The sequence below is a fragment of the Myotis nattereri genome, assembly GCF_964212035.1.
Source record: "Myotis nattereri genome assembly, chromosome: X".
In the NCBI taxonomy this organism is placed as follows: domain Eukaryota; kingdom Metazoa; phylum Chordata; class Mammalia; order Chiroptera; family Vespertilionidae; genus Myotis; species Myotis nattereri.
Window position 1 is genome coordinate 27,101,556 of NC_138078.1, and position 144,179 is coordinate 27,245,734.

The 144,179-nt window shown below is 40.6% G+C and overlaps 1 protein-coding gene and 1 pseudogene across 2 annotated transcripts; both read right to left on the reverse strand.

Annotated features, from left to right (window-relative positions):
* Window positions 1–44,146: 44,146 nt before the first annotated feature.
* Window positions 44,147–70,920, reverse strand: TMEM47 (transmembrane protein 47). The gene is made up of 3 exons (XM_081115033.1): window positions 70,412–70,920; window positions 49,992–50,132; window positions 44,147–46,091 (listed from the first exon to the last, which is right to left on the reverse strand). Exons 1-3 carry the CDS (start codon window positions 70,635–70,637, stop codon window positions 45,913–45,915), a joined length of 546 nt encoding a protein of 181 aa, XP_080971159.1. The 5' UTR covers window positions 70,638–70,920; the 3' UTR covers window positions 44,147–45,912.
* A 9,512-nt stretch (window positions 70,921–80,432) lies between these two features.
* Window positions 80,433–81,403, reverse strand: LOC308511230 (malate dehydrogenase, mitochondrial-like; annotated as a pseudogene). The gene has a single exon. The product of its transcript is annotated as a malate dehydrogenase, mitochondrial-like (transcript).
* Between the last annotated feature and the right edge of the window lie 62,776 nt (window positions 81,404–144,179).

Below are 144,179 nucleotides of genomic sequence, written 5' to 3' on the forward strand. Positions count from 1 at the left end.
CTACAGTTGCACATGAAGCAATTCTCTCTGAAAGAAATCCAGAAACTAGCTGAGCAACTCATATTTTGGGTGAATGAGACAATACCCACATCACCCACACTGAAATGGGTAGCATAGCCTGAGACACTTTCTCATAATAAATCCCACCCCTGGCACAGAGCCTACAATCTGGAGGGACCTCCCAACTCCAAGCTTCTCCCAAATCCAAGGGTTTAGAGCCTACATCCAGCACCACAACTTTTAAGACTCCCACCTGTGGAATGGGCCCCCAAAACACCTAGCTCTGAAAGCCAATGGGGCTTGCATACAGAAAAATAACACGTCTATAGCAAACAAAGACAGTTTGGGGCAGGCTTCTGAAGACTCACCATTGCTATCTGTAGGGCTCAGCACAGAGGGAGCAGGAAAAAAAAAGGTCCATTTCCCAGTCTGTCTGGAAAGAGGCCTATTTGCATACTTTCATCAACTGCTCCCTGAAGAGGGTCAGGCTTCTGATTTAGCAAGTGCCTAGAGGCTGACTTCGATCCTTCACTCAAGCCTGCTAACAAGTCGCCAATATTTCCCTGGAAAGAGCTTGCACACATCTGGTGCCCAGGTTTTGTGGCTGCTGCCCAAGGGACAGACTCCTAGATCACCTGGCTCTGATAGCCAATGGGGCTTGAAGAACTGTAGCAAACAAACAGTTTTTTAATGGGTGCAGGAGCAACCCCGCCCCACACCTGTACAGCTGGGCCTAGCACAGAGGGAGCAGGCAAAAAGGCCAACTTCCAATTTCTCAGTGGACTACATGATGGAGAAAGCTGACAAACACTGGCTCAGCCCCGTGAGAAAGGTTAACACCAGCAGTGATAAGTCACGTTGACAGTATGTACAATGAATATGACCTGTTGAAAATGACACCTGGTCTTCCTCCCCAAAACACCAAACCCTAGTCTAATCATAAGAACAATATAAGATAACAAAAAGTGTGCTGTTATCCTTTTATTTTAAAAAACATTTAAAACATCTTCTGCATTGAAATGAGTTTAGGTATCAAAAACCACATTACTTTTTAGCCCTAGCCAGTATTCTAAGTGGTTTAGACCATCAGCCCATGCACCAAAAGGTCTCAGGATCAATTCCCAATCAAGGGCACCAACCTGGGGTTGCAAGTTCAATCCTCAATCCCCAACAATCTATTGATGTATCTCTCTGATCTCTCTCTCTCTCTCTCTCTCTCTCTCTCTCTCTCTCTCTCTCTCTCTCCCCCTCATTGTGTCCCTACCACTCTCTCTAAAAAGGAATGGAAGAGCCCTGACTGGTTTGGTTCAGTGGATAGAGCATCGGCCTGCAGACTCAAGGGTCCCAGGTTTGATTCCAGTCAAGGACATGTACCTTGGTTTTGGGTACATCCCCAGTAGGGGGCGTGCAAGAGGCAGCTGATCGATGTTTCTCTCTCATCGATGCTTCTAACTCTCTATCCCTCTCCCCTTCTCTCTGTGAAAAATCAATAAAATATATATTTTTTAAAAAGCAATGGAAGAACTATCCTCTGGTGAGGATTAAAAACAAACAAAAACCACGTTACTTTTAAAAATTTAACCTCTAAATCATGAATTCATTCATCAGCTATTTTGTTTACTTCTTTAGTCACACCTATGTCCCTCTCACACCCATTTTCTTTTTTAAAAAAAAATTATCTTTATTGCTAAAAATATTACATATGTCCCCTTTTTCCCCATTGACCCTCTCTACCCTGCCCCCCCCAAGGCCTTCACCACACTTGTCTGTGTCCATAGGTTATGCATATATGCATATAAGTTTTTTGTTTAATCTTTCTCTCCACCCATCCACCATACCCCAGCCTTCCTCTGGAATTCATCAGTCTGTTCCATGCTTCTATGTCTCTGGAACTATTTTCTTAATCAGTTTATTTTGTTCATTAGATTACACATATGAGTGAGACCATGTGATACTTATCTTTCTCTGACTGGCTTATTTTGCTTAGCATAATACTCTCCAGGTCCCTCCATGCTGTCTCAAAGGGGAAAGAGATCCTTCTTTTTACTGCTGCTTAGTATTTCATGGTGTAAATGTACCACAGCTTTTTTTATTCACTCATCTACTGAGGGGCTCTAGGGCTGTTTCCAGATATTAGCTATTATATATTCTGCTGCTATGAACATGGGGGTGCATATATTGTTTTTCTTCCTTTCCTTCCTTCCTTCCTTCCTTCCTTCCTTCCTTCCTTCCTTCCTTCCTCTTAAAACTATATTTTTATTGATTTCAGAGAGGAAGGGAGAGGGAGAGAGAGATAGAAGCATCAATGAGAGAATCTTTGATTCATTGCCTCCTGCACACTCCCTACTGGGGATTGATCCCTCAACCCAGGCATGTGACCTGACAGTGAATCGAACCATGCCCTCCTGGTTCATAGGTCAGTGCTCAACCACTGAGCCATGTTAGCTGAGCCATATATTATTTCTGATTGGTGTTTTGGGTTACTTGGGATATATTCCTAAAAGTGGTATCACTGGATCAAATGGAAGTTCCATTTTCTTTTTCTTTTTCTTTTCCTTTTTCTTTTTTTTTTTTTCCAGGAAACTCCATACTGTCTTCCACAGTGGCTGCACCAGTCTGTATTCCCACCAGCAGTGTACTAGGGTTCCCTTTTTTCCACAACCTCGCCAGCACTTGTTTGTTGACTTCTTTTTAAAATATATTTCATTGATTTTTTTACATAGAGGAAGGGAGAGGTATAGAGAGCCAGAAACATCGATGCGAGAGAAACATCAATCAGCTGTCTTCTGCACACCTCCCACCGGGGATGTGCCCACAACCAAGGTACATGTTCTTGACCAGAATCGAACCTGAGACCCTTCAGTCTGCAGGCTGATGCTCTATCCAAACGGGCCAGGGCTGTTTGTTGATTTTTTGATGGTAGCCATTCTGACAGGTTTGAGGTGATACCTCATTGTCATTTTACTTTGCATCTCTCAAATGATTAGTGACTTTGAGCATTTTTTCATATGTCTCTTGACCATCTGTATGTCCACTTTGGAGAAGTGTTGACAAAATTGACCACCCATTTTTGATAAAAACTCTCAGCAAAGTGGGAATAGATGGATCATACCTTAACTCAATAAAGGCCATATATGACAAACCTACAGCTAATATCATACTCAATGGGCAAAAACTAAAAGCATTTCCCCTATGAATAGGAACAAGACAGGGATGTCCACTTTCACCACTCTTATTCAACACTAGAGGCCCAGCACACAAAATTTGTGCATGGGCACAGTCCCTAGGCCTGGCCTGAGACCAGGGCCATTTTCCCTGGCTGCTGGAAGCCAACCCTGCAATCGGAGCCTGCCAGCCAGAGGGACAGGACCAAGAATTGGGCCAAAAGGCCCCGATCGCCTGATCAGGGCCTGCAGGCTGGTGACAGCTCCTGCATTGATCGTCTGCCCCCTGGTGGTCAGTGTGCATCATAGTGACCAGTCATTTCACCGTTCGGTCCATTTGCATATTCCCCTTTTATTATATAAGATATGCATAGCCCATGGACATGGGCAATAGAGTAGTGAAGACCTGGGAGTGGTGAGTAGGGGTTAGGGGAAGGGAAGTAAGGGGAGGAAATGGGAGATATATATAATACTATCAACAATAAAAATATATTTTTAAAAAAGATACTCATCACATTTCTAATCACATGCTTAATGTCTCCTTCCCATTATTCAAGCTTCAAGAAGATAGAAACACAATCTTGTTTCCTTATGTGTTCCTAGCACCAAAGACAGTGCCTCACACATAATAATTATTTGTTGAAAGAGAATGAATGAATAAGGACAACTTTCTTTTTCTGTGTAACTCTTATTCACCTATCAAGGACCAAGGCCAGATGTTATATCATCCAGGTTGGGATACAGTCAAATCTGATATATTTTTGGAACCCTAGGGCCTAGTTTGGAACTTGGTACATGATTCATACATCATAGATATTTGTCAAATAATAATAAACTCTTAGCCAGGAGTTGATAATTGTTGAAACTGAGTGATGGGTATATTAGTAGGGTTCATTATACTGTTCTTTCTCCTTTCATCTATATTTTTAAATTTTCCATAATAAAAAGTGAAAACATTTATATTCACCTAAAGTCAAGCAAAAGTGTAGTCAAAGATGATCTTGAGGTCTCTGGCTGAAACGAACCAGTAGATGGTGGTGCGCTTCTCTAGGATGGATGTAGTGGAGCTGTATCCAGACTCAAATGCACATGTGTATGGGCTAGCATGCAGAGGGTTCTTTTCATCCCAGTGAAAGTTCTTCAAAGGTCAATAACGGGGATGAAAGAATAAATTTTGATTTTAACACCTTTAGTTTTAATTACTTGAAGCATCTCCAGTCAGCTGTGCAATAGCTAGCAGCTACAATAAATTAAAATCTCTGCCTTAAACAGTGAGCTAAGAGAGGGTTTCTGGATGGTAACCTTCCCCCTTATGATCTGCAATGGATCTTACTGACCACCGACTACTTCCTGCTATCTAAGGAGTCTGCAGTAAATCCTGTGCCCCACCAGTGCTTCCTTCACTTTTCTCATCCATACTTTGCCCTTCTTCTTTACTGCTGTTTTATTTCTACTGGGGAGCAATTTATTGACATTGGCGAGGCCACAGTGGGTGTCACAGCTTTATGTCCAGCAGCAGGTAGGGGGTCAAGAAAATTCTGGTTCCCTTTTAACTTCACCACCCACTGACTGCAAGTCGCTTGACCTTTCTGAATCTCAAATGCTGCCTCTGAAAAATAAGGATAACAATCCTGGCAACTTCACAGGGCTGATGCGAGGATGAATGAATGCAAAGGGTTCAACACAGAGCCTGGCATAATGTGAGCAGTTGATAAACAGGAGCTATTATTATCTCCAGTACCGAGTCCTCCTCGGCTCTCCACCTGGACATCAGGAGAGCTGTCACAGGAGCAGAGCAGACTTTCCTCCACCATGGCTGCTGGCTCCTGCCTGGTGGGTGCATGGCCCTGAGGGTGTGTGGGGAGGGTTCTGCAGGCACGCAGGAACTTCTCCGGGTTGGCAGAGGTGGAGGCTGCACTGTGGGACCCAGGAACTATGTACAGCATTGGCAGCTGGTACAGAGGTGGGGCCTTGGGCTCACCGAGGCTGGAGGGTCCCATTCACAGACCTGGCTGCCTTGGCCCCCGCCCCCCGGTGGCTGGCCCTGCCTCAGCCTCCACCACCCTGGCTTTGTCCGAAGGACGTCCAGAAGGACATCTGGAAGGTCTTTCAGCTGTCTGGTCTAATTGCCATATTACCCTTTTATTATTATAGATAGTACTGGAATACCTAGCCACAGTGATCAGACAAGAAGAAAATGTAAAAGGCATCCAAATTGGAAAGAAGGAAGTAATACTCATTATTTGCAAATTACATGACATTGTACATAGAAAACCCTAAAGACTCCATCAAAAAACTACTAGATTTAATAAATGAATTCAGGAATGTCACAGGATAAAAACTAACACCCAGAAATTGATGGCATTTTATATACCAACTAGAGGCCCAGTGCACAGGTTCATGCATCGTTGGGGTCCCTCGGCATGGTCTGTGGGGACTGGACTGAAACCAGCAGTCCAACACCACCTGCTGCTCCTGCCTGTTGCTCCTGCTCATTCCAACCCCATTGCACCTGCTGCCACCACCGCTCAGTAGGCTCACTGCTGCTCCGCTGCAGTCTCCAGGTTGTGGCGGCCAGCCATGGGCACTGTGTCTGGCACCCCTCTGTCAGCTGAGTGGCGCTCCCACTGTGGGAGCTCACTGACCACCAAGGGGCAGCTCCTGCATTGAGTGTCTGCCCCTTGGTGGTCAGTGCACATCATAGTGACCTGTCCACCAGCTTAGGCTTTTATATATATAGGGGCCCAGTGCATGAATTTATGCACCCTGAAAGGAACTGTGGTCCACAAAGCTACAGTGGGCACAGGGGAGGGTCTCGGCCCATCCTCTGTGCCCCTGCCCGGCCCCTCCTGCCACGGCCCCCAGTCCATCTGCTGGCAGCCCTGCTCCCGCCACCACTGCTCCCACAAGCTGCTGACAATGGCCCTGCTCACACCCACTGCTGGCACCGGAGCCACCACTCCATCTTCTGCCAGCACCCGGTGCCGGTCCCAATCACTCAGCGCTGTCAGAGGCTGTGAGTGGCAGCTCCTGCCCCAATCACCCCTTAGGAGCAGGGAGAGGTGGAGAAGCCCTCAGGAGCAATCGTGGCCAGCAGCCTCTGTTCACAACCATGGACAGTGCCAAGCTATTGGGACCGGCGCCAGGCATCGGCAGCTGGTGTGAGTGGTGGCTCTGGTGCCAGCCGTGGGTGTAAGTGGGGTCATCACCAGCAGCAGATGCGAGAGGCAGCTGCTTCCCCCTCAAGAGCAGGGGAAGGTGGAGAAGCCCTGAGGGGATATTGGGGCTGGCAGCCACTGCTCCCACCTGCTGATGGCGCTGAGCAATTGGGGCCGGTGCTGGGTGTCAGCAGTGGGTGTGAGTGGCAGCTCCGGTGCCGGCAGTGGGTACAAGCACCGGGTGGGACCGTGGCACATGGGAGCAGAGAATTTTCAGCAACTACCAGAGGCTTGCCCTGATGACAGCAACCGGCACCCCACCTTGGCCTGGCACCTCCACTCACCTGTTCCACCATTCCACTGTGGCTGAAGCCTGCCAGGTTCCGTGCAACACCCTGGTGGTGAGTGCACGCCATAGCGACTGGTTGTTTGGTTGTTCGATTGTTCTGCTGTTTGTCTATTTGCATATTAGCCTTTTATTATATAGGATAATAAAAGCATAATATGCTAATTAGACCGGACGAAGCCAGGGCTGCAAGGGAAGCCTGGGAACAAGGTGCCTGCCGGCAGCTGGAGGGAAGCCCGGGTCCGGGTGTGTGCTGGTGGCCAAAGGGAAGCCCAGGTCCCGGGTGCCTGCTGGTGGCCAGAGGGAATCCCAGGTCTCAGGTACCAGAGGGAAGCCTGGGTCCTGGGTGCCAGAGGGAAGCCAGTGCCAGCAGCTGGGGGAAGGAAGGACTACTCTCGCATGAATTTCATGTATCAGGCCTCTAGTATATAGCTAATGAACTCTCAGAAAGAGAAACTAAAAAAACAAAACAAAACAAAGAACAAAAATCCCATTTACCACTGCAAAAAAAAAAAAAATTAAGATACTTAGAAATAAACTTAACCAAGGAAGTGAAAGATCTGTACTCAGAAACTATAGGACATTGAAAAAGGGATAGAGGAAGATACAAGCAAGTGGAAGACTATACCGTGTTCATGGATTGGTAGAATCAATATCATTAAAATGTCCATACTATCTGTTGAGGGATGTTTAAGGAACCAAAGACGCAGAGGTAAGACGAGCACACAGGCGACTGATGCTGGGCAGAGGGCTACAGCTCACTCAGGCATGTAGCAAACTCTGTACCCTCAACCATTGCTTTTATTGGGGTTTCGCACGAGGTTAGTGCGTCAGCAGTTAATCAACAAAATTGTGTTTTGTTCTATATTACAATAGCGCATTGAAGACACTTGGCAGCTGTGCATTCCCTTTTCTGCTCTATCCACGACTTTTTAATCTTATCTTTTCTCAGGGAGGTAAATGTTCTGGGAACTCAAGATTGTGTGCAATCTTGACCCAGAGTGACTTGCTTGCAAGTCACGTGGTTGTTCCTGATAGAACATTCACCTCTTCTTGGCAGGACTTCAGATCCTTGTTTACAAATGTCCAGCTACACTATCCAAAGCAATCTACAGATTCAATACAATTCTTATTGAAATACTAATGGCATATCTCACAGATCTAGAACAAATATTCCAAAAATTTACATAGAACAAAAGAAGACCTGGAATAGCTACAGCAATCTTGAAAAAGAAGAGCATAGTTGGAGGAATCATAATACCAGATTCCACCCCCCCCCCCCGCCCCCCTGCTACACACACACACACACACTGGTAAATGGGATTTTTTGTTGTTGTTTGTTTGTGTTTTAGTTTCTCTTTCTGAAAATTCATTATTGGTGTATAAAATGCCATTGATTTTCCTGCAGGCCAAGTCTCTTAAGAAATGGGCCACACTTGCTTTAAAATTAATTGAATCTAATACTACTAACCAATTAAGCAACAACCTACTGATAAATGAAACAACATGAATGTATCTTAAAACATATTATATTGAGCAAAGAGATCCACGTCCAAATTGACTGTGTCATTCCATTTATATTAAGTTCTCTTTTTTAGCATATATTTTTATTGATTTCAGAGAGGAAGGGAGAGGGAGAAAGATATCAAAATATCAATGATGAAAGAGAATCACCTCCTGGTTCATAGGTCGAAGCTCAACCACTGAGCCGCTGGCTAAGCTATATTAAGTTCTTGACAAGGCCAATCCTACCTAATAAAGAGTAATATGCAAATTGACCATCACTCCAACACACAAGATGGCCACCTCATGTGGTCAAAGATGGCTGCCCCCATGTGGACACAAGATGGCTGCCACAAGATGGCTGGCAGGGGAGGGCAGTTGGGAGGGACCAGGCTGGCAAGGGGAGGGCAGTTAGGGGTGACTGGGCCTGCTGGGGAGGGCAGTTGGGGGTGATTGGGCCAGCAGGAAAGCAGTTAAGCATTGATCAGGCTGGCAGGAGAGTGGTTAGAGGGTGATCAAGCTGGCAGGCAGAAGCAGTTAGGGGCAATCAGGCAGGCAGACAGACGAGCAGTTGGGAGCCAGCAGTTCTGGATTGTGAGAGGGATGTCTGACTGCCCTGTGGGATCGGGCCTAAAAGGACAGTCGGACATCTCTCAAGAGGTCCCAGATTCAAGAGGGTGCAGGCTGGGATGAGGGACACACCCCCCGTGCATGAATTTCGTGCACCAGGCCTCTAGTGTGCTAATAAGTTACAGTGATAGAAAATCAAAATTGTTACCTGTGAGGGTAAAGAAATTGAGTAGAATTGAGAATGAGGGAAATCTTTGGGGTAATGGATTCTATAATTTGTTTACAGTAAAGGTTATATGAGTATATACATTTGTCAATATTTATTAAATTGCATATTTAAAATATTTGAACTTTATTTTATGTAAACTATACCTAAAATTGGAGGAATGAAGACTCTAAGATAAAAATACTAACAAAAATTATTATAAATTGTTTGAATAATGTTTTTAAATGACTGTCAACATTTTCAATTTAGAAATCTGTTTCTAACATTTTATAGAAAATAGGGAGACATGGTATCATTGAACCTACATTTTTAAACTTTTTAAAACATATTTTAAATATATTTTTATTGATCCAGAGAGAGGAAGGAAGGAGACAGAGATCGAAACATCAATGATAAGAATCATCCATCAGCTGCTTTCTACACATCCCTACTGGGGATGGAGCCTACAACCTGGGCATGTGCCCTGACCAGGAACTGAACAGAGACCTCTTGGTTCATGGGTAAATGCTCAACCACTGGGCCACACCAGCCTGACTGAACTCACCTTTCCACATAAGCCCTAGCTGTTGGGCTTTGAACCAAATAAACCCTTCCATCTCAATTGGACATAGACTCCACTACACTCCAATGTGTACTGCATCCAACCAGTTTCATTCATTTATGTTACCTCTGAAGGCACATAGATATTTGAGTTCATTATACTGGTCAGAATCCTTTCATCCATTTACGGCTTTTTCTTTTGTTTGGTCCTTTGGTTCAAATTCCAGTTCTTACTCCTGATGTGACTATTATCCTTGTATTTGGGAAAACTGGGAATATCTAAAGATTACATATACACATAAGTGGCATAAATACATTCTCATTGAAACGACAGACCTAGAAGTTTACCTGATTGAATATGCAGTATACATAAGCAGAGGCAGATCATTACCATTGACCAGATAACCTGGAGCTACAAAAATGTAATAATAAGTACAGAATGTCTATCCATAATGAAGACACTAATTTATGAATGGTTGATTTTTATCTTTTATTCTGAGTTTAAATTTTTAAAGATTTCAAATCCTAAAGTCTATATCATTAAAATCTCTGAGTATATCTCAATGTACAGTAACATTTCCCCCCCATGGGGTTTGTAAGTTATTTTATTAATAAAATTTTCTGCTCCTTTAAAGTTATTCCATTTTTAAGGCTGAACATTTTTTTTATTTTTTTATTATTAGTTAAGGTATTACAAATGTGTCCTCATCCCCCCCATTAACCCCAACCTCCCCCCCCCCAGGCTGAACATTTTATAGTCACAAAAAAAAATATTTTTAAAGATTTCTGAATGGAAAAGTGACTGAAATAGGTTAGATCAAAATAAACATCACCATCCTTCAGAGACATTTCCATTCAAGGGGATTTTTTTTGTGTGTTGTTGTTGTTGTTTGGGGTTTTTTGGTTTTTTGTTTGGTTTTTTTTTTTGGTTTTGTTATTTTGCTTAGATTCACCTGATGAATGGGGACATCAGATCAGATTTCTAGTTTAGCAGGGGAATTTTGCTTAGGAGACCATATTCCTTTAATTTCTATTACATATAACATCCAGTGAAAACATAAATATTGCAATTAAGTAATCATTCAGTTTCCTCTTAAAAATGCATTATGTTTCAGATGATATCAGGAGGGCATGATAAACAATCTACAGGACATACAAACAGTAACATACTAGCAGAATGTTTGAAACCCATTGTCAACGATATTTACTGATCATGGGAAAATAGGGTGGAAGAGAAGAAAAATAGTAATGGCAGAAAAGGTTTGTTAGCAAACGCCTGTAGAATACACTTTGAAACAAAATTTTCTTACTGTTAGAAAGAAATTTAAGTAAGCATGTCATTTGCTTCCTTGTAAACATCTCCACTGATTCACTTATCTGGGTTGCTAGCCAACAGGGTTGCAGTAGTATTTTGCATTGTAGCATCTGCAGTGTAAAATATAACAACTTGTGTTATTAAATTAGAGAGAGAATACAAATTACTGTAAGTTAAACTTCTCCCCACACTAATAGTAGTAGTAGTAGTAGTAGTAGTAGTAGTAGTAGTAGTAGGAGAGAGAGAGAGAGAGAGAGAGAGAGAGAGAGAGAGAGAGATCTGGTTTGAAATTTGATTTTGTCCAAATATTCTAAGCCTAAAAGGAAGAAAGTAACAAAGATACAATTTTCTTGGACATACTTTTAAGGTTCAGGTAAATTTAAACTTTGAATCATGTTGGGGAAATGAAGTAGGGCAAGGAGGGAAAAGAGGGAACGAGGTGACATTGCAATCAATAGTGTGTTGGTGTTTACAAATGTTTGCCTGGATTTAGAGCTTTCAGGAACAGAGTTAAATTATACCACACCAGTGCCAGAATGGCTTTGTGCAGTGGGGCACTTGTCAAGTTCTAGAATGATGCTTCCAAAGCATGCATGGCTTTTCCCAACAAAATAGGTTAGTGGTATTGGAATATCCACTTTGTTTTTGAATGGTTATTAAACATTCTTAAAAATTTTTAAATTTCTCTTTATATGAAACTAGAGGCCCGATGCATGAATTTGTGCACAGCTGGGGTCTAGCGGACCAGCCCCCAATCGGGGTGGAGGTGGGGCCAATCAGAGGCAGGGCTGGCTGGGGGTGAGTTATTAGTGTCAAAGATCTTTGCAGGGTGTATACATGTTTGCTTTTGGCTTCTGGATGAGTTGAAGCTTCAAAGGCGCTTTAGTGTCAGGGACACTTACAGCTTCTGTTTCTAAGCCTCTCCCTAGACAGGTAATGAGGTGTTTTAGTTCCCTGCTGACAAACCCTCTAAGAGGCTGTGGTGTGATGTGGCTGCCCTCTTTGGTAGGAAGCAGTGGAAAGAGAACGCAGGAAGATGGTGGTTGTGCTGGGCACCTCTCCTGGACACCTGACTGACTGTTCAGACCATGAGCATTTTTCCTCCTGATCACTCCTCATTCAGGTTCCTGGTCTATGAAGGCTGGAGAGCATTTACTTATGTAGAATCACTGAAGGACACACTTCAGTGATTGAGGAGGAGGGGGACAAAAAGGGTGGGGCCAGCAGGGGGGAGGGGCCTCGGGCAGTTGGCTGGCTGGCCCCAACCCCAATCAGGCCAGCTGGCCGCTGCAGTGGGTGTTATAGTCACCAGTTGTTCTTGTCATTCCGCCGTTTGGTCACTTGGCTTTTATATATATACTAGAGGCCTGGTGCACAAAAATTTGTGCACTCGGGGGGGAGGGGGGTCCCTCAGCCCGGCCTGTGCCCTCTCGCAGTCTGGGACCCCTTGGGAGATAACGACCTGCAGGCTTAGGCCTGCTCCCGGGTGGCAGAGGGCAGGCCCAATCCCTAGGTGCAGCCCCTGGTCAGGCTCAGAGCAGGGCTGATTGGGGAGATGGGTGCCGCCCCCTGTCATGCACAGAGCAGGGCAGATTGGGAGGTTGTGATGCCACCCTCAGTCATGCTCAGGGTAGGGCTGATTGGGGGATTGGGGCACCACCCCTTGTCACACTCAAGGCAGGGTCGATGGGGAGGTTGTGGCGCCACCCCCTGTCACACACAGAGCAGGGCCAATCAGGGGGTTTGGGTGCTGCCCCCTGTCACTCACAGAGCAGGGCCCATCAGGGGGTTGAGGAGCTCCCCCCTGTCAAACACAGAGCAGGGCGGATCAGGGGGTTGGGACGCCATACCCTGTCAGACTCAGGGCAGGGCCGATGGGGAGGTTATGGCTCTACCCTGTCATACACAGAGCAGGGCCGACCAGGGGGTTGGGGCGTCACCCTCTATCACCCACAGAGCAGGGCTGATCAGTGGGTTGGGGCACCACCACTGTCACACTTAGGGCAGGGGCAATGGGGAGGTTATGGCTCTACCCCGTCACACACAGAGCAGGGCATTTGGGGGGGGGGGGAGCGGTTGGGGCGCCGCACACTGTCACACACAGAGCAGGGCTGATCAGAGGGTTGGGGTGCCTTCACCTGTCACGAACAGAGCAGGGCGGATAGGGTGGTTGTGGCCCCGCCCCCCATCACACACAGAGCCGCAGGGCAATCAGAGGGTTTGGGCGCTGCCCTCTGTCATGCTTATCCCGGTGCTGGGAGGCATATTACCCTTTAATATATAGGATAGAGGCCTGGTGCACGGGTGGCGGCCGTCTGGTTTGCCCTGAAGGGTGTCCTGGATCAGGGTGGGGGTCCCCACTGGGGTGCCTGGCCAGCCTGGAAGAGGGGATGATGGCTGTGTGCAGCTGGTCACACACCCTTCAGGGTAGGGGTCCCCACTGGGGTGCCTGGCCAGTCTGGGTGAGGGGCTGAGGGCTGTTTTCAGGCTGGCGGGTAACTGAATCTCCCAACCTGTCCTTTTTTTCTTTCTTTCTTTTTTTTATTCTGGGCCAGCTTTAGCTCTGAGGCTTGGCTCCAGCTCTTAGGCCTCAGCTGCTGAAAGCAGGTATCTGGTTTGTTTGGGTTCTATAATCGGAACACTGTTTCAACTCCAGCTCTGAGATCCCGGCTGGCTGAAAGCAGGTTTCTGGGGTTTTGTTTAGCTTCTGTATTTGTAACAATGTTTCAAACTGCAAGCTCAGAGGCCGGCAGTGGCAGGCAGGAAATGTTGGAGTCCTCTGTCACTGAAGCAAGCAAGCCTCATGTTTTCTTCAAGCTGCCTGGCTGCCAACCACCATCTTGGCTGGCAGTTAATTTGCATATCGCCCTGATTAGCCAATGGGAAGTGTAGTGGAGGTACGGCTAATTTCCATGTTTCTCTTTTATTAGATAGGATAGATAGTCAAGGAAGAAATAAATTTAAGAATATAAATTGTCTAGATTATTGCATAAATTTCCTGAATTTGATAGAATACAGTGAAATATGTTTTTAAGCTTTATCTCTAATGAAATTAAAGGTAGTGATTTGAAACCCCCAAGTAATGTTATTATACTTTGTGCTTTATATTAATTATCTGATATAATCCTTACTATGTTTCTATGAAATAAGATTTATTCCTATTATAATTCTCATTTTTCAAATGAGGCAACTGAGATTTTAATTTGTTCATAGTCACTGTGCCAATAAGTGAATGATTTGGGATTTAAATTTTGATCTGTCTTACTTCAAAGTATTTTATTTTTTAAAAAAAATCTTTATTGTTGAGAGTATTACATATGTCCCCTTGTTTTCCCCATTGACCCCTTCTAGCCTGTCCCCACCACCTGCCTCAGGCCTTCACCATCCTATTGTCTTTGTCCACAAGTAATGCATATATGCATACAAGTTCTTTGGTTAATCTCTTCCCTCCCACCTCCCTCCTTCCCTCTGAGAATCGTCAGTCTGTTCCATGTTTCCTTGCCTCCAGTTCTGTTATAGGCACCTCTCACTGATACCAGGGAAGTGTTACTGGACAGGACAGCCCCCTGAGCTAGTGGAACAGGGATGTCGCTAACCTCCATCCTAGTCTTCTCATATAAGTGAATTTATACAAGAGACTTTGACTGCATTGTGAAAAGCCAATTTATTAAAGCAATTAAAGCGTTCACCTTTATTGAAAAAGCAAAGTAATCAAACTTATACATCTGGCTGATGAAGTGCAGATAGACATTAAGCTAATCTACTTTGGTACAGATTAATTCTCAGTGTCCCTTTTTTTTACTTTGTTGTGGCCTTCCAAGAATTCATGAAAAGCACCTGACAACTTTTTCTTGCCAAGCCTTGAGACTGCTGGCTTCTCTGCTTAGGGAGTAAAATGGCTCTTTTTCCCTTACCCCTTTCCCCCTCTCTTTCTGTATCTCTCATAGGGAGGTGTTTTTTGTTTTTTGTTTTTGTTTGTTTGTTTGTTTTTAATTTGTTTTTCTAATATATTTTATTGATTTTTTACAGAAAGGAAGGGAGAGGGATAGAGAGTTAGAAACATCGATGAGAGAGAAACATTGATCAGCTGCCTCCTGCACACCTCCTACTGGGGATGTGCCCACAACCAAGGTACATGCCCTTGACCGGAATCGAACCTGGGACCTTTCAGTCTGCAGGCCAACACTCTATCCACTGAGCCAAATCGGATAGGGCATTGTTCATATTTTTTTATCCCTCTTACTCCTCCTCCTCCTCCTCTTCCTCCTCCTCCTCCTCCTCCTCCTCCTCCTCCTCCTCCTCCTCCTCATCCTCCTCCTCCTCCTTCCTCTTCTTAAGGAATACCTTTTAACCTTTCATGTAACACTGGTTTGGTGATGATGAACTCCCTTAGTTTTTCTTGTCTGGAAAGCTCTTTATCTGACCCTCAAGTCTAAATGATAGCTTTGCTGGGTACAGTAATATAGGTCCTTGCTATTCATCACTTTTTTTTTTTTAGTGTTTTCCTACAGAAAAATTCTTTTTTTTTAATTAAATCTTTATTGTTCAGATTATTACATTTGTTCCTCTTTCCCCCCCGCCCCATAACTCCCCTCCTCCCAGTTCCTGCCCCACCCTCCGCCCTCACTCCCCACCCACTGTCCTCATCCATAGGTGCATGATTTTTGTCCAGTCTCTTCCTGCATCTCCCACACCCCTTTCCCCCCCAAGAATAGTCAGTCCATTCCCTTTCTATGTCCCTGATTCTATTATGATCACCAGATTATTTATTCACTTGATTCTTAGATTCACTTGTTGATAGATGCATGTTTGTTGTTCATAATATGTATCTTTACCTTTTTCTTCTTCTTCCTCTTCTTAAAGGATACCTTTCAGCATTTCATATAATACTGGTTTGGTGGTGATGAACTCCTTTAGCTTTTCCTTATCTGTGAAGCTCTTTATCTGACCTTCAGTTCCGAATGATAGCTTTGCTGGATAAAGTAATCTTGGTTGTAGGTTCTTGGTATTCATCACTTTGAATATTTCTTACCACTCCTTCCTGGCCTGCAAAGTTTCTGTTGAGAAATCAGCTGAAAATCCTATGGGTACTCCCTTGTAGGTAACTGGGTTTCTTTCTCTTGCTGCTTTTAAGATTCTCTCTTTGTCTTTTGCTCTTGGCATTTTAATGATGATGTGTCTTGGTGTGGTCCTCTTTGGATTCCTTTTTTGGGGGGTTCTCTGCGCTTCCTGGACCTGTAAGTCTATTTCTTTCACCAGGTGGGGGAAGTTTTCTGTCATTATTTCTTCAAATAGGTTTTCAATATCTTGCTCTCTCTCTTCTTCTGGCACCCCTATAATTCTGATGTTGGTACGCTTGAAGTTGTCCCAGAGGCTCCTTACACTATCTTCATATTTTTGGATTCTTTTTTCATTTTTCTTTTCCGGTTGGGTGTTTTTTGCTTCTTTGCATTTCAAATCTTTGACTTGATTCTTGTGCTCCTCTGGTCTGATGTTGGGTGTCTGTATAATATTCTTTATTTCAGTCAGTGTATGCTTAATTTCTAGTTGGTTCTTTATCACAACATCGAGGGTCTCATTAGATTTCTTGAGGATCTCACTACATTTATTGGCGGTCTCACCAGTCTTTTCGAGGGCCTTACTAAGTTTATCGGCAGCTTCTAGACAGTTCTTGAGAGACCTTAAAAGTGTGGTTTTGAGCTCTATATCTTCCATTTCTGACATTTGTGTCCTGTTTCTTTGTCTCCGCATTTTTTTATCTTTTCTTGGTGCACCCCCTAGTGGTCTTTGTGCGCAGTCTTGTTGTAGTTAAGCCTTGATTGTCGGCAATACCAGGGGTGATTTGACCTCCAGGTTAACTGGCTATGAGAGTCATCTGTGTCTGCAGTGGGAGAGCTTCTGTGCTGGATCTCTAGGACGGTGCTAATCTAGCCTTTGCCTGAGGCTATCTGGCAAATGGCTCTGCGCAGGGCTTGGGCGGGGTGGGTCCCTGGGGATCTACAAGGCGGGTGGAACAAGCAGTTATGGCTGCTCTCAGTCCAGTCCGCAGAGGCTCTGCCTCTCAGAGTCCCAGAAACCGCTGCAAACCTCAGAGAGAAAGCTGCCTTCAAGTTCCAACCGAAGCCAGACAGTCCCGCTTCTCCCGTTTGAGTCTGGGTCCCTAGAGACTCGCCCGGATCTGGAGCTCAGAGTCTGAAACTCACTCCCGATTGAAAACAACAACCTCGCCCTCTGCCGCCAGCCCGCTCCGCGAGCGCACTCCGCACCTGAGTATTTCACTTCAGCACTGCGCCTCCTCTGAGTCTGGGTATGATATTCTCTTTCCTCCTAGTTGTAGAATTTCCACTCATCCAGCCTTCCTGTGGTTCTGGATGATGTCCGTTCTGTCCTTTAGTTATATCTCTGAAGTGGTTGCTCGAGGCAGCAATCTCCAGCGTTAACCTATGCCGCCATCTTGGTTTCTCTCCCTTGCTATTCATCACTTTGAAGATGTCTTGCCACTCCCTTCTGGCCTGCAAAGTTTCTGTTGAGAAATCAGCTGATTGTCAAATGGGCGCTACCTTGTAGGTAACTAACTGCTTTTCTCTTGCTGCCTTTAAAATTCTCTCTTTGTCTTTGACCTGTGGCATTTTAATTATGATGTGTCTTGGTGTGAGCCTCATTGAGTTCCTCTTGTTTGGGACTCTCTGTGTTTCTTAGACTTATAAGTCTATTTCTTTCACCAGGTAGGAGATATTTTCTATGATTATTTCTTCAAATAAGTTTTCAGTATTTGCTCTCTCTCTTTTTCTGACATCCCCATGATACAAATGTCGGTATACTTGAAGTTGTCCCAGAGACTCCTTACTCTATCTTCATATTTTTTTATTCTTTATTCTTTTTTGCTCTTCTGATTGGGTGCTTTTGGCTTTCTCATATTTTAAATCGCTGATTTGGTTCTTGGCATCCTCTAGTCTACCGTTGGTTCCCTGTAAATTATTCTTCATTTCAGTTAGCATATCCTTCATTTCTGACTGGTCCTCTTTCATGTCTTCGAAATTCTGACTAAGATTCTTGAAATTCTCAGTAAGTCCCTTGAAGCTCTCATTAACTAGTTAACTGCCACAATATTTTGAATTTAATTAAAAAGGTCCACCATTTGCATCTATAAACATTTATAGCATACAAATGGTTGAGATCCTTGAGCATCCTTATAACCAGTTTTTGAACTCTATATATAGTAGTTTGCTTGCTTCCATTTCATTTAGCTCTTTTTTTCTAGAGATTTCTTCTGTTCTTTCATTTGTGGCATGTTTCTTTGTCTCCGCATTTTGGCTGCTTCCTTGTTCTTGTTTCTAAATATTAGGTAGATCATTTATATGTCTCGTGAAATTTGTATAGTGGCCTTATGTAGTAAGTATCCTGCAGGGCCCAATGGCCCTATGTCTCCTGGAATTGGTATAGTGGCCTTATATAGTATGTATCCTGTAGAGCATAGTGGCTCAGCCTCCCTATTCACCTGCACTGGGCATTCTAGGCGTGCCCCTGTGTGGACTGTCTTATTGCAGTTGAGCCTTGATTGCTGTTGGTGTCATTGGAAGGAATTGACCTTCAGGCCAATTGGCTTTGAGGACCAGCTGTGACTACAGTGGAAAAGTTAATGTGCAGAAGATTACCCTATGGATTGAGACTTACTTTAGTGGGGCTTTGGTACTCACTAAGATTGCCCCTTGAATGTGTTGCTCATGGATGCAAAGAGTTGTAATGTGGCATGGTCTGAAGCTGTTCAATGGGTTCCCTGGCTCGGGGGCCCCCTGAGAGATATAAAGTCAGCCATGGCCTGTGCCCTGCCTGGGGCCACCCAGCAGTAGCTATAGAATGCTCTGCAGGTGGCTGTTACTTGTGTTGAGCTTGGAAGTGCCCAGGAGAGGCCAAACTGTGAAATAAGGCAGGCTGCTGCTAGCGCTGGGCCTGGGGGCCACTTATTGAGAGGTATGGGGCATACTGAGTCCAGCTGCTACTTGTTTGAGAGATTTTAGGAAAGTCTGAAGCTCCAGCCAGGACAGGCCATTCATATGGAAAGGACACTGCCAACAGATAGTTGGTGCTGCAAATATTTCACCTGCCAGTCAACTCTGTGGCCTGGGAGGTTTCAGCAGAGGAACAATGATCTCTGGGAGCACTTTTGTCTGGAAGAAAGCTGCCTCAGAGTTCTTGTCCTTATGCCAGACAATTTAATTCCTCTTCGTATGTCCCTGGATCCTATCAAGCTTCTGTCTCAGCACTGGAGCTCAGAGGGAGCAAGTCTATGTTGATTTTTTTAAAAAAATATATTTTATTGATTTTTTTTTACAGAGAGGAAGGGAGAGGGACAGAGAGTTAGAAACATCGGTGAGAGAAACATTAATCAGCTGCCTCCTGCACACTCCCCACTGGGGATGTTCCCACAACCAAGGTACATGCCCTTGACTGGAATCGAACCTGGGACCTTTGAGTCCACCGGCCGAAGCTCTACCCACTGAGCCAAACCGGTTAGGGCTGATTTTTTTTCTCTCTCTCCCTCTTCCTTCCTCCCTCTCTAAAAAAACAATTAAAATATTTAAAAATAAAATAAACTGCAACTGAACAAGGCAAAGTAGAGGATATTAGATGGCAATACAGCTAGTAATAATTCATGAAACTTTTACTTCAGATGTGTGTACAATATATGTATATTGGTCTAAAATAAAAATGTACTTCTTACTGTATCACAGTAAAAAAGTTTGAAAAATACTGTAGTCTACACTCTTGAATTAAAATAATCAATTGCGGGGAGAGAAAATGGCGGAGGTTTAGACAGACGTGTCGGTGCCTTGTCCCGGAGCAGATAAGGGCGGGCAGCTGAAACGGGTAGCATACAGCCCGAATAAGCAGAGGAGATTCAGCTGAGACAGTCTGCAGCCAGGAAAGACAGAGAAATCCTAGATAAAGGGAACGGTTAGAGGCTGAGGCTGAAACCTCTCCAGGTGCCCCGGCACAGCCGCGGAGACCGTGCCATCTTGGGTGACTGTCGCCGGCATCCAGAGACCAGCTACTAACCCGGCAACAACGGCTCTCAAGCAGCGCGACTACGTGAACTCAGAGGAACTCGGCTTCTCCCCACAGAAAGACCCAAGCAACAGCGGCCTCCTGATCTCCACACGCTCTGTCTGAGGAACAGCTGCTGTGGGTGAAGCCTCCCTCCACCAGCCAGAAGAGCCACAACAGCTGTGAACAGCACCCATCAGAAGACCCGCTAACAACAGAGGAGCAGCTGCTACCACAACCGCCCAAGGAGCAACCACAGCCCGAGGAGCCACTGCCACCTAGGGAGCAGCCACTGAACGACTCAATATCTATATACGTCAGTGAGATCAAACATGGGTAGACAAAGAAATCCCCAAAGGAAAGAAAAGGAGGACTCACCAGAAAAGCAGCTAAGTGATACAGAGGCATACAACATGACAGAAAAAGAATTCAGAATAAGGGTCCTAGAGTGCATACACCGGATGGAGGAAAAAATCGACAACTTATCCAAGAAGCAAGAAGAAACAGATGAAAAAATCGACAACTTAACTAAGACCCAAGAAGAAATGAAGTGCGATATAGCTGCAATAAAGAACACCATTGAAAGTATCAACAGTAGACTAGGAGAAGCGGAAGACCGAATTAGTGAATTAGAAGACAGGGAAGCAAAACACACCCAAACTGTACTTCAGTTGGAGAAAAAAATTAAAAGACAGGAGGAGAGCCTAAGGGAGCTTTGGGACAACATGAAACGAAACAACATACGAATAATAGGGGTGCCAGAACAACAGAAAGAGGAACAAGGATTAGAAAACCTATTGGAAGAAATAATATCAGAAAACTTCCCTGAGGTGGGGAAGAAAAAAGTCACACAAGCCCAGAGAGTCCCAAGCAAGGTGAACCCGAAAAGACCCACACCAAGACACATCATAATTACCATGGCAAATGTTCAGGACAAAGAGAGAATCTTACAGGCTGCAAGAGAGAGACGGAAAGTTACATACAAGGGATCTCCCATTAGATTATCAAATGATTTCTCAACAGAAACACATCAGGCCAGAAAAGAATGGACGGAAATTTACAAAGTGATGCAAAGCAAAGGACTGAATCCAAGAATACTCTATCCAGCAAGGCTATCATTCAAAATTGAAGGGGAAATAAGAAGCTTCACAGACAAAAAAAGGCTAAGGGAGTTTATCACCACCAAGCCAGCAATGCAAGAAATGCTAAAGGGACTGGTGTAAAAAGAAGAAATAAAAATCCCAGAAAGAAAACAGCCACACACACAAAAAAAGAAATGGCTACAAACAAGTACCTTTCAATAATAACTTTAAATGTAAACGGGCTAAATGCTCCAACCAAAAGGTATCGAGTGGCTGAATGGATAAAAAATCATGACCCATACATTTGCTGTCTACAAGAGACCCACCTCATTAGAAAGGACTCACACAGACTGAAAGTGAAGGGATGGAAAACTATCTTTCAGGCTAATGGAAAAGAAAAGAAAGCTGGGGTAGCAATACTTATATCGGACAAAATAGACCTCAAAGTGAAGGCCATAACAAGAGATACGGAAGGCCACTTCATAATACTAAAAGGATCAATACAACAAGAAGATATAACCCTGATAAACATATATGCACCCAATGCAGGAGCACCCAAATACATAAAAAATCTTCTGGAAGATATCAAAGGAGAGATCGACAACAATACAATCATAGTAGGGGACTTTAATACACCACTGTCATCACTGGATAAGTCCTCTAGACAAACAATCAGCAAAGATACAGCAATACTAAATGACTCACTAGATCAGATGGACTTAATAGACATCTTCAGAACACTTCACCCCAGTGCCACGGAATATACATTCTACTCAAGTGCTCATGACACATATTCAAAAATAGACCATATATTGGGTCACAAGCAAAGTATCCCCAAATTCAAGAAGATTGAAATCACAAAAAGCGTCTTCGCAGACCACGATGGCATAATATTAGAAATAAACTGCAATAAAAACAACCCAAAATACTCAAACACCTGGAAGCTGAATAGCATGCTATTAAATATTGATTGGGTTACCAATGAAATCAAAGAAGAAATTCAAAACATCCTGGAAACTAATGACAATGAAAACACAACAATCCAAAACCTATGGGACACAATGAAAGCAGTCCTGAGAGGGAAGTTTATAGCTCTACAGGTCTATCTCAAAAAACAAGAAAAAATGGTAGTAAATCAGCTAACTCTACAACTCAAAGAATTAGAAAGAGAGCAACAAGAAAACCCCAGAGTGAGCAGAAGGAAGGAGATAATAAAGATTAGAGCAGAAATAAATAACATAGAGACCAACAAAATAATACAGAAAATCAATGAAACCAAGAGCTGGTTCTTCGAAAGGATAAACAAGATTGACAAACCTCTAGCCAGACTCACCAAGAAGCAAAGAGAGAGGACCCAAATAAACAAAATCAGAAATGAAAGAGGTGAAATAACAACAGACCCCACAGAAATACAAATGATTGTTAAAAAATACTATGGACAGCTCTACTCCAACAAACTAGACAACCTGGAGGAAATGGACAAATTTCTAGAAAAATACAACATTCCAAAACTCAATCAGGAAGAATCTAAAAATCTCAACAGGCCAATAACTATGGAAGAAATTGAAGCAGTCATCAAAAAGCTTCCAGCAAACAAAAGCCCAGGACCAGACGGCTTCAGAGGGGAGTTTTACCAAACATTCAAGGAAGAACTAAAACCTATCCTCCTCAGACTACTACAAAAAATTCAAGAGGAAGGAACACTTCCAAGCTCATTCTATGAAGCCAGCATCACCCTAATACCAAAACCAGGTAAAGACAACACAATGAAAGAGAATTACAGGCCAATATCCCTCATGAACATAGATGCCAAAATCCTCAACAAAATCTTAGCAAATCGGATCCAGCAGTACATCAGAAAGATCATACACCATGACCAAGTAGGATTTATCCCAGGGATGCAAGGATGGTACAATATCCGCAAATCAATAAACGTGATACATCACATAAACAAATTGAAAGAAAAAAACCACATGGTCATATCAATTGATGCAGAAAAAGCATTTGACAAAATTCAACACCCATTTTTGATAAAAACTCTCAGCAAGGTGGGAGTAGGAGGATCATACCTCAACATAATAAAAGCCATATATGACAGGCCCACAGCCAACATCATTCTCAATGGACAAAAACTTACACCATTTCCCCTAAGAACAGGAACAAGACAGGGATGCCCCCTCTCACCACTCCTGTTCAACATAGTACTGGAAGTGTTAGCCATTGCAATTCGGCAAGAAGAAGAAATAAAAGGCATCCAAATTGGAAAAGAGGAAGTAAAACTGTCCTTATTTGCAGACGACATGATATTATACATACAAAACCCTAGAGACTCCATCAAAAAGCTACTAGACTTAATACATGAATTTGGCAATGTAGCAGGATACAAAATTAACCCCAAGAAATCTGAGGCATTTCTATACACCAATAGTGAACTTTCAGAAAGAGAGATTATAAAAACAATCCCGTTTACCATCGCACCAAAAAAACTAAGCTACCTAGGAATAATCTTAACTAAAGAGGTAAAAGACCTCTACTCAGAAAACTACAGGACGTTGAAAAAAGATATAGAGGAAGACATAAACAGATAGAAGAACATACCGTGTTCATGGATTGGTAGAATCAACATCATTAAAATGTCCATACTACCCAAAGCAATCTATAAATTCAATGCACTTCCCATTAAAATACCAACGGCATACTTCAGAGATCTAGAACGAACTCTCCAAAAATTCAGCTGGAATAAAAAAAGACCCCGAATAGCTGCAGCAATCCTGAAAAAGAACCAAGTAGGTGGGATCTCAATACCAGATATCAAGTTGTATTACAAAGCCACTGTTCTCAAAACTGCCTGGTACTGGCACAAGAATAGGCATATAGATCAATGGAATAGAATAGAGAGCCCAGAAATCGGCCCGAACCAATATGCTCAATTAATATTTGACAAAGGAGGCAAGAACATACAATGGAGCCAAGATAGTCTCTTCAATAAATGGTGTTGGGAAAATTGGACAGATATATGCAAGAAAATGAAACTAGTCCACCAACTTACACCATACACAAAAATAAACTCAAAATGGATAAAGGACTTAAATGTACGACAGGAAACCATAAAAATTCTAGAAGAATCCAAAGGCAACAAAATCTCAGACATATGCCGAAGCAATTTCTTCACTGATACAGCTCCTAGGGCACTTGAAACTAAAGAGAAAATGAACAAATGGGACTACATCAAAATAAAAAGCTTCTGCACAGCAAAAGAAACCATCAACAAAACAACGAGAAAACCCACTGTGTGGGAAAACATATTTGCCAATGTCATATCTGATAAGGGCCTAATCTCCAAAATCTATAGGAAACTCATACAACTTAACAAAAGGAAGATAAACAATCCAATCAAAAAATGGGCAAAGGACCTAAATAGACACCTTTCAAAAGAGGACATTCAGAAAGCCAAGAGACATATGAAAACATGCTCAAAGTCACTAATCATCCGAGAGATGCAAATCAAAACAACAATGAGGTACCATCTCACACCTGTCAGACTGGCTATCATCAACAAATCAGCAAACGACAAGTGCTGGAGAGGATGTGGAGAAAAAGGAACACTTGTGCACTGCTGGTGGGAATGCAGACTGGTGCAGCCACTATGGAAGACAGTATGGAGTTTCCTTAAAAAACTGAAAATGGAACTCCCATTTGACCCTGTGATCCCACTTCTAGGAATATATCCCAAGAAACCAGAAACACCAATCAGAAAAGATATATGCACCCCTATGTTCATAGCAGCACAATTCACCATAGCTAAGATTTGGAAACAGCCTAAGTGCCCATCAGTAGATGAATGGATTAGAAAACTGTGGTACATCTACACGATGGAATACTATGCTGCTCTAAAAAGGAAGGAACTCTTACCATTTGCAACGTCATGGATGGAACTGGAGAGCATTATGCTAAGTGAAATAAGCCAGTCAATGAAGGAAAAATACCACATGATCTCACTCATTCATGGATAATAGAGACCATTATAAACTTTTGAACAATAATAGATTCAGAGGCAGAGCTGCCTCAAACAGATTGTCAAACTGCAGTGGGAAGGCCGGGGAGGGTTGGGGGGCAGGAGGTAGGGGGGTAAGAGATCAACTAAAGGACTTGTATGCATGCGTATAAGCATAACCAGTGGACATAAGACACTGGGGGATAGGGGAGGCTGGGGGACTGTCTAGGGCGGGTGGCTAAAATGGACACATATGTAATACCCTTTGTAATACTTTAAGCAATAAAAAAATTAAAAAAAAATAAAATAAAATAATCAATTGCAATTATAATGTGCAGAAAAAGAAACTCCTAAAATAAAGTACTATTACTGGAAGATTTGATTGGCAACATCCTTAGCGTTAGAGGCTATTTTTCATTTTCTCCTTTACTAGATATATAGGCTGTCTCCAAAAATGTGCACACATACTTTAAATAATCATAAAGGCAGTGTTTATTAAAATACATTTCATTTTCAAAATTGAGCTATCAGCTATGGAAGTGTGTATACATTTTTTGAAACACCCTATATAACCAGGTATGTATCAGATGCTTCTCTGGATTCTACAATTCACAGCTTGACCAATAACTGTGTACACAAGATTATACTTGATGCCAAGTGACACAGTGAGTTAGGGCTTATACAAATATTAGAGACAGAATATTTAACTTAAGTATCTTTCCCGAAGTCATCTAACTAGTACATGACAGAAAAAGGAATCAACTATGTACCCTGTGATGTCATGTCCCCTTCTCCTCACACTTCCTTTAGATGGCATATGGCAGGTGTTCCATGTACACATGGCTTTCCAGTTCAGAGCAGAAAACAGGGCACTTAAGAAGTGTGAGTACCTAGGGTGTCACTAGTACTAATAAGATGCTATGGCTTTCTACACTACTAATATATATGTCTTTCTTGATTTGATAGCACCAACAAAATAAATCAGTGCAATCATTCAATTTAAAAGCATTAACTGCTGAAACGGTTTGGCTCAGTGGATAGAGCGTCGGCCTGTGGACTCAAGGGTCCCAGGTTCAATTCCGGTCAAGGGCATGTACCTGGGTTGCGGGCACATCACCACTGGGGGGTGTGCAGGAGTCAGCTGATCGATGTTTTTCTCTCATCGATGTTTCTAACTCTCTCCCTTTCTTTATGTAAAAAATCAATAAAATATATTAAATAAAATAAAATAAAACAAAAGCATTAACTAACAGAATTCTGAAGTCTCAAAATTACCAGTATGTTAGAAAAGTATGAATCCTTTGATGCTCCAGACCTTAGTGGGAGTGGGAAATAAAATTGCATCTACTGTCAATTAGGTACTAACTTATGGATAAGGAAACTGAATTCAGTAGCAATGTATGATAATGAGGAGCTTCAGTAGTTTATTGCTTTTATACAAATTATCTCTTTCTGAATGACACACTACTTCTAATTGGAAGAATAATTTTATTTGAATGCTCATTTAATTCTTATCTGAATCCACACATAGGGAAATCAAGTGTATTGTAACTATACAGCTATTTATTAACCTAGTCAATTATTGAGTAGATGATATCTGAAAGACAAAAACAATACATAAATATCTCTAGTAATGTTGCAATGCATAGTTTATTGCTAAATATGTAATATGCACATATATAAAATATTACAAATATATATTTATACATAATGTGTCTATTTAACTGGCTAGAAGTGTGAGTACTTAGGGTGTCATAATTAAATACACAAACAAGAAATAAAAGTGAAAAATACCATAGCCACCATGTTTAGAAAAATACAAGTGAATTCAGCTGGTGTGGCTTAGTGGTTCAGTGTCGACCTATGAACCAGGAGATCACGGTTCAATTCCTGGTTGGGGTACATGCCCGGGTTGGGGGCTCCATCCTCAGTGTGGGGCATTAGGAGGCAGACAACAATGATTCTCACTCATCATTGATGTTTCTGTCTCTCTCTCTCTCCCTCTCCCTTCCTCTATGAAATCAATAAAAATATATTTTAAAAAGGAAAAATACAAGTGAGAGAAGCATAAAATAATGTATTTAGCTATAACTCACAAATTCTCAAGCGCTTTTGAGATGGTTTTTCTGGGAATACTGATATAGCATTTAGTTACTACTAGCTTCATTTCTATTTCTAGGAGCTAATAACCAGGAAATGGAGTGCTACAGGGTTATTGTTGGCAAAAGAACAGGTATTTCAGATGTCAGTACTCACTGGAAGTGCATGAGTTTCATGAGGATAAAAGGTTGGGAAATTATATCTCTGTAATATATAAAGTCATATCATGGTTAGAATTATCTATCACTAAATAATTTCAAAATGCAACTGTAATATAAGAAAACACAACTAGATGTAGTCAGAAGACTATCCTATATAATAAAAGGGTAGTCAGTGGTCAGTGTGCTCCCACAGGGAGAGCGCCACTCAGCCAGAAGCTGTGTTTATGGCTGGCGAGCGCAGTGGTGGTGGCCGGAGCCTCTCCAGCCTCCGCAGCAGCACTAAGGATGTCCGACTGCAGCTTAGTTGGACATCCCCTGAAGGCTCCCTGACTGCTAAAGGGCATAGACCGGGCTTAGAGACCCCCCTCCCCCAGTGCACAAATGTCATGCACTGGGCCTCTAGTATTAAAATAAAAAGCTGCCAAAACTGGTTTGGCTCAGTGGATAGAGCGTCAGCCTGTGGACTGAAAGGTCCCAGGTTCGATTCCGGTCAAGGGCATGTACCTGGGTTGCGGGCATATCCCCAGTGGGAGATGTGCAGGAGGCAGCTGATCGATGTTTCTCTCTCATCGATGTTTCTAACTCTCTATCTCTCTCCCTTCCTCTCTGTGAAAAATCAATAAAATATATTTTAAAAAAAATAAAAAGCTAAAATTTACTAGCTGGGAAATCTTGAAAATCACTAACATAGGCTTCCATTTCTTCCACTGAAAACTATAGATGATAATTCCTTTATACAGGATGTTTTGATAGTAATTTGAGGTTGAATTGTATAAAATTGATGATATTTGATTTTTATTTACAAAAATGATGATTTCATTTGGATTAACCTTATACTAATTGCTCTCTATTTATTGAATCCTTTGTCTTATGTTTTACATGTTATAGTAAATTACAATGATGGCTCAACATTTTTACCCCTCCCTGTATCTGTGCCCTTTGCAATATACATTTGTAGTGTTCTCCCATCACAAGTGAACTGACCTACCCTGTCCCTTTAGTCTGGGCTCACCAACTTATTTTTTGTCAATGAGATGTTAGCATGGGTGAGCAAACACAGAGGCTTGACATGAACTTCAGTAATGGGTCTTTCCCTCTTGTGCCATGAAATAGAGTGCTAGAGAATGAGACACATCTAGAACAGAATCAAGGAGACTTAGTGATCTCAGCCTAGGCCATCTTAGATCAAATGTCATCCAGCCAATTCTCAGAGTTATTCTGCCCAGTATGGTTATTGTAGCCAATCTCCAGCTATAAACTTTTTGTTGTAAACCACTGAGGATTTATATCAGTACATATATTATTGTGGCAACTAACAGATACAAATGACTATCTCATTTCATTCACATAATAAATCTACAGACACTATTATTATTCTCACTGAACAAAAGAAGACACTGTGACCCAGAGAAGAGTTCAGTAAATCACCCTGGGTCACATAAGCAGATGGTAAATGACAGAGGAAGGGTTTGAAATTAGGAAGCCTGGCTCCAGAGGCCATATTCTAACCAGTACACTCAATGGCTTTGTTCTTATGAAGATGAAATGAGATTGGGGGGGGGGGGCGGAAATACTTTGTCAGTGTTAAATCACACTAAAAATATATCATTATTATGAAGCTGCAACTCCTTTTCAAAGATGCTGTAAAATTCCAGCTAAGTTTTTTCTTTGTCTCATAAAAAAGAAACCCCAGGCAAGCACTAGACGATTTAAAATGTGCTGTTCTTTGATATACTAGTAACATAGGGAAAATTGGTAAGTGGTGAAATTTCATAAGCCTTCTTCTTTCTAAATCAGTGATATACGCTGCTATTTGCTAGGCAACTACCAAGTAAACAGAAAAATAAAGCCACAGTTTTCTTGGAAAGCATCATTAAAATAGATTAAGTTTATAGTAAATGTAATCTGTAGCATAGATCATACAGGCAAAAAACCTGAAGGGGAAATGAAGGCACTAATAAGATATTTCTTAATTATATGAAGCTTTTCACACATCACACCACTGAACCAAAATAACCTAGGGAAAAAGCAATGAAACAGGGCATTTATTCCTCAGCTTTGAGGAGGCATGAAAATAAAAATGGAGCAAAACAAGAAGCGGAATAAACATAAAAAGGAAAAGTCTGGAGATGCTAATAGGCATTAAGTTTATGAAGTGTGACTTTATTTACATGGAATCTTCTCTGTGGGCATGAATTTTTAAAATTCCATTTGTTTTTTTTTATTTTTATATATTATTTTATTTTCTTCAAAAAATAAAACTAGAATGCTGCTCTGGGTGAAATGAATGAGGGATAGAACTGGAGGGCAACAGGACTCTGTGGAAGTTCACACCTAAGCTGAGCAAGGCATGACCAGAAGAGGGACTTCTTGATTTGACAGGCTTTTGTCTGCAGGATTCCTTTTTTTATAAAACACAGAAATGAAAACTTTAAAAAAAAAAAAAGAGAGAAGGAAAGAAAAATGAACTTAGAAGAAAAACCAAAAAGGAGCCCAGAAGAAATGGATTAAACAATAGTAAAAATATAGTTCTGTTTTGGAAAGCATAACTAAAACTTAAGTGATTTATACAATACCTATCTATAATAATCTATAATAATAAAAGCATGATATGCTAATTAGACCTGACATCCTTCTGGATGTCCTTCCAGACTATCTTCTGGACGAAGCTGGGGCTGTGAGGGAAGCCTGGGGCCCCGGGTGCCAGAGGGAAGCCAGTGCCAGCAGGGAAAGGAAGGCCTACTCTTGCTCGAATTTTGTGTATCGGGCCTCTAGTTGTTTCATAAAAGTCTAGGTTTGATTTAACTGGCTCTTAGTTTAATCGTTTGCTTCCCTAGTCAGCTAATTTTCTCTGTCCTTCTTAGAATAAAAGGGAAACTTAGCCCTGGCCAATCTGGCTCAGTTCGTTGAGCTTCAACCCATGCACCAAAAGGTCGCCAGATCTATTCCAGTCAGGGCACATGCCCTGGTTGCGGGCTTGACTAGTAGGGTAAGGATATGAAGGAAGCAGCCAATCTTTCTTCCTTCCTTCCTTCCTTCCTTCCTTCCTTCCTTCCTTCCTTCCTTCCTTCCTTCCTTCCTTCCTTCCGTTCTCTCTCTCTCTCTCTCCCCCCTTCCTCTCTCTTTAAAATCAATTAAAATATTTTTTAAAGGAAATTTAAAGGGAAAGAGAGCAAACAGATGATTTTTGCTCTTGAGTGTCTTTGCTTTTATATTTGAACACAAACTATTCAACTATTCTGGCATTTGCTTATTCATTCATTAGTAAACATCTACTGAGTGAAATGATAGCTCCTCCTTAGGGGGTTGGCATACATAAGCTCTGCTTAGGGGAAACTGATGTAGCTTTGGATAACACTTTTACCCCCCCCCCCCCAGAACTCTATCTTAGTAACATCCCACCACCTTTTTCATGTGAAATTCTATGACACTTTAGCGGCTAAAGTTTAGCCTCTTCATACTGTTCTTGGTCAGATGATGTAACTTTAAATCCTGCTAAATTTCATGTTGTTGTTATTGCTGTATTGTCCCAGCCTGTCAATAGTTTCGAATCCTGACAATATAATCATACAATGCTATTTGCAATTTTTAGGTGTTCTTAAAAGTCATTGAAAAAGGTTTCCATAGGCCAGACAACTAAAAATTAAATAAAACAAACAACAACACTCTATTATGTGGCTCCTGGGCATGCAAACTGATATCAGTGCTTTGAAAATCTGCTTGGAAATACTTATTAAATTGAACATGTGAAGTCCCTATAACCCATCAATTATTTTCCAAGTTATAAATACATAACAGAATTGTGTGCCTAGTTTCAATCAAGGGACCTATATAAGAATAATCATATCATCAATATTTGTAATAATCCAAACTGAGAGTGAACTATATGTCCAGGCATTGTAGAATGGATAAACAAATTGTGACATCTTTATATAATGAAATACTACACAGCAATTACAATGAACAAACTACAGTTTATATGTAACAATATGTATAAATCTCAAGGACATAATGTTGAACAAAATAAGACAGAAAAACAACAAATACTGCATAAATTCATTTTTCTGAGTCCAAAAAACACTAAATAAATCTATAATGTATAGGATGAATAATTATGTTGTCAAGCTATTTTTTCTAAGAGAAAACAAGGCAGTTATTATCTTTAGGGTGAGGGAAGTAAGGAACAGTTATGGGAAGGGCTTGAAAGATCTCTGAAATGCTAGCACTTTCTGTTTCTTGATCTTGTAAGGTTGAGCTATGGTTATATAGATGTTCACTTTGTGATAAAGGACTGAGTTCTTCCTATGTATTCGTACACTTTTGTGTGTGTTCTATTTCAAAATAAGAAGATTAAAAAAAAGTACTAATTAAAAAAATCATGTAGGGAAGCACCCCTGCAAGGTTATCTGCTGGTTCACCAACATTCCTTAGCCTAAGCTGCTGTTAAGCATCATACTTTTCTATGTTTTTTATTGATTTTAGAGAGAGAGAGGAAGGGAGAGGGAGAGAGAAATATTGATGAGGGAGAACCATTGATTGGCTGCCTCCTGCATGCCCCATACTGCGAATTGAGTCTGCAACCCGGGCATGTACCCTGACTGGGAATCCATCCAGCAATCTTTTGGTGCATGGGATGATGCTCAACCAACTAAGCAACACTGATCAGGGCAAACATCATACTTTTTTAAATGGTTGATTTTATACGGAGCAAATTTTTCAGATAAACTACTTAAAGTTTTAGCCAATATCTGTCACCATTATTATTTTGTGAATAAGTGACATTAGCCTTAAATTTCTAGGCTGGAAACATATTCCAGAAGATAATAGAGATACGTTTCCTAAAGATAAAGACACTGAAAAATAATGACCAAGATATATAACAATGAACTCTTCTTAAATCTCAAATATTTTAATCAAAACCGAGAGCTAATTTTGAGATGAAGGTTCTATAATCACCGACAAATAAATTATAATATTTCATTAATCCTAAAACATATTTTCTCACACCTATGAAATCAGGATGCATCTCATAATCAACCCCATCCTCAATTTCTGTTACCCTGGATCAAAGTTAAGGTCTTCCAGAGAGAATTTTTATTTGCTTTTGCCAGCCAATTTCAGGTACTACCCAACTGAAACCATTTCAAATTGAGGTTTCTTGGACCCCACTGGAAGTGTGAATTCAGACCTCAAGCTTACATTAGTACTGACTAGCTCAAATTTTCTACCCAGTGCTAAGGTTTCCCTTGACCTGCCTTTCTATATGGCCACTCTATTGAGTCACTTAGTTTTATACTAAAGCTATAGCCTTTGGTGACCCAGTTTTATTCAGAGGACTCATATTACACCACCCCTCCACCCAGTTATGATTGTGTTTTCCTTCCTTATCCTATATAATAAAGAGGTAATATGCAAATTGACCATCACTCCAACACACAAGATAGCCACCCTCATGTGGACAAAAGATGGCCACCACAAGGTGGCCAGCAGGGGAGGGCAGTTGTGGGCAATCAGGCCAGCAGGGGAGGGCAGTTGGGAGGGACCAGGCCTGCAGGGAGGGCAGTTGGGGGTACCAGGTCTGCATGGAAGGGCAGTTGGGGGGAACCAGGCCTGCAGGGGAGGGCCGTTGGGGGGGACCAGGCCTGCAAGGGAGGGCAGTTGGGAGGGACCAGACTGGCAGGGGAGGGCAGTTAGGGGCAATTGGGCTGGCAGGGGAGGGCAGTTAGGGGCAATCGGGCTGGCAAGGGAGGGAAGTTAGGGGTGACCAGGCCTGCAGGGGAGGGCAGTTAGGGGCAACCAGGCCTGCAGAGGAGGGCAGTTAGGGGTGATCAGGCCTTCAGGGGAGGACAGTTAGGGGTGACCAAGCTGGCAGGGGAGGGCAGTTAGGGACGATCTACCTGGCAAGGAAGTAGTTAGGCATTGATCAGGCTGGCAGGGGAGTGGTTAGGGGTGATCAGGCTGGCAGGCAGAAGTGGTTAGGGACAATCAGGCAGGCAGCCAGCAGTCCCAGATTGTGAGAGGGATGTCCGACTGCCGGTTTAGGGCCTATCCCTTGAGGGAGTCCCAGATTGGAGAGGGTGGAGGCTGGGCTGAGGGTCACACACACACCCCCATGCATAAATTTCATGCACCAGGCCTCTAGTCTATCCTAAGTAATAATAGAGAAACATGGTAATTAGCCGTACCTCCGCTACCCTTCCCATTGGCTAATCAGGGTGATATGCAAATTAACTGCCAACCAAGATGGCGGCCGGCAGCCAGGCAGCTTGAAGCGAACAGGAGGCTTGCTTGCTCAAGTGACAGAGGAAGATAACGTTCCCCGCCTGCCTTGCCGGCCTCTGAGCTTGCAGTTTAAGAAACACTGTTACAAATATAGAAGCTAAACAAAACCCCAGAAACCTGCTTTCAGCCAGCTGGGCTTCAGCCAGCAGGACCGCAACATTGTTTCAATTATAGAACAAATGCAGATCCCTGCTTTCAGCCAGCCGGGATCTCAGAGCTGGAGTGAGCAGGACCGCAACAGTGTTACAATTATAGAACCCAAACAAACCAGATACCTGCTTTCAGCAGCCGAGGCCTCAGAGCTGGAGCCAAGCCTCAGAGCTAAAGCTGGCCCAGAATAAAAAAAAAAGAAAAAAAGGACAGGTTGGGAGCTTCAGTCACCCGCCAGCCTGAAAACGGCCCTCAGCCCCTCACCCAGACTGGCCAGGCACCCCAGTGGGGACCCCACCCTGATCCAGGACACCCTTCAGGGCAAACCAGCTGTCCCCCACCCATGCACCAGGCCTCTATCCTATATAGTAAATGGGTAATATGCCTCCCAGCACTGGGATCAGCGTGACAGGGGGCAGCGCCCAAACCCCCTGATCACCCTGCAGCTCTGTGTGTGACAGGGGGCAGGGCCACAACCTCCCTATCCGCCCTGCTCTGTTCGTGGCAGGGGAAGGCGCCCCAACTCCCTGATCAGCCCTGCTCTGTGCCTGATAGGGGGGAGCTCCCCAACCCCCTGATCAGCCTGCGGCTCTGTGTGTGACAGGGTGCGGCGCCCCAACCCCCTGATAGGCCCTGCTCTGTGTGTGACAGGGTGCGGCACCCCAACTGCCCCCCACGGGCCCTGCTTTGTTTGTGACGGGGTAGAGCCATAACCTCCCCATCCACCCTGCCCTGAGTGTGACAGTGGCGGCACTCCAACCCCGATTGGCCCTGCTCTGTGGGTGATAGAGGGTGGCGCCCCAACCCCCTGATCCGCCCTGCTCTGTGTGTGACTGGGGGCGGTGCCCCAACTCCCCTATTGGCCCTACTCTGTGAGTGACAGGGGGGAGCTCCTCAACCCCCTGATCGGCCCTGCTCTGTGCATGACAGGGGGGAGCTACCCAACCCCCTGATGTGCCCTGCTCTGTGCATGACAGGGGGGAGATCCCCAACCCCCTGATCGACCCTGCTCTGTGCGTGACAGGGTATGGAACCCCAACCCCCCTGATGGGCCCTGCTATGTGCATGACAGGGGGCAGTGCCCCAACCCCCTGATCGGCCCTGCTCTGTGCATGACAGGGGGCGGTGCCGCAACCTCCCTATCAACCCTGCCTTGAGTGTGACAGGGGGCGGTGCCCCAACCCCCCAATTGGCCCTAACCTGAGCGTGACTGAGGGTGGCATCGCAACCTCCAGATCCGCCCTACTCTGTGCATGACAGGGGGCGATGCCCCAATTCCCCAATCGGCCCTGCTCTGAGCCCGACCAAGGGCTGCACTTAGGGATTGGGCCTTCCCTCTGGCACCCGAGAGCAGGCCTAAGCCAGCAGGTCATTATTTCCCGAGGGGTCCCAGACTGCGAGAGGGCACAGGCCGGGCTGAGGGACCCACCTCCCCCCCAAGTGCACAAATTTTTGTGCACCAGGCCTCTAGTATATATATAAAAGGCTAATATGCAAAGTGTTCAATTGTTCGCTATGACATGTACTGACCACCAGGGGGTGGCACAGAACATGGTGGATGACGAGCAGTGGTGGTGGGGCGCTGAGGGAGCAAGGGAAGGAGGAGTCGGGGAGGTGGGGAACCTGATTGGCCCTGATCATTGGCCAAGCCTAGGCACCCTACTCATGCACAACATTCATGCACCGGGCCTCTAGTTAATACCTAAAGTCAGTCAGTGGTGTGTTAAATTATACAAAATACAGGTCATAGGTAGACATTTGTTCTTTTTCCAAAGAAAATATTTAGCCTATAAGTGGATAGGAAAACCCAGACTGATTTTTACATGTATCATTTTATTTGACCATGTATTAATTTTGGTCGAAATCTTGCTATATACTCTATATTGTTAATAAAAGTATCAAGTAGCAATGAAATTAATGAATTTACTTTGAGAACTGTAGGTCATTCCACAATATAAGACAGAATTATTGTTTCTATGTGCATGCTTTTTGTTTCCTACTTAAAATATAAGACCCATGAAGTCTCAGATTATACCTTCAGTAATGTCCCATAGTCTTGTACAGTGTTGGGCCCATTCTGAAGATGCAAAAAAACTTGGTAAATATTTGGAGGGTTGAAAAACAAGCATATGAGTTTTGCAAGAAACAAACAGAATTGAGAGGAGAGAGAGAGAGAGAGAGAGAGAGAGAGAGAGAGAGAGAGAGAATGCAATGCAAAGGAAATGTCAGTATCTGGGCACAGAAGCAAAGAGAGCTTCTTGCTTGGTCTTCATTACAAACATATTTTGGCCTTGCCAGGATTAGATATTACGTAAGAGTGTTTGTGTGTGTGTGTGGGGGGGGGCGGGGGGATCATGTGTACAATGCTTGTTCCAACAGATTCAATTCACAGCCTTAGCAGGTAATAAAAGAAACCTCTGGACCATGTTAGGGATTACCCAGGCATAGCTAGGTGCATTGACCATTTTATGTATTAATGTCAATTGCAAATAAATCACTTTTCTGGTCTTCTGTGGAAGGAAAGAAGATATTTCTGTCAGGAAGTGAATGGAGGATTACTGACTTTGTGACCTTTCCTGACTGTGATAAAAGATGACTTCTTTCCTTTCAGTAATACTTCAAAAAATGGAAATTGCTCTTTTAAACGTATGATATGAGAATGAAGTAGGGAGCCCGCTATTTTTCTTTAAATAGATGGTGGCAGAGGGCACTCCTGAGGAAAGGAAGAAATTCTCATTAGGGTTATTTTTCTGAGAGCTTTCAGTATGCGTGTGTTTGCATTTAAAGACCGGAGAAAAGAGGGAGTGGGTCCTGACAAGATGTATTTTTAAGACTCTATTCTTTTTCCTGCAGCATTTAAATATAGTGTAGAAAATACAGCACTCCTAACTGCCTTGTGCTATGTTTGTTATGTGGATTCTTATGTCATTTTCCTGAAGAAGGAGTAAAGAATGCAAAATTATTTTGCCTTGCCTTATTAGATCCAAATGAGAATGAAAAATAACAAGTCATGCATTTTCCCTTGTCCTAGGGAAAACAAATCGCTTTTTCTAAGGATTTGACTTTTGTTAAATGTGTTCAAGGATTTTTTGAAGGCCTGAGAAATTTACAAATGAGAAAACGATGACGTAGGGTATTAGTGATATAAAATACTGAGACACCTAAAAATAACCCAGAGGAAGTTCCACTATATCCCTCAAGTCTTCTATAATTAAGTCTTAAAGAACCCTTCTTTCAGTAATACCAGTTGTCAGAACCAGTCTTTTGTTTCATGTTCTGTGGGTATGTGGCTTCTCTGGACAATTTGAAGATATTATTGACAAAGAGTAGGGATTGTGTATTATACCAGTGGATGCTTCTGGTGATGAATTGGTTTTTCTTATGGGCTCGAGGCCATCTGCTGTCATGCAGAGTCACAGAAAAATTACAGTCAAAACTGAAATTCACATCAATCAATATAACTTTATTTTGAATAAGACCCCGAAAACGTTTTAAAGTGGATGGCTCCAGGGGTGGGCAAACTTTTTGACTCAAGGGCCACAATGGGTTCTTAAACTGGAGCGGAGGGCCAGAACAAAAGCATGGATGGAGTGTTTGTGTGAACTAATATAAATTCAAAGTAAACATCATTACATAAAAGGGTACGGTCTTTTTTTTCAATAGTTTTATTCATTTCAAACGGGCCGGATCCGGCCCGCGGGCCGTAGTTTGCCCACGGCTGGCTTAGACCCTGGATGAAAGCTGTGGACATGACTGATAAGTTTGGATGTATAATACTTTGCACTAAGAACTAAAATTGTCATCCTAGCATGTCATTTAAACACAAATATTGTTAATCTTTTACCAAATATAAATAGGTTCACTCCAACATGCTTCATTCTACTTGGGTTTGATACATCCGAGCCCAAAACAGCACTAGAGTGAAGGCAATGAAAACCTTGTTTGATAGTGTTGTGTGTGTGAGGTAATACACTGAACTCAAGAGTAGCCATAAGTGCAAAGAAATAAGCAATGTCAGCAGGACTAACTTTTTTAGAGAAAACATGGCACTCTCTAGAGTTGTGCAGTGCAATAGCTTTTATGGGCTAATGTAAATTGCCAATGCATTCTAGATTTAAGATGGGGGAGAAATTACCATAACTTGATTCAGAGATTCCAGGGAAGCTTTCATCCCATCTGATGATTACTGGTCTTTCACCCTTAGCATATGACTTTGATCTTGGAAAAAACATATACACAGAAGGGAGAGTTTACACTAAAATATTTTCACTTAGTTACATTTTACTGTGAATGAGGCAACTGGGAGCAATCTTTGTCAAGGAAATAGTGTTGGGCACACTGGGGTGAGATGGGAAGTGTGCCAAGAAATCTTCATGTACTTGCCAATCCTTTTTTGGAGATTTACACAACCTGAATATTGAACCTTCTAACAAAGGATGCTTTGTCTAACAAAAGGTTCTCTTGGTTCCAACTAAAACTGGACACAACAGGAAATTATTGTAAGGACACATGAGTGTTTCATAGAACACAAGGCAACTTGACCTTACTAGGATCTGGGATCACCCACTCTTGTATTCCCTACAGTGGTTCTCAATCTTCCTAATGCCGTGACCCTTTAATACAGTTCCTCATGTTGTGGTGACCCCCAATTTCATTGTTACAAATTGAACACAATTAAAGCATAGTGATTAATCACAAAAACAATATGTAATCATATATGTGTTTTCCGATGGTCTTAGGCGACCCCTGTGAAAGGGTCGCGACCCACAGGTTGAGAACCGCTGCTAGGACTTACATCATCCCTCTTGACTGCATTTCTCTAACTATCTATTTCATTCCTTTCTCTGCAGTTTTTCTTTGTATCCCTGCATCCATTTCCAAACCCCATGGTTTATGCATTTTATTGCTAACTACATGCAGAGACCAATTCCAAATTAATGGGCAAGAGATACAGAAGGAGCTAATCTAAGGCAGGAACCATCTCTGCTCTAATCACCTCTGACCAGGGGTGCAGGATAATATGGTAAAAAAACAGGGCTGGCTGCCAAGTCCTCTATTGTTCTCAGAAAAATCACTATGGGTGGACCAGTCTTCAAAGCTAATCAATTACAGCAACCTATTAGGTTTCTATTCTCATACCTGCAGTTTTATACCACACAGCTTTGACTAAATGGTAAAACTTGAAAGATCCAACCATTTAATCTGATTTTCCTGTAGATATTTCCTCCCAAATCCTACTGAGTTTACCTTTGTATGTCCATAAATTATAAATAATTCTGAAAATGCTGTTGCAATGTAGATAACACACAAACTATTTTAAGTATATAACTGCATGGAACATGTACATATTTACACTAATAAATCAAAACCAGCAAGGGAGATATCTGTAATACTCTCAACAATAAAAATATATTTAAAAATAAAAAAAACAGCCTAACTTTAGGAAAACAACATATTACATGGGTTTTCCCCCATCAATATAGCATAATAGTCAAATAAACCTAATGGTACTTCTGGTTTGAATAGGCATAAGAAGTCTTAATTGTTGGTTCAACTTTTAGAACATTTCTGATTCAAATATGTCATGCAATCAGCAGCAGCAGGTTGCCATGTTTAGGATCATAATTGAACTTCCTAAAGCTCAAATTCTGCCTAAATATGCACTGTGTTTATTGACTTTCTGATGCAGCAAGGGAGAAAATAATTTTATCCATGTCTGAAAAAATAGGGAACAGTAACTCAAAGAATTTCATGTATTGAATGTCATCTGGAAAGATAGATGCTAAATATTGAGGTTTACAGAGAAATATTCTGGGAATGGATTTTTCCAAAATTCTGCTTCATCAAGAAGCATTTAAAAAATCAAGGTCTTTGGAAACTATAACTAGAAATTGTATATGAAACATTATGCCTCCATAAGGATTTCTATGTTATGTCAAACTTATGCCAAATTTCTTCCAACAGTGAGTGACATTCATAGCTTGGAGTTGAATGAAAAACATACTTTTCATGGTCATAAGTGTTAAATGTTTTATTACTATTTCTCATTTTGCTTCTTTCTGACACACCACTACTCAATTAACACAACCATAATGCCTAGATAATGCTTAAGATGAATCACTTAAGAGTTAAAAATTAGAAAACTTGTTCTTGATTTCAGGAATTTTCACATTACTACTGAGCTGTGATATGGCCACAAAGGAGGACTTACTCTCCAAAAATGCTTTGATGCAGCTTGTCTGGGAGAGGTTGCCTAGTGTGATAGCATTATCTGTCTTTTCAGTTAACACACAGAAATAGTTTCTCCTCCATTTAACTCTTAACAGTTTAAATCCCCATTCATAATTTCAAATGTCTTCTGTTGAGGTTTAGAACAATTTATCTGAACTCTTGAATTATTTTTAATTTTAAAAATCAAATAGGCTATGCATGCTCTTTCTCTGTTTAGCTATCAAAACTACTGCTTCTTTCTCTCCAATGGGGTCCCCTCCCAAGTAAAAATGTTTGTAAGAGCAATTGCTTTCCAGTGACTATGAATCTGTGAATTTAAGTCCCCTTATTTTGGGGTCACTGCAAAATGGAAGCAGCAGCAAAATGTAATAAAGAGGAGAGGCTTTGGAGCCAGAAAAAAAAATAGGCTGTATGCCATTCATTTCTTATTTTATCTTTATGATAAATTCGAAGCAATCAAAGGGCAGTCTTTAATACCATCATCACATCAAAGTAATATTTTACGTTTAACCCCATGCCTAACTGCTTCTCTTCTATATAGTATAAGAAATGCCTTTGGGTCATCCAGACACATCCTTATACAGGCCAAAATTAGTGTGTGTGTGTGTGTGTGTGTGTGTGTGTGTGTGTGTGTAAATTGTTTAGATACTACTTTTTCATTAATCCTTGTCACACATGGGAACTGAAGTATTCAAGATTTTTACTGGTTTGATGACATGGTTTCCCAGTGCTTGCTCCAAGCCTCTTTTATAATCATTATTCCTATGAAGTCATTCAACTTGGAAATAATTGCTTGCCAAAACTGAGTTTCTCTGGTGAACCACTCAACACAGCTTTAGTTTTACAGAGAACGCCATTCTTTGTGTGCTGTTAATCTTGGCTTAGAAACACTACATATTATCCTTCCTATTTGAACAGTTCAGCTCCTGTTTTCTTAGTTACACTTTGGAACCATTAGACTTACTGCTGGAATATAAATGTGAGTCACCTAGCTGGTGACTCTTTGAAAACAAATTTTCCATGTATAGATACATGAACCCTTTGCTCATGGCAAAATTTAGTAGTTAAAATTGTGAGGCTTCCCAGTCTGAAAACCTGCCTTATATAGAAAAAATTTTTTGGCATTTTATTACATGGAGTTTTGTGAATCTGATTTTAACTTTGACACTAAGTGATGTAGCTATGATACCACGTTCTAATACTTGAATGGAAGTTAAATGATTCAAATAAGTCAGTGCTTCCTGTGAAAAGTCTAAGCACTTAATTCTATTTTTTATTTGCTCTTTTAATTTGATCTCATTAAGGTTGCACTTCTGAAAAGCTATTAACAGGTCATACCATGAAAATTTTGATACATTAAAAATCTAGATACTCAGTGGATTACTCTACAGAATACAAAATAATTTACTATCAAGTTATTCTCTAACCAAAATGACTTGGAAACCATCCGAATGGAACACTGTGCTGACATAATATGGGCCTGACTTAATAAAACAAACTGCTAACAGGCTACATCGCCATCATGGCAAAGCAAATTGAAAATGGTTTTCTATTATGTGTTCACAATGAAATCTCTGAAGGCAAAGGATTTTCCCTTGTCAAATTCCAGTGAAGTTATGTCTCCATATTTTCCAAATTCAGAGAAACTGGGTCATGGATAATTACCAGGCAGGACATGTTTGTAAAGGTGTTCTGCTCATGAGAATTCTGTATAAAAATGAAAGTACTTTATGCTGAAAATATAATACATAAAATGAATGATGCTATTCCATCAAATTAGAGTAAGGTCATCAAAAGGAACAATTTACAAAATGATAGAAAATTGGCAAAATTTTTAGAATTTATAACTTTTCATATAGTTTTAAAAGTTTGATATTAGCCCTAACCGGTTTTGCTCACTGGATAGAGCGTTGGCCTGCGGACTGAAGGGTCCCAGGTTCGATTCCAGTCAAGGGCATGTACCTTGGTTGCGGGCACATCCCTAGTGGGGGGTATGCAGGAGGCAGCTGACCGATGTTTCTCTCTCATCGATGTTTCTAACTCTCTATCCCTCTCCCTTTCTGTCTGTAAAAAAAATCAATATATTTTCAGGAAATGTTTGATATTAAATATATCAAAGGCTTGCAGATATTTTACAATATTTTAACAGAAAAATATACTGTGGACCTCTCAAAATTTGAGGGTTTATGAGATATGGAAAGATATCTTCATGACAAAAAATTTATCTTATATTCAAACTGATTTACCAACAAGAAAGTTGTTCAATCATATATGATCTTCTTTATAACTACAAGATAATTTCCTGACAATCATACAAGTAAATTTTATTGTCAAACTTAAATTTCCAAGTATACTCACCATTTTATATACACCAATGGTGATGGGAACTTTTGACTTTAAATTTACGAATTTCTTCACATATACATGTACACATGTACACTGAAAATTTAGAGTGCCTCTCTAATTAAAAAACAGAAATGATGTAGGAAAGCCTGCTTTAACATACCTTGCAAACCCTGAAAACTAAACAAAAACCCTTTCACTTCTACTGTTTCTAATTGTGTGATTAGAGAGTAGGAAAAAAGATAGTCCACACTGGGTCCGCCTTCCTTTTAAAACAGAAAGTTTAAAAAGATATTTCCTTTTATTTTTCATGTAACTCAGCTGCAGAGGACAGAATCTTGAGAATTTGAAATAAAATACAGTTTTAAGGAAATTTGATACAAAATGGGCATGTCATATTAAGCTGTTTTTAAAATGATTATATAAAGGAGAAAATGAACTGAAGACATGTAATTCAGAAACCTGTGTATAGCAGAGAAGACACAGAGTCAAACCACATCCGTGAAACCACTTTTATTTTTATTTTTTTTTCCACATAGATAATTTCATGTCAGCTACACAAATCATGAAACAAGGAACTGATCCTGAAACTGCAAACTCAAAAGCAATGGAGTGATAAACAGGTTTCCCCCAGAGGACTATTAGAAAAAATAACCAGAATATCAGGAATTCATATTTAAGTAGTAAAATGTCATATATTTTCAAATAATAAATATAGAACAGCAGGAGAGAAACTAATAGCATGAACAGCATGAAGTATATTTTATTTTTAAAACATGAAATATCTAGGCACAGTATTAGGCATTAAAGAGGACACAGAGGCATAAGTTAGTGTGCGCTGCTCTGTACAAAAATACAGTCTGAATAAATCACATTGCTAGCCATACAATTAGACATCACTTACCAGTCAGTGCATTTGCATGTTTAATAATATACAGGTACATGCTAATCCATATATATCTTTTATATTTCAAACACATAGGTCTCTCTATATTTGTCTTTAAAATTTACATGTTGAACTTACAAAAAGCTAAATAGTTGTGCAAGAAATCTGAATAACTAGCCCTGCTGAGTACTTTTTGCTACACGTGTGTGTATATCTCTCTCTCTCTCTAAGATAAACAATGAGTTTATGGTTACCAGTTTTGCTTGTGAGAAAACATCAAACAAACCTAAAGCTGCAAATACACATGTTAATGTAGCTGAGAAATTCACTTGTGTTTATTCTGATAGACAAAACTGTATTTCAGATGAGCAACAACTCATGTATTACTGAGCTTGTTAATAATAAAATACTTCCAAACAACATTAGTGATGGTAGAAATATAGCATAGGGCTCTTCACTGCTAAGGAGAAAAAGTTTATATAAGCACTCTACTTTTCAGTAAACTGCAAATATGTATACCTTAGCTGATAACATATTCTGTCACTTTTCAGCTTGTCATGTTGACAGAGAATGAAAACTTGATAAGACTTGAGATGTGATATTAGTCTAACAGCACACTGCATCCTCTACTAGGACTAAGAAAAGTGCCTCATTGATGTCAGCACCAAAGTACTGTTCTTCCATTATTAAGGAATAAAGAGATTCTCTCACAATCGAGAGTGTTTAGTAGCCGAAATCCCTTTCCAACAAATATCATATTTCTCATGCTGTTCTGACAATATGCAATTAACTAACTGCAAGACAGTCTGGCCCAGATTTTACTATGTGTATTTATCAAGAAAACTGCTTCAAAAGATTCTATAATACTAGCATCTTTCTGGAAAATGTCCACTCATAGTTTCTTATGGTTCTACATAGAAACATATACTTTTATAAAGGTTTCTCTCTAGGATGCATTTAATCACTTTTGTCACTGATAAAATAAGAATAAGCCTGATACTTCATATTTACTTTGTGATTCTATAGAAAAGTCAGAAGAGGTTTTTTTTTAAGCATTTGAATAATAAAATAGTTTTTTCTTTCTGTTGTTTTGGCAACAGCTCTTAAGACAAGCTGAAAGCAGAACTTTGCTTTGGGAGGGAAAGCAAATTATTAAATACTATTGATGTGGTCCTGCTCTTAACAGAATTTGCAATACAAGAGAACATAGGTGTGCTTTCAATGATTTTCTCCACTGCTTCTTTCTGCAAGAGGGCCAAAACTAGGACATACTGTTTTAGTGTCTTTGTTAACAAAAATAATTATTTATAACTTTTATATTAGAACTGTATATTTGATATAAAAATATGCTTATAATTAAACTATCCAAATTTGTATATTAAACAGGATTAAGATGAACAAGCTTGCAGTATGAGATTAGTTGCAAACTTATTCCCTATTATTGATATTTCCTTATATTTGAACAGTCAACAAATAATTCCCTTAACATAAATCCATCATAATTGTGTGCACAAATCAGTTAGCCCCTTAGTTAACATCAGAGGACCAGGTGATAACCAGATGAATCCCATTCCTCTACTGAGACATTTAGACATTCAAATAAATCTATCACTATTCCTTTATTTTTTAATAAAGACATTTAAAATACTTGAAAAAAGCAGCCTTCTACTTTAAACAAAATGACCAACCTAATTGCTACTCTTTTTTGAACTACAGTGCTTACAGAAGAATCAAAATTTTTAGATTAATACCATTTCAATTGTTTTCTTTATACAATTCTATTAAAACTTTCCAGTGGAATAGCAGAGAATATAGAGCAAAAGCTTTAATATGTACTTTTGTAAGGTAAGTAAGTGTGCATACCGATCTAAGCCTCTTAACAACGCGTACAAGGTTAGTGTTCAAATCACTTCACTAGAGCAAATGTTAATTCTATGTGTAATAGGCAAATGCAAGTGTAGGGCTAGGGAACAACATATTACCATTTATGCTAATGGTCCATCTTCTATAAAAACACTTAAGTTTGTTACATATGCACAATTATTTGCTGTAATGTTTGATAAATGATTTACTGGGTACTTAGGACAAAAGCAACTCATGCATATGTCTTTCTAGTTGCCCCAGGGAAGGTAGAAACTCTCAATTTTCCTCATTCTAGATATGGCTGAGGCACAATTTCTAACCACATAATGAAAAGCACCTCTCCAAGTCTTGACACCTTTCCCAAGGAAATGCTGATTGCCAAAGCATAACCTCCCATTAAAAAGAGTACTCTTGAAGATGGAATATGTACCATTAACAACTTACATTCAGAACTCCCATTAGATGCTGATGGGCAGTTCACTATTCAAGAGCTCACTCAAGCAAAAAACCAATGGCAATTTAGTCATTGGGTGGGAAAAGCAGGTGATAAGGACTCTGACAGTTAAATCCTTGTCAGCGCAAAAGGAACTTCTAAATGTTGCTTATGCCAGCTGCTCCCCTGCAGGCAATAGGAGATTCAGGCATTTCTCATTCCATCTAGTTTCTCACAATGGTTGCTGTCATATAGACCCTTCACTTGTCAAGAAAAATGACAAGAACATATTGGAAGTTTGCAGCATTTGCCTATGTCTAATCAGCTCTCTTAATTTGTGCAGGTCCCTAAAATGGATGTAGAAGCTGGTTATTATGTTGACAGCCAAAAGGCAAAAGATATTAAATCAACTTAGCAAACTGCTTGACACTCCACAAGTGTTTTAGAAAATAGTGAGTTAGAAAAGATGCAGATGTAATCCTTGTTGGATGTTTTTCCCCCCAATGTGAGACTATTGGTTCTAGTAGTAGTCTTCGTAGTTCTTAGGGTTCAGGCAGTAAAGGATGGCACCCCCAAATGAGAATATAGTTGCACCCCACGCCAGGCCATAACCCCAATTGAACTCGTGGTAAATTTTCAAGCTCACAGTTTCAATGAACTTGATTGGGTAAAGAACCAGGCTGCAAACCTGTAAAACAACTGAAAGAAAAGCATATCAAAATTAGAAAAATGTATTTACAGGAAACAGAATAATATAACATATAAATACACATAGTTATGAGAATTACTTTTTAACCAAATAAACATAAAAGCCAAAACATCTGAAGCATTGCTTACTCTAAATAGTATATACTTTAAAATATTAACATTTTTTCTCTGTTTAACACTATTTTTCACAATACAGTAAGAATTACTCTAAATCACCATAATAGGTTTTGGCAAAATAATTAGTGCAATATAATAATTTCTATGGGCACACCAAGAATTACCACTTTACAAAATACATACAGGGGTGAGCAAAAGTGGGCTTATACAAATAAATAAAATAACTAATAAATAATACAAGAATAATCTATTTTGTGTACTTACAACTATAAACCTACTTTTGCCTCCCCATGTATATAATTATTAGTATTATGGCAGGTAGTACTAGTCAAGCTCAACTGTTCCACTATACAAAACCTGTGAACAGCAATCGAAAGTGCCCATCAGCAGATGAGTGGATAAAAAAGCTGTGCTACATTTATACCATGGAATACTAAGCATCAGTAAAAAGAATGATATCCTATCCTTTGAGACAGCATTGAAAGACCTGGAGAGTATTATGCTAAATGAAATAAGCCAGTCAAAGAAAGACAAGTATCAGATGATCTCATTCATATGTGGAATCTAGTGAACAAAATACACTGATGAACAAAACAGATCCAGAGACATAGAAGCAAGGAACAGACCGAGGAATTTCAAAGGAAAAGCAGGAGTGGGGGTTGGGTAGGGGGTGATTAACGGGAACTTACATGCCTTAATGGACACAGACAACAGTGTTCAAGGCCTGGGAAGGACAGGTGCGGTTGTGGAGGGGGTTAATGGGAAAAAAAGCAAATAAAGGGGACATCTGTAATACTTTCAACAATAATGAAAAATAAATAAAATATGGAAGATGAGAAGGAAGCACCCAGTGTGTGTGTGGGGGGGGGGGGAGGATGTTTTCCAACTCCTGATATATAAAGTCAAGTTTTGGTTAAAATGATTATTATTTAGCCCATCTTAAAAATACTGTTAACTCCAAAAGTGTAGCAACAAACAATTAAGGAGTAGGATACAAGAATAAACCTTGATAAAATAAAAAAGATAGTTTATTACATTTTTTTAAAAGAGTAACAGGATGGATAGTGTGCTTAATTAAACTAAAATTCTGTGCTTAAAAATCTATTCTCATCTGTTCTCAGTAGCTGTAAAAGATCATTATTATCAATATGATTAATGTTCCTAGAAAGTCTGTATAGCAGTCATCTATCTTGGGCATAAAACTGATGAAGTACAGAAAATTCATGAGGGCATGATTCCTCAAAATAATTACTTTCAATGAAGCTCTATGTGAGGGTCAAGTGACCTTTCTGGAACCTGATATAAGAATTCTAAACATTTTGCCCTGCAGTTCAACACTGCATGGGCCAGTACTTTCACATTACTATTGAGAGTGAATGGATAAACAGGTCCCTCAAAAAGGAGAATCTCTCAGCATCCAAAACAGAAATCACACCTTGTTTGTAGTTTAAACATCTGCTAAGTTTTAAGTCATTGTTAGGACAACTGACAGCATATTATATAACCCACACGATTTGCAGCCAGTAAGTTCCAAATGTATATCCATTTTTAAAAAATTCAGCTGGCTCTGTGCCTTTGTGAAAGGGCACGTTCATGTTTTAAATGTCTTAAAACTAACAAGCAGTCAATCACTATCAACCATGGGCTATAGGTGAAGAAAATGCCACAGTTACTAAGTTTTTTTTTAAAAAAACAAGGCATTTCTCCTTAAGGTTTCTGTATTCCAGTCACTAGTCAAGTCATGACTGATCCTGGCAGAACAGGACTAAAGTATGAATGTGAATAGGAATAGGAATCTATTTACTCATTGGATAAATTCATTCACTCAATAAATATTTGGATATTTCTAAAGTGATACAGTTTGAGGCATTGGTCACTAAAGTGCTACCCTTATGGGTAGGCAGTCCATTGTAATTAAATACAGAATATGGCAGTTATTGCTAAGGGACATAAAAATACAAGAAAGCAAGCAAACAAGACAGAGGATGCTATGCTCTTTTAGATAGAGAGTTGAAGAAGTCCTCTTTGGAGAGGAGTCATTAGAGCACAGACCTGAATGAATGGGGGGTGCAGGTCAATATAGTGGGGAGTGAGCAATCTGGGGGGGGAAGGTACAGGCAGTGCAAACTCCTGCTGCAGGAGCACACTGGGTGAAGAGAAACATAATTTTCACTAGTTGAAGTACATTAGAGCAAGGAAGGGAGTGGCATGAGATGATAGAAAAGACAGCCAGGGGCCCATTCAGGGATAGACATGCGAACCATGGTCAGGGGCCTGAGGAGTTTGAGTGGGTAAGTAAGTATTAACTGATCTGAACTATATTCTAAAAAGATTAGACTGCTTTTTTGGTGAACCAGCCATCGTTATTCATAATACTTAAGATGTGGAAATAGCCCAAGAGCCCATCAGTGGAAATAAACTAATCTGAGAAAGGCAAATATTACATGATCTCACTTATTTGTGGACTCTAATGAACAAAACTGATGTAATCTTTAGGAGACTCTTTATGTAGTACTATATGATTCACAATAGACCTTTTATTACACATGAGATCAACAAAATATTGATACTATGGTCACCACTTAAGCTTTCAAAATATTTTTTTATAAAGGTGTTTTCTACTCTATTAGAAGTCTGGAATAGGTGCCCAATAAACAGTTGAACGAATGAGTGACAGTAGTGATGAAATACTAGATCTACCAGTATAACTAATATGTGTTCTTGAGCAAGAACACATATATATACTTCAGCCCTTCATTTTTGTAACACCTACATTCTGATCAGTCTTCATTGGTACAAGAAGAAGAACACTGAAATGAACAGCAGGGGGCAGCAGAACACTTCTGATTTTATATTTTTAGCTCAAACTACCCTTCAAATCTTGAGAAATTTCTCTATCCCCTACTTTAAACAGCTTTAAAAAATTCATCTAACAGCCTAGATGATTCTGTCAGTGTCTTCATTATTGACAGTCACAGGGGCTTATTTTGCAGTCTTCAAATCAGATATGACTGACAGGGTAAATTGAAGGGACCACAAGACTATTTCAGCTTGAGTCAAAAAGAACAATATATTCAAAGCTATGCTTATAAATGAAAATTGAAACACACAGAACAATGTACTGGGCTTTTAGTCTTATAAGCCCCCTTTTTAAATAGCTTCCTGACTTTTTGTAAAACCTCCATTTTACCTTGGTTGATATTTTAATCATAGAATGCTTCATAAAATGATGGCTGTTAAATTAATGAGTATGCCATTGACCTCATACAATTCAAATGTCTGATGGTGCAAGTGATACATTATGATTTTACAGTATAACCATGTTTATGTCCAAATAGATTTATACCTCTAAGGATGGATATATATATGTGTGTGTATATATATACATACACACACACACATATAAATTTCTTTCAGTTTCATGTCAGAAAAAAATAATGTTGCCTTAAGATAACCAAGGGGGTTAAATGAGGGGGGAAAAACTGGATGTGAGACAGCTGCAATACATCTGTAATTCTTAAAGTGACAGCCTTGTCAAGAACTATTATTTATTCACCTTTTAGAAGTTTAGACATTGCCACTGTGCTCTGTGAAATGCTTAACACACTAAAAACTGATATGATAAACCTTTAGCCAATTTACCTTAAAATACAACAAATGCCTCTCAATTTGTATGCAACGCAGCAACTGCATACTGCTTCTGCATGAGACGGGAGGGTAGTAGAAAGGCTCATGCACCTTTAATTCCAGTTTGAAAGTAATGAACATATTTACCTGCTGCAAAAAGCATGACGGCAACAGGTCTGTAGAAGCGCCTTCGAGATCCCACGCAGATAGAAATCAAACCCACCAGGAATGCAATGAGAATGATAGCAGCACCGCCCAAGAGTAAAGCCAGAGTAGCAATCTGCCAATCTAGAGAGAAAAAAAGAAAAACACTGCTTTTAAGCAGTAAGTCCTCAAGGAATCAAGAGAACTATGCTCAGCAGCCTTCACCTTGCTGCTGCTAAACGGATGTTAATTTACTGCATGCTAAGCATCCTTTGGGATTTGGAATGTTTTGCAACAAAAATTACTATAAATGTCTTATTCAGAAAAGTTTCCTATGTTAAACTCAGCAGAGTTATTAGACCAGAGGTTTGCCATGCTTTTCTTCCAAGGATACTATTTTAAGCATTCATGCTAAATTTGGTGCCCCCTCCCTGACCTACTTTCCTTATTATTATTACATTTTCTATTGAACTCTATAAAGCTCAGAGATCTTAAGTACAAAAAGTAGAGAACTTGATGAATTTTAATATGTAGTATACACCCAAGTAAATACCATCCAGATTAAGATACAGAATATTTCCATTACCCAGAAGGTTCCCTTGTGCCCCCCCCCCCCAGTCAATAGTCACCTCCCCACAGGCTACTGATGGACATCTATCGTATCTCATATGGAAGCATTTTTCTTGTCTTTAAACTATATATATGTAAATGGTTTGAATTCTTTTATGCCTGGCTTTTATGTTTCTAATATTCATCCATGTTGTTGCTTGTGGCAACAGTGCTTTAAAAAAAATTGCTGTGCTTTCTTGGAAAGCCTTCCTTCTCTCTCTCTCTCTCTCTCTCTCTCTCTCTCTCTCTCTCTCTCTCTCACACACACACACACACACACACACACAGCCTTCCTTTTCACATACACACATACCCACCCACCAAGTTTTTATTTGCCTCCCTTCTTCCCTTCGCAAAAACAACTCCCCAACTCCCCAGCAAATTAGCATTAGGGGGATTTGTTGTTGTTTTTCCTCCCCTCTTTCATTTCATTGTAACCTTACTTTTGTATTTACCACCACAGGAATGGTTTCTGAAATTAGGAATTTCCAGGGATCCAAAATGACCTCTAAATGGCTGATTAGCCCCTTTCGTCATTCATGCACACAGACAGTAAGCGTATACTGATTACTTACCATATGCAAGCTCCTGCACATGGGTACTTTAAGAGTCTCTCATGCCGAGAGAAACATAAACCTCACTGAAATGCATTTGTCATTTCTTATAAAAGAAAGATGTAGAAATAGTATGACGGAAAACTGGCCTACTTTCCATTCCATAAGAAGAGCAAAATGTTCTCTACGAACAAACAAAGTGAATAGATAAAAGCACTATCTAGCTTATTAGGAAGCATCACAGAAAATGATACTGGGGAGAACATTTTTCAGCGGGGGTTGTTTGGAAGTCCCAGGCTGCCTCTTCTGGCTCTCACTTTAATGTATGTGCAGGAAATGAAAATAGACTTTAATCCATGATTAAATTGCCATGTAGTCTATCCAAAGTTAAGAACTCATGATATTTGGATACTGCACACTGAAATTATCTCTCTAGAAACCTTCCAAAGTGCACTCTTTGCTGCTGGAGTCTAAAAGATAAATGGAGGAACCTACAATATCCTATACTTAATTTATTTACATTTGTATATCCCTGCCTCAAGGGTCCTCTTGTATATCCTATTCTAATAAATTCTGGATAATAACTGACATTGGACTGGAATTTGCACTGTGTTCAACAACAAACAAACAAACAAATAAACAAGGGGGAAACAGAACAAATCCACACTTTTTTAAATATAAAGATGAAACACAAAAGTAGAGAACATTTTTTTTTCATGCAACAAAGCCATATAACTTCAAACCAAAGTATATCTGGCTTTCAACTGGAGTTTAAAAGTATAGCCATACTATGGCTTTATATTCTATAACAGCATGTAGCTTTGGATTTTTAAAAAACCCAAAAGAATAATCTTTACATTTGGAAATCTCGAAATTTATTTAAAAAAATTTATATGCATAGCACAAACACTGCACTTTAACAAAACAGAAATCCTTCTGAAAACATAAGTTGAAATTTCTGAGTAATAAATCAAATATTTTAAAAATATATTTTTATTGATTTCAGAAAGAAAGGGAGACGCCCTAACTGGTTTGGCTCAGTGGATAGAGCATCGGCCTATGGACTGAAGGGTCCCAGGTTCAATTCTGGTCAAGGGCATATACCTTGGTTGTGGGCACATCCCCAGTAGGGGGTGTGCAGGAGGCAGCTGATCAATGTTTCTTATCGATGTTTCTAACTCTCTATACTTCTCCCTTCCTCTCTGTAAAAAATCAATACAAATATATTTAAAAAAAAAAAAAAAGAAAGGGAGAGGGGGAGAGAAACATCACTGATGACAGAGAATCACTGATCAGCTGCCTCCTGCATGCCCCCTACTGGGAACTGAGCTCGCAACCTGGGCATGTGTGCTTGGCCTGAATCGAACCTGGGAGCCTTCAGTACGCAGGCTGACGTTCTATACACTGGGCCAAACCGGCTAGGGCATAAATCAAATTTTAATCTTATCAAAGTGTTTGGACTACAGAGAAAATAGTATCTTATCCATCTATCCATTCAGTTCTGGAGATTTTGTTTAAGAGAACCCATGCTGAATACCTTCTAGATGTACTATTACTTTTACTTTATTTTATTTATGTTTTGTTGATAGTATTACAGATGTCTCCTGTTTCCCTCCCCCCCCTCCCCCCTTTACCTTCCTCCTCTCAGCCCCTGCCCACCCTCCAGGTCTTCACCCCCCTACTGCCCATGTCCATGGGCTATGCATATCTATATATATAGTCTATATCAGGGGTGGGCAAACTTTTTGACTCGAGGGCCACAATGGGTTCTTAAACTGGACCAGAGGGCCGGAACAAAAGCATGGATGGAGTGTTTGTGTGAACTAATATAAATTCAAAGTAAACATCATTACATAAAAGGGTACGGTCTTTTTTTTCAATAGTTTTATTCATTTCAAACAGGCCGGATCCAGCCCGCGGGTCATAGTTTGCCCACGGCTGGTCTATATATATATATAAAAGGCTAATATGCTAAGTGTCTGACCATCTGACTGGTCACTATCATGCACACTGACCACCAGGGGGCAGACACTCCACGCAGGAGCTGCTGTGATGCACACTGGCTATTTACAAAGAAACAGCACCATGGACCTGGCACCCACAAAGCAACACTCGGCTTCCCCAAAGTAGGACACAGGCCCCGCTACCACCCCAGAGCCACAACCCACCAAATCGCAACCGACACTGTCAAGACCGAATGGCACAAAATGTGGCTTCCTCTTCCTAGCAACCAGCCTCCTTGGAGTGTCTTCAGCCCAGGAACACAGGTAGAAACATTTTACACTTTAACCAAATGTCTGTGAAGCATTCTCTGTGGCTTACCTCATTTGATCCTCAAAGAAGTACGGGAGTAGGTAGATAGGAGACTCGGTGGAATCCTATTTTCTATTCATTAGCCAGAAAACAGAGATTTAGAAAGCTCAGAAACTTGACCTGACTGAAAAGAAATGGTGGACCTTGAAAATGACTTCAGCTTTCCTTACTGCACAGAATATAGTCAAACACTGCTGCAGTTAAATATTTTACCCTTTGTTCTCCCTGCGTGATCTACAATAATAATCTGCTTTGTGTTGATATTTACTGGTGTGTTGCTGACAATTACCTGGAAGAGAAGTTGGGGTGCTTCACTGGGCTGGAAAAAGTTTAGCCACACTAGAAAGCAGGTCTAATTAAGCAAGTTTATTCTATATCTATAAAAGGCTAAGTTGAATCTCACATGCTCGATAAAGCTCTCGCTGGTGCCAATTGCACGCGTGTTTTGATCTGTTATTGCCAATCGTGAATTTGGTTGACACTTCTATTATAGAGAAAGGGCAAACAGCAATATTAAAAATTTCTTCTAATTAATTTCCTTTCGATGTGCATGAACTCGTGCATTGGGCCACTATTAAGTATATAAGTTCTGTGGTTTATCTCTTCTTGTCTCCCCAATCCTCACCCTGAGGTATGTCAGTTTGTTCCATGCCTCCATGCTTCAGTCTTATTTTGTTAATGCATTCTGTTCATTAGATTTCACAAATAAGTGTGATAATGTGATATTTGCCTTTCTTAGATTGGCTTATTTCACTTAGCATAATATCCTCCAGCTCCATCCATGCTCTTTCAAAGGGTAAGAGATCCCTCTTTTTTACAGCTGCATAGTATTCCACTGTTTAAATGACCCACGGCTTTTTTTATCCAGTCATCTACTGATGGCCACTAGGGCTTTCTATGTACAACATCATGTCATCTGTGAATAATTGAGAGTTTTACTTCCTCCTTTCCAATGTGGATGTGTTTTATCTCCTCTGATCACTGTGTCTAGGACTTCTAGGACCATGTCAAACAGGAGTGGTGAAAGTGGACATCTTTGTCTTGTTCCTGTTTGTAAGGGAAACACTTCTAGTTGTTGCCCATTGAGCATTAGGCTGGCTGTAGGTTTGTCATATATGGCCTTTATTATTGAGGTTATGATCCCTCTATTCTCACTTTTCTGATAGTTTTTATCAAAAAAGGGTGCTGGATTTTGTCAAATGCTTTTTCTTCATCTATTGATATGATCATGTGATTTTTTTGTCTTTCAATTTGTTTATGTGATTTATCACATTTATTGATTTGCAAATATTGTACCAGTCTTGTATCCCTGGAATCAATCCCACTTGGTCATGGTGTATGATCTTTTTAATATATTGCTGGATCTGATTTGCTAATATTTTGTTGAAGATTTTAGTGTCTGTGTTCATCAGGGATATTGGCCTGCAATTTTCTTTCTTTGTAGTGCCTTTATCTGGTTTTGGAATTTGGGTAATGCTGGCCTCATAAAATGAGCTTGGAAGTGTTCCTTCCTCTTAATTTTTTTGGAATAATTTGAGGTGGACAGATGTTAGTTCTTCTTCTTTGGTAAAATTCTCCTGTAAATCCATCCGGCCCAGGACTTTTGTATGCAGGGAGTTTTAATTTTATTTTTTATTTATTTATTAAGGTATTACATACGCGTCCTTATTCCCGCCTCCCCCCCCCCCCCCGGCCCCTGACTCATGCCCTCATCCCCCTGTTGTCTGTGTCTATTGGTTAGGCTTATATGCATGCATACAAGTCCTTTGGTTGATCTCTCCCCCATACCCCCACCCTCCCCTACTTTCCCTCTGAGATTTGACGGTCTAATCAATGCTTCTCTGTCTCTGGATCTGTTTTTGTTCATCAGTTTATGTTGTTCATTACATTCCATAAATGAGTGAGATCATGTGATATTTCTCTTTTTCTGACTGGCTTATTTCGCTTAGCATAATGCTCTCCAGCTCCATCCATGCTGTTGCAAATGGTAAGAATTCCTTCTTTGTACCACAGCATAGTATTCCATTGTGTAGATGTACCACAGTTTTTTAATCCACTCATCTGCTGATGGGCACTTAGGCTGGTTCCAAATCTTAGCTATGGTGAATTGTGCAACTATGAACATAAGGGTGCATATCTGCAGGGAGTTTTTAAATTACTGGTTCACTTTCATCAGTAGTTATTGGCCTTTTCAGGTTTTCCTATTCTTCCTGATTTTTTTGTATATTTCTAGGGAGTTGTCCATTTTGCTTAGGTTGTCCAGTTTGTTGGCATATAGTTGCTCATAGTATTTGCTTACAATCATTTGTATTTTCATTTTGTACTATTACTTTTATAAAATGATTATGACTTTCACAACTTCCTACGAATGATTTTAAATAAAAATTTCAAGGTATCGCCCTAACTGGTCTGGTTCAGTGGATAGAGCGTCGGCCTGCGGACTGAAAGGTCCCAGGTTCGATTCTGGTCAAGGGCATGTACCTTGGTTGCGGGCACATCCCCAGTAGGGGGTATGCAGGAGGCAGCTGGTCGATGTTTCTCTCTCATCGATGTTTCTAACTCTCTATCCATCTCCCTTCCTCTCTGTAAAAAATCAATAAAATATATTTTTTAAAAATTTCAAGGTATCTATTTGTATCTAAATCAAGATACAACTAAATATTTACTCATTTAAAAAATATCTTAAAAGTACAATAGAATATTTTATTCTGATAAGCCTGTTCACATTACCCATTATGCATAAAATGCTATAAATGTGACTATTTCCACTTTCAACACAAAATAAATCAGAAATTAATTTTGGTCACTTTCTCTACTTTAAATATCCTCAAAGAATAGCTAAACCACACATATATTTGCATTTTATAAAGATAGACAAAAAAGGCAAGCTTTCTCTATAAAGGTCCAGATAGTGAATATTTTCAGGTTTGTTGGTTATGATCTCTGTTGCAACTACTCAGCTATGCCATATAGTGTGAAAACAGCATAGACAATACATAAACAAATGAGCATGACAATATCCCAATAAAATTTTACATAATTTTATATAAAAACAGGTGGTGCACTATTGGGTTGGGTTTTTTTTTTTCGGGGGGGGGGGGGGAGGCGGTCCATCTTTTTTTTTTTACATCTTTATTGTTGAAAGTATCACCTATCTCCTTTTTTCTCCCATTGACACCGTATAGGCCATCCCTGCTCCCACCACTCTATTGTTTGTGTCCATGGGTTATGCATATATGCATACAAGTTCTTTGGTTGTTCTCTTCCTACCTACCCCTACCTTCCCTCTAAGATTCAACAGCCTGCTCCATGTTTCTATGTCTCTGGATCTATTTTGTTCAACAGTTTATTTTGTTCATTAGATTTGGTAGACTGGCTTTGATCCTCCGAGTGTAGTTTTCTGACCCCTGGTCTAGACTTTATGTACCATTTTAAATGTCTAACCTTTTTCTAGGTAAAGGTCTCTCAGACAATAATAAATTCATAGTGAAGTTGATTTGATAAATGAATAATAAAGGAGTACAAAGTAATGGTTATCCAATTTAGCAAGAGAAAACTGTAAAAAAATCTTAGATAATGTTAAACTCCATTAAAATAGTAATACTTTATTCCATATGGAACACCACATAAAATGCAATAGAAGCTGCCAGGAGAATAACAGTTACTAAAAGGGTCCAGAACCTAATTAGAAAGGGAAACTCTTCTAGCACAGAAAATAGTTCTAAAAAGTAAATGAATACACTGAGTTCTGATTTTCTTCTAAATGTCCTATATTTCTTTTTAGTAGTAAGGGTTGTAGCTAATGAGAAAGTCACTCTGGACATAAAGTTAAAAAGGCATGTCACCAGCATCACCACCTTTGTGATACTGCTACCCTTCCCTTTGGTCCAAAACCATAGATATGCCTCCTCAAACAGAAAAGCCATTTTATTTTCCAAGAGAGACTAGAATTGGGCCATTTTTGCCACTCTCCTGGCCAGAGGCTGGGGCTCAGACTGAAGTATTGAGGCTTTATCTCTGGTGGACCATGCCAAGTTTGGGGATTGTTGTCATTATATCCATTTGGAATGATTCACTCAGGCAGGCTGCCCAGGATCAAAGCTCTTAACTCGCTGACCAGATGAGCATCAATCAGGAAGCTGAAAGAGTGGTTCGATACGGCTATCGCAGTCAAAGAAGCCCCGGGCACTTTTCAAGGTTCAGCACTATCCATTTTGGAGCTGTGAACATGCTTATGCTATTGTTCTCTTTCAGTAAACAACTAGAATCCATTGTCCAAATATTAGGGCCTGCCTCACAGGTGAGCTAAAGTGAGGGACTATGTAGATTGGCCTGATACCATTTCCCTCTTTCTCACTGAACAAGATTAGAATATGGGGAATTTAAAAATGAAAAATACTTTTATAGATACCTACTAATTGCCATTAAAGTAATAGGCTAGGACTTATGTTTACTGATATTTACTTATCTATCAAATGTAGATTTGAAATATATATATGATATTTTGTGATATACTTATAGGATGGGCAATTTACAGTGATATAATAAAGACTAGAAAAACCTGTCTCCACATTAATGGTTTTTCCATTAGAAGATTTGCATGGCAGAAATACTTACTATCTCATATTCAGTGTTGGCAAAACAAATTAAAATGTCATAAAATTCTTAATTTTCAGCCCCATTTCTTTAAAAAATCATGTTTTAAGTTCTCATAATTGGTGAATTTCTATATCAATCTTAGTGTCCTAATTTTATAGTCCTCACAGTATTTAGTCAGATGAAGTGTTAAAAGTCCTTAGAGATTTATTACTCTGCATTAGTTTTACACATTTCTATAAATGACATACTCATAGTGAAGTGGAGCAGTGAAAAGAAATAAGCTCTGCAGAACATCAATGGCCGTGGTGCTGTTTTACAAATTGCACTGCTCTGCACAATTAAAGCTGGTTCAATGGCAGGCCAGCAGATTTGAAATCTGAGTTACGTTTCTAAGACCTGAGAGAACAAGTGAAAATTACTTTTGAGGGAGAAATGTATATTTTTTTTTTTTGTCCATAAACCCACGAGGGCTCAAATGTGCTGGGAGGATGTTCTAGATCCAGAAATCAACCCAGAAAAGAGGCTGCCATCATATATATCAGGTTCCAATTGAGAGTATTTTGGCAAAATTGACACAGTGGACGCACTGGAGCAGCTGTAGGCAAACTACGGCCCGCGGGCCGGATCCGGCCCATTTGAAATGAATAAAACTAAAAAAAAAAAAAAGACCGTACCCTTTTATGTAATGATGTTTACTTTGAATTTGTATTAGTTCACACAAACACTCCATCCATGCTTTTGTTCCGGCCCTCCGGTCCAGTTTAAGAACCCATTGTGGCCCTCGAGTCAAAAAGTTTGCCCACCCCTGCACTGGAGGCATGGAAACTGCACCTAGGAAAGCCAAGACTCAAGACAAGTGTGTACTTCTCCAGTAGTGCTTTCTCTAACAGGAAAAAAGGGGGGGAGGGACCCATGAATGAATAGATGTTATACTCTTATATGTTATACTTTGCCCTGTAGTTACAGAACAAAAATTGAGCAGTCCTTTTGTCATAATGAGGGGAGAGCAGAGTTTGCCACCACAAAATACACCTTTTGGGGGCTATTGATTATTTTAAGCTAATTATTTTTAAGAAACAAAAAACTCAGGAAACAACTTTGACCTGCCCCCTAACTGCCTAAAAGAATTTAGATAGAGGGCCTGCTCCAGGAAGTGAGCTATCATCAGAGATTAACTATAGTTTAATCTGATCTAGGGTGTGACAGACAGGGAGGCACCTAGCAAGGCCCTTCCTTGACCAAGTCTTCTAGGTGCCCCATTGTTAAAGAAGGCCCAGCAAACTTTTGTTTACCAAACATTTGCTTTTCATCTCCCTGTGAACTGCCTTCTTCTCTTTGAAGTCCAACCACTACAGTCCTCACTCCTTAGCACCAGAATGGCATATAAACCTCAACTGTCCTATTTGTCCTAGGGCCCCATATTCTTATGGAACCACCATAAGTACATAGATAATGAATTTGCTTATTTTTTCCTGTTAATCTGTCTCATGTCAATTTAATTCTTAGGCCAATTTAGATTTGCAGCCCCTCCACACCCCACAACAAAATCAAGTCCAAAATTAATATGCAACACAGGAACTAAACTCAAATCCTCTTTCAAGGTATTTTTATTAGCTGGCACCAGAAGTTCCAATGTTTACAAATGCTTTAGTATTCTGCAGAATTGTGCAGACTTATTTTACAGTCTCACATGACAGTTTTGAAACCACCACTGCATTATGAAAATTCTATTGGCCATATTATAACTGCCAAATCGAAGAATTCCCATTCCCTTGGGAAATTCATGATCAAAATTTACTTCTGATTTTCAGGAAAGGCAAAATCTTGATGATGATAAATTTTCCACACTTTGGAGCCATGGTTAATGCACCACACCAGTACCTAAAGCTTTCTTTCATCCATTTCATTTCAAAACCTTTAACTTGTCAAACACTGGCTAATTTATCTCTGTAGATACTGCATATAAGCTGAGATTAGTTCTACTGCATGTAAGTCCCTAAGCACCCAACTGCCACTTTTTCTAGCATATTAGATATAATTAAAAATAATGAAGAAACCGATTTTAACCTTAAAATTCAACTCCCAGTTTAGGTAGGGTAGTATTTCCCTAAACGTATTCTAATATTTTAATGCATGATTCTCACTTTTCTATATCATATACTAAAATAATATTGATTTTTAGTAATTTTTTAATCCTCATCCAAAGATACATTTTTATTGATTTTTAGAGAGGAGGGTGAGGAGAGAAAGAGAAACAACGATGTGAGAAACAGATCGGTTGCCTCTCATACACGCCCCAACCAGGGGATTGAATCTGCAACCTTTTGGTGTGTGGGATGACGCTCCAACCAACTGAGCCACTGGGCCAGGGTTGATTTTTAATAATTTTTGTTATCACATTCAAATTTGCCAGACATGCACTTATGTTTTCACTTCTGAATTCCCCAAAAGGAAATTATATGAACCAAAATGACATCCATGACTGCAATCAAACTCATTCTCTATTCAACCTATCATCTTGTCACCACCTCCCATAGGGTTCACCTACTACCTCTCCCCAATTCACCCACATGGACTGGATCATTTCACTCAAACCCTGCAATATTCAGTTCTTCTAAATACCTTTATTCACGTGTAGGACACATTTTTAACAATACATTTAAATTTATTTTAGTTATGTTGGTGAGAACTCAGAAAGCAAATTCAGTATTGCTAATTCCATTTTGTCATCAGAAATTGGAAGTATTGGAATGGTTTATGGTTGTTTAAGGAAAAGAAAGCTCAGTTACAGAATAACATTTTAAACCCATATTCCCCAAGATATCCATCTCTTCACTAAAGACTATGTCTTTTCCCCAACTAGTTCACATGGTCAGAAATTATGGCATTGAATTATTTTCATCAAATGTAATGTAAGAATTTATTTGCCTCATATATGGAGAATGAACCAAAATGGTGCTGTTATTTTGTGCAAAAGGAACACAGAAATATTTCTGAAGGTATCAAATGATATACTTAACTTTTTAAAGTTAGTCTGTATGTGGCAAATGAAGCGAAACACCAAAACCATTATTGAGGGAGTTTAAACTTTGTTTTTTTGGCTACATTGCATTTTGACCTAAATCCATCAGCGCTGCATTAATTTTCCACGATCCCATGAGATGGAGTCACAAAGAGAGCAAAAAAAATAAAATAAAAGATTCTAATTTCAATAACTAAAATGACCACCTCTTTTTCAAACAACTGATAGCAAAACTAACATTCTTCAAACAATTATTTAAGGCAAACAATGCTGTCTTTTATAAAAATGACCAACAATATAGACACTACATGCACTGGACTACACAATATGAAGTGATAATAGCAGAGAAGCACCTATTTTACATAGCCATGTTAATCAAATTGTAAACAATAGAATTTAGTGTCCTACTCTTTAGCTCATTTATGGATAAAAAAATGTGTCAAAAGTACAGTCCCGACCTAATTTTAAGTACATAAATGACTCGGGTAACCATCCAAATTAGTGATACAACAAACTCAAGTGACCAAAGTGCTGATCAATTTTGCCAACATTTTGGAAAATTCTGGCTGCCCAAAAGTACCAAACAGGTTATTAATTGTCAATCCATGACAATTTTGTTCAAGCCTTTTGAGTTGCTTTGTAGTGATGTTAGAATAAACAAAGCAGCATTTTAGTTGCTTCACTGACTTCTATCTTAGGAAATTTGGTGGAAATGCAATTTATCACCTAAATACCATAGCATATGGGGTTTTTACCCAAAATAAAGCCATTGTATACAAAGCTTAGCAAAGAGCCTTGCTATTAAAGCAAATTTCAGTATTTAGACAAAAGGAAAGACACCTTCACTGCTAATGACTGCTGTTTCTTCCAATGTACTATATTAGAACACTTTCATTAGCATTTGGTGATAATTAATATTATCTAATGGGTACAGGTATTTCTCAATAGTAATTTCTAATCATAGTACTTCTATCAAGTTGTGATGAGTCTGTTACACTGAACATTATTTCTTCATTCTTCAGAAAAAAACTAAGAAGGTGACAATTGGAAAACTTGGCTATTTTGAAAAGCAGGAAGAAGAAAACCCACACCAGGAATAGGAGGGGTAACCTTTCTCTAAGCAACTAAAAAGGTTTTGTGATGGATTTATGGTAGCTCATAACAATCAAAGAGAAGACAGCCTGACAGTCACCCACGATCAGTATTAAAACACCCTCTTAGTAAATAAATATGGAAGGATAAAATTGGCAAGCAACTGTCCCACCAGTTTCCTGTTAGCAAGCTTCTTTAGATGAGATCCCTTATATCCTCCTGCAGAAGTCAAACTTAAATATCCTTCTTTCCAGAACTTTGCACATTTATATTATTTCATTAATTTGTTTCATTCATCACCTTACCACCTAGCAGCACAGTGACACAGAACTGACTGGATGACTTTGTACCAGGATAATGCCTACTCCCTGCTAGGAAATCAATGAATATGTGTTGGTAAGTCAACTCCTTGGGTACATATGAAAAGACAAGGAAAGAGGGGAAAAGTCATTTCTATCTCTAAGTCACCTAATGGTGTTAGGAATAAACCAGGTTGCATTCACAAAGCACTATGGCAGCATTTTGATGAATGCTTGGTTTAGGGACCTTAAACATGACAGCAATAAAATCTTCTTTGATAGAAATTTGAGTTCTTCTGTGGGTGTTCCTTTCTATGCATAGAGAACATGTGACTCAAGAAGTCCTGACTTCTATTTTTTACCATCTTTTTGCCTACTAAACATTTATTTTGAAAAGACAGAATCAGTATTTGTGACATTATCTTGAAACATGGCTCATTAAATGATCATTTTAAACCTCAAAAGTTAATAAGCTGGTAGAGACAAAAATTATCTCCTAGATATTTTTTCTTTGTTCTTTGGGAACCATGGTACCATATTTTTGTAGGATGTTGTTTTGTTTTGTTTCAATGGGAGTCTTTGGTGCCAAAGGCAAGATTACAGTAGAATAGAAAACTGATGATCTACTTGTATCTCAAAATCCCATACAAATATAGGAGCAAAAAAGGGCAAGGAAAGGTGTTCTTGTCTAATTTTTAAGGGAGATGATCCAATACTTTGACAAAACTGGTAAAGATTTACATGTCAGTGGTTTTGACATGTGAGGATGAAATTCTGCTCAAGGGAAAATCAGTCTCTTTTGATAGATAACTGTATTTAAAAAAAATAAAGCCAGAATATAGTAATAAGTTGATATAGTAAAATGTATATCCATTTAATCCATTTAAGAAGCGTACATGGCTGGCTTCCACATATTTTTGGAATTATTTTTCAACTTAAAATTAAGTCGCTGTTTTAAAGTACCATATCATGGAGAAACCTAAAGAAAAAAGTCTGATTTTTAAGGACTAGCCATGGAAACACTGTAAATTTGGTGATAATAAACATCAAAAACTTAACTAACTTATCAACATAAGAGTATTTGAAGACTCTAAATTCTATGTGAAATCAAATTTTGGATGATAATCTTATAAAAAGTAGATGTTGCCCTGGCCAGATGGGTGTATCCAGTACACCAAAAAGGTTGCAAGTTTGATTTCCAGTTGGGCATATACCTAGGTTTCAGGTTTGATCCTGGGTTGGGGCACATATGGGGGAGGGAGACAACAAATCGATGTTTCTCTCTCACACTGATGTTTTTCTCTCTCTTCCTCTCTCTGAAATCAATAAACATACCCTTAGATGAGGATTTTTTTTAAAAAAGTGGACATCTATTTCCTGTGGAGTCCTTAACCTCTTCATCCAAAATTTGGATTGTTGCATACATGACAGTATGCAACAATCCTTCAAGCAGCGAGACAGTTATCTGAAATATTACAGGAAATTTTGAAAACCGACCCTGCAAAAATACTACAGCTACAACTACAATCTCCCTATAGCGTCTTTAACATTGTACCTTGACTAATTTTTCTTAATATTTGCAATAAATTTGATTGGGCAGAATTATTTTTAAAATCTTTCCTACTCCAAATGTGCTATGGTTCTTTGATTCAGTATATGGGTAGTTATTAGGCAAATAATTATGTTACTTATTCATTTTTTAAAAAGCAAACAAAAAACAACTCTACAATTCCAATACCTTTCAAGTGCTACAAGACCTGGCTCCTATCTGGAATTTTAATGTTTTAGTATTTGTTTACAAAACATCTCATCAGACTCACAAAACTTTTTTTTAATACTAAAATTTTATCATGCAACATGAACTAGCAGGTTACAGTCCAGATTCTTAAGTCACTTTGAGCCTTGGTCATTTGAGACTAAATCAAAGATGATCTAAGGTTATACAGAGAGAAAAAGTTCTCTATTTGTGGACAGGTTAGGTTCTTGAGCTCATTTGATTCCAAATCCAAATTAACTGCCTACAAGTGAGCAATCATTAAAGCCATGTGTAGATTCAGGGTAGTTTTCGACCTAGCCAAACATTATTTATATAATCTATTCAAAGTTCTTAAGAAAAGAAGCTATGCAGTTAGTTGTCTTTGTTCTTTGGAGGCAATAAAGTAAGAATGCAGATTTGTAGTTAGACTCCAGGATCAAAATATATGCTGTAAATGTGGCCCAAAAGCATCTCCTATCCTGCATGCTCTTCTATAATGTGACATTGTTGTCAATCCATCAAGAGGTGAAGTCCAACTGTCCTCCCCTGGAATCTGGGCTGGCCAGATGGCTCCTCTGTGATGTTCCAGGCTAGTTCAGACAGAGCCTGTTTCTCTTGGGACCCTGGCTCTGAACAAACACACTCATCCTGTAAGAAGTCCAATTACCCTGAGACTACCAAGCTAGAAAAGCCAGTCCCAGTTTAATCCAGTCTCCCAGCCATTCCCACCAAGGTGCCAAACCCAGGGAAATGATTTGGAAGACGATCCTGTAGTTCTAGATCTTTTCCTTCAAGTCATCCTCCGCTATGGCCCCAGACATTCTGGGGCAGAGACAAGCCATCCTCATTATGCCCTATCTGAATCCCTGACCCAAAGAAGTCATGAGCACAACAAAATAATTATTTTACACTACTAACTTTAGGTGTGGTTTGTTTCCCAGCATTTGTAACTAGAACACTATTGGAGAAATCCTGTCTCTACCACTGACTGAGAACTTCGTAAATTTACAAAAATCTCTGGTCTCTTCAAAGAATATAGGAATAGCATTCACTACTGTGCAAGTTTATTGTGACCTTGGGAATACTTGAGATGTCTGGCCTGTAAGAGTACTGAATAAAAGGCAGCTTTTATTTCTGATCATGATCTATCTACCAAGAGTACTATTAAATGCTAGGTAATGCATATCAAAATTTAAACTTGAAACTAACAATGTACTTCATTGTTTAATGCAAAGAAAATGTGCCCTTTAAGGGGGAAAAAGTCCTTAATTATTGAAAAAATCACCTTGGGTTTGTTTTTCTGAATATATACAATAAGGAAGAAACATAACCTTAATGAGCATGTACTTTTGTATATTTAATCGTCATAACAAACCATTTAAAGACATTAAGTTGTATGCGATCACGTGATTGGTAAGTGGCCAATTTCAGGGCATTTTGAAACCAAAGCCTCATGTATTCTTACAAGAGTACTCGACCCTCCTACAGGATCATGTTATAATTTGGCATAGTTCATATAGAAGTTTACTGTGGTATTTAAGTAATGTATTCAGGGACTTACTTTGAAGCACTGATAATCCTTTTCACTAACATATCTAGTAGCACTGGATGTGTATTATGGTCTGGCTGAGTAGTCTTACTATTAAACAGAAACTTAAAAGAAATTCCTAAAGGGTACTCCTGACAGCAAGCTAAATCTATTGCTTAAGATATGTTTTTGATTGTTTTGAAATGTTTTATGAAAGGCCAGGCTTCTCACACACCCATCAAATCCCTTAGCTGACAAAGATGGTTCTAAATGGCTCCCTGGAGATTACAACCATTCTATAAATATGAGCAAAAGAGGAATTATATCTGCCCACAAATTAAAATGTCCTTCGTAAAAGTCAATTTCAGGAACTTGAAAATCTTTTTTTTAATTTATCTTATTTTTCCTATCACCATTTATCCCCTCTATGCCCTCTTCCACCTCCAACCCCCTCAATCACCCCACAGTCCATGTCCATGAGTTCTCTTTTTGCTTTTTTACTCAATCCCTCCATACCCAACATCCTCCCAAATCTTAGGAGATATTAAAAGAAAATCATCATGAAGATCTCGACATATGTTATACTTGGTTTTCTCTGGTTTATTACTTGAGAAAGTTTTGGTGCTAAATACTACTCTTTGCATAATTTTTCCATAAATCTGAGCTGTGTAGGTTAAAAAAAACCCAAAGCATTTGTTCTGCTTATGTTCTTTTGCAGGAAGCTGGAAGAGGGTTTCACTGCTGTGACCTCCAGGGTTGCTGAGTATTTGTAAACATGCATCAATATCAACTCATTTTAAGCAACAAACTGAACCTTCCCTGGAGTAAACTCCATTATGAGCTTTCCCAAAGAACTGCTGTCTTCCAATGAAGGTATGGACTTAAAATATGCACAGATGATATCTCTCTGAACTCAGAATCACTGTATCTCAGATTTTCTAAGGTTTGCAGGTGTTTAGGCATTTCAATTTATCTTAAACTACCAGTAAAGATAAGTTTTCTGATGCCTTTTAAAGTGGATTTTTATACTACCATTTTAAAAAGTGAGCTACATATAAAAAGCCCTCTTAAAAGAACCTCTTGTCAACTGAAAATAATAATATTCACCTGTTATTAGCGTATGGTGCACTGTCATTTCAAAACTGCCGGTGACTCATGTTACAAATGCAGCTATTTTTAGGACAGAGCAGGAATGATGTTCACAATATTCCTTGAAAAGGAATCAAACTATTTGATCAAGTATTCTGCAGATGGAAAAATGGATACACTTCTTATATCCCAAAATTACTCTCAGAAAAATGTGTTCATTTGGCCATCTGCGTGTCCTTGCTTTTTGCGTAGTTAACAAGTCACACAAACAACAAAACAATTTGCTTCACATGAAAGCTACATATTTATGAATCTTAAAGAAGAAATGTAAAACCACCCTAGAGGTTATACAGCACGTTTGATATCAAGTTCAGGGCAGCAGCACTCTTGCATACACTTCAGTAATCCTACTTACAGGTAGGATTCTCCTGTAATTGCTATTGCTGTGAAACCCTAACTATGTTCTTTAAAAAAGTTATTAAAACTAAATGTGACTAAGCAAAAGTCGAAACATAACTATCATTTAAAAAATTAAGACTAAACATGAATTAAAAGGTTTTATTAAAAGCCCAAAATCGGTAGTGGGGAAAACTATCCTTAGAAAGAAATTCTATGGCCAGCAGCCATGTGAGTACTACTGATTCGAAACTTACTAACAAGCATACTCTATTATTTCTTTGTTTGTTTGTTTCCACCGCAAATGGCAGCCAATTAGCCGCTTTCTCATTTGTGGAAAACTTAAATCTTAAAATGGACTGTCCTCCATACACTGAATTGGGACACAGGAGAAGAGCATTAGTGCTGATTGACACCGGGATTACTGGTTCCTACTAGAAGTGCTGACGCAACCTTCAATACACCAGGACACAAAAGGCATAGTTCTGCTTTGGCTTAGAATCATAAAGCAGGTTATAAGCAGCAAATGATGCATATTTGGTACCAAAATTAAAATGCAGCTTTAAAAATAATGGCCGAGGGGAAAGTTTCTGTAGAAATTGGGCCTAAGTAGGACAGATTGTCGTCAGTAGAAACATTCCTGAAATTTCCCTTCTGTAAATACAAACTGGCCTCTTCACGGCAGTTTTAATTCTAATTAAGACAAAGGTTTTTAATTAAGCCCTGAAGATCCTGGTGAAGGGCCTTCTGTAAAACTGTCCTTGCTGGTTCCTCCCGAGGTAATTCATTTTGAGAGACAATGAAGTGGATCTATTAAAATCTTTAGAGAAGACATTTCTCTCCCTGCTTTCTGCTACTCCACAAAGCAAACAGACTGAGAAAAGCTGCTGGCCCCTTGGAACATGCAAGAAAAGCACTGCTCATTTTAAATTCAAGCTTCCTCCTTCGTTTCAAAACACCAGTGGATACAGGCTTTAAGTCCAGAACATGGGAAGAAAACTGATTTTGTAAAGTGGGAGCTTGAGCAATTTTCCATATTGTTTCAATCCCCCCCCAACCCCCCCCCCCACACACACACATACACATACACACCACCTTGGGGAGACGAAAATGAACTGCTACTACATAAAGAAAGCCAACAACTTGTTTCAGATATCCTTAAAAATGCCATCTCTACTCCCCACCCCAAACCCCATTTGCTTATGAAGTATACTTTTTCTAGGATGAAAACTAGTTGGGAAGCAAAATAAAACTAAAGCTGATTTTCAGGAACCCAAACAGAAGTCAATGCTGGTGTATGAGTTTCAACATGAGGGCGGAATAACGGGTTGAGGGAAAACATCAGAAACTGTACCTGCCTCTGATTTCTACCTTGCCTAGTCCTATCATCACTACTTTTGCATTAAGCTCTGGTCTCCCTGCTTCCTGGCCTGGAGAGGGGAAAAGAGAAGATAATGAGTATGGAGGCAATTAAGGAGAGATTAGCCAACCCTGCATACTGCTCCACAAAATGAGCTGGCTTCTCCCCATACCCCGCATTCCTGGCCAAGAGAAAGGGATCCTGGCCTGAAAAGAAAATGGGACTTAAAGCTGGTTTCTCTAACCTAGCTGCAAAGTCTTTATACAACCAGGGGGCTATTATTTGAGGAGACAGTGGGAAAGGGGCAAAAGATTCACGTTGCTAAGGAGACACACTGAAGCTGGCATTCCTACATAAATTTCCATTTCTATTGAAGAGGAGAAAGAAAAGATATTTTCCCCAAAGTTTATTTGGATCCCCTGGTTACTGAAGAAAGGCATTTTACCGACTTATTTCATCTTTAGTTGTAAACAACCAACCCTGAAAGAATTAAAGGCCTAAATGTTGACCTCCTGCTGCCAACCAGTCCCCTCCACAGTGAATTAAGTAACAAAACCAAAACCCTTCAATGGAAATTTTGAGGAACTATCGAAGAAAAGGCCTTTTGTAAACAGAAAAATCAATTTTATGGCCCAAACTTAACCAAGTGAACTAATCTCTCTTATAATAAGAAACCAAAGACAAAAGTCAATCAGATTCTTGTGGCTGTTGTGTTATTTCAACTTTCTTGGAACTGGAAACGTTTCCAGCAAAGCTTTATAAATAGTCCCAAAGACATGAAACTGGCACGAAGGAATTTAATGAGTTTTTCAGGGGTGCGTTTAAGTGCATAAAATCACAGGCAGGTCCTCTCTCTCCATTCCCCTTTCTCTGTACGACACCGGCTGAAGAATCAAGATTAGCAAGGAAAAGGGTTTGCAGCAAGAAATCAGAAGTTGGCAGATTTCTACTACGGGCGTAACTGGGGTACAGGGGAAGGCAACTGGGGGTCAAGGAGAGAGTAAAGCAGTAAAAGCCCCCATGGGGCTGGTAGCCCGAGTAACTACCTTTGTCTCCAACCCCCATCTTTCCATTTGCAGCTTTCAGTGCTGGCTGAAAAGGGTACTAAGTCCCAGGCTTTTGTGAATAGTTCATGAAGAGAAAAGAAAGGAAGGTCTGGAGGAGAGGGGAGGTTCTTGGACTGGGAGAGAAGAAAAGGCAACTCACAACCAAGGGCAGTGTCACCATAAAAGGAAGAGAAATTAAGCCTGTCCCTCTCCCAACTCTTCACATCCCCCCAAAATGCCAGGAAATAGAAAGTCCGAACCTAAACTTATTGGGGAAAAGTCAGGTAAAGTGGAGACAAGGCAGAAACGCGGGCACCAAGAGGTAAACTCGGGCGGTTTCCCGCGAAGAGAGAGGAGGGAGAACAGAGCGAAGAAGACCGAGAGAGAACCCAGGGCATCCCGGTGAAGTTGGGTCGGTTTTGCTTTTCCCTTTTCAAGGGGGGCGAGGAAGCCACAGACGCATGGTTCTCGCCTTAAGTGATAACAATGACCCCAAAGAGCATACATGTTACTCCAGAGCCCGAGGAATGACCACGGGAGGAGGGTGGAGGGCGCGGGACATCGCATGGGTTTGTGTGGCCACTAGGATCAGGGAGAGGGCAGGGGTGGACATCCGAGGATGCGTGTAGGGGCCAGGATGGAGCGGGGCGGACAAGGGGAGGGGACACAAAGTGCGGGGCAGAGGCAGCGGCGGTCCGGGCAGTGGGGCGCGGGGCAGTACGGGGCGGGAGGAAGGGATCGCGGCGCGCCAGGCCCTTACCGCTGCTGAGCGTGGACTCGCAGTCCCAGTTGTCCAAGCTGGCGGGTTTCCGGCAGGACTCCCACAGGGACAGGTAGTACTGGTGGTCGGCCGTGACCCAGGCCGGGCTCAGTACGGCCCCCAGGTCCAGACACAGCGCCAGGAAGATGCACACCAGCCCGACCAGCTTCAGCGGGGTGAGCACCGACACACGCACCTCCTCCATGCCGCTGCCCGCCGAAGCCATGCCCCGGGCGCCGCAGTTAGCCGGCCCGCCGAAGGCGAAGACGCCAGGCGGGTCCGGAGGGCTGGGTTCCGGACCTTCCTCGAAGGGAAGCAGCGGCTCCGCGGGGCGCGGGAACTCGCTCCCTTGGGGCTCCGCGCCTCCCGCCGCCGCGAAATGGGGGTGCGGAGGTGGCCGGCCGAGGCGGAGGTGCTCAGCAGCCGCAGGGACGCCGATCCCACCGCGAGCCTTTGCCACCGAACCCGCGCCTCGATCTGCCCGCGCTCGCCGGGTGCCCGCTCCGCCCCGGCGCAGTCCCGCTAGCTCCGCCCCGGCCCCTCCCCGGTAGTGGGAGGCGGTGCCGAGTGGGGCGGGGCGGCGTCAGGCTTTGGCTCTCAACTCCAGGCACCACTAGATGGAAGCTGGCGCCTGCCCCGCCCCTGTCCGATGCGTGCGGAGCGGGTCCCTATTCTCTGCCCCTGGCGCGCGCAGAGCGATTCCTCTTCCACGCTTCCGCGCGCAGAACCAGCAGGAACACCCCCCCCCTCCCTCCCGCCCCCACCAGCACCAGCTGCGCGGGGCAATTCGTCGATACAGCCTGGCCCCCTGGCCCCGCCCCTGGCCAAGAGGGCTGCAGGGTCGCCTAGCTTCCCATCCCCATCCCCCGCCATCACGTGGGTTTTCCTTTCTTAGCAAGTTGGGTGGGTCCTTTTCTGGAAGGCTTCAGCTGAGGAATCCTAGGTTTCCTGGGCTGTAGTCTTTGGACCAAGGAGAGGTCTCTCAGTGATGGAGCAAAGCCACCCCCATCCCCTCCCCACTACCGCCCGTCAATTTCTTATCCTGGGGGATTTGGAGGAAGGAGGAGAAAGGTGATAACAGGTATTTTGTCCTCTCTTTTCAAACCCAGGAGGGACCCTGTCTCAGAGCCAGTAATCCCCCACTTTTCCCTATTTCCTAACTTTCCCTCTAAAACTGCTGCTTCTTCTATTCTCGGGACTCGCTTTCTTTCACGCCCCCTATGAAGGGCGATTGCTCAGGGGATGCAGGCGTTAAAATGGGATTGAAAGCTCCTGCAAAATGTGAAGTAAGCCTTGCTTGCTTACCTGCTGCTCTGTTCTTTGGTTTGGTATTGACTGAAACCGTTATTCTTTGGACTTTGGACAATTCCAAGTTGGATCTAAATCCCTCCCTGGGCATAAACCTGTTCTTGTACACCTCAAGACTTAGCCCAGGGCCTGGCATAGAAAGAGTGTCATATCTTTAAGTGCTCAATCTACACCTATGTATTGAGCACCTACTGTGCTCTCCGGGCTAAGGATTCAGCCATATATGACCTTGCCCCTGTTCTTGAGGAAAGGCTCTATTTTCTTATCTATACCTGAGGAATAAACACCCCTTGGAATTGAATTTGTAACTCTGTAATTAACTAGGTCAGCTTGTGATTGGTGGGTCATCTGTCTTTTGCATCTCTTTGACTGTTTTCCATTTTTCCTGTAACAGTTTGTTGAATAGTAGATCACTGGGGGTGGGGGTGTTCCCAGACCTTTCATCATCTGGAAAATTGGTAAGAAACCCAAAATAGTGGTTAAGATCTGAAGAAGGGAATAAATACCTTCTCTCTTTTCATGAAACACAGCCCTTGACACTATAAGATTTCATAGTTTTTGTTAACAACCATTTCCTTCTAACCACATCTTTCCATGGGGCTGATCACATTTTGACCCAAGCAACATTTTGAATGTAAGAAACAATCAGTGTCAAGTGACTTGCGAATAAGAACCAACCCAAGGTGAAATAAAAAACCCATGGTTTTCTTATATTTGGAAATTAGAGAACTGGTAACTTTCCCCTACCTGCCAATCATGATATTTGTTGCCATTAATAAAGAATGCCTAGAGCACTCTGAGCTCCTTAACCTCTGACTTCTTGGCCTCCCAACCTCCCAAGGAGGAAGAAGCTTAAGTGCTTCTCCTTGAAAATGGTTCCTAGTGGAACACTGAAAATTTACAAAACCAAGATGATTAATAGGGATGACCAGGCTTGTGATGGTTTTCTTTTACCTGGATTTATGTTCATGGGCTTATAATGTACTTTTGAAAATAATGTTTAAGGAAATTTTTTGACTGTGCCCTCTAAGTTATAAATAAATATTTTTCGTCAAGTTCTACCACCTGCCCTTTAATAAATTCCATTTCTAGTCAGCTGATGTTTTTTTCTTTATCTTTGTTCCCTCTAATTTGGGCCTTCTTGCCATAGCTGGTGTGGCTCAATGGACAGAGTGTCAGCCTGGGGTCTGAAGGGTCACAGGTTTGATTCCTTTCAAGAATACTTACTTAAGTTGCAGACTCCATCCCAGGCCCCGGTAGGGGCAGGTGTGGTGATGTGTCTCTCATATCGATGTTTCTCTCTGCCTCTCCCCATCCTTTCCACTCTCTCTAAAAATCAATGGGAAATAATATCCTTGGTGAGGATTTAAAACATAAATAATTTGGGCTTTCTTCCTCCTCCACCCTCACTCTAGCCACCTCTGTACTTGTTTCACTTCATTTTTCTGGCTTGTTCTCAATGGCTTACTTGAGTGACTCCATCCTTCTTTGTACTACCTACAAACTTGTCTGTGTACTGTCTCCAAAATCAGAAAAATAAGCCATTTTAACAACAAAAAAACAAATTGTCCTAAAAGTTTCCATTCTTCTGTCAATTGTTTCTAGAATTTGCACAACATAATATAGATTAGCTATCTTTAATCCTAACTTTCAAAAAATGAAAAGCTCTCAAGACAAAAGTTTTTTTTTTCTTTTCATAAGTTTGTATCAAACCAATTTCAAATTTATCTGAGGCTATTTATTTATTTTTTATCCCACTTAGTGTGACTAAATAGCCACACACCCTGTTGGATGTTGTCTCACAATATGTGTACCATAGTATCCTTCAAAAATCTGAAAACATCTGAATTCCTTAAAACAACCGACCCCAAATTTTGGAGATAAGAGATTGTGGACCTGCATTCATGCTAAAGATGGAAAAAGTAGGGGGCATTTCAACAATTACTAAACATTGAATGAAAACCTACAAAACATTATCTGGCTGGAAGTGGACTGGGAGGTGACAAATAAGGTGTGTGTGTGTGTGTGTGTGTGTGTGTGTGTGTAGGAAAAAGGTAGAAATAAGGATTGAAATAGACCAATATCTGAGAAATAGTAAGGGAAAAAGAGTTCCTAGCTCAAGATAATGTATTTGAGATCTCTTAGAAACAATGACTCTGTTGGCCCTGCACTATAGTGTCACACAAAGGCCAGAGACCCCCTTTTCACCTGAGCCTAACATAGGGCAGCATGTCACAACAGTCACCCTTATCCATGGACCTCCAGGTATCAAAGGCTAGGGGCCCTAAATCTATCCCACAGTATAAGAGCTCCATGAAATTGAAAATTTGAGTCACAGAACACTGATGTGTGAATCTATATGAGTTGTGCAGCTAAGGACAGGCAGGAAGGAGTCATTCCCTAGACCAGCCGTGGGCAAACTACAGCCTGCGGGCCGGATTCGGCCCGTTTGAAATGAATAAAACTAAAAAAATAAATACATAAAAAAATAAGACCATACCCTTTTATGTAATGATGTTTACTTTGTATTTATATTAGTTCACACAAACACTCCATCCATGCTTTTGTTCCGGCCCTTTGGTCCAGTTTAAGAACCCACCGTGGCCCTCGAGTCAAAAAGTTTGCCCACCCCTGCCCTAGACCCTGTAGTAAAGGAAGAAATCAGCCCTATGCTTGAATCAATCAAGCCAGAAAATGGGGCAGCGATGTGAAAGGTGAGGTTGGATGGAATTGACTGGAAAACTCATCAGAAAAGTACAAATGTGTCATGATGAGACGTAGATGGTATAAAGGAGATGGGGAGGGGAAGCATGTTCCAGACTGTGAAGGTCTCTTAAGAGAATAAAGAGGAGTAAATGCCATGCTGTCTGCTCACAGTCTGTCAGCAAGGGCACCATCTCTACATTTGCTTAGCAGTTGAGATGTATGACTACTAAAGTTCAGTGGTTTGGGAAAAATCAGAGGGGACTTATTCAGTTAGGGACTAAACAGGGATAATTTACTGTTTTCAGGAATGAGCCAAGCAATCTCATACATTGTTCAAGTCACCAATCTTGTCATTGTCACAGCAGCCTCTGGTCAATGTCAATCTTCTACCCATTATTTAGATACACAGTGGGAAGTTTTCTCTAGTTATTCTGAATCCAGGTCACCATCCATATAGAGAAGGTTCCCTCCCTCACAGACAAGCCATTTTGTTTTGCTCTTTGAGTTCTGCTTTTCTTCCCAGATCCTAGAAAGGTCTTCCTACACTGCAGACTTTCAGCACTGGGATGGCATCAGACACACACTGGTTAGAACTGTCTACTCTTGGAGAGGAAGAAATAAGAATGGATGGGAAAACATTGATGAAATAATCATTAAAAGATTATAAATATCCATCAACTTTTTTTCAATGTAACAGATAAGGTTGGCAAAATACATTATAAGTTAGAAACAAAGAATACTTCAGTGGTTTGCTCTCTTTATTCCATTTTTGAGGTCTATGCTAGAAAGATTCTGATGAGAGCGAAACCATGCTATAATGAGGCTTGCCTGCTATTTATGATAATCATGTCCAAGAGAGATCCAGGTTATGGTATATTGGGTATTGCATTATTGAGATTTCTTGTTGCATTGCTCTTGGCTTAGAAATATCACAAATAATTGTGACTGATATTTGCTATTTCTGCTTTTTTTTTAAGAAAAAAAGAACATTGATGAAAATAAAGACTCCCACCTTCAAAAAACTAAATCTGATCATTTCCTAATGTGTTTTCCAATTTAAAAATGTATGATATTATTGAATCAGTTACATTTAAGTCAGTAGTAGCACATTCACGATTCACATTATGTGTTGATGTTTTGACTTCAAGGTAATTGTTTCACAGTAGTACCTATAATTTACTCGCCCACAAAGAAAGAAAATAAATCATAAAAGTGAAAACACAAGAGGTCAGTGGAGTTGAAGGATGATTAGTTTTAAATAAATATGTTTATTGTAATGAAAGAAGTATGAATTAGATGCCCGGGAGGTAGGAATACAGGGGAAATTAGAATATTCCCAGTGGGACTAAATTTAAGTGCCTTTTCCATCTTTTTCAAGCCTCTATTTCCTTAATAACAGTCACTTATAGGATCAGATCTTCCTTCATATTTATATTTTATCTGTATTTACTTACAGCTTTGTGGAGTATAAGCATTTCAAGCACCTCATGACTACATTTAAATTTTTCATTTCTTTGTTTCTACAATTATAAATTGAAGCTTTTGGTTACTCTGAAGCAAGTGAACACCTACCAACATATTCTCATCCTGATAGCATTTCAGTTATCCTTGATAACCATCAGCATGATACATCATTTCTACATCTCTCCTGGTGTGCGCCACAGTTGAGGGTTGATTTGAAATGGGGAGGGGGGGGGGGCGGAGAGGGAAGCCTGAGAAATGGTTACCGTGAGTAACTGATTTGTTTGGTAGGGTGAGCAGGTTTACCTTATGCTTGGAACTTGAAGCTGATTAGTATTAAATCATGACTTAGCTGTTCACTTCAACACAAGCCAAGGGAAGTTAGAGCAGAGATTGAATCATGGCCATCAGGAATCACTATGGATAATTGTTCACCCTTTCCGTCACTCTTTTTGGAGCTCATTAGCTAAGCCTCCTCTGTTACTTTAGATTTTACTCTAAAGCCATCTTTGTTCACTTCTTGGTGAGTTTTCAAAGAGACTTTTACCCTTGGACATTTGAATGAAGACAATTGTGACTTGGCAGAAAAATTCTGATAAATGCCTGCATAGAACACCCTGCCCCCACCCCCTTGCCAAATTAGACAGCAATATGGTCAGTTTCTGATCTCAAAAATAGTTTCATCCAAGATGATTGGCACTGTTGTAATCTCTCCCATGTGTTCATTTTTTATAATATAGACAAGTCTCAAACTGTGGCTGGAAGCCCTTCCCAGTGTTCTCCTGATAGGGACTATGCCTGCAGTGTAAGAAAGTTCTCTTTCATTAGCAAGTGTGGGCCCCTCCTTTCTTTGTGGCCTGAAGGATTCACATTATCAATGGGGAAAAGTGAACCCCAAATTTATACATCTCAAATATAGGGATGGCTCAAAGTTAATTGAAGGAAAGGCTAACATTTTTAAAAAGGATTAAGTAGAAAGGGTACCTGGAGCAATTTATACTCACACTTCCAAGGAAAAGAATGCAGTTAAGCAATTTCTCTCTGGAATTTCCAAAAGGTGGTCTTAAATGTCAGCAATGCTAGGGAACTGAGGCTAGTGGAAAAATGATCCTCTTAGGAACTGTATTTCAATGTAGCTCTCACCTCTAGATTTCACCTTTTAAAATTTGTCTGTAAAGTGAGTCAGTAGTATTGTGTGATTTGTCAGCAGTCTGTCAAATTTGAATGTCAGCTAATTTAGGTCCAAACAAATAAAGGTGGAAATAACAGAACGATATGAAGATCAGTGTTGTTTGTCATTCCCTGAATCTTTTTCTTTCAACTTTTTCTTAGCCTACTGTTTCACATGCCCCCCAGAGATTACAATCCTATATAATAAAGAGGTAATATGCAAATTGACTGTCACTCTGCCACAAAGATAGCGGTGCCCACAGAGGAGGCAGGCTTTCCGTTCACACAAGATGGCTGCACCCACAGCGGAGGCTGAGTTCCCATAATGAGCCTTAACAAGTAATCAGCAGGGACCTGAGGCTGCACCCCGCCCCCCAAGGGGCTTGACAGGGGACCTCAGGCCATGCTCCCTGCCCAGGAGGGCTTGACAGAGGACTTGAGGCCAGGCCCCCTGCCCCGGCGCCAGGCCAGGGGACCTCAGGCCATGCCCCTGACCCAGTGCCAGGCCGGTAGACCTCAGGCTGCATCCCCTGCCTGGCGGGGCTTAACAAGGGAACTCAGGCTGTGCCCCCCACCCCGGCACCAGGCCATGGGACCTGAGGCCAGGCCCCCTGCCCTGACACCAGGCTGGGAGACCTGAGGCCATGCCCCCCACCCAGCAGTGCTTGACGGAAGACCTCAAAGTGTGCCCCCTACCCCGGTACTGGGCTGAGGGACCTCAGGCTGCTCTGTCCGCCCTAGAGCCAAGCTGGGGGACCTCAGGCTGTGCTCCCTTCCTGGTGGGGCTTGACAGGGGACCTCAGGCTGCACCCCTGCCTGGCAGGGCTTGACCAGGGACCTGAGGCTATGCTCCCCACCTGGCGGGGTTTGACAAGGATGGGACTGGCTGGGTCTGGATCTAGCCCAATTGGGGGGGCGGCTGGGTCTGGGTCTCACATGATTTCGAGGCTCACATGGGTGGGCGGGGACTTGACTCTGGGTCCCATGATGTGCCCCAGACTCTGACAGGAGGAAGATTTTCATATGCATTTTACCGATTTTCTTTCATCTCTGACACTTCTATTATAGAGAAAGGGCAAATTGCAATATTAAAATATATCCTCTAATTAATCCCCTTTTAATGTGCACGAATTTTGTGCACCAGGCCACTAGTAATTCTATAAACATGAGTAAAAGGGGATTCTATCTGCCCCAAATTAAAATGTCCTTTGTAAAAGTCAATCTAGGAAACTTGAAAATCTTAGGAGATGTTAAAGGAAAATCACCATGAAGATCTTGAAATAAGTTATATTTGGTTTTGTCTGGTTTATTACTTGAGAAAGTTTTGGTGCTAAGGGCTCTTTGATAAACAAGACCAGGGATTGCTTTTGATTTGGCCAGACCATGGCTAAGATACTCACTCTGGAACCTACTGACTGTATGGATCTGGGCATGCTATTAACCTCAGTTCTCTCCTTTATAAAATGGGATGATACCTACATGTTCGAGTTGGTGTGAGGATTCATGAGGTAATTTATATAATGTGCAATGCCTGGCATATGGTAAGCACTAATTATAATTATTTTATTACTAGAGGCCTGGTGCATGATATTCGTGCATGGGGAGGGTGTCCCTCAGCCCGGCCTGCACTCTCTCACAATCCGGGACCGCTGGCTCCTAATCACTCACCTGCCTGCCTGATCATCCCTAACACCTCTGCCTGCCTGCCTGATCGCCCCTATCTTGCCCCCCCTGCCGGCCTGATTGCCCCTAAGTACCTCTGCCTTGGACCCCAGCCTAAGCCACAGTCTGGCCTCCCTCTGCAGGAGGTGACCTGGTGGGTCAGGGTAAGGCGCCATCCCCATTACCCCACTGCTGCTGCCACTGCCAGCCTGAGCCTGGGCCCTTTGCAGCTACCCATGGCTACCTGAGCCTGGGACCTACACAGCTGGCCTGGGGCCCACAGATCCCTCCTGCCACCATGCCCAGGTGGCCCAGGGCCCACAGACCCTTCTCACCACCATGCTATGGAGGCCTGGGGCCCACCAACCCTTCCCACTGCCGCACCTTGGTGGCCTGGGGCCCACAGATCCCTCCCGCTGCCATGCCCCAGCGTCCTGGGGTCCACAGATCCCTCCTGCCACCATGCCCCAGTGGCCCGGGGCCCACTGTTCAGTCATTTGTCCAGTTGTGACAGACCCTGGCTCTTTATATATTAGGATTATAATCCAGGTATCAGCTAGTCCCTGGGGGATTTAGGTAAACTTTGTTTGCATCTAATTCCATGATTCTTCAGAGTCTAAAATCCTTGCTGCTTCTGTTCTTCTCTTTAAGGGGTTCTACAACTAGTAAAATGCTCAATTCTACCCCTAACCAACCTAGATACAATGTCAGCTCTTTCACCAATTTCCAGGAAAATAATCAAATAGCACTATATAGTTTTGAATTACTACACTTTCTAAATACTTGATAACTCCTGAGGAAGGGGTACTACAGAGAAAGAGTAAGCCTTCCAGGTCTTGGTTGCCTAATCAGAACCTGCATTTATCCTCTGTTCTCTCTCTGTAAGTCCCATCCCTCCTTCCTCTCCCCATCTGCTCATTTAGTAGATTCCATCCCTACTGCTCTCAATCCTTGCTACATGAAGGATGCCAGGAATACTGGATTCACCTGAGAGTTCACTAGAAATGCAGATCCCTGACGTGTCCCCAGACCTACTGAATTAGAATATTTTGTTTAACAGATCCAGATCCATACTGATTCATGTGCAAGTTAAACTTTAGGAAGCATCTGAGCTACGTCATCTTCTCAGGCCTCTCAGGACTCACTTCTACTGCAAGTAGCTATATCAAAGCAGGTGCTAAGAGATTTTAAAAGTCTCAACTTTCTTCCTTACTCTTCATACATTGTGTGGTGACCAAGACAATGCTGTTTCTTTCATGCCTACTTATCATCAGGCTCAAGTTGCCACTGATTTTGGTCCCATTAGCAAGAATTAATCAGCGTCGTGTACCTTAACTGGCATCAGTGTATTTTCTTCCTTCCTTCCTTCCTTCCTTCCTTCCTTCCTTCCTTCCTTCCTTCCTTTCCTTCCTTCCTTCCTTCCTTCCTTCCTTCCTTCCTTCCTTCCTTCCTTCCTTCCTTCCTCTCCCCCCCCTCTCTCTCTCTCTCTCTCTCTCTCTCTCTCTCTCTTTCTTTCTCTTTCTTTTTTTTAGAGAAAATCAAAGCCTGTGTTTATTGAGGCACTGGTGAACTGACCTACAATTTGGAAGAGATGGTAATGTGAATACAGTACTCATCATCAAAGCAAATTGAGATACAAAGATATCTGAAATGACATTATAGTGACATGATGCTTTATTAAGTTAAGGAAATGAATTGCTCACTAACTGCTTTCTCATTTAATGATCTTTCCAAACTCTTCTCCTTTCTTGATTGAGGTTTTCAGCTCAGGAATGACTGCAGCTATCATCTTCTCTTTGAAAGGGATGATGTTGCCAATGCTTACATTCTTCTTGATGCCCTTTCCCCCCAATAGCTTTGGTGTGGAGAAATAGGGACAGTGCATTTCTTGGGACTTAACAAAGGAACATTCAACAGCTTCTTCCTTTCTGTTGAATGCATCCACCAGGGAAAATATATGGACAGGGTGGCAGAGCCTGCTCCAGCTTTAGCCTTGACCACCACAATTCTGGCCAGTGAAGGTTGTCAGCTGGTCCTGAGAAAAGTCCACCTTGGCAATGCACTGAGTGATCAGGGGATGATAGTATTTCCAGCATGATTGTCAAAGACAGGAACATTGACTCCAGCTGGATCCAAACCTTTTAGTTCTGCGATGAAAGTGTTGGCTCTGACATCGTCCAGGGTTGTCACCCCAGAGGTCTTATTGGTGTTGTACACTCCATGTTTCTTGAAACCTTATGATGTGATGGGATGGTGAAGTTACCTGGATTTGAAATGATGCAGATCACAGCCTCAAGGCAATGCTGGGCACAGGCAGCAGTCAAGGTGACCACAATTGTATCATTGGTGTTGAACAGGTCATCCCATGTCATGTCTGGGACTCCAGCTGGAATTACCACCAATCACAACCTTTGAGGCAGTTTGCCAGCTTCTCAGGTCTAAGGTAGCCTTTCACAGTCACTCTGGTCTCTATGTGGCTCAGATCGGTGGCCACTCCTGGTATATGAGCAATATTGTAGAGCTTCAGGCAGCTCACCAAAGGGCTATTGTTCAGGAGAAGCGAAAAGGGCTGCCCAATTCCTCCAGAGCCCTGGGCACAACTATTTTAGCATTGCTCTGGCGGCCTAGGTGCTGAAGCTGTGGCAGAGAGTGGCGCCAGCTTGGCAAGGCAAGAGCAGAGAGCATGGCTGGGGCAGGTGGAACTCGGACCAGCAAGCAAAGGTGCTAGAGGTGGGCAAGTGACTACAATGATATTTCCCTACTACACTCCACATGGTCTCACAGGCATCAGTATATTCTTGGCACAATAGTTCTAAATCACCTTGTTTTGTTTTGCTTCCACTTCTCAGGTCTATGATTCTCAGTGCAGTAGCAAGATTCTGAAGGTGTGTTAACTGACTGATAAAGACAAATGGTGATGCCTCTTCAAGTATACCTTATAAAACAACTTTTAAGACGGGAACACTGAGTGACCCCTGGCTTCTTGTGAATTTACTTTGAGATATTTATGCAGTTTCACAATACATAAGTAAACTACTAGGGATCTCAAAGTAAAAGGCAGAAGTTCAATTATGCAAGCCATATTTAATGTTTACTCTTTAGACTCCTTTTAAATTCCTTATCTTGAGCCAACCCAGTTATTAGATTTTGGAAACTTATATGTAGTCTTCTTAATTGACAAATTGACAAACAAAAAGTAGTGTGCCAGTGAACAATGTTGAGAATATAAAATACCTGTGGAAGCAAAATAAGCTAAAGATGGCATTTGAAAAGTTGATCCAGGGGACATGATGTATAGGGAGAGTGGGTACAGGATTATCAGTATGATGGAGAAAACACTAAAGTGGAAGACAATAAAATTTACTTTAAAAATCTCAATAAAATTATACGTATATGTATAGTTGGCAAGTCAGAAGAAAAAATAAAAATATAAAGAAATAAAAGTTATTGATTACAACAGTTGACAATTAAGACTGAAGGACATGCTAGTAACCCTTGCAGGAACCAATTTTTCATAGCTAACATAGAATCAGGGTGATTGACACCACCATTCTATGTTTTGACATCATTGCCCTACTGTGTAAAGCTGTGATTTTTAATAACCCTTTATTGTTTCTTGACAAGTTATTACCAATTTTGATAAAGCAAGACATATAAAGCAAATTCCTAAACACATTCAGAGAAGTACATTTTTTTGCAATATAGTGTCCTATTCAATATCTATTAAATTTTTTCTCAAAATGTTTTCAATTATATTACCAATTCACTGTCACTTTCATTTTAATCTCTGGACCCTTCTTTGATCATACATTTTAATACTTTGTGTGTGTCCATGATGGAGAGTCCACATTTTGTGTGTTGTGTGTGCTTTGGGTGTTGTTGTTGTTGTTAATCCTCACCTGAGGATATTTTTTCCATTGTGTTTTACAGAGAGTGAAAGGAGGGATGGAGGGGGAGGGAGAGAAAGACAGAGAGAGAAACATCCATGTGAGAGAGAGACAGCAATTGGTTGCCTCCTACACACACCTCGACTGGGGCCAGGGTTGGAACCTGACTGGGAATTGAACTCAAGACCCTTCAGGGCACGGGAAAATGCTCTAAGCACTGAGCTACGCTGGCCAGGGCAGTGTTTTTAATGTATTTTTTCATTGACTGAAATGATCTGTGCTGCTGTTGCTCAGGCCTTTTCCTAGAGTACGTTCCTTTTTTTTTTTTTTTTTTTTTTTTGAAACAAGCTTCCTTTGAGGAGAAAACCTAAATCTGGTTTTCATTCTTTGCTCAAGTTTCTGAGTGCAGGATCAAATAATGTAAGAAAAATAAATACATTAAATTTGTGTTTTGGAGTCAGCAAAACTAAAATAAAAATCATCTAAAGGGTGTAGTTTTATTGATAGACCCGCCACAAAATATTTTCAGTTATTCCATGCTTCTTAACTCAACTTTCATTTGTCATATCCTTTTCAATTCAGTGTTTTCCTGATGATTTTCAATGTATACTCCTGTTTCCTAGTGCTATTGAAAGAAACAGAGACAGAGAGAGATAAAAACAGCTAAAAAGCATTTCTTAAGTATGTATACATTTTCCCATTTAAAAAATCTTACTTTTATTCTATTTATGTTGTTGTCATATTCATTCTCTCACATGATCCACATTCTGACCTTCTCACTTTTTGGAATAAGCAAGCTGTGGACCAAATTGTCTGAAAACACACACACACACAGTCCATACTGTATTACTTGTATGGCATTGAATCATCATGAATATCCTTGTCTCTCTTCAAGAAATATGTGAAAATGTTTTTCCCTGGATATGAACAATTTCACCAAACTGAAAACTCTTCATATTTTGAGATAGTGCCCCTACTGTCATTTTACTTTTGCCATTACCAAGCCAGACCCATGCCAACCAGCTAGTTATCAAACCTAAATTTAGGACCCAGGTCTGACCAACTAAGTGTTCTAAGGGAACAACTAGGCCAGTTATTAAAACTCTGCAGTGTTCTGCAAAATCCAGATATGAAATTACCGAATCTGTACTGAAAAATGTTTACTTTGTCCTTGATATCTGTTCTCAGTTAGACTTCTTTACTATTGAAGCTAAGCATTTGTGCCTTTGTCACCATTCCATTTGTTTTCATTCTTCCAAATGGTTTTCCAACCATGCCTGAGTTTCTCAGCATACCTGCGAATACTGTAATGTATAGTCTTGTAAGATGTTTCTTGCCTTCCAATAATACCTTCTGAGAAGTATCAGGACAAATGTAAAATAGCAGATTATGTACATAAATGAGGATAGTTTGACGGTAATCATTAATAGCCCTTTAAATGGAAAGAGATCAACAGTAGAGAAATTGCTTTAGATTAAGCTAGAGTTGACTATATTTTGAATAATGTATTTGACAATGACTCCATAAGAATATAAAGTTTAGAAAAGCATTGTATAGAAAAAAAATAAAGCCTGCATGGAAACAGCCAAGATATGTGGATACTAAAGAATGAAGAATTGAAAATGATTCTACCATTTATGGTAACCCATGTATTTAAAAAAAAAAAAAAACACACATATATTCAAAAGGCAACTTACAGAAAGTAGAATGGTGATTGCCAGAGGCTGGGGGGTAAGGGAGAAATGGGGAGTTATTGTTTAATGGATTTAGAGCAGGGGTCCTCACACTTTTTAAACAAGGGGCCAGTTCACTGTCCCTCAGACCGTTGGAAGGCCGGACTATAGTTTAAAAAAAAAACTATGAACAATTTCCTATGCACACTGCACATATCTTATTTTGAAGTAAAAAAAAAAAATGGGAACAAATACAATATTTAAAATGAAGAATAAGTAAAGTTAAATCAACAAACTTACCAGTATTTCAATGGGAGCTATGGGCCTGCTTTTGGCTAATGAGATGGTCAATGTCCGGTTCCATATTTGTCACTGCTAGTCGTAACAAGTGATGCAAGTGTGCATCAGTTAGTCTAGATCTGGTTGGAGATTTCAGATGTTTCATTCTGGAAAAAGGCTCTCCTAACTTAAAAAAAAAAAAAAGGCCCTACTAACTGCAAAATAATAAAAAAAAAATAGACCTCCTAACTTCAAAAAAAAAAAATAATAAATCCTAACTTGTTCTTACCTCGGTCCTCAGGCAGCAGCAGGCTCTGCACAGGCAAGCTCATGACTCATCCGATCACACCCGAGACTGAGAGGAGGAGTCGAGGAGAGACAGAGAGAAGGAGGGGAGTCGGAGGTTGCTGCGCACATTCCACACATGCGCACTGCAGGCCCGGGATGAGCCGGCTGCTAAGCAACAGGCAGCGGTGGCAAAAACACCCAGTGGGCTAGATAAATGTTTTCGGCAGGCCGCATGTGGCCCATGGGCCATAGTTTGAGGACCCCTGGTTTAGAGTTTCAGTTTTACAAGATGAAAAGAGTTCTAGAGATTGATGGTGGTGATGGTAGCACAACATTATGAAGGCATTTAATTCCACTGAAATGTAGTACATTTAAAAACGGTTAAAATGATAAATTTTGTGTGCATTCTATATAATAAAAGGCTAATAAAAGGCTAATATGCAAATTGACTGAACGGTGGAACGACCACTCACTATGCCATCACTGACCATCAGGGGGCAGATGCTCAATGCAGGAGCTGCCCCCTGGTGGTCAGTGCACTCTCACAGGGGTAGTGCTGCTCACATGGCTGAGTGCAGCGGCGGTGGCGGGAGCCTCTCCCACCTCCACGGGAGTGCTAAGGATGTCCGACTGACGGCTTAGGCCCATGGGGGAGCAGGCCTAAGCCATCAGTCAGACATCCCCTGAGGGATCCTGGACTGCGAGACCATAATAAAGATGGAAGAAATAAAAGGCAACTTAATTTTTGTCCTTCCCCCCAAGGTCTCTTTAAACATTTTTTGTACAGGGATAATCTTCTTCTCTTCTTCCACTCTTCACTGAAATCTCTTACAGAGCTCATGGGTATCTGTTCATTCACTTTCAGGTTAATGAAGAGTTCCGTGGTCAATCTAGGTGGCAAATGTAATCTCAATTCAGCAATCAGAATGTCCAGATGTAATATATATATATATATATATATATATATATATATATATATATATATATTGCAAAACTCCAAACTTCATTTAGCATTAAAACTTTTTTGTAGCCCAGGTTTGATTCAGGTTAGATATATATAGTTGTTCTTTTTTAAAAAGGTCTATATTTATATTGTTGATCAGGCTGTTGAACAGATATTGAACTGGTCCTATGTTATATTCTTTGAAATTTTAATAGTTGAAAGAGGGAGTCTCTATCATCCTCACTCTGGCATCCCAAAATCTGTTCTATTTGTTACTTTATTTAAATTTGAGGCAAGGCAACTTCCATTATAAGACCTTGTTACATGTACTGTCACATATGACCAAAAGGTTGGGAAAGAGAGAGAATACTGTGGACATCACTCAGATATCTGGTCAAGGACTATCAGTCAGGGACTTACTATTGTAACACACATGTATTAATGACCTAGTGCAACTGTGGGCAAACTACGGCCCGCGGGCCGGATCCGTCCCATTTGAAATGAATAAAACTAAAAAAACAAAAAAAAGACCATACCCTTTTATGTAATGATATTTACTTTGAATTTATATTAGTTCACACAAACACTCCATCCATGCTTTTGTTCCGGCCCTCCGGTCCAGTTCAAGAACCCATTGTGGCCCTAGAGTCAAAAGGTTGCCCACCCCTGACCTAGTGTGTAAGAGATGTTAGTAGCTCCAAATCAGATTTCATTGCACATAATTTTCTTAATATTATTATTAGCTATAATTTTTTAGTTCCTACCAACTGCTAGATTTTTCTAAGTGCTTAACACATACTTTTAAAATTTATTAAATGAATATATCTCACAAAGAGATAGGTACCAGCACTGCTTTCCAGATGAGGTAACTGCGTTGTATAAAGTTAAGTCACTTATCTAAGGCCACACAAGTAAAAAGGCTGAGATTTATGTCTTATGACATCTGAAGTTGATAGAACATTCAGATTGCTTTACTGTTGCCAACTAATGTTTGTTTTTTTTGTTTTTTTTTTGTTTTTTTTTTTTTGTTTTTTTTTTTTACAATGGGGCCTAAAGCTGTCTGATACCTAGAGAATCAGATGACAAACATGACTTATTGCCTTTTGTGTTATTCCTCCTAGTAGACTGCAACCCAGGACTGATCACCCATTCACCATTTCCCCCCACTGGCATTGCTAATAGCCTTTCTCTCCACGTGGAGACCCAGTCTTTCAGACTAAGCATTATTTATATTTAAAAAAAAAAACACACACAACAAACTCATATTGTGTAGAGTATAATACAAACCAAAAATTTGTAAGAGTACTCTATTAACCAGGGATGAATGAAGGCATTTTCACTAAAAGATAGTAAATATAGGGACACCTGTGTTTCCTAGTTCAGATTTCTTTTGTACTATCATATTTTATATGCCATTTTAATGTAATATCATCTCATATAAGAAGCCTATTTCTACTCAACCAACTAACCAATTTAACTACCACTTTTCACTGTCTCTGTAAAGGAAGCCAACTGATGTCCAGTGACTATTCAAGACTCAGGCTAGTAGGCTACTCAACTGTAAGCCCACTCCCATGGGGAGATGAATGTGTACCAAGAACTGTTTGTGTTTATTATGATACCTATTAACAGTGCTTGTGCATATTCCAGTAATTGTCAAATTAAATGTGGGAGAAGAAATGGTAAAAAAATTGGAAATAATCAGACAAAAATCTGGATACAGTCCAAATCCAGAACAGCTCTTAAGTATCTAAGTTCTCTTTGGTTTTCAAATGAAACCCCTCCCCTATTGGATAAATATTTATTAACTAGAGTACGGGTGCATGGATTCGTGCAACGGTGGGGTCCCTCAGCCTGGCCTGTGGGGATCATGCCTAAACCAGGTCTCCAACATCCCCCAAGGGGTTCCGGATTGCAAGAGGATGGTTCTCAGGTGACACACCCCATAATCGGCCTCCCTCCTCTTTGGGTACGGGGTGTGGGTGAAGCAGATTTGGGGCCAAAAGTGCCTCAGCAGCAACCTAACCCATGGCTGATTCCATGAAGAATCAGGCTCCCTCCTCTACTGGTTGGAGCATCTACCCCCTGGTGGTCATTGTGTGTCATAGTTACCAGGCAAACAGTCAGACACTCACTTAGGTTTTTATATATATAGATGAAAGAGATTAAGAGACTTCCATTAATGGACTCTTATTCAAAGGAAGTATCTTGGGCCTATATCACAAGATTGGTAAATAGGTGCTCAATCTCTGAGTAAGTCTTATTTTACTTTGAAGAATAAGGACTGAGAATGTGAGTGTGACATTAAGAACACACACACACACACACACACACACAACCATAAAGTTGAGAACCTAGGTCAGGTACCCTTTTGTCCCATAAAGGATCTAAACCACCTCAGGCTTTACCTCAGCAGTGGACAAGAAACCATCACATGTTGGAGAACCAGAGTCCAACTGTGACTCCTTATGGCAACAACACAATGGTGTTAGAACTAGGCTCTCTAGCTCTCTGTGTAGATAGATTTTGGAAGAATTGATTTCTTTATACCAAGTAAATTCTCCTTTTCTTAATTAGTGCAAGCTAAAGTCCTAAAAAAAAGAATAAATTGGAATACTGCTAATAAGGATGTGGGGTTTTAAGAAATCAATTTGAAAAATAAAAGAAATATGACTCTGGTTACACCCCAATCTTTTGTTAAAGGTTATAAACATTAAACCCCAATTTAGGAAATATTGTTAGCTTGAAAATAAAATCATCTAGTTATCTTTCCAAGACTAGAAATAAAGTTATTTAATGTTCATTTATGCAAATGCAAAAATACTATGGATTTAGATAAACAGTGGTTTGTACAAAAAGGCATTATAGTATCTGCATTTAATTTAAGGTTATTTCCTTACTTTTTGTTCATCCAATAATTTCACTTATATGTAAATATCCTAGAAAAAGTCTTCATAGTTTTAATATTAACTTTCTTATTTTGATATTGCAATTGGACCAATATTTGCTCCATCCAGGTTAGTTGTTTTTTGCATCACAAAAATAAAAATTATTAAGTTCCATTTTACTTAAAAAAAACTAAGCTAAAGCATATGCATATGCCCCTTCCTCCCTCATAACATTGCAGGACAGGTTCTTAATCTGAGCCAGAGCATTACTTGTCCATGGGCAGTGCAAAGATTCAGATAAAGGAAGAATACAAGAAGCTACTTTCTGGGGAGAAGCCAGGTAGACCACATAAATACATTTTTAATCCTAAGGTGCCAGAACAAGAAGTAAAATCCAGGTATATGGCAGCCAGATAGAACTGTGGGAATGAGATGATATCTAGGAGGTTCACAGAAGAGAGGGGAGAGGTAAAATGGAAAAAAAAATTATCTGAGGAGAAGCAGTAGCTCCATAGACCTTTATAAGGTGTTCAAGGCCTCACACTATTTAGGAGGGAACTTTCCTTGGCTCTCCCCTGGTCTGAAAGGCTATGGGTAATTTCTCAGCTAAAAACGTACAGTTTCCATTGGGTTTGTGTATATTATTCTAACTTTATGAAAACACTGCCTGGTATGGGTGAGGTGGAAATGGGTATAGAAGCATGGATAGGTGGGTCCTTAGTGGGGATTTTGTCCAAATCACCATATGGTAAATATTGTAAATATTTACCCTTACTGCAGAGAGGAAGGTCTACTCCTGACACAGTCCACCTCTGAGCAAACTGCCAATCATAAAACAATTTTCCTCACAATCACATTTTTATTATGAAATACAGCATATTTACAGAAGGAAAGCATATCAATTTAACCAATAACAATTAAATAAGCAATCATGTACCCAACACCAAATTTAGAATACAATATTAACACCTCAGAGCTCCCTATATCAACTGTTTTATTATCTATTTATGTGATCACAGGTTTTTCCCTCCTATATACTCTTTCTAAAAAAATATATTTTATTGATTTCAGAGAGAGGAAGGGAGAGGGAGAGAAGGATAGAAACATCAATGATGAGAGAGAATCATTGATCAGCTGCCTCCTGCACACTCCCTATTAGGGATTGAACCCACAACCTGGGCATGTGCCCTGACCAGGAATCAAACCATGACCTGTTGGTTCATAGATTGACACTCAACCACTGAGCAACACTGGCCAGGCTCCCTCCTATAAACTCTTAATCTAGTGAATTTATTAATATTTTTATTAACATTAAAATATTTCCTGGGATAATACCAATCTACACTAATAAAAGACAAAGATGCTAATTGACGGTACCTTTGCTATGCCCCAAGCCATGCCCACCAGCCAATCAGAGCAACTATATGCAAATTAACCCAACCAAGATGGCAGCCGGCAGCCCCAGAGCTGGAGCAAGCAGGAGGCTTGGTTGCCCGGGAGATGGAGGAAGCCAAGCTTCCCGCCTACCCTGAGATGGCTGTGGCCTCTGCTGAAGGCAACAAAGTTTCAATTATAGAAGACAAATAAATCCCAGATACCTGCTTCCAGCCAGCCTCCACTAGGAGCTTGGGTGGCTGGGGGTTGTGGCCAGCCTGAAAACAGCCATCAGCCCCTCACCCAGGCTGGTCAGGCACTCCTATATAATAAAAGGGTAATATGCAAATTGACCTTAACAGCAGGACTGGGAATGACTGGTCACTATGACACACACTGGCCACCAGGGGGCAGATGTTCAATGCAGGAGCTACCCCCTGGTGGTCAGTGCGCTCCCACAGGGGGAGCTCTGTTCAGCCACAAGCCAGGCTGACGGCTGCCAGTACAGCAGTGGTGGTGGGAGCCTCTCCCGCCTCCTCAGCAGCGCTAAGGATGTCCAACTGTGGCTTAGGCCTGCTCCCCGCTGGCAAATGGACATCCCCTGAGGGCTCCTGGGCTGCCAGACGGATGTCTGACTGCCAGCTTAGGCCCAATCCCCCAGGGAGTGGGCCTAAGTCAGCAGGTGGTCATCCCCTGAGGGGTCCCAGACTGCGAGAGGGCACAGGCCGGGCTGAGGGACCCCCCCAAGTGCACAAATTTTTGTGCACTGGGCCTCTAGTTTGTTAATAATTGTGTGTGTGTGTGTGTGTGTTTCAAAAAGACTATACAGTGGGGCCTTGACTTACGAGTGTCCTGACTAATGAGTTTTTCGAGATACAAACCATCTCTCAGCCAATTTTTTGCTTTGAGTTGTGAGTTAAAATTTGGGTTACGAGCCAGCTTCAGATACCCCACCACTAGTTGGTTGCAGCGAACGTCACAGTGAACTCCACAACATCAGCCCAGCATCACATGTCTCACTCGTTCACTTCTTGATTTGACATACGAGTAATTTGAGTTATGAGCTCTGTCACAGAATGAATTAAACTTGTAAGTCAAGGACCCACTGTACTAAGGTTGTTGGTAGATTGATTATGAGTAGTGCATCCATATTCATGAAATGTGCCTAGAACTTTCCATACTATACGCTTTGGAAGGAAGTCACCATAGACAGTCCACAATTAATGAGTGGAGATTTATGCTCCCCTTCCTTAAGGGAGGAGTATTTACATAAATTATTTGGACTTCTTCTGCACGGGAGACTTGTTTCTTCTCCCTTAATTGTTTATCTAATCACTTATTTATTTCACTGTGGACTTGGGGATATTTATTTTATACTTTGGGTTACAGTTCAAGTGTTGTCTTCTGTGTTCCTTTGGCGTATCCAGATCATTGAGCTATTTTGATTTGTTTTGCATGTTTTTTTTCAAACACTTCCTTTATTTCTGGCATTACAAGATGCCCCAGGCTCACTGTGTATATTTCCCATGCCAGTCCTAGAATCAGCCATTTCCCCATGGAACCCAGTCCTATAACTTTTAATACATTATTTTTAAAAAGTTACTATTAAAGTTATTATGTCATCATCAAATAAATTGAAGGAAGTATTCATTACTTTTCTCTACTAGAAAAGTTGATTTGGAATTCTTTGTTATTTCATGTTTTCTTGAACTTCCCTCCAAAGCCACCAATTCTAGCATTTTTTTTTTTGTAGGATATTTAAACTATTGATTTGGAATTTTAATAGTTCTCTATTCTTTCTAATTGAACCAGTTTAGGCAGGTTGCATTCTGGATTTTTTTTCTATTTCATCTAATATTTTAAATTTATTAACAAAATTATTCATAACATCATTTTATCTTTTAATTATTATAGTATCTTTAGTTATATAATTTCTTTCATCCCTAATATTGTCTATTTTGTCTTCTGTATTTTATTTGTTAATATTAGCAGAAATGTCTGCAAGTTATTAGTCTTTACAAATAATTGTTTATGGGGCTTTGTTGGGTTCTTTTGATTCTATTTTATTTATTTATGATCTTTATTATTTACTCCCTAATATTTTGAGGAGGTTTATTATACTGTGCTTTTTAATTTCTTAGGTTGGAGGGCTGGTTAATTATTTTTAAATGACTCTTCTTTTCTAATAAATATACTGAAGGCTATAAAAGTTTCTCTAAGTACTACTTTAGTTATATCCTACACTTTTGATATGTAATTTAGTTTGAAATATTTTATAATTTCATTATGATTTTTTTCTGACTCAAGGGTTATGTAAAAAGTGATTTTAAATTTCCAAATTCATTCATTCTTATTATATACAGACAAAATACCAAAACTAATCTAGTTACTAGTGATATAACGATAAATAAAACAATAAAAACTATAGACCCTAAGAGTTTACATTCTCATGAAAGAAGACAGATGATAAAATCTGTCATATTTTATTTTTAATTTAAAATTTATCTTTCTTGTTGAAAGTATTACAGATGTGCCCCTTTTTCCACCATTGACCCCCTCCACCCAACCACCCCCCCCCCCAGGCCTTTACCGCACTACTGTCTGTGTCCATGGATTATTTATTTTTTAATTGAATTTATTGTATGACATAGATTAATAAAATTATACAGGTCTTAGGTATACAATTTCACAGTACATCTGTATATTGTATTGTGTGTTTATCACTCCATCAAGTCTCCTTCCATCACCATTTATCCCCCCTTTATCTTCTTCAACCGCCTCAACCAGCCTTTCCCTCTAGTAATCTCCATACTTTTGTCTGTGCCATGAGTATTTAGATGGTGTGAAATGATTTAGAGAAAAATCAAGTCAGAATAAATGATAGAGAATGAGTTATGAATAGGGTGTTGAAGACCTCAGTAAAAAATAACATTTATAAAAGGACCTAAAGGACCTGAAGGAGTCAGTGAGTGTTCAGATAACTGCATGAAGGATCCTGGCAGAAGAAACAGCAAGTGAATAGTTCAGAGGTTGAGTCATTCTTCATGTGTTAATTGGACAGTAGAGGAAAGTATACCTGGAGCATACTGAATGAGGGAAGGGAGAGGAGATGAGATTGGAGACAAAAGTTTGATGGAGGGCTAGGTGTGTAGGCTTTGTGAGTTACTGTAATGATAATGGATTTAGACTTACTTTCACTTGTAGCAGGATGTGAAGCCATTGGAGAAATCTGAAGAGAGGTATGACGTATCCAAGTTAGGTTTTTCCAGGATCACTCTGGTTGTAAAGTTGAGTATAGAAGGAATAGGGACAAAGGGGAAGCAAGAAAAGAAAAGAATAAGTATTGCCATTTACTTTGTAGATTAGAATATGGTCAGTTTTCATAATGTTCCTCAAGTTCTTGCAGAAAACATTCCCTAGTCATTGTATGCAATATTACATATACATTCATTAGACCAAACTTATTCATTGTGGTGTTCAAATCTTCTACATTCTTGCTAAGTTTTTACCTGTTTGTCCCTTTAGTCACTACAGATATGCGTTAAAGTCTTCCAATGTGAGAATTTTTGTAATTTCCCATTAATTCTGTCAATTTGGGCTTTATATAGTTTGAGGCTATATTATTAAGCCCATATGAGTTAAGAAGTATTATCTTCTGGCAAACTGAAACTTTTGATCACTATGTAGAACTCTCTTTATCCTCAGTAATTCAATACTAGGAAATGGGACAGATGCTATGACAGAGAGATGGATAAAACATAATTCCTGTACTACTTTCTAATTTATCCCCAGTCATTGATTTACATTTTGATAATCATAGAAAATGTAGTTAAAATCTTATGGCATTTGATTATCAAAAATCAGAATCTTTTATAAAATACTGATAATATAAGCTCCTTGATAAGGGAAGTTTATTTTCTATTAAGAGTTTAGATTAAAAGAAGAACAATATATTATCTCTCTATTCAAGGAGCTTTTTGTTAATGTATAAAAATGCAACTCATTTGTATGTGTTGACATTGTGTCCTGCAACTTTGTTAATTCATTTATTAGTTTTAACAGTTTTCTTTGTGTGTATGTGTAGAGTCTTTAGGGTTTCTAACATACTAGTATAAGATCATGTCATCTGAAAACAGTTGATTTAATGGTTTTGAAATGCCTAATTTTCAGGGAACCTAATACCACAGCATTCATTGTAAAAGTTTATCTCGGATCAATTGAGAGTGATTTTTTCTATTGTTCTATCCAGGGAAAGAAGTACATTGAGCTTTAATTTTTTTTTTTTATTATTAGTTAAGGTATTACAAATGTGTCCTCATCCCCCCCATTAACCCCCAACCTCCCCCCCACACACAAACTCATGCTCCCATCCCCCCGTTGTCCATGTCCATTGGTTTGGCTTATATACATGTATACAAGTCCTTCGGTTGATCTCTTCCCCTTACCCCTGCCCTCCCCTACTTTCCTTCTGGGGATTGATAGCCTGATCGCTGTTTCTCAGTCTTTGGGTCTGTCCCTTTTCATCAGTCTATGTTGTTCTCTATAATCCACAAATGAGTGAGATCATGTGGTATTTATCTTTCTCTGACTGGCTTATTTCACTTAGCATAATGCTCTCCAGTCCCATCCAAGCTGTTGCAAAAGGCAAGAGTTCCTTTTTTTTTACCGCAGCATAGTATTCCATTGTGTATATGTACCACAGTTTTCTAATCCACTCATCTGCTGATGGGCACTTAGGCTGTTTCCAAATCTTAGCTATGGTGAATTGTGCTGCTATGAACATAGGGGTGCATATATCCTTTCTAATTGGCGTTTCTGGTTTCTTGGGATATATTCCTAGTAGTGGGATCACTGGGTCAAATGGGAGTTCCATTTTTAGTCTTCTGAGGTAGCTCCATACTGTTCTCCACAGTGGCTGCACCAGTCTGCATTCCCACCAGCACTGCAGAAGGGTTCCTTTTTCTCCACATCCTCTCCAACACTTGTTGTTTGTTGATTTGTTGATGATAGCCATTCTGACAGGTGTGAGATGATAACGCATTGTCGTTTTGATTTGCATCTCTCGTATAATTAGTGACTTTGAGCAGGTTTTCATATGTCTTTCGGCCTTCTGTATGTCCTCTTTCGAAAAGTGTCTATCTAGGTCCGTTGCCCATTTTTTTATTGGATTGTTTATCTTCCTTTTGTTAAGTTTCATGAGATCCCTGTAAATGTTGGAAATTAAACCCTTATCGGTGGTATCATTGGCAAATATGTTCTCCCATGTAGTGGGTCTTCTTGTTGTTTTGTTGATGGTTTCCTTTGCTGTGCAAAAGCTTTTTATTTTGATGTAGTCCCATTTGTTTATTTTCTCTTTAGTTTCCATTGCCCTAGGAGCATTATCAGAGAAGAAATTTCTTTGGCACATGTTTGCGATTTCGCTGCCTGTGGATTCCTCTAGTATTTTTATGGTTTCCCGGCTTACGTTTAAGTCTTTTATCCATTTTGAGTTTATTTTTGTGTATGGTGTGAGTTGGTGATCTAGTTTCAACCTTTTGCATGTATCTGTCCAATTTTCCCAACACCATTTATTGAAAAGACTGTCTTGACTCCATTGTATGCTCTTGCCTCCTTTGTCAAATATTAATTGGCCATAGTGGTTTGGGTCGATTTCTGGGGTCTCTATTCTGTTCCATTGATCTATATGTCTGTTCTTGTGCCAGTACCAAGCTGTTTTAAGAACAGTGGCTTTGTAATACAGTTTGATATCTGGTATTGAGATCCCACCTACTTTTTTCTTTCTCAGGATTGCTGCAGCTATTCGGGGTCTTTTTTTATTCCAGATGAATTTTTGGAACGTTCGTTCTAGATTTGTGAAATATGCCGTTGGTAATTTAATGGGGATTGCATTGAATCTATAAATTGCTTTGGGTAGTATGGACATTTTGATGATGTTGATTCTACCAATCCATGAACACGGTATATTCTTCCATCTGTTTATGTTTTCCTCTATCTCTTTTTTCAGTGTCCTGTAGTTTTCAGCATATAAGTCTTTTACCTCCTTAGTTAAGTTTATACCTAGGTATTTTAATTTTTTTGGTGCAATAGTAAATGGGATTGCTTCTGTAGTTTCACTTTCTATAAGTTCACTATTGGTGTAAAGAAATGCCATGGATTTCTTAGCATTAATTTTGTATCCTGCTACATTGCCGAATTCATTTATTAAGTCTAATAATTTTTTGATGGAGTCTTTAGGGTTCTGTATGTACAGTATCATGTCATCTGCAAATAAGGACAGTTTTACTTCTTCTTTTCCAATCTGGATGCCTTTTATTTCTTCTTCGTGTCTGATTGCAATGGCTAGTACTTCCAGTACTATGTTGAACAGGAGTGGTGAGAGGGGGCATCCCTGTCTTGTTCCTGTTTTTAGGGGGAATGGTTTTAGTTTTTGCCCATTGATTATGATGTTGGCTGTGGGTTTGTCATATATGGCTTTTATTATGTTGAGGTATGATCCCTCAATTCCTATCTTGCTGAGAGTTTTTATCAAGAAAGGGTGTTGGATTTTGTCAAATGCTTTTTCCGCATCAATTGATACGACTATGTGGTTTTTTTCTCTCAATTTGTTTATGTGATGTATCACGTTTATTGATTTGCGGATATTGTACCATCCTTGCATCCCTGGGATAAATCCTACTTGGTCATGGTGTATGATCTTTTTGATGTACTGCTGGATCCGATTTGCTAGGATTTTGTTGAGGATTTTGGCATCTATGTTCATGAGGGATATTGGCCTATAATTCTCTTTCATTGTATTGTCTTTATCTGGTTTTGGGATTAGGGTGATGCTGGCTTCATAGAATGAGCTCGGAAGTGTTCCTTCCTCTTGGATCTTTTGACATAGTCTGAGGAGGATAGGTTTTAGGTCTTCCTTGAATGTTTGGTAAAACTCCCCTGTGAAGCCATCTGGCCCCGGGCTTTTGTTTGCTGGAAGCTTTTTGATTACTGCTTCGATTTCCTCCATAGTTATTGGCCTATTGAGATTTTTAGATTCTTCCTGGTTAAGTTTTGGAAGGTTGCATTTATCTAGGAATATGTCCATTTCCTCCAGGTTGTCTAGTGTGTTGGAGTAGAGTTGTTCATAGTATTTTCTAACAATCCTTTGTATTTCTATGGGGTCTGTTGTTATTTCTCCTCTTTCATTTCTGATTTTGTTTATTTGGGTCCTCTCTCTTTGTTTCTTGGTGAGCCTGGCTAGAGGTTTGTCAATCTTGTTTATCCTTTCAAAGAACCAGCTCTTGGTTTTGTTGATCTTTTGTATTGTTTTTTTTGGTCTCTATGTCATTTATCTCCGCTCTGATCTTTGTTATTTCCTTCCTTCTGCTTACAGTGGGCTTTTTTTGTTGCTCTCTTTCTAATTCTTCGAGTTGTAGAGTTAGGTCATTTATTCTCATTGTTTCTTGTTTCTTGCAGTAGGCTTGTAGAGCTATGAACTTCCCTCTCAAGACTGCTTTTGCTGTGTCCCATAGGTTTTGGATTGTTGTGTTTTCATTGTCATTTGTTGCCATGATGTTTTTTATTTCTTCTTTGATCTCACTGGTGACCCAGTCATTGTTTAATAGCATGCTATTTAGTCTCCATGTGTTTGATTTTTTTGGATTGTTTTTGTTGTAGTTGATTTCCAGTTTTATGCCTTTGTGGTCTGAGAAGATACTTGATATGATTTCAATTTTCTTGAATTTGAAGAGACTTTGTCTGTGACCCAATATATGGTCTATCTTTGAAGATGACAAATGTGCACCTGAGGAGAATGTATATTCTGTGGCTTTGGGGTGAAATGTTCTGAAGATGTCAATTAATTCCATCTGATCTAGTGAGTCATTTAGGATTGATGTTTCTTTGCTGAGTTTCTGTTTAGTGGATTTGTCCAGTGGCGATAAAGGGGTGTTTAGGTCCCCTACTATGATTGTATTGCTGTCAATCTCTCCCTTGATCTTCTCCAGAAGATTTCTTACGTATTTGGGTGCTCCTATATTGGGTGCATATATATTTACCAGAGTTATTTCTTCTTGTTGGACTGCTCCCTTTAGTATTATGAAGTGGCCTTCTTGATCTCTTTTTATGTCCTTCACTTTGAGATCTAATTTGTCAGATATAAGTATTGCTACCCCGGCTTTTTTTTCACTTCCATTGGCCTGAAAAACCTTTTTCCATCCCTTCACCATCAGTCTGTGTGCGTCTTTTTTTCTGAGGTGGGTTTCCTGTAGACAGCAGATATATGGGTCATGTTTTCTTATCCACTCATTTACCCTATGCCTTTTGACTGGGGAATTTAATCCATTTACATTTAAAGTTATTATTGATAGAAACTTGTTAGTCGCCATTTTTGTTCTTTACCGCTGTGTTCCTTCTTTGTTTCCTGTTTTTTTCTATTTACAGCAGACCCTTTAGCATTTCTTGCATTGCTGGTTTGGTTTTAATAAACTCCCGTAGACCGTTTTTGTCTGTGAAGCTCCTGATTTGACCCTCAATTTTGATTGATAACCTCGCTGGGTATAGTATTCTTGGATTCAGACCCTTCCTTTGCATGACTTTGTATATTTCATTCCATTCCCTTCTTGCCTGATGTGTTTCTGTTGAGAAATCGGTCGCTAGTCTGATGGGGGATCCTTTGTAGGTAACTTTCTGTCTCTCTCTGGCTGCTTTTAAGATTCTTGCTTTGTCGTTGGTGTTTGCCAATTTAATTATTATGTGCCTTGGTGTCGGTCTTTTCGGGTTCATTTTGTTTGGGACTCTGTGAGCTTCTTGGATTTGTGTGAGTTTTTTCCTCCCTATATCAGGGAAATTTTCTGTTACTATTTTTTCAAACAGGTTTTCTATTCCTTGCTCAGTTTCCTCTCCTTCTGGCACCCCTATTATTCGGATGTTGTTTCGTTTAGCATTGTCCCAGAGTTCTCTTAGGCTCTCCTCCTGCTTTTTAATTTTTTTTTCTAGAAGCTGTTCTGTTTGGGTATTTTTTTCTACCTTGTCTTCTAGCTCGCTGATGCGGTCCTCTGCTTCTTCTAGTCTACTGTTGATGCTTTCTATTGAGTTCTTTATGGCAGTGATGTCGTTTTTCAATTCTTCATGGTTTCTCTTCATTTCCTCTTGGTTCCTCTTCATTTCCTCTTGGTTCTTCTTCATTTCCTCTTGGTTCCTACACATATTGTTGAATTGGTCTTCCATTCTTTTCATCCACCTTATGGCCATTACTCTGAATTCTTTCTCTGACAGGTTGCTTGCCTCCATTGCCTTCATTTCGTTTACTTCCTTTTCTGATGATGCCTGTTTTTCTTTCATATTTGGGTTGGTTCTTTGTTTCACCATGATTTCTCTTCTCAAGGTGTTTGGTTATGTAGTTCTCTCTCTGCTGTGCTGATTCAAAGGCACAAAATACAACACAACAAGGCACAACGTACAAGGCAACAAACTAAATGCATTCACGATATTAATAACCCCAAATAAAGGTGACCCCCTGAGTGAAGAGAATTAGGAGATAAAGAAGAAAAAAGAGAAAAAGATTAAAGAGAAAAATAAAAAACAAAAAGGAGTGCTGAAATGAGATTGGGAAAAGGGAGAGAAGAAAAAAACAAAAAGGCAAAAAAAAAAGAAAAAAGTAAGAGAATGAAATATAGGTGGGGAAGTGGCTATTTGTATGGGGAGAGCGAGGGATTGGAAATTAGATATATAAGTAGGGTGAAATTTAGACAGTGGGTAGAAAGAAGGAATAGGTAAAATCCAAAGCAAGAATAGGGTAAGAGAAACAGGGCAACAAAAGGGGAAAAGTGAGGAAGAGAGTTTTGGCTTAAGGGTAAATGTGAGATAGAGAGAAATGATGCTAAAGGAACGATGAAAATAGAGTGTAGAACACTAATCCCAAAATAAAATAAAGAAAAATAAAAAAAATATTAAAAAATAAAATGACACTTGAAAAAATGGTAAAAGGATAGCAATAATACTTGTTAAAAAAATGTAGTAATTAAAAAGGTAAAATCAGGTGATGAAAAAAATAAAAAATAAAAAATAAAAAAATAAAATATGTTCTTAATGAAATGGTGAAAAAAGAATTAAAATATATATATATATAAAAACATTCGGAAGTGAAGGTGCTTCAAGTCTTCCACTCTTCTTTTTGGCACGCCTCAGTCCTGCCAGGCATTCAGGGGAGTGTTGACCTTCCCTGCGATACACTGTCCCTCCGTGCAGTAAACCACAGACCTGACTTTAAGGCAGGTTGTATTTTTTTTACCAGACTGCCTTTATTTGTGATCGCAAAAGAGACAGTTCGTGGCTCTGCCTCTGGGTGGCAGTGTGTCTGGATTTACCTCCAAGGCTCTAAGTCCTCTCTATCAGTAGGGTTTTGTTTGATTTTTTTTTTTTTCCTCAATGGTATTTGGAACTGATTCGGGAAAGACCACTGCCCAGAGCTGGTTCCTTGCCACTGTCCGCTGTTCCCAGGCTCCCCAAAAAGAGCTTTCCCCTACAGGCTCTGCGAATGACCCCAACTGGGGAATCCCATGCGCTGGGTTTAATAATCAAATGCACGGATCTAAGGGGGACTGTAACAAGAGCCTGATAGTTGTGCGAATTCGCAAGCCTCCACCTTCCAGGTCTGCGCACAGTCTCCGCGCGCAGTCTCCGCGCGCCCACTCGCCCCTGGCACCAAGCAGCCAGCAGATTGGCAAAGTCCAAGGCTGCTCCTTTACATCCAGTCCAGCTATGGGCTCATTTTTCGCGTTCCCTTCTGCCAGCAGCCCTGTGGGGCCCCTTCCCCACTCACGGGTCACGCTGGTCCCAAAGGCTGCGGACTCTGTGGGGCGCAGATTCCGCCCCGCGCTCGCGCGAGCTGGGTCCTCCCTCCAACCCGAACTGCAAACCGCACCTTTAGGGGATGTCCAACCTTTCCGTGAGAAGAAGCAGTGCTCGTCTGAGTTCAGGCAGTCACGCGGCTTGAGATCCCTTGTTTCCAGGTTAGTAGTTGGTCTCTGGATGCCGGCAACGACGACCCAAGATGGCGCAGTCTCCGCTGCTTAGCTGGCGCACTAGGAGAGGCTTCAGCCGCAGTCTCCAACCGTCCTTTTTTTTTCCTGGGGGGTTCTCGGTCTTTCCTAGCTGCAGACAGTCTCTCAGCTGAAAATCCTCTGCCTATTCGGGCTGAATGTTACCCGTTTCAGCTGCTCACCCTTATCTGCTCCAGGACAAGGCACAGGACACGTCCGCTTATACCTCCGCCATTTTCCCTCGCCTCACATTGAGCTTTAATTTTAATGAATTAGAAGAATTCACATCAGACCTTATCTAAATAGAAATGATGATGTGTCATTTCTATTTACTGATTCTAATTACTGTGATTTCTATTTACCGATGCTTTTGCACCAATAAATAGAAGTGAAGTTCAAGTTCCAAATACCCAAAAGATTTTTTTTTACATACTCTACATAAACAGGCATTGTATAGTATGAAGGAAAATATCATCACTGTCTCAGGAAGATATTTCTTTTAAAGACTTTATAAATGAGATTAATAGTTAACCAAAAGCAATATCATCTCATACTTTAAAAAAATTTTTCAAAACCATCCCTTCTATCCTCACACTACTGCCACAGAGATGGCTATTGTCATGGCCTTTTACTGAGAAAATTTTAAATATATATTACATTTAAAAATTTTCTTTTAAGTTAGTCTTCTCCACTTATAAAACAATCAAAAACACCCCTAGCTTGTGAATCTTTTTGTAACTTCCACCAGTTGGAATATTAGGGGTCACTGTTTTCATGTAAAACTTAGGAAACTGTTTTAATCAATCAAGAAAACAATCTACTGACTGTAAAAATAAATATGTAAGTAACAATTTGCAGATTATGAGCCAAGCATCTATTTAATTCCACAAGCACCCCACAAAGAAACACCTGCCTAAGAAGCACAGCAGGAAAACGGGCAGCTGGTACCATGCTCTTGGGATTAGAGTAAAAACAATCCATGGTTCCATTGAAACAGAAAGAGGGTGTACTTTCTTGTAGCTGTTATTGTTCTGTTCCCTAGAAATGCAGTTACATTTATAGATTTTAAATAAATGGATTGATAATATCTCCACTTTTCTTAACTGACACATTTTGAATACCTAGCAGTCTTTCAAATTTGTTAAAATTGTTGCATATTTATTTATGGGCTGGTTGCTTGTTAAACTACTTTTTTCCCCCAGCCACGTAAGCTTGTAGTTTATTTTGAAAATCATCATAAAATAAGGTAATAGTCAGTGAGTTATAGGACTTGAATTCAAAAGGGCCTTTTTGCTGGTGGAAATGCAGATTGGTGCATCCACTATGGAAAACAGTATGGAGTTTCCTCAAAAAACTAAAAATGAAACTTCCGCTTCACCTAGTGATTCCATTTCTGGGAATATATGCTGAAAATCCCAAAACACCAATCAGAAAGAATATATACACCCTTATGTTCATAGCAGCATTATTTACAATAGCTAAGATTTGGAAACAGCCCAAGTGCCCATCAGTAGATGAGTGGATAAAAAAGCTCTAATACATTTACACAATGGAATACTATGCAGCTCTAAAAAAGAAGGATCTCTTACCCTTTGGAACAGCATGGATGGACCTGGAGAATATTATGCTCAGTGAATAAGCCAATCTGAGAAAGATGAATATCACATGATCTCACTTATTTGTGGAATCCAATGAACAAAATTAATTGACCAACAAAATAAGGCCCAAAGCATGGAGGCATGGAACAGACTGACATACCTTGGTGTGGGTATTTGGAGAACAAGAGGTAAACCAAAGAACTTTTATACTTAAATACATAGTCCATGGACACAGGCAATAGGGGAGTGAAGGCCTGGGGGGTGGAAAGGGGCTGGAAGGAGGAGGGTAGAGTGGGGGGAAATGGGAGACATCTGTAATACTATCAACAATAAAAATATATCTATTAAAAACAAAACAAAACAAAAAAAAGACCTTTTCAAGCTATGATACTTCCATTCACTACTGGTTAGATTTTGAGTTAGAAATGTAGCCTCATAGTTTTATTGCTTATCTGCAAAGTAGAGTTGGTATGATTATTAAATGGACATGCTTGAGATATAATTGCTGACAATATATTAGGTACTATTTTATGCTAAAATACCATAGAAATACTGAGAGATAACTGAATGTGAAGGGTTCCTTAAGAATCACCTATCCCAAACCTACATTTCAAAAAATATATATATTTTATTGATTTTTTACAGAGAGGAAGAGAGAGGGATAGAGAGAAACATCGATGAGAGAGAAACATTGATCAGCTGCCTCTTGCACACCTCCTACTGGGGATGTGCCTGCAACTAAGGTATATGCCCCTGGCCAGAATTGAACCTGGGACCTTTCAGTCCATAGGCCAATGCTCTATCTACTGAGCCAAACTGGCCAGGGCCCTAAACCTACATTTAATGGGTGAATAAATTAAATGAATTGTTAGTGATTACAAAATTACTTATTGGCAGAATTAAAATTTGTATGTAGATTTCTTAATTGATGCTCTAATTTTCATTGATGTATTTTAATTCTAGCTCATGAAGAGAATTTTTCTTAGTATAAAAAGGAAAATAAATAGTTAAAAGCAGTTGCTGACTACTCATGGCAATTTATAGTTGTAATATCACTTCAATGAATAAAGAATCCATTAAATAAATATTATAGTAACTCTGGATGTTAGATGTAGAATAGGATAAAGTGGCCAGATGGTTCATTTCAATGTAAAAATATTTTTCTTGCCTATTTCAGGACTTTTCAAAATCTAAAAGAAAGCATTTTCTTCTCTAATTTAGGAGGAGAAAAACCAGCACAGCAAAAGTACAACTGTTGAGAATAAGAAGGGTTGGGTTGGGATAAGGATAAAATTACAACGTCACAAAATTTTATCTTGTAACAAAGAGGGATGGATCTATCCTGATTTTTCAATGGAGAAAATAAATTCAAACAATTAAATGAGATAAATTATTTCAAGTTCTTTTGAAAAGTAATGATTTCTGCATTGCTATAATAAGTATATATGGTACTTATGTTGATTACAAATTCAAAATACTGATTTAAATACTTATGTATGTATGTCACTTTGCCTTAAATACTTATGTATGTATGTCACTTTGCCTCATTTAGATCATAGATTGGTTGCTCCAGTACCATCCTTAAACTAGGCCTCATTCACAATACTGAGCATATTAAACACACTGAGTTCATTTACCTTTAGAGTTATTCTATGAAATATGTACCATCTTCACTTTTTGGCAGAAGAAATTGAGGTTCAAGATAATTTAGTTGTTTACTGAAATTACAGAATCAAAGTTTTAATCTAGTTTTCTTTTTTAAAATACTGGGTTATAATTCTGTGAGGTCACTGTGCTTCATTTAGGTCATGGGATAGTCCAGCAGAAGCCTCACTCACACTCACTCTCATAGACAGGCCATGGATTAGAGCTAAACTAGGGCTGATGTTCAGCAGCAAAAACCCATTCATCGCAAGTGATTATTAATCATTTTTAAATATTTAGAAATACTACCGTACTGTTTGATAATTTGCTGCTGCCATGAGCTTCCACGTGGATCCCTTGCACCAGCCTGCTGATACCTAGTTACCTGGAAACTCCTAGATTTTTCCACATTCCAGGGCAGGAAGCATAGCTGGAATAGCAGAAGGTTCCTATATTCTGATCAGGGTTTTGCCCAGTAGCAAAGGAAACCCACTATCTCCTGCTTTCTCATTCCATTGACCAAACCAAAGAACAAAGGAGTCTCGGATATGAAGTCTGTAGACTCAGCCTCCTGAGTTACAGAACCAAGCAGGGGAGAGCTGGGCAAATGGAGTATAATCAGAATTGCAGTAAAATGGAAGATTATAACAGAAATTCAGATGAGCTCTAAAGCAATAAATAAATCTGCAATCCTGGCACAGCTTTGGGACCCTAAATTAAGAGAAGAAAAGCAGAGGATTTGGGCTTTAACTCTTTCATGGGCTAGTAGGTTTATACTGCAGTTGTTTCCCCTTCAGATCTAGAGGTTTCTCTAATAAACCTTCTGTGGTCTATTTAGATGCGCAATTTGTCTTTCATTCAACTGTTGGAAAATGTTGATTCTTACCTCCCATTTATTAACAGTCACATTGTTGAAGTGGGAACATCTGCTGAAGAGAAGTATTTATGATAATAATCTTGGGGTTAGACTGTGGGCCACAGATGTTCCAGAACCAGGGAATGCTGAGGCATGGGTACTTCTTAGGGAGACCTGTTTAGGAAGGCCTTACTTTCTGTTGCTGAATAAGTAGTGTGCATGTTCTTGTTCAGTTTTTTAAGAGACAAAATGATCTAGCATTTATAAAGATCTCAAGTAGAAAAGTAGATTCTTATGTTAAGTCTTCTGAAAGGATGAAGCATGATATAAAAGAGCAGTAATATAGAAGCCCAAGTATAAAAGAACAGGAATTTGAATGTTTTTTTCAACTCTGACAGGAATTTACTTGCATGAGAGTATAACAAGAAACTGTGTGATGAAGGAATTCAGCATCCAGTGAAAAGCATATAAATGTAATACCCCTGAATGAATTCTGTGTTCTTATTATACTTCCTCTAAGTTCTATACAGCTAATAATTTGATAATTACATTATCTCCATGTATTAGTTTTCTAGGGCTGCTATAACAAAAATTCCAGACTGGGTGGCTGAAATGACAGAAATGTTTGTTTTTTTTTGTTTTTTTTTTCTGGGGGTAGAATTGTTCAATGTATAGGCAAGTGTAGTTTCTTCTGAGGCCTCTCTCTTTGGCTTGCAGATGGCTACCTTCTTGCTGTGAAGTAACATAGCCATCCCTTTGTCTGAGTTGTTTGTGTCCTAATCTCCTCTTCTTATAAGGATACCAGTCATAATTGAATTAGAGTCCACCCTGATGGCCCTACTTAAATTTAATTACCTTTTAAAGACTCTTTAAATATAGTCATATTTTGAGTTACTGGGGATTGGGGCTTCAACATATGCTCTTTAGGGGAACACAATTTAAAACCTGTAGGTTTTTTTCTTTTACTGTGGTGAATATCCCCCTCCCCGAATATGAACAAGAAAGCATGTAACCTTTGGAGTTTTGGGCAGTCATGTTGTGACCATGGAAGGGAGCCAGGTCTAAGCTAATGTTGCAGGAGAGAGTTGAAAAGGATCAGGGTTCTTGTAGATCGATTGAATCAAACCAACCTTGATATTCATCCCATGTCTGGACTTTCTAACTATATAAACAATAAGTTTACTTTATTGTTTGAGCTATATTCAAATTGTCTTCTTGCAGCTGAATATATTCTGATACAAGATAGTAATGCTTTGTGCTTTCTGATCTTTCAGAGATAACCTTCCATCAAATCAACAAATACGTGTTTATCTACCATGTATTTGCCATCACTCTAATAGGTTCAGGAGAGGTAAATTATACAAGCTAGACAACTTTTGATTTATTAGCTTATATTATAGTGCAGGAGAAACCTTACATTAAATAATCACACAAATAAATGTAAAATTACAACCTTTGGTGAGCATAATAAAAGAAATATACTCAAGATTGTAAAAGACTAAAAGGAGGAACTCACTTAATACTTTTTTCCAGTTAAGGTTTCTCTAAGGAGGGGGACTTTACCCTGGGAGTTGGAAGGTAAATACCAGTTAACTATGTGGGTAACATAAATGAACAACATGGACAGTGTGTCTGAATCAGGAAATAAGATGGTAGAGCATTTAAGGAGCTAAATGAATGCCAGGGTGGATGGCTCCCATAGATTAAGCAGGAGAGGGTATGACATGGCCCTCTTTTCAAACAATACTTGTTACAGAATCTGAGCTCTGGGACTTCTCTAATCCTATTTGAAAACAAAATAGGTGCCATTAGTTCATGTGCTTCTTATTTCTGTGGTAAGACAAGAAACTTCTTGTTGTAAATTTTATGCTAGAAACACTGTGGACATTTCTCTATTTCACTTGGAAGATCTGACATATTGAACATATGAAAAGTTTAGTGCAGGATTTCTGGGGTGTGCATGAATGTCTCTGTGTGTTTTAGATATGTGGGTATTTATTAATGTGTGTCTATTTATGAATGTGTGTACAAGTGTATATTTATAAATATCCATGTGTCTATGTGTACATATATATAACTGTATGTGTTTATTGGTTATATGTATCTATTTATGAATGTGTGCATGTATAACAAAGGCATTAAGTAGAGGTTTGGCTCTGTCTATATTATGAGGCCAGGCCTAAGCAAACATATATAGTTACCTTCAGAAACCATTATTATAAAGGGATTTTCCTCTACTTGTCAAAAGGTTATCTTAGGATAAATGGAACATTTACTAAATTCTTTAAAATTTATTGCAAACATCAGCAGCATTCCTTTCTGGCTCCTTCTCTCTGGACTCCTGAAAGAACATTTTAGGCCTGTTGTCCTTCTGCCAAGAGTTAAGTTCCAAGAGCAGAAAGAAGTTATGGTTTGAACATAAAACAAATTCTGAACTGACCCTTTGAGTACCAGACTTAATTTATTGTCTTAAAGAAATCAACTTATAGACTAAGTCTTCCGTATAGAACATACCTGCAATGTCTGGCTCTAGGTTTATTATGTAGTAGGCTGTTAGCAAGACAGTCTGATGGATATGGCAGGAGATTCAGCAAAAAGAACTATTTGAAAAGACAATCTTATCTAATAAAGAGGGAATATGCTAATTGACCCTCATGCCATCACAACGATGGTGGTGCCCACAGCCAATGAGGAGGAAATATGCTAATTGACTGCCACACCCTCAAAGATGGCTGCGCCCACAGCCACAAGATGGCGGCGCCCAGTCCTAGGAGCAGGCCTGGCTGTGCCATGTGCCTGCCTCTGGAGTCCCCCAGTCCCCACAGCCCCCCAGGCACCCAGGGCCGGCCCGAGATACAGGCAAGCCTGGGATGGCGCTGCCCAGCCACCCAAGGCCTCCTGAGGCTCAGGTAACCAGGGCCAGCCAAGGCTTGCGCTGCCAGCAATGGCAGCTGCAGAGGTGTGATGGGGTGTCACCTTCCCCTGATAGCTGGGTCGCCTCTCACCCCTGAGGGCTCCCAGACTATGAGAGGGGGCAGGCTGGGCTGAGGAAACCCCCCTCCAGTACATGAATTTTCATGCACCAGGCCTCTAGCATTGAAATAATGGTTCAAGAATAGACTAGAAGAAATACTGCCTTGCAGGGCAGGATTAATTGATAAATGAATCCCAGGAATCAGTCATTACACAGATTCAGAGAAGAAAGCCTTGTTTTCAGCTATAGAAAGCAGTGTCTGATTATTGAGAACTGACAGAATTTGAATTTAATAAATAGAAGAGGCTTATTAATCAGTATTACACTTGGCTGCTAGCTGAAGAAAGCCTGCAAACAGTGGCTCTTGCACACAAAAAGCCTAAGAAGAGGCAATCCATGGTAGTAGCAAGCACGTAAGCTCCTGTGATCTTCCTGCTTTACCACATGTAGTATGTATAGCTTTCAGCTTTATGGTCATAAGGTGGTTGCTGCATTTTCAGCCATCAGGTCTCTCCATTTTCTAGGTAGGAAGACAGGAAAAGTATAAATAAAATGGAAAAGGTTCTGCCTTGGCCAGTGTGGTTCAACTGGTTGGAGCATCACACCATACACTGAAATGTTGTAGGTTTTATTCCTGGTCAGGGCACATACCTAGGTTACGGGTTCAATCCCCAGTCAGGGCATGTACAGAAGGCAACTGATCAATGTTCTCTCTCGCATCAGTCTCTCTTTCTCTCTCTTTCTCTCTCTCTCTCTCTCTCCTCTCTCTCTCTCTCTCTCTCTCTCTCTCTCTCTCTCTCTCTCTCTCTCTCATCTCTCTCCCTCTTCCTCCCTCTCCCTCTCCCCCTCTCCCTCTCTCTCTCTTTCCCTATCTCTCTTTCACTCTCTCATTTCCCCTCTCACTAAAAACCAATACACATATCCTCAGGTGAGGATTAAAAAAAAAGTTTCTTCTCCTCATGATGATTTGCATTTTCATGTTTTGATGACAACCTTCCCCAAGGACTTTTTTGTGGAACTTTTCACATGGCCAACCCTAGCTGCAAGGGTGGCTGGGAAGTCAAGTATCTCCCTTTCTAGCTTCAATAGTAGAGGAAAGTGAGGGAAAGAGAGTTGGTATAGTTGATGAGTGAGACAACATATAGGATAACTCATCCCATGACATGATCTATAAGTCTGAACTGTAGAGGAAGGGAAAATATGGTAGCTAAACTTTATTGGTTGAAATATAGAAAACAGTAAAGGAAGAGTGAAATAAAATACTGCAAAGATGGTTGGGGTGAGTGTAAGGTTGAATAGTGTCTCTCCAAAATTTACAGCCACTCAGAACCTTAGAATGTGAACTTATTTAGAAATAGGGTCTTTCAAATATAATTAAGTTAAGATGGCGTCAAACTGGATTAGAGTGGAGAATATATATATATATATATATATATATATATATATATATATATGACAGGCCAACTGGCCGATAGCTATGAGGCGCAATGAACATCAGGGGGCAGGTGCTCCGACCAGTAGATATGACGTGCACTGACCACCAGGGGGCAGAGGCTCAATACAGGAGCTTCTGAGCTTCGGTGACTTGGCAGCTGTGGTTCTCAGGTGACTCACCCTGAACCAGAGAGGAGGGTGCTCAATTCCGGGGTGGGTCACCTGAGATCCACCTTCTTGCAATCGGGGCCCCTCAGGGGATGTTGGAGAGCTGATTTCGGCCCAATCCCTGCAGGCCAGGCCAGGGGACCCCACTGGTGCACAAATCCATGCACTGGGCCTCTAGTCATAATATATAAAAACCCTGGGTCCATCACAACCAGAGGCTTGACCAACCGGCAGTCAGTCCTGCAGTCAGTGCTGGGTTGCCATGGTGACCCAGCACTGACTGCTGCAGCTGCAGGCATGGTGACCCGGCACTGATTGCTGAGGGGGTTGCAAATCAGGTCCGGAGAGAGGCCTGAGGAGAGAAACAAGGTCTGATCCAGACTGTGTGGCAGCTGTTGATCAGCACTTGCCTCTCTCTTTCTCTCCCAGCGGGCCAGCAGCCATGCCTCCATTTCTCTCCAGGCCTCCACCAGGGCTGCTGATCAGCCCCGCCTTTCTGATCAGGCCCCGTTGATAGGCCCAGAGACACTGACTGGCATAGAAACTGACCAATCTGAACCAAATCTGGGTGAACTGTGAGGAGCCAATGGCTGCCTAGGAGTGGAGCTTTTGACTCTGACTGGCATAGAAACTGACCAATCAGAACCAAATTGGTAGGCAGAGGAGGGCAGTTGGGGGTGAGATCAGGCTGGCAAGGGAGGGCAGTTAGGAGTGATCAGGCAGGCAGAGGCAGTTAGGGGTGATCAGGCTGGCAGGGAAGGGCAGTTGAGGCCAAGATCAGGCTGACAGGGGAGGGCTGTTGGGGGTGAGATCAAGCCAGCAGGGGAGGGCAGTTAGGGGCTATCAGGCAGGCAGGTAGAGGCAGTTAGGGGCGATCAGGCAGGCAGAGGCAGTTAGGGGCAATCGGGCAGGCAGGCAGGTGAGCGGTTAGGAGCCAGTGGTCCCAGATTGCAAGAGGGATGTCGGACTGACAGTTTAAGCCCGATCAGGTCCCAGATTGGAGAGGGTGCAGGCCAGGCTGAGGGAACCCCCCCTCCATGCACGAATTTCATGCACTGGGCCACTAGTAATATTATAACAATAGAAACATTCATTAGAGCTTCCCTATGCACCAGATGCTGTGCTAGGGATTTTATGAGTATTATCTCACTTAATTGTATAAATAATGCTGCTAAGGAGATACTATTTATTTTTTTTTTTTATTGTCTAAAGTTTTACATATGTCTCATTTTTCCCCAATTGACCCTCCCCCCCCCCCCAGCCATTCCCACCCTGGGAAAGCCCACACCACCCCAGTGTCTGTGTCCATTGGTTATGCTAATATGCATGCATACAAGTCACTCTCTAACCCCCCCTCACCTGCCATTTGTCTCTGGATCTATTCTTGTTCATCAAATTATGTCATTATAGCCCACAAATGAGTGAGATCATGTGATATTTATCTTTCTCCAACTGGCTTATTTTGCTTAGCATAATACTCTCCACAATTTATAATAGCTAAGATTTGGAAATAGCCTAAGTGCCCATCAGCAGATGAGTGGATTAAAAAACTGTGGTACATCTACACAATGGAATACTATGCCTAAGAAGGAACTTTTACCATTTGCAACAGGTGATGCTATTTTTAGTGTAGCCTTTTACAAACAAGGGAATTAAGTTTTATGGAGGTTGAGATGTTTGCCAAACATCATGATTTTTGTAAGAGATGGCTGGCTCTTGAATCCCATTCTAACTCTAAGACTCAGGTTCTTATCTTTTATGACAGTCAGACTTTCAATGAATGAATGAAAATAAAAGCAGAATAATTGCCATACACATGCTGATTGGGAGTTTAGCAATATGCGATCACAGGGACAGAGATGGGGGCCATTCAATGTATAATCCCAAGCTAATCTTACTCATTTCTTTCTCTGGAGACTTCCTTGAGGTATGCATTAGGGCAGTGATGGCGAACCTATGACACACGTGTCAGAGGTGACACGTGAATTCATTTTTTTGGTTGATTTTTTTTTGTTAAATGGCATTTAAATATATAAAATAAATATAAAAAATATAAATCTTTGTTTTACTATGGTTGCAAATATCAAAAATTTCTGTATGTGACATGGCACCAGAGTTAAGTTAGGGTTTTTCAAAATGTTGACACGCCCAGCTCAAAAGATTCGCCATTAGGGTGAATATATGTCTGAGCGTGTATGTATATTAGTTTTTAAAATCCGGAAATATCCCTTGATTGTTTTAATACTGTCAAGGGAAGATCAGTGTATAGCATCATAGGTGGCATGTACATCACCATAGGATGAATGTATCCGAACCCTTAGAGATGAGAATTCAAACACATGAGATGAAAGACATTGCTGATGGAGAGGAGCTAAAGTGCACTTTCTTTTCATATATATTATTATTGATTTCAGAGAGGAAGGGAGAGGCAGAGAGAGAGAGAGAAACATCAATGATGAGAGAGAATCATGGATTGGCTGCCTCCTGCATGCTCCCTACTGGGGATCGAGCCTGCAACCCAGGCATGAGACCTTTCCATCCACAGGCTGATGCTCTTTCTACTGAGCCAAACCAGCAAGGGCAGAAAGTGCATTTTCTTCAAATTGCATGTGCTGTTTCCAAAATGTTACTTTGAAAGGGAACCTACAGCAATTCCTAGTTCACAAACCATTCCACGGGAGCCCAGGGAGTTGAAGTGGCTTGCTGTATGGAGCTAAGTGATACACCTATTGCCCGCCAACACTGGGGATCGTCAGACTCTACCTCCAGCTCAACCAAATGAATGGCTGCTCTCCTGCTTATCCTACATAATAAAAGGCTAATATTCAAATTGACCTAAAGGAAGAACGACTGGTTGCTATGATGTGCATTGACCATCAGAGGGTAGACGCTCAATGCAGGAGCTACCCCCTGGTGGCCAATGCGCTCCCCGATAAGGAGCACCGTTCAGCCAGAAGTCCTGAGCCAGACTCAAGGCTGGGGAGCGCAGCAGTGGTGGCGGGAGCCTCTCCTGCCTCCATGACAGTGCTAAGGATGTCTGACTGGCAGCTTAGGCCTGCAGGCTCCTGGACTGTGAGAGAGCTCAGGCTGGGCTGAGGGACGCCCCCCACCACCGAGTGCAATAATTTCGTGCACCGGGCCTCTAGTATACAATGATTGGAATCCTTATGAGAAAAATTTGGGCACAGAGACACACATAGAGGGAAGTTGATGTGAAAACAGACACAGAGAAAAGATAGCCATGTGATGTGCAGGCAGGAATTGGAAAAATACAGCTGCAAGGTAAAGAATGCTAAGGATTGCTGGCAACCACTACAAACCAGGAAGAGGTATGGAAAGAATCCTTACCCAGAGATTTAAAAAGAGCATGGTCCTGCTGACACTTTGTTCAGAACTGTGAGAGAATACATTTCTGTTGTTTTAAGCCACCCAGTTTATGGTACTTTGTATGGTAGCCCAAGGAAACTAATACAAGGCCCTGTTATGAAGTTTATAGTCTACTAGACTTGTAATTAAGTCATTACATTGTTGACTACTATCTCAAAAGTGTCCTCTCAAATGTTGGAAGATGTTCTGGAAAAAAACACGATTTTGATGAACCAGTAAATTTGGAAAGTTCTTCATATCTTAACTCTAATTTGGAAATTCACATTGAGTTTTTTTTTTTCCAATACAGAGCAGTAATTTTCTGGAAGATTTATTCACAATAAATATTAAAATATTATATTATGCCTATTAATGAGCTAATTGGTACAAAACCAATTGATTGGTGAAATTTGCATGGGATTTCAAAGTACGTATACCTACCAGGTTTACATGTTTACTATATGGATTCCTCAAATCTTTTTTTAAAATATTTTTTTTATTGATTTCAGAAAGGAAGGGAGAGGGAAGGAGAGATAGAAACATCAGTGATGAGAGAGAATCATTGACTGGCTACCACCTGCACGCCCCACACTGGGGATTGAGCCCGCAACCTGGGCATGTGCTCTGACTGGGAATCAAACCATGACCTCCTATTTCATAAGTGGATGCTCAACCACGGAGCCCTGATGACCGTGCCGATTCCTCAACTCTTAGTTTAACATTATTTAACTGATTTTGTCATAATTTTTTAAAAAGATGCATATATTTGCTGATATGATTATAAGTAAAAATTCAAAATAACATACTTTTTATGAAAAATTAACTATTAATGAGTGCTTACTGTTTTAGGCAGTACACTAGGTACTTTACATCCATTATTGCATTTCATTCTAAAAATAATCTGTTGCCTATTATTATAACCAATGCAGCCATGGGTTACATAGATTTGTCAGATTAAAGATCTATCAATTCTATAGATACTACCATTTCTAATGTCAGACAGAGTGATATAAGAACACGTTTGACCACTGTCATGCAGTTTGCAAATATCCTGACCTATTAGTAATTTTTCATTATTTCATTAATAGGCATAATATAATGTTTTTGTATTACATTATGAATAAATCTTCCAGAAAGTATGAATGCTCTGTATTAGGAAAAAAAACACACACACAAAAAACAGTAACATAAAGTGAACATACTAAAATGCAAAAGTAATCCTATTTTATCAGAATAGTATTTCATAATGCCATGGTTCAGCCCAGTCTCTGTTCTCATTTTATAATTGGATATATAACTTTCTAAATATTAAGATATAGATAAATATATATTGGTAACTGCATATAATATGTATAGATTTTCACTAGAATCGCATTATTTAGATCACATGGTATGCTTTTTTTAAAGGTTGTTCATGGTTTATTGAGAATATTACAGTATAGCAAGAGATTCAAATGGCTCCACGTATTTTGAAATTCATCCCAACTGTAGGCTGAGTGACCTGCAGGTTAGAAAGATTGCCAAAGTCCAAGAACTTCAACATTTCCTTAGTGTCAGGATCAATTTCAATGATCTCCTGATCCAGGGCTGACCTCGGGAACATAGTCATTTCTCCTTTCTCTTTCCTCTTCTTGCAGCTTGATTGAGATGCCTCTCACAGGGCCTCTCTGAATCAGCTTCAACAGATGTATGGCATAGCCCGCTATCTTGTTTCAAGCTTCTTGGTGGGGATAATGGCAGTCTCCTTGCACATGTGCTTGTTGGTGTGGAAGTTGTTGCTTAAGCGCGTGTAGTATTCTCGATGATAACAAAGCTGCCTTCTTCATGGTGTTAATGCAGCCCATGTTGGAAGGTTCCTGATTAAAGAGACACATGATATGCTTTTAAAAAATTAATATGTTTAATGTTTTATATATATTGAAAAATTGCTTGAGGTCACATTTTCTGATGGTTGTTTTATCACATCATGTTAATTAAATTCTCTTTTTTAATATTAAATTTATTTTCTGATATGTTATTTGATTTATGAAACCTTAATTTTGCAAAGCTTGTGCTAATAATAAATCTAAAACTCATATCTACATGGTGCTTATATGTGTGTGTGTGTTTCACTATATAAAAGGTAGTGATTAGATCATAACATCTATACTTATGAAGGATGGTATAGTTTTATATGAAAAGTACAGCTGATATCATATATCTGGTTGACTAATCTTTATGGCAAAGTGATCGTGGTTTTCAGGTTAAAGATTGTCCTTAGGTCTACAGTCTATTAAGTTATAGAAGAGAAAAGCTGAAAGGAAATTACTGCCCATCAAACCAACTCAAACAACATATAATTTCTCCTTAGTCCTTTGAACTATAGCTAAACATACTTCTACTGATCCAGAATACTTTGTAAATGATGACAAACACATTCAGGCACTAGTAAGTCTATTGATTTCAGAGAGGAAGGGAGAGGGAGAGAGCAATAGAAGCATCAATGATGAGAATCATTGATGGGATGCCTCCTGCACGCCCACTACTAGGGATTGAGCCTGCAACCTAGGCATGTGCCCTTGACCAGAATCTAACCCAGGACCCTTCAGTCCGCAGGCCTATGCTCTATCCACTGAGCCAAAATGACTAGCGCAGTTAGTCTATTTTTACTACGAAGTTTCTTATTTTTTGTATTGCATTAGTCCTTCAATATTTTTGAGCTCCATTTTTTTTTTTTGGCAGAGTAGATGTGTGAGGGACATAATTACTAAAAGCTATTATCACCCATGTGTTATATAGTAATAATTTTAATGTATTCAGTGACGGCTGACTTAATGAATTTTAAATTTGGTTTCTTGTTTCAGGAAGAAGCTTCATTACTGACAAAGATATATTGTCATGGGAAAAGAATGGAAAAGGTAATATTCTGCTTGAGAAGGCTTTTACATACACCTGATGTGTAACAATGTCTACCAAACACCACCTAAACCAACTTTAAAATGGACCTTGAAAGCCAGGTGAGGAAGTCAAAACTGATATTCTAGATTCTCTTTTTCTGGTTCTATCAAATGCATTCAAGAGTTAGTAACACTCAAAGCCCAGATATGGTACACATTGTATGCTATTAGCCAAAGCCAAATAATGCAATAAGTTATTTAACTGTCAGAAGTTTCCTTGGACAGAAATTAATATTTGAGATTAAACAATAGTTCTATAGGCATTTTATGAGTAGTCATTATAATGACCAAATGAAAAATCAGGATAATGTGGTTTCCAGTAGAGGAAAATAAAATTGTTATTTAGATAAGGCTAAATTATGAAAAGCCTTAAAAATTTGGATAGAACCCTAGCTGGTTTGGCTCAGTGGATAGAGGGTCATCCTGTAGACTAAAAGGTCTCAGGTTCAATTCCAGCCAAGGACAAATGCCTGGGTTGCGGGCTTGATCCCCCCCAGTAGGGGTGGGCAGGAGGCAGCCAATCAATGTTTCTCTCTCATCATTGATGTTTCTATTTCTCTATCCCTCTTCCTTCTTCTCTGAAATCAATAAAACTACTTTTTAATTGGATAGAGAAATCTACAAGTGATGTAGGAAACAAAAAGAAGACATTTACTTTGGTAGAATGGAAGTGTAATTTTAGGAAGATTAATCAAGGATATTTTTTTAAGTAAATAAGATATTGGAATTACGCAATGGATTGAGTACATCTTATATTGCCAAGTAGGTTCATTTTATAAGGAATATAAGCAACTTATGTAGTATTTCCAATGATCAGTAGTTGATAAAATGATTAGGTACATCAGTCTTCAATCACAAGAAAATCACAAAGTAATAAATCATCCAAAAAGGGCAGATCATCAAAATAGGAACTAACAGAGTATAAGTTTCCTTAAAAATTAAGATTGTTGACTAGTTTCCATCACCGTCTGTAACAGCTTTTCTTAATTTGTTAGTCCTCATGGAGCTACTGTAAAAAATGAAGAAATTAGACATCTTTACCTCTAAAGTTTTACCTTGCAATATATTACTGTATTTTATAAATCCTAAGATGCACATTTCTCACATTTTAACTTCTCTGAAATCAGGATGTGTCTGCATCTTATAAAAACCATCATCTAGCTAGTGGTTATGTTATACTTGCCATTGCATGCCCATGTGCATTCTTGGTAATAGCTTTTAATATCATTTGCATTGAGTTCTGTTACTAAACATATTGAGTTTAATTGCTTTATAATTTTATCAGTAATTACAGTATCATTTGGTTTGAAATATAGAATTACTTGGGCATGAAAATACAGCAGTAGGGCATAAATGCAATACTATTAAAGCAAATACTTATCATTGGGGGCATGGACATGAATTCATGATTTTATGCAAAGAAATATAACAGTGCTTCATGAGGTCTTAGAGAGATTCCCATCATGAAGATATGTTGCCGTTTGGAAGAGCAGACGTCAAAGAAAAAAGAGGTTGGTGTGACCAGATCATGCAGGACTTTCATTAACATAATCCTATATAATAAAAGCCTAATATGCAAATTAACTGTACAGCTGAATGACTGGTGGAACGACCAGTCGCTATGACATGCACTGACTACCAGGGGGCAGATGCTCAATGCAGGAGCTTCCCCCAGCCTGCAGGCCCCAGGCCAGCCAAGGCAGATACCAGCAGGTACCCCCCCCCCCCAATTGCTCCGCCAGTAGCCCCACAGAGAGAGGCAACCTCTGGTGGCAGCGGGGGGCAGGGCCGGTGAGCAGGTGGTGCCAGGCCACCCAAGGTGGGTGCCAGTGAGGGCCTTTCCATTGCCCTGCTGGACACCCCACAGATCAGCCCTGATCACCGGCCAGGCCTAGGGACCCTACCCATACAAAAATTTCGTGCATCAGGTCTCTAGTCTTATCTAATAAAGAGGGAATATGCAAATAGATCGTCACACTATAATAATCAGGATGGCTGTGACCACAGCGGAGGCAGGGATTCTGTAACACAAGATGGCTGCGACCACAGCAGAGGCTGAGTTCCCGTAATGAGCCTTAATGTGCAATTAACAGGGACCTGAGGCTGCACCACCTGCCTGGTGGGGCTGGACAGGGTACCTCAGGCCATGCCCTCCACCTGGCGGGGCTTGACAGGGGACCTCAGGGCACACCCCCAACCCATGGGGCTTGAAGGGGACCTCAAGGCATGCCCCCTGCCCCGGCCCTGGTCAGAGGATCTCTGGCCACACACCCTGCCCCTGGCCAGGGGACCTGAGTCTGTGACCCCTGCTGGTCAGGGCTTGACAGGGGACCTCAGGCTGCACCCCCTTGGCCTGGGCCTGGGGACCTCAAGGCACACACCCTGGCCCGAGCTGGGGTACCTCAGGCCAAGCCCTCCAGGCTGGCTGGGTCTGGATCTCACATGATTTCGAGGCACACTTGGGTGGGTGGTTCCCCTGGCATGCCCCAGACTCTGACAGGAGGAAGATTTTCATATACATTTTACTAATTTTCTTTCATCTCTGACACTTCTATTATAGAGAAAGGGCAAATAACAATATTAAAATATTTCCTCTAATTAATTCCCTTTTAATGTACATGAATTTTATGCACCAGGTCACTAGTATATTATAATTTAATTTGTGACATATATCTTCCTTAATTGTTTTATTTTATTTTTTAGATATATTTTTATTGACTTCAGAGAGGAATGGAGAGGGAGAGAGAGATAGAAACATCAATGATAAGAGAGCAACATTGATTGGCTGACTCCTGCATGCCCCCGACCGGGGAATCATCCCACAACCCAGGCATGTGCCCCTGACCAGAATTAAACCCAGGACCCTTCAATCCGCAGGCCAATGCTCTATCCACTGAGCCAAACAAGCTAGGGCCCTTAATTGTTTTAAAAAGTCTTACAGTTGATGTTCTCTTAGATTGGAAGAAAAATCACTTTTAAGCAGCCAAAATTGATTTCCAAAATTTCAGGCTTTATCTAACATATTTTACTCACATATGATTCTGGATCTCTTATGTAGTTGTCTCAAGTTAGACAATCCTAAAAAAATGTGTTAAGTTCCCAACAGATTGGAAAAAAGTCCATATTTTTTTATAGGTAGGAGTATAAGTTTTAGATTGTACCTGACAATATCCGCATAGAAATAACTGTAGAGTCAATATTACATCAGATTTTATACTTGCGATAGCACAATGAATTTACAAGCAAACTGTAAACAAGGACTGAAACACTAGGGATTATTTCTTGAGCTGCACCGACAGTTGGGAATCGTTAGAATTAAAGATTGTCTGCCATGAATTCAGTTGTGATTATCATACCAGAAAATTATGATCAGAGGCAAATGCAATCCCTATATCAGCAATCTTGATAATTTTTATAACTTTCAATGAGTTTTCAGATTCCTAACAAGAAATCCCAGGTTACAAATTATGAAGTGTTGTCAAATACTATAATACCAGAGTAAAGTAGGCATAGTCCTTTACCCACATATTGAAAGTAAGGCTTAGGTGTTAAATTGTAAAAAACTGCTTTCCAACATGTGTACTTTTAAAATAGCCAACTCTGCAACATTTTCTCAAGAGTTGCTTTCCTGTGCTTTGTACATCAATTATTTTTCTTCATGTGTACACCACTGTTTTGCAATTATTGGCCATCTTTTACTCCTGATTTCCTTTGTAGAAGATTGATTAGCACAATCAGTCACTGGAAAACAATTTTCATCTCCAAAGGCAGCTTCTTTTCTCTCTTGATTATCAGCCCTGCTGCAAGTTATTCAGCAGAAATAGATAATCTGTAAGGACACTGCCAGACAAACATTCTGATAAGAAAGAGGATTGAACCTGAATATTACTGACAGTATCCCAGGTAGACAAATGATCAATGAAGCATCACTGCCTCATGTTTCTGTGGTATTCCCCTTTTATTTAGAGAACTGGGCCTTCAGTACTGGTTTTTGTCTTTCTCATTTCTGTATGAATCTTTGGGTCTTTGGGAACACACGTTTGCCTGTGATTTGTGTGAAAAGGAGAATGCCTATTATGTATCATTATCACAAGCCCCTGATTCCTTGTTTCTAAATGTATATTCTGCCACCCACACTAAAAGCAATGTCTAGCTGTAGAAATAAGTCAAACAAAATTCAATTGAACCAGGTAATTGTCTGCTTTTTCCTTTCAATTATGTACTATTATTTAATAGCACCCCGTTTCAATTTAAAATAAGTTTAGGGAGGGAATATTTATGTTGGCAGCAGAATGATAAAAGGGAAAGTTCCACAATTCTTTCCTCCTAATGCTTGCTTTGCTTTCTCTGCCCAAAAGGAAAAATGCGTAGGGAAGCAGCATGTTAGAATGGAAAATAGATTTTGGATTCATACATATCAGGTTAAAATCTCCAGCAGGTATACTTAGTAACTGTGGGGCTTTGAACAAGCCAATTAACATTTCTAAACCCGAGTTCTCTCATCTGTAAAATGAATACAATAGTAATTACTGAGTCAGGATTAGGGATATGGTATACAAAATGCATACAGTGCTGCATTAGATGAAAAAAAAAAAAAAAACACCAAAAAACAAACAATTGACCATCCAAAACCAATTGGAAAACCATTTCATTTTCATGCCTTAGTCTCTGAAGAAATGGCGATGGACGTTTATACTTTTTGACAATTAACACAACTTAAAACCTTCTTTCTTCGTACTCTCTATCACAATATGCAATGCATGGCAGCAGAAACAGTCTTTCCCCTTCCATTGAAATGCTCCCAAACTCCCCAAACCCCAAACCTACTTATAGTCAAATCCATGCTGTCTTCACCACTTACTCTCTGCTGTTTCCAATATAGTTCAAATGTATTCATCTTTTTTCACCCTTTATCTTGACCACTTCTCCAATTCTGCCCAATCAAAGGCCCCAGGATTGCAGGCAAAGAGTTGAACAGGGGAGGAGATTGTTAATACTTTTTACTTAACTACATCCTCCAGCCCAAGCCATCTCTCTCCACTTCAGGTATATGTTGAATACAAATCAAATTTAGAGGGTTTATTCCATTGTTTTCTATTATTCATGTTATTAAGGAAGATTCCTTGGGCTATTATAACCCCATTTATTTATAATTTTCATCAATGTGACAGCAGAAAGAAAAAACAAATTTTTTTATATTGCAGAAAACTAAGAACCGGTTTAGGATTATAGGAATCCCTCTGAAAACAAATTCTAAAAATAGTATGAAGTATTTTTTGATTGGGACCTATTTCATTGATTTACAGGGAAAGTTCCACTGAATGTAGTATGTCTGAAAACACTAAGAGTATAGTTAAGAATGAGTAATAATCAAGGCCAGAATTTTTTATTTCATAGAAAGCAAAGATGAAGTTTGTTGCTTTTCTTGGAATATTAGGAATGGACATGATGAAAAATTCCAGTGGGTCCGACCAATTGTGCTTTACATTTATTTCTTTAATGCTTTGGGCTATTTCTAGCTAACACATTACACTTCCAGAATAGAAAGGCATAATGTACTAGTCAATTTCCTAAAATACAAAATAAAGCCCATTTCATTTATCAACACATGTGAATAAGCTATTAAGAGCTAAGATTGGTTGCAGCATAACTTCATCTGAATTACCTTAATAATTCAAATTTAAAAGGAGCCACAACAGTTTTGCAAGGAAGGAAATATACACGGGGAATAGACCAAACATAGACCAAATTTAAATTTATATACTCCCAGCTGTTAGAAAAATGCAAAGCTGTACCAAAAGGGAGGCAAGGGCTGTAGGAAATTTTCTATTAGAATGAAGTTAATATGGTGTATTTTTGCTGTAATGTGTAAAACTAATTTTTAACAAATAGCAGCCTCTATCATTGTCTCTTTATTATAATACTAGAGGCCCGGTGCACGAATTCATGCACCAGCGGGGTCCCTCGGCCTGGCCTGTGGTGATCGGGCTGAAACTGACTCTCTGACATCCTCTGAGGGGTCTCAGACTGTGAGAGGGTTCAGGCCAGGCTGAGGGACCCCCATGAGTGCATGATCAGGGTTGGGGAGGGACTGATGGAGGGCTCCAGGGTGTGTTTGGCCCATCTCACCCAGTCCCAATCAGCCAGACTCCAGCAGCAAGCTAACCTACCGGTGGGAGCATCTGTCCCCTGGTGGTCAGTGCATGTTGTAGCCACTGGTCGAATGATCGAATGAACGGTTGGACACTTAGCACATTAGGCTTTTATTATATAGGATGTGTGTAACTAATTTCTTAAATTATGTAAATTTAATTAAAAATCAATTGAAACTACGATATAGTTACTCATACAGAGGTTGGCAAAAGTAGGTGTACAGTAGTTCATATGGAAATAATACAATAGTTAATAAAAATAATACAGGAATAAATTGTTTCATGTACTCAAAACTCTTAACGTACTTTTATTTTTTTGGTTTTTCTTTTAATATATTTTATTATTTGTATATTTTTTCCTATTGTTGCAAGAATTACAGATGTCCCCATTGTTTGTGTTTTTTCCCCATTGACTCCCTGCACCCAATTACTGCCCCTCCCAGGCCTTTACCACTCTATTATCTGTGTCCATGGCTTATGCATATATACATATAAGTTTCCCTGTTAATCACACCCCTCCCATCCCTCACCCCTGCATTAGATGAAAAAGAAAAAACCATCACAATTGACCACTGAAAACCAATTGGAGAACCATTTCATTTTTATACCTTAGTCTCTAAAGAAATGGCTATGGATGTTTATACTTTTTGACAATAAACAAAACTTAAAACCCTCTTTCTTCTTACTCTCTATCACAATAGCAGAAACAAAGTCTTCCCCTCCCATTGAAATGCTCCCAATGCTGCCCTTCCTCTGTAATTCATCATTCTGTATGATGCTTCAATGTCTCTGGATTTATTTTATTCATCAAACTATTTTGTTCATTAGATTCCACATACGAGTGAGATCATGTGATACTTATCTTTCTCTGACTGGCTTATTTAGCTTAGCATAAGACCCATGCCATTGTGATCTGAGAAGATGCTTGATATGATTTCAATCTTCTTGAACTTGTAGAGAGTTGTTTTGTTTCATAACATGTGGTCTATCTTTGAAAATGTCCCATGGGCACTTCAGAAGAATGTATATTCTGTACCTTTGGGGTGAAATATCCTGAAAATGTCAATTAATTGCATCTGAACTAGTGTGTCTTTTAAGATTGCTGTTTCTTTGCTGATTATTTTTGTCTAGAGCAGTGGTCAGCAAACTCATTAATCAACAGAGCCAAATATCAACAGTACAAAGATTGAAATTTCTTTTGAGAGCCAAATTTTTTAAACTTAAACTATATAGGTAGGTACATTGTTATTAACTTAAATAGGGTGCTCCTAAGCTGGCCTTTGCTAAAAACATCCTCAATCTGATTGAGGTAAGTTCACTGAGGTAGACCCCTTCCAACTCTCCCATCCACACTTGTCTTGTATACTTTTTTTGTCTATCTCCTTTCATTCATCCTCTCTATATGCCCAAACCATCTCAACATACCTTTCTCAATCCTAGACACTACATCTTCTTTCACTCCACAACGTTCCCTAAAATTAACTTAATAAACTTTACTTTTGTCACCCGCGCGCGATTTGCAGACGCAACTAGAACTAACCACTGCACAATGAGATTGCTGACTGTTGGCTCATTCAACTTGTGCATGAATCACGCGCCTCCCCTGTGCTGTGTATCCCATGGCCTGCCAGCACTGTGTATCCCGTCGCCTGATGGACCAACACCCCCCACTTCTTCTAATGCCACTTCTTCAAAATAGACTCACCTAGGTCGAAAACCAACTTCTGCGCATTGGCCACGAAGTTTCAATCGCACTGTATGTGCGCGCCCACACGTGATATTTTGTGGAAGAGCCACACTCAAGGGACCAAAGAGCCACATGTGGCTAGCGAGCCGCGGTTTGCCGACCACTGGTCTAGAGGATTTATCCAGTGATGTCAGCGGGATATTAAAGTTCCCTACTATGATCATATTGTTGTTGATCTCTCCCTTAAATTCCTCCAGAATGTTTTTATGTATTTGGATGCTCCTATATTGGGTGCATATATGTTTACCAGAGTTCTATCCTCTTGTATAAATCCCTTTAGTATTATGAAGTGGGCTTCATTATTTATTGTTATTGCCTTCAGTTTGAAGTCTATTTTTTCAGATATGAGTATTGCTACCCCAGATTTTTTAAAATTTCCATTTGCTTGGAAAATTGTTTCGATCCCTTCACTTTCACTCTGTGTGAGTCCTTTGTTCTGAGGCAGGTCTCTTGTAGACAGCATAAATACAGGTCAGGTTTTCTTATCCATTCAGTTACCCCATGTCTTTTGACTGGGGCATTTAAGCCATTTATGTTTAAGGTTATTATTGGTAGGTATTTATTTATTGCCATCCTTACTCTTTATGCTTGTGTAATTCTCTTTATATTTCTTTTTCTTGCAACAGTCCCTTTAGCCTTTCTTGCAGTTTTGGTTTGTTAGTAGTAAACTCTCTTAGCTGTTTTTGTCTGCTGAGCTCTTTATTTCACCTTTGATTTTGAAAGATAGATTTGCTGGATAATCTTGGGTTCAGTCCCTTGGTTTTCATTACTTTTTATACTTCATGTCATTCCCTTCTGGCCTGAAGTGTTTCTATTGAGAAGTCAGCTGTCAGTCTAATGGAAGTTCCCTTGTAGGTAAATTTTTTTCTCTTTCTTGCAGCCTCAAAATTCTCGTTGTCTTTAATATTTGCCATTTTAATTGATATGTGCCTAGGTGTGGGTATTTTGGGGTTCATCTTGATTCAGACTCTCTGTTCTTTCCTGAACTTGAATGACTTTTTCCCTCACCAGATTAGGGGAAATTTTCTGTCATTATTTCTTCAAATAGGTTCTCTATTTCTTTCTTATATTCTGCTCTTTCTGGTACCCTATAATGCACATTTTATTACATTTCCTGTTGTCCCAAAGCTCTTTTAGACTCTCCTCCTGATTTTTAAATTTTGTCCATTTGCTGCTCTGAATGGGTGTTTTTCTTTTTTTTTCTTGTCTTCTAATTTACTAATTCGGTCCCCAGCTTATTATAGTCTCCTGTTGAATCCTTCCAGCCCAATTGCCCTTAACTGCCCTCCCCTGCAGGCCTGGTTCTCCCCAACTGCCCTCCAATGAAGGCCTGGTTCCCCCCAACTGCCCTCCCCTGCAGGCCTGGGTCCACCCCAACTGCCCTCCCTTGCAGGCGTGGTCCCTCCCAACTGCCCTCCCCTTCCGGCCATCTTGTGTCCACATGGGGACAGCCATCTTTGACCACATGGGGGTGGCCATCTTGTGTGTTAGAGTGATGGTCAATTTGCATATTACCTCTTTATTATATAGGATTACTTTCTAAATTAACTTCTAAATGTATAGACAATGAAAGCTGTCATTAAATTTATCTAACCATTTAAAGTAAAATATAAATCTTTACTAGCTAATGTTTAATTAATAGCTCTAAGCTATTTATTTTATATTATGTACATTATGAATGTTGTATACATGTATCACAGAAAATTAGAAATACTAAGTACAGTTAAATATATACACAATCTCAACTCCTTTAATACTAAACATTTCACTTACTCCATTCCTGATTTTTTCCCTTGCTGTTGGTTGCTGCTGCCTTTTTTTCTTTCTTTTCCTTTTTTTGGCATTTTTAAAAAAGTGCTTTTAATGAGGAAATAGATAATCTGATTACAATATAGCCTTGAAAAATAAAAGCATATAGATAGTACAAGACAAAGGAAACACCAGTCATGAGATATTACATATATATATTATATATGCCTAAGCGACCTTTATGACCAGTTGACTGAATGACCAGTTAACTGGTCACTATGACATGCACTGACCACCAGGGGGCAGAAGTTCAAGCAGGAGATGCCCTCTGGTGGTCAGTGCATGCCCACAGCCAACCTTCCATGGTCTCTCTCCCTGGACTGGATGAGACGGCCCCAATAGGCCCCGATCACTGGCTAGGCCAAGGGACCCCACCTGTGCATGAACTTGTGCACTGGGGCTCTAGTATCTCATATGAAAACAACAGTCTCATCTCTAGGTTATGAAAACTAGAATTTAAGGAGTCACTACTACACAGAAAAGGTCCCAACTGTCTTTATATTTGGGGGGGGGGGTTCCAATTATATTCACAAACATTATGTAATGAGGGTACTGCTGACCACTGTTCCAGTTTAGGATCCTCCCTATTCAGCTTTTCACTTCTGATCTTGTTAGTTCTCTACCCTTTGTAATTATGGGTATCCTGGGGAATGACAGGTAGCTAGCTGGGTGATGAAGGGAGAGTGGGAGAGGTAAACATGCTTGTTGAGGTTGAAGGTCAAACATTCTTGCTTGGCAAAGCTTGGGTGCAATTTCATGAAATGTTCAATAAGCTGAATTTTTTCCCATTGTGCAAACAACATGACAAGACTAGATCTGGGCCTGGCAATTTCAATCCAAATCCACAGCTACACAAAGCACCACATACATTTCCCCTATGAGTATAACCATATATTTTAGGTAGTGGAGTGGTGGAGGCAAAATGACTACAGAGAGCAGAAATGTGGGAAGAAACAGTATATACTAGACAGCATATAGCAATGATGGAAAGACAGTCTCAATTAATGCATCTCCTAAGTGTGTAAAGACTATACTCCAACTTTGGGAAATTAAAAAGAGTTTGAATAATTGCAATTTAACATGAAAAATACACATGATAGGCCCTGCAGACTAAAGGGTCCCGGGTTTGATTCCGGTCAAGGGCATGTACCTTGGTTGCGGGCACATCCCCAGTGGGGGGTGTGCAGGAGGCAGCTGATCAATGTTTCTCTCTCATCGATGTTTATAACTCTCTATCCCTCTCCCTTCCTCTCTGTAAAAAATCAATAAAATATATTTTAAAAATACACATGATAGGAGAGTACAATGAAGAATTTATGAAACATGTTATTTGAAAAATTTTCTTCATTTTCTATGTCCAGATTAAGAAAGGGTAACTAGCCCTGGTTGGGTGGCTTAGTTGGTTGGAGCATCATCCACACACCAAAAGTTTGCAGGTTCAATCCCCAGTCACAGTATATATGCGGGGAGGGGGGCAATTAATGTTTCTCTCTCTTCCTTCCTCTTTGTTTAAAATTAATAAAAACATATCTTTGGGTGAGGATTAAAAATAGAATAACTAAATGTATCAATATCTGACATCCTTCATACTGTTGTTAATAAATTAATAATAAACTCTGGCTCTGCATTTTCTCATTAGGACTCTCTAACAAATGCTGATTAGCCCAGTTTTGGGGAGGGGAAATTTTCCCATTTCCCCTCAGTTCTTCCTGGTTGAATAATTAAGATGACTTAAGACAGATTCACAGTAGAAAAATAATCAAATTAAATTACTTATGTACTATGGGGGTTACTTAAGAATATGGAGCCCAAGGACAAATAGGGCAGTTGAGGTTTATATGCCATTCTGGAGCTAAGGGAAAGGGGGTAGTGGTTTAGACTTCAAAGTGTAAAAGGTAGTTCACACGAAGATGGAAAAGCACATATTTTAATAAATAAATTATTGCTGGGCCATCTTTAACAATGAGACACAAAAAGAACTCTGATCAAATGGGACTTGCTAGTTTCATCTCTGTCACACATTGGTTGATATTAAACCATAGTTATCTATAATGACAGCTCCCTTCCTGGAACAGGTTCCCCATCTAAAATATTTTAGGCAGTTAGGAGGAAGGTCGGGTTTTTCCTGAGTCTTTTGTTTCTTAAAAATAACCAGCTTAAAATAAATAATATCCTAAAGAGTCATATTTGGGATTGAAAAACTCTGCTTTCCTTCACCAGTTAGGGAAGTCACCAACTAAAAAAATAAAATTTAGTCATGTCTAATCTTGCACTCTTTATTTTCCTTTTTATAGCATTTGAAGATAAGAGATTGAGTTGGCAGATATTAATTATGGCCCCTGATGTTTTGAACAGTTAGGTCTCAGTTTTATTGCATCCTTGATTACAGGAGTAGGATTTTCAGGGAGACCGTGGATATTGGAAAGATCTGTACCAGATGTTTTCTGAGAGACAGTGAAGCTTTTTAGTTTTTAGATGAGTCATATTTTTCTTTATATAAAGTTGTTTCTCTACTTTTGTTTTCTCATGCCCACTCAAAACAAGACCATTAGCATCTTCATGTGTTTTTTTTTCTCTTTTGTCTTGGTTTTCTTGGAATGTTTTTTCTCTATAAGGTGAGGATGTTCTCTTGACTTCTATTATAGGATTAGGTCATGTTGTTGCTACAGTACCTGAAGGTCTAGGTGGTTGATTTTTTAGACATGTTGAAGAATGGACTGTAGGCTTTGGTGGTGGCAGATGGAGGAATGCTTACACTTGATGTATGCTCTGAACTTTCACTGGAATTTACTTGTGGCAAAAAAAAACAAAAAAACCCTTCAGTAGTCTATACGTTGATCACCCATGTTACTATTGCAATTGGAGCACGATTGTTTCTGTGCCAGGGGCTGTCAGAACAGTTTGATGGAACAGTGTTCAAAGCTCTAGTAGGTTACGTCAGAGGCATGCAGTTATCACGGTTTATTGGTATGTAGAGGCTACCTACACTCAGAGGTATCAGTCTGGCACTTTTTAGCAAATGATTTAGCCTTTTCTGAAGCACATGATTAGGTAGTAGTTGAAGCTGATTTGTTTTCACATGCACTGTAGCAATTTTCACATTAACTTCACACATCTTGCCACTTACTACTTGCCTATAAACTGTATCGGTCAGAGACTGATTATCATAGGGAAATCAACTTTGGGGTTATCAGAATTTTTTTAACATCAAGTCAATCAGCTATATTGTATAGAATTCTTCCTTATGCTTTCTCATCCTCCTCCTTATAATTCTTACTGGAGATCAGTTCTTTCTCTGCCCTTGTATGAAATCCTTGATATGCTCTCCAGTTTTTCTAGTCCTTCTTAAACAATAAAACAATTAATCTCTTTAGAGCATTGACAAGTTCAATCTCATCTCATAATGACTTAGCTCTAGTCTACTCTAGTGTTATTTCAAATGCCAATCTTATTCAGAGTTAAAATTTTCTCTTCCTTAAGCACATCCCCTCCTTGAGTACTGGAAGCCTACATAAGGAAAAGGACAGGAACAAGTTTCTTTTCTTAACCACTGCTAATTATTACATGACTGACCCCAGGCCAATGGTGAAAAGGGTAAGAGTTTAGTTGCCCTAAAGTGGCTGTGTTAGTTAAAATCTGGTGTTGGGACACTCTAGTGATAATATTTGTTCAATGATGCCTCTTTCCTTCCCATGGGGTGTATTTATGAGATCCTTAGCAATTTTCCTGTTGGACGTCTCCCACTTTGACTCCTTGGTGAGGTGAATGCCTTTTGTCTGGCTAGCTGTACAGGACTTCAGCCTTGGCCTCTGGACTTTTAGCTGTTTATAATTGGGGTCCCTGTGTATCTCTAATCAATCCTCTAGATTGGAATAAATTTGGAGAAAACCCAGATTAGCTCTCTTTTTCAAAGTCATATCAGGAAATCTGCACCTCTGCCCCACCTTTGTTGGAAGAGGAGCTTGCTCCCAGGGCAGCCTTCTCCATTCTGCCAATTGCAATGGGCAGTAGTATCAGTTGTCAGAGCCAAGAGTACACTGGCCCCAAGATACCACACAATGGCATATTATTATTTTGAACTAAAATCAACTGAGAAACAATACAAGCAGGAAGGTCTCTATAACTCTCCTTTGCCCCCCTAAAAGCAGAAGATAAGTCTCCATGATAGGTGTGCTCCCTACTCCTGAAGGGCTGAGAGACAACCTTATTACAAGAGTTATAAAATATAGAGTCAAAAAAGCCTATATAAACAAACATCGTTATGCCTTTACTAATTTCCTACCTAAGCCCAAACCTTGTTTTGATTCCTTCCTAATAAGCACTAACTTTCTCTGTCCTATCAATTTCTTACAAATGTCTTTCTTTTTTTTTTTGGTGTTATTTAAAAAGTATAAAAATGTTTATGGTTCCATCATTTCTTTGAGCCTTGTTTTATGATCTGAACATCATATTGTGATCTCTCATGCTCAAGTATTAAATTGTTTTTCTCCTGTTAATACAGTCTTGTTTCAATTTTATTAATTACTAGAGGCCCGGTGCACAAAAATTTGTGCACTCAGGGGGGAGGGGGTCCCTCAGCCCTGCTTGTGCCCTCTCGCAGTCTGGGACCCCTCGGGAGATAACGACCTGCTGGCTTAGGCCTGCTCCCGGGTGGCAGAGGGCAGGCCCAATCCCTAGGTGTAGCCCCTGGTCAGGCTCAGAGCAGGGCTGATTGGGGAGTTCGGGCACCGCCCCTGTCATGCACAGAGCAGGGCAGATCGGGAGGTGGTGATGCCACCCTCAGTCACGCTCAGGGTAGGGTCAATTGGGGGATTGGGGCACCGCCGCCTGTCACACTCAAGGCAGGGTCGATGGGGAGGTTGCGGCGCCACCCCCTGTCACGCACAGACCAGGGCCAATCAGGGGGTTGGGGTGCTTCCCCCTGTCACTCAAAGAGCAGGGCCCATCAGGGGTGGTTGGGGCTCCATACCCTGTCACACACACAGCAGGGCAGATAAGGGGGTTGGGGAGCCACACCGTGTCACACTCAGGGCAGGGCAGATGGGGAGGTTATGGCTCTACCCTATCACCCACAGAGCAGGGCCAATCAGGGGGTTGGGGTGCCACCACTGTCACACTCAGGGCAGGGCCGATCAGGGGGTTGGGGAGCACCCCCCTATCAGGCACAGAGCAGGGCCGATCAGGGGGTTGGGGCGCCTTTCCCTGTCACAAACAGAGCAGGGCAGTTAGGGAGGTTGTGGCCCCACCCCCTGTCACACACAGAGCCACAGGGCGATCAGGGGGTTTGGGCGCTGTCCCCTGTCACGCTGCTCCAGGGGCCAGGAGGCATCGCGGCTCCGCTGATCTTGGTGCTGGAAGGCATATTACCCTTTTACTATATAGGATAGAGGCCTGGTGCATGGGTGGGGGCCAGCTGGTTTGCCCTGAAGGGTGTCCTGGATCAGGGTGGGGGTCCCACTTGGGTGCCTGGCCAGCCTGGATGAGGCGATGATGGCTGTTTGCATCTGGTCACACCCCCTTCAGGGTGGGAGTCCCCACTGGGGTGCCTGGCCAGTCTGGGTGAGGAGCTGAGGGCCGTTTTCAGGCTGGCGGGTGACTGAAGCTCCCAACTGCTCCTTTTTTCCTTTTTTTTTTTTTTTTTTATTCTTTGATTTATGGCTGTCACTGGAGCTGAGAGCCTGCTTTAGCTGTGAGACCTCGCTGCTGAAAGCAGGTTTCTGGCTTTGTTTACTTTCTGTATTTGAAACTTTGTTGCGACTCTACCTCTGAGATCCCGGCTGACTGGAAACAGGTTTCTGGGGTTTTGTTTAGCTTTTATATTTGTAACAATGTTTCTTAGCAGCTCAGAGCCCAGCAGCGGCAGGCGGGGAATGTTGGAGTCCTCTGTCACTGAAGCAAGCAAGCCTCCTGTTCATGTCAGTATCCTGGCTGCCGACCGACATCTTGGCTGGCAGTTAATTTTCAGATCACCCTGATTAGCCCATTGGAAGGGTAGCGGATGTATGGTTAATTACCATGTTTCTCTTTTATTAGATAGGATTTGCCTGGCCATAAGAACAAAAGGAGGGTAGGTGGGGGTATTCTTCCCATACCTAGCATATTCATAGAATTCATAGGCAGGAGTCAGATGTCCTATTGTTCCTCAAGCTCTTACAAACACATTTTAAGGTTTTCTTGTAGGTCCCAAAGCTCCTCTCACTTGAGTTTAGGGGAAGTGAAGCACAGCACAATTAAACCTTTCTTGAAAAAATATCATCTCACTACTGTATACCCACCCCATACACCCACCAGTGTGGCTAAAATTAAAACAAAAATACTAAGTGTTAGTGAAGGAAGTGGAGCTACTGGAATTCTCATATACTACTGGTAGGAGTATAAATTGGTATAGTTACTGGAAAATGCCTAGGCATTATATACTTCAGTGGAATGTATCTATTCTCTATGATGTACCAATTGTACTCTTTAGGAGTATATCTAACAGACATGCACACATATGTTCAACAAATATATGTTTGTAGAAGCCGTATTTGTAATATACCCAAATTAAAAATTGTCCAATTGCTCACCAATAATAGAATGAAAAGATAAATGGTGGTATATTCACACAATGGAATGCTATACAGCCTTGAGGATGATCATTCTACATCTGCACACACTAAACTATCAAAAACACAATATTGAGTAGATGAAGCCAGGCATAAGAGGATATACAGTTGACACCATTTATATAAAATCCTTAACCTAGGTCAATTTAACCTAGGTCAAATTCTTAACCTATTCTGTTATATTGGAGGTCAAGAATAGTGGAGTGACTGGCTAGAAAAAGCTTAAAGGAGGAATCTATGGTGCTGGTAATGTTCTGGTTCCTGACTTGGTGCTAGTGTTATGGGTAAATTAGTTCATACAATTTTATTGAGCTACACACTTATTAATATGTGCCCTTCTCTTTTGGATATAATATTTCAGTAGGAATTGTAAAACTAAATAAAAGCAAACCAGCAAAAATGAGATTAACTATATTGACTTTCAATCTCACCCTCTTATCTGAGCTGGAGACTGGTGATTTGTCAATGCTATAAGGCCCAGCTTTGGGTGACCCTTTTACAAATCCTGCATAAATGAGCCAGCCCCTTGACTTAGTGTGGTTACCAGGCAACTGCTGTTCTCTTTTCAGCCTTTGTGACCTCATTCTGATTCTACAGGAAGAGTTTCATCTACCAACCTGCTATGTAAATGATATGCTTGGTATAAAGCTATAAGAATTTCAGGGATTTAAATGAGGACTCTGCATATGCTCATTGGCAGATACTGTAGGTCACAAGGTACCAAAAACATTAAAAACAGTAAAACCTTACCAAATGGGACCTTAAGTGACAATTGTTTCTACATTAGCCTCGGAGGTCACAATTCCAGATTCAGTCTGCCAAGATCTTTTGGTAATATCTCTAATAATTTACATTGGCTATGGATTGATGTGGCAATAAAGCTGAATTAGGAGGGCTTTGTAGGAAATGTCAGAGGAGAAAAGAGATTTAATTTACATTAGTCTTTGTTAGTTTTTTGTCATCATGCAGACAGATACTCTGAAATTAGCAAATATTTAACATTCTTTGAGTCAGATTGTTCTTTCTCATACCCACACGTATCCTGACCCCAAAGAGGGTGCACCTATTGAAGTGATACCCAAGTAAAAGGATATTTGGACAGGCTCTCAAAAAGAATTACTAGCCATGGGCATGAAGATTTTTATGTTTCAAGATAAACATAGACACATTATTTTCCATTTGGCAATGTCACTGGCAACATATGGTATTATCAAATTTCCCACATCCTCATTAACATTATCCTATCTAATAAAAAAGAAATATGGTAATTAGCGTACGACCACTACCCTTCCCATTGGCTGATCAGGGAGATATGCAAATTAACTGCCATCCAAGATGGAGGCTGGCAGCCAGGCAGCTGGAAGCGAACATGAGGCTTGCTTGCTTCAGTGATGGAGGACTCCAACGTTCCCCGCCTGCCGCTGCCGGCCTCTGAGCTGCTACTCTAAGCAACTATGTTACAAAAATAGAAGCTAAACAAAACCCCAGAAACCTGCTTTAGTCCGCCGGGGTTCAGCCAGCAGGATCACAACATTGTTTCAAATAGAGAAGGTAAACAAAGGCCAAAAACCTGCTTTCAGCAGCGGAGGCCTAAGAGCTGGAGCCAAGCCTGAGAGCTAAAGCTGGCCCAGAATAAAAAAAAAGAAAAAAGAAAAAAAGGAGCAGTTGGGAGATTCAGTCACCCGCCAGCCTGAAAACAGCCCTCAGCCCCTCACCCAAGCTGGCCATGCACCCCAGTGGGGACCCCCACCCTGATCCAGGACACACTTCAGGGCACACAGGCCTCTGTCCTATATAGTAAAAGGGTAATATGCCTCCCAGCACCGGGATCAGCGGAGCCGCGAGGCCTCCTGGCACTGGAATCAGCGTGACAAGGGGCAGCGCCCAAACCCCCTGATCGCCCTGCGGCTCTGTGTGTGACAAGGGGCGGGGCCACAACCTCCCTATCTGCCCTGCTCTGTGCCTGATAGGGGGGAGCTCCCCAACCCCCTGATTGCCCTGCGGCCCTGAGTGTGACAGGCTGCAGTGCCCCAACCCCCTGATTGGCCCTGCTCTGTGTGTGACAGGGTGCGGCACCCCAACCCCCAGATCTGCCCTGCTCTGTGTGTGACAGGGTGTGGTGCCACAACCACCCCCCCACACACACATGGGCCTTGCTCTGTGTGTGATGGGGTAGAGCCATAACCTCCCTATCGGCCCTGCTCTGTGTGTGACAGGGGGCGATGCCCCAACTCCCCTATCGGCCCTACTCTGTGAGTGACAGGGGGGAGCTCCCCAACCCCCTGATCGACCCTGCTCTGTGCGTGATGGGGTACGGAGCCCCAACCCCCCTGATGGGCCCTGCTCTGTGAGTGACAGGGGGAAGCGCCCCAACCCCCTGATTGGCCCTGGTCTGTGTGTGACAGGGGGTGGTGCTGCAACCTCCCCATCGACCCTGCCTTGAGTGTGACAGGCGGCGGTGCCCCAACCCCCCAATTGGCCCTACCCTGAGCGTGACTGAGGGTGGCATTGCAACCTCCCAATCTGCCCTGCTATGTGCATGACAGGGGCGGCGCCCCAACTCCCCAATCAGCCCTGCTCTGAGCCTGACCAGGGGCTGCACCTAGGGATTGGGCCTGCCCTCTGCCACCCGGGAGCAGGCCTAAGCCAGCAGGTTGTTATCTCCTGAGGGGTCCCAGACTGCGAGAGGGCACAGGCCGGGCTGAGGGACCCCCCCTTCCCCCCGAGTGCACAAATTTTTGTGCCCCGGGCCTCTAGTGTAATATAATTTACTTAAATATATGCATATATGTTACATATGCATCTATATGCATACGTGTGTGTACATATGTGTTATATAAATTTCATATGTGGAAATGGCCCTTCTAACATTTTAAATTTAAAGATGGAGAAAGCATATTGTCGATAACTTTTACTTTTTAGGAAAAATCTTTTCAGCACAAAATGACTATTTTCTTAAGTTGCTGTTTTTCTGACAAAATATAAAACTGAGCTTCTGATCAATCTCCAGCAAAGAAACTCTGTAAGGGAACATAAGGACAATGGTCTTAGGTTTTTTAATTAGTTTAAAAATTGACAATTACATCAACCTCAGAAGATCTTGGTATCTGTAATGGTATTCACTCTTTTATTCAGTGCATTGCATTATCTGAAGCCATGCTAATGCCAGAACAAATTACAAACAATAATTTTTCTCTCTTTCAATTGCTGGAACATGAGGTAATTCTTATGTTTTTCTTGTATGTAGTTTATTAGAACACATGTAATTTCAGAACAGATTCTCCTATAATTATCTGAAATTATTATCATGATATATGAGACCATTTCCAAATGGGAAAATTTTTAAGATTCACCAGGGAAAGTAATAGGGCTCTTAGAATTTTCTATTTTAATACATTATGAAGCAATAAGAGATGTGCTTTGTAGAAATTACTTTCAATGCTATTTCAAAATGCTTCATATGTTAATAGAAGTTAGGGTATTATAATAGAGCTAATACTTATTCTGTGTTAGTGCTGGTATTCTTACTCATATCTTCATACTCTCTTATATACTGATTTTAACAGCTTTATTCAGGGACATTTATATACAATACGATTTGCCCATTTTAAGTATACAATTAAAGGTCTTTTAGTAAATTATAGAGTTGTGTAACCATAACCATAATCTGAAATGATCCCACTTGCCCATTTCAGTTCACTCCAAAGCCTTACCCCCAGTCCTTGGCAATTACTAACCTGTTATCTGTCTGTATAGATTTGCCTTTTCTGGACATTGTATGTAAGTGAAGTCATACAATATGTGATCTTTGGTATTGGCGTCTTTCATTTAACTATTTTCTTGAAGATTCATTCCTGTTGTAGCATGTAGCAGTAGCTCATTCTTTTTCATTGCTGAATAATATTTGATTTTATATATATATCACATTTTTTCTATTCTTCAATTGATAGACATGTGGGTTATTTTATTTTTTACTATTATACATATATAATGCTGCTATGAACATTTGTGTACAAGTCTGTGTGTTCACCTCTTTGGGGTAGATACTTAGAAATGAAACTGCTTGGTTGTATGGTAAATTGCTCTGTCCGGTATCACAATTCAGACAGCTATGATAGTGGCCTTCCTAGATGGTTTGCAACCAAGATAGCTACTGTTTCAGACAAAATTCCTGCATGTGGGTTACAAGATCAGGTCAGCCTGCACTGGTAATGAAGTTCCTGATGATTATGACTTGCCCACCTTATAATTATTATCCAAAATGAACCCAGCAGGGGACAGGGGAAGAAAGGGAGCAGGTAGAGATGAAAATGCCATAGACTGACAGTGTTTGTACCTGAAGCATAAATTTCAGCAGTGTTTTGAACATAAACAAATGGTTCTCTGACAGTTGTATGCTTTTGGTTGATTTTTCAAATAATATTGAAATGACTTTTTTGACCATTACATCCAGTTGTATCGTTGTGTGTTAGGTGAAGGATTTGCCAATCTCTTTACTCCACAATTCTGAAGTCTTGTTTCTTCCAAATACCAGTTTTTAAACTTTTTTAAAAAATGAAGATAGCAAGGGATCTTCTTCATATATATGAGTACAGATAGGTTAAGTAATATTATCTCATTAAAATATACTAAGTTGAGAATATAAAATACAAAGAACTTCTCATATGTCATGCTACCTTCATGTAAAGGAATAAACATGAATCTTACCTTGCATCAATGATGGAGCAACACAATGTTCTTACATTGGTTTAGAATTCTTATCCTAGACCCAAGATCTACGTGTGTGTGTGTGTGTGTGTGTGTGCGGGCGTGCGTGCACGCGCGCGCACGCATTTGACTAGTACTTGCCCATTTCTTCTAATAGGAGAAAGTAAGAATAAGAACAGTTTGGGCTTCATTGCTGAGCTCCCACAAGCCATTTAAAGGCAGATGACTAATGTTCTCTTGGAAATCTCTCATTATAAGTCTCTCTCTCTCTCTCTCTCTCTCTCTCTCTCTCTCTCTCTCTTTCTCTCTCTCTCTCAACATAATCAGTTTGTCAGTTAATTACCTGTGACAAAAGTTAATGTTCTAGTAAACTAGGCATTAACTGATGTAATGAGTGGTATCATATAGGTTATTCCCATTATAAAGCATACTAACAGTTTAGAAAATCAATAACATATTAAACAAAGGTTAGGCTTCTGGAAGAGTTTATTGGCAAATGGTTGTTTTCTGACAGACTATGACTGATTCTTCTGATTCTTGGAAAGTAGAACATGTTCTGCTACCTTAGTAACTATGATGAGTTTGTGTATATGGAAAAATCATATACACACAGACATAAATGAGCCATAGAACCCTATCTCATCTTCTATCAATGATGATGCTCATTTATAAATCTATAGATTGGGGAGGAACTGGGGGCAAGGGGCCAGAGTAGCTATTGCCTTCATTATTCAGCCCACAAACTTCATGGAATTGGCTTTCAAATAACATACTCATTAGGCCCACAGACCTCTCTGCACAGTTGGTTTCACTTGAATTTGAGCTCCTCATAACCAATTTCTGGGAGGTTTATGTGGATTTTTTGTACAGTGTGAAGTTAATTCACCTTCAGGAAGATGCACACCACACAGGCAATGGCATATACAGTTCGGTTCACTCTACCCACTGCCATGTCAGAGGATAATTGCTAAAAAGTTTCATGGAAACAATTTTATTTTGTATTTATAGAATTGCCTTTTAATTATCTTATGTTGATGATTGTAATCAAACTACAACAGAAATCCTCAAAGTAAATAGGCTTAAGAAAAACAGATGTACACTATCAGCTAAACTCATAAAAAGAAATAATAAGTATTTACCACTGTCATTTCTGATAAAAAGAAATATTGGTTCAATATAGTAAAAACCTGTACTTATAAACACTTTCTAAGATTCTGAGCAGTACCAACCAGCCCTTCCTCTCCTTCAGGAAACTGCTTCCCCATAGTCTCTGCTACTTTGACAGACAGGTTTTGTAACCTAAACTCATGTGCAGGCTATGGTGGGGTACTGAGAAGAGGACATCTGACTGAATACTCATTAATCCATGTAGCTATGTGTTTTGGTAGGCAAGTTATGCCCATCTGATTTTCTTTCTTAAGAATTTGAACAGAGAGCCACAGAGAATTTACAAATTAGAACTGGAGACAGAAGCTAAAGAGATGTGGTGAGGCTATAAAAGGTAATATTTATTGAGTCCTTACCATGTGCCTGACACTATCTAGCACACTATATGGACTACCTTTTAAATCCCCTTAATAGCTCCATGACCCAGACACTGTTCTTAATGTGCAGGCCCAGGGAAGGCAAGTTACTTGACTATGTAATAACTGGTGGGACAATGATTCAAACTGAGGTCTATGTGATTCCAGAGCCACTTCTCTTAATCACTGCATGTCACTGACTATAGATGAGAGTGAATTAGTAAAGGTCATGCTAAAGTTAAGAGGGAAGAAAACCCATGAACAAATAGAGAACACCAATTCTTTGGGAACAGAAAATAGAATGGAATGAACCAAAGGGAACAAGGATAACTTGTGCAAAAACACATTTCCCATGTGAAAAGAAACAGTGACTGGTCTCAAGAACTGCCTTGGATTAGTATGCTTTTCCCATGTCAGGTCCAATTCAAACCACCTGTACCTCCTGAATATTACTCAAAAAATTCTCTATATTTTGCCAATAAGAGAATCTTTTTAAAAAGTTGTATGCACTGCCTGACAAGTTTGGTTCAATGTGAGGAACCCAGTAAGGTCTTAGATGAACTCTGAATGCCTAGCATCCATGAATCAGACCCTGAGGACTGAAGGGTCTCAGATTCAATGCACCTCACTTGGAAGTTCCCCAGCCCCAGTTGGGGTATGTGTGGTAAGCAACCAATCAATATGTCTCTCTCACATCTCTCTCTCTCTCTCTCTCTCTCTCTCTCTCTCTCTCTCTCTCTCTCTCTCTCTCTCTCCTCTTCTCTTTTCCTTCCACTCTTTCTATAAATCAATGGAAACACATCCTCGAGTGAGGATTAAAAAAAGTCATATGTGCTAATTAACACCATAAAAGTTTATTTTGGAGGGAGAACAAACACAATTATAACATGTGTGTTGCAAGTGTCCAATTCTTTCCCCTTTTTCTATGCTCAGTTTCCAGCCTGTTTCTCTTGAGAAGACTGGCACAGAGCTGGGCCCCAGGGAGCCAGGGCAAGAAGACCTGATGCTCATTTCTTGTTTGGATATCTTCTCACTGGATGGGCTCTTGACAATGAGGAAGACTGTAGCCCCGATAAAGCATGCAGAAACCAATGCCAGCTTCTTTCTTCTTATGCCAGAGGACTTCCTTCAGTGCCTCATTCTGATGACAAGTACTTCCTAGAAAAACCAACCTTTGAGGTGATCCCAAGGCTTTAGAAAACTACAGCTCTGCTCATAAGGAATCCTATATTCCCTGACCTAGCAAGGAAAATCAATCACATATGCATATATGCAAAGCACTTCTGTTGGTAAGCATTGATCCTGGAGGGTCATTCAACTGAGAACGTGTACTTCTTCACAGTATACCTGGGCAGCTCTCCTTTGTAACTACACCTGCTGGATTCTAGGATGTGAGGAACCCAGTAAGGTCTTAGATGAACTGTGAATGCCTACCATCCATGAATCTAAGAGCCTTCTCTATTCATGGAATAAGATTTTCACCTCCTATATTGGAGTTCCCTATGAATTCCTTTACTTCATCTTTGGATCCCTTCACTTTGTTCATTGCCTTCACTTTGCTCTTTTGACAAGTCTAGGTCAAGTTTTAAACTTACCATCTGGAGAACCATAGAATCCTATTCCTTTGAAAATTGTAAATGAAGAAATGTTCTATAAAGGAAAGATCAAAATGACTTAATCAAGGATTGAATTGATTATTTTCATTTTACAAGGTTCCAGTAACCTCACATCGATTAAATGGAAATGCATTTAGTGTTGGGAACCTATGATAAACTAGATCTCTAAATGTCATATGAAACCAGAGCTTTCTAGAATTTCCCGGGATGCTCCCTGGGCTTGTGTGTTTGTGTGTTTTTTTTTTGGGGGGGGGGCTATATGCATGCTGGATTTTCATAGAAAAGGACAAAACTGCAATGTTTTCATCCATTATTTAGGTATATTACTATATAAGTCAAACCTATTTTTGTGATTTTAGAGAGTAGCACATTTGTGTGCTGTATTTATGATGTACCATGAATACAGGAATAACAATATTCCTGTTATTTTTTTAAAGTCAAATTTGAGATATAATTTAGATACAGTATAATTCATCATTATAGGTTACATAGTTTGATGAATTTTGACAAACATAAAGTCATGCACCCACAACCATCTATATCATATCTAATAAAAGAGAAACATGGTAATTGGCATATGACCACTACCCTTCCCATTGGCTAATCAGGGCGATATGCAAATTAAATGCCAACCAAGATGGCGGCCGGCAGCCAGGCAGCTTGAAACTAACATGAGGCTTGCTTGCTTCAGAGACGGAGGACTCCAACGTTCCCCGCCTGCCACTGCAGGCCTCTGAGCTGGCAGTTTGAAACATAGTTACAAAAACAGAAGCTAAACAAAACCCCAGAAACCAGCTTTCAGCCAGCTGGGATCTCAGACCTGGAGTTGATACAGAGTTTCGATTGTAGAACCTAAACAAACCAGATACCTGCTTTCAGGAGTGGAGGTCTAAAAGCTGGAGCCTCAGAGCTAAAGCTGGCTCAGAATAAAAAAGAAAAAAGAACGAAAAAAAGGACAGGTTGGGAGATTCAGTCACCCGCCAGCCTGAAAACGGCCCTCAGCCCCTCACCCAGACTGGCCAGGCACCCCAGTGGGGACCCCTACCCTGAAGGGTGTGTGACCAGCTGCAAACAGCCATCATCCCCTCACCCAGGCTGGCCAGGGACCCCAATGGGGACCCCCACCCTGATCCAGGACACACTTCAGGGCAAACCAGCCAGCCGCCACAAGTGCACCAGGCCTCTATTCTATATAGTAAAAGGGTAATATGCCTCCCAGCACCGGGATCAGTGGAGCCATGAGGTCTCCCGGCACCGGGATCAGCATGACAGGGGGCAGCGCCCAAACCCCCTGATCACCCTGTTGCTCTGTGTGTGACAGGGGGCGAGGCCACAACCTCCCTATCAGTCCTGCTCTGTTCCTGACAGGGGAAGGCGCCCTAACCCCTTGATTGGCCCTGCTCTGTGCCTGATAGGGGGGAGCTCCCCAACCTCCTGATCGCCCTGCGGCTCTGTGTGTGACAGGGTGAGGCGCCCCAACCCCCCCACCCCACGGGCCCTGCTCTGTGTGTGACGGGGTAGAGCCATAACCTCCCCATCAGCCCTGCCCTGAATGTGAGAGTGGCGGCGCCCCAACCCCCTGATCGGCCCTGCTCTGTGGGTGATAGAGGGTGGCATCCCAACCCCCGCACACCACGGGCCCTGCTCTGTGTGTGATGGGGTAGAGCCATAATCTGCCCATCGGCCCTGCCCTGAGTGTGACAGTAGCGGTGCCCCAACCCCCTGATTGGCCCTGCTCTGTGGGTGATAGAGGGCAGTGCCCCAACCTCCTGATCCGCCCTGCTCTGTGTGTGACAGGGGGGAGCTCCCCAACCCCCGGATGGGCCCTGCTCTGTGCATGACAGGGGGGAGCTCCCCAACCCCCTGATGGGCCCTGCTCTGTGCATGACAGGGGGGAGCTCCCAAACTCCCTGATTGGCCCTGCTCTGTGCGTGACTGGGGGCAGCGCCCCAACCTCCTGATTGGCCCTGCTCTGTGCGTGAGAGGGGGGGGGCCACAACCTCCCCATCAACCCTGCCTTGATTGTGACAGGGGGCGGTGCCCCAACCACCAAATCGGCCCTAACCTGAGCATGACTGAGGGTGGCATCGCAACCTCCCAATCCGCCATGCTCTGTGCATGACATGGGTCAGTGCCCCAATTCCGCAATCGGCCCTGTTCTGAGCCCGACCAGGGGCTGCACCTAGGGATTAGGCCTGCCCTCTGCCACCTGGGAGCAAGCCTAAGCCAGCAGGTCGTTATCTCCCAAGGGGTCCCAGACTGCGAGAGGGCACAGGCTGGGCTGAGGGACTCCTCTCCCTCTCGAGTGCACAAATTTTTGTGCACCGGGCCTCTAGTATATATATAAAAGCCTAATATATAAATAGATCGAACCGTGGAATAACTGAAAAACTGAACAACCGAACAACTTTTTGCTATGATGTGCGTTGACCACCAGGGGGCGCACACGGAACATGGTGGGCATTGGCCATGGTGGGATGGTGGAGCAGGTTAGTGGGGTCACCAGACCAAGGCGGGGTGTTGGTTTCTGTCATTGGGGCAAGCCTCTGGTGGTTACTGAAAATTCTCTGTTCCCATGAGGTGCGGTCCCGCCCAGTGCTCACACCTGCTGCCAGTGCCGGCCCTGCTCACACCCACTGCTGGCACCTGGTGCCGGCCCACTCACTCGATGCTGTCAGTGGGTGTAAGCGGCGGCTGCCCACCCTAATCACCCTCAGGGCTTCTGCACCTCCCCCTGCTCCTGAGGGGCGATCAGGGCAGCAGCCACTGCTCATACCTGCTGATGGCACCGGCCCCACTCGTACCTGCTGCTGGTGCCGGCTCCAATCGCTCTGTGCTGTCAGCAGTTGCAAGCGGGGCCAGTTCTGTCAGTGCACTGGGAGTGGTGGCAGCAGGAGCTGCGCTACCAGCGGACAGGTGACCAGGGCTGCGGCAGGAGGGGCCAAGCAGGGGAATGGAGGATGGGCTGAGACCTGCCCCTGTGCCCACCGCAACCTCACAGTCCACAGTTCCTTTCAAGGTGCACAAATTCATGCACTGGGACCCTAGTAATCATAATATAAAGCATTTCCAAAAAAATTGTTTATGATCCTTTGTAGTCAATCCCCTCCCCCAATTACCAGAACTGATTTTATTTCTGTTCTTATAGTTTGCCTTTTCCTGTATGATGTCCTATAATAGAATCATACAACAGGTTAGCTCTGGGTTGGGACTGAGCTAAGGCTCCTTGTGTGGGTATGTTTGAGTCATGATGTTCAGGGACTATGAGGCAGCTATTTTTTCATCATTTAACTGAGAAGCAGAAAATGCTCATCTGCCAGGAGGTATGAAGCTGATGTTCAGAGGAACCAAGAAGTGAGATGAATGCTCCCAGTTACTTTCTTAGCTCTGGTTTTAGTCTGCAGATTCCAATGGTTCCTGAGGCCCAGACACAGTCTTTTTCTTGTGATCAGTAAAACATTCAAACGGAAGTTGATACGGTTTCTGTCTGCATCTGTATTTTCATTTTTTGCTATAGCATCTTTGCTGCAAGCATTTTTGCTGCAACATTTTTGCAGCATAACTAATTGGCTGCAAGGCAATTTTGCCTTTAAAAAGACAACAGACAACAGTATGGTGACTATTATAGGGAAAGAAGGGTAGGGAGAGATAGGAGAGGGTAAAGAGGTGATAAATGGTGATGGAAGGAAACTTAACTTGAATTGATGAACACACAATAAAATATCCATATATATGATGTATTATAGAATTGTATACCTGAGACCTATGTAATTTAATCAATGTCACACCAATAAATTCAATTAAAAAAATAAAAAATTGGTTAACATTTTTTGTTTGTTTGGCTTCATCTCTTCATTGACAAATCAATCAACCCCCTTACAAAAGATAAAATAACTGGTTGACTGTTTATTTTGTTTGCTTATCTGGCTTCATTTCTCCATTTACAAATCGATTGTCTTCAGCAGACTTAATATAC

Excerpts from the sequence above, each read along its gene's own strand:
- TMEM47 (XM_081115033.1), bottom strand. The coding sequence starts at position 70,637 with ATGGCTTCGGCGGGCAGCGGCATGGAGGAGGTGCGTGTGTCGGTGCTC. Across the intron at positions 50,133-70,411 it reads CGAGTCCACGCTCAGCAGCG|ATTGGCAGATTGCTACTCTG; the intron begins GTAAGGGCCTGG and ends TTTTCTCTCTAG. Across the intron at positions 46,092-49,991 it reads CGTCATGCTTTTTGCAGCAG|TTGTTTTACAGGTTTGCAGC; the intron begins GTAAATATGTTC and ends CTTTTCTTTCAG.